Genomic DNA, 144179 nt, shown 5'->3' with positions numbered 1-144179 from the left:
TATTTCAGCAGTTCACGACATCCGGTAAATAATCCAATCTGTATCATGTAAACTAGCCATCGATAATTCCAGCAACATCCAACTTTGTTGGGGTGAATGAGTGAATTTAGCTTTACGCCGCTTTTAGCAATATTCCAGCAATATCACGGCGGAGGACACCAGAAATGGGCTTACATATTGTACATATGTGGGGAATCGAACCCGGGTCTTCGGCGTGACGAGCGAACGCTTTAACCACTAGGCTACCCCTACCGATCCTTTGACCGGGTGCTACGACGTGCCATCATCCGATCACCTAATGTTATTTGTCAAGTATCCATTGCTACATTTTCCACTACCAATTTGCCTTCACCGGGATCGGTTTCGGCACATCGTCTTATGTTTAAGGTGGAGTAGACTAGTGGATAAAGCGTTCGTTCGTCACGCCGAAGACCCAGGTTCTATTCTCTATATGGGTACAATGTGTGAAGTTTCTGGTGTCCGTGACATTATTGGAATATTGATAAAAGCAGCGAAAACCATATTCACTCACTCACTCTTATGTTAACGTTTGTATTGACAATATGGCCCGAAATCTCGAAAAAAACGAGACGAGATTTCATATTATGTATATTTATTCATACAATACTGTCTCAAATGGAAAATTCTTACCATCTCTTTAAATAAGGAATTATGAATATCCCACGTCTCGTGATTAGTTAGGGAATTTACACACAAACAGTTGTAGGAATCATGATTTACGGGGACATTTTTAAAAATTGCGTACACAGCCTTCACTGCCCAAACATATCCCCCAAATTGCTCATGACTTTTGTCAGAATGTTCCTATTCGTAACGAGGCAATCGTGTTTTTGGTGATTTTGTTTTGTTGATCCAGTCAGTAAATATTGTATACTCAAATTACATTTCTAATCAAAATTAAATTCTTTATTTTCGACAATTCTTTTCTGTTCATTTCAGCACGACATTAACTGAAATTATTGACACAGAATATGTTAATAATATTTGTGTACCAAGTACAAGTAGCAAATCGTATGTTTCCTTGTCAAGTATACCAAAGAGATACACGATGTCTCACACAGTGTATACTAAACCATAACCGGATTCTGACAGCAGTAAACTTGAAGTATTATAGTATATATGATGACATTAATTTCATGCTTTGTATAGCTGTAACATATCCAGCCAATGTAAACCCCTTTCAGGAGAAGCCTGTGGACATTTTTACAATCGTCTAGTTCTATACTAACCTATCGTGAAGTACAGATACATACTCAGCACAGCGCGCCTCTTCCTGACCTTACTGTTTGATTAATACATTAGAGCATATAGACCTTCCCCCCTTATTGTGTAGGGAGCCTCGCCCTCAGCAAACTTTCCGATTACTCATGCGATCACAACATAGTCCCTTAAAGCACCACATCCGTCAAATACTAGGACTTGGGGTAAAGTCCATTTATATCGTGTTAAAGACAACGACACCCGTAAAGTCACTGTTAAGCAAGGGTGTTAATATGAATGTTAGATCCCGGGAGGCTAGGTGGTATCGAATAATAACGTGCAAGGTGGTATCGAATAATAACGTGCAAGGTGGTATCGAATAATAACTTGCGAATTATTCTTGTTCTTACAAGGTATGTTAAACCTCAATAACAAGCGTCGGACTCGTCTATACAAGATGAGTTGAGTTATTCACATTGCCACAACATCCTTACAAAACCATTAGTTGTATTCCTTGTAATACTGTGGGTAAAACTCAAAAATTCAAAAATCAGTATTCCATTTATATCAAGGCACGACAGCTAGTAAGAAAGCTCAAAGTGTGGGGATGTCAAATAGTTTCCAAGGTACATTCAAATATCAATCAAATACAACCCTCAAATGTCGATCAAATATAACTCTGAAATACCGATCAAATATTACCTTCGATTATCGATGAAATATAACCCTCAAATATCGTTCAAATATAACCCTCAAATATAAATCAAATATAGCCCTCGAATATCGATCAAATATAGCTCTCAAATATCGACCAGATATTGCTCTCAAACTACAATCAAACCTAACCCTCAAATATCGATCAAATATAACACTCAAATATCGATCAATTATAACACTCAAATATCTATCAAATAGACATTTAAAAAACGTCCAATATCGATGAAATAAACCCCTCAAATATCGATCAAATGTAACCCTCAAATATCATTCAAATATAACCCTTGGATATTGATCAATTATAGCTCTCAAATACCCATTAACTATTACCCTCAAATATCGTTCAAGTAAAACACTCAAATTACAATCAAACCTAGCCCTCAAATATCGATTAAATATGACACTCAAATATCTATCAAATATATCAGATACATTTGAATAGAGCTACAAATTGTAGGATTGAGCTACAATGTCTCAGAGCAGATATATGCTGATACAAACGTATTGGAAATATTTGTGTGTTGAGGTACCAGGAGATGTTTGAAGGAAACGTGTCAGTGACAGACTGGTTACAATGTTAACACAACCCGTAGGAGGGTGTCTAAGTAGGAGCACTGTATGGGGTTCACCTGTTGACAAAGACAACCAATATTACGGCATCTCTTCTGTTTCAGTTTGTCCGATCCTGGAACAACACTTTTGCGATGATATAGTACGTGACATGACTGCCCAAGAGTGCCAGATTAGCATCGTGGCTAACGCCGTCGTGGGCATCTGTAACTGTGCATCGACGCCAGGTAGGTGCCTTCTGAATGTCCTGCCGTTCTCCACATCTTATCTATACTTGTACTGAGGGGTTTGGTGTTGGGTGACAGTGGGTGTGAGGTTACGGTGAGTGTTGGGTGACGGTGAGTGTTGGTTGACGGTGGGTGTGGGGTGGCGGTGGGTGTGAGGTAACGGTGAGTGTTGGTTGACGGTGGGTGTGGGGTGGCGGTGAATGTGGGGTGACGGTGAGTGTGGGGTGACGGTGAGTGTGGGGTGACGGTGGGTGTGGGGTGACAGTGGGTGTGGGGTGACGGTGAGTGTTGGTTGACGGTGGGTGTGGGGTGGCGGTGGGTGTGAGGTAACGGTGAATGTTGGGTGACGGTGGGTGTGGGGTGGCGGTGAATGTGGGGTGATGGTGAATGTGGGGTGACGGTGAGTGTGGGGTGACGGTAAGTGTGGGGTGACGGTGAATGTGGGGTGACGGTGGGTGTGAGGTAACGGTGAGTGTGGGGTGACGGTGAATGTGGGGTGACGGTGAATGTGGGGTAACGGTGAGTGTGGGGTGACGGTGAATGTGGGGTAACGGTGAGTGTGGGGTGACGGTGAATGTGGGGTGACAGTGGGTGTGGGGTGACGGTGGGTGTGCGGTGATGGTGAGCGTGGGGTGACGGTAAGTGTGGGGTCACGGTGAATGTGGGGTAACGGTGAGCGTGAGGTGACGGTAAGTGTGGGGTGACGGTGAATGTGGGGTAACAATTGGTGAATATTGTCAAATATCATGTTTTTTCATGCTTGGAACCGAGCGTCGTGCTTTGCGTCAACAGCCATGCGTCATGCTTTGCTTCAGGTGTCAGTCTTTGCGTCAAGTGACATGCTTTGTGTTATGGGTCACACTGGGCGTCAAATGCCACGGACGTGTTCGTCCAGAGTGGGGCATACCTTGCGTCAAGCGCTGCGTTAAGTCGAAAACAAACGCACCTCCAATGTTTCCTCCACTGCCATTCAATCCATGATCATTTCTGAGCATTGCAGATATTAATTAAAGAGAGTTAAGATTCCCATTTTCAAGTTAAAGTTCAAGATCAAACACTTGGAAGATTACATATTTTTCAGTCTCATGACATTGCAAGTATTTCACTTGAAAAGAGATCTCTTTTCTCGACCTGTTTTGTCCCCAAGTAGTTTTAAGTCTCCCTAAAGACATCCCAAGAGAAGTTTTCTGTCAATATCAATGGATACCATTCCCTGGCCCTCTCATCGAAACTATATTCTTGAACAATACTGTGCCGATTAGGGCTGGGACGGGTAACCCGGATACCCGGGACGGGTGGGTAATGAGTCTCACTACCCGAACCCGTTATGTTCATGTGACTAATTCATTAAACAGTCTCCGAGTTGAAAATTATACTGCCATTTCTTGCAAATTTGATGTCAGGAATTAACATAACGGGTATCCGGTAAGGGTAGGGTAAAAGGGTTGGGGCACCCGGGTAGAAAATTTGGACCCGTCCCAGCACTAGTGCGCAACTATAGCGGTTCACTGTTAACAAAGTACAGATTGGTTTACTGAATGAAAGTCATTTCGCCCGCGGTAGAGACATATTAAATTATCAATTGCTTTGGTGCGCATCACATGTATTAACAGGATAAACTACACCATTGTACACAACATTACATAACGGTAAAATGTAAATGTGGTCATAAAGATGTCAAAATGTATAATGACTTACTTGTTTGAGTGGCATTTTAGAAGTTGAGAAGTACAATATACAACAATTTTTTACGGATAACAACTTCTTTATTTCGTGAGTGCGACGTTTCGTGAGTGCGAGTTCTTGTACAAGCAACGGTACAAGAATCTTGACAACGGTACAACGGTACAAGAATCTGTATCGAAACGTCGCACTCACGAAATAAAGAAGTTGTTATCCATAAAAAAATATGTTCTATATTGTATAGCGTCTGTTGGCATAAAATACTGGTAAACAACATGCTTTACGATCAATATACAGGGTATGTTAACCTCCTCCTACATTTTGAACTCCAAGTGAATAAAAGCCTTTAAAAAATTATCGAAAACAAACATTTAGCTCCTAAATTCCCAATCAAGGGACATGCAATGACATTTAGCCTGAAGGACGCCACTCTCTTGAACCGCACAGGCTGCAGAACGCTGCTAGATGGTATAAATAAATATACGAGGTTTAAACCATTCAAAAAAACATAAAACATAAGTTTGTTTCAAACACGTGGTGAAATATTCAAACTCAGGCATCGTATGACTCACCAAGGATTCGAAGCCCGCTTCTACTACTGGGCCCCAGTGACCTCCGATCCTCGTGTGCCACGTGAGGCGTGGGCCCATAACAACTTCAAAAAACATGAAAGTGTTTGGTCCCTCTGAGTGGTACCGAAACATTGTCTGGCTCATGGCCTATAAGGATTGTTCTTGTTATAACAAAGGACCCGTCCTGGTTGTAAGTGTCTCGTGATGTTTGGGTTTTCAGTGGTGGTTGTCAATGGCAACTGGGGTGAATGGTCGGATGCTGTATGGTATCCGTGCACCGTGTCGTGTGGAGTCGGCACGGAGACTTACACCCGTTCAAGGTTCTGCAACAATCCTGCCCCCCAAAATGGGGGTGCTGATTGTAATGGGGACAACGCAATAGGCCCATTTACTCGCTCCTGCTCTAGACCAGCATGTACAAGTAAGATATAGTGTTATAACCCACCCTCTTGTAATCCTGCATGTACAAGTAAAATATAGTGTTATAACCCACCCTCTTGTAATCCTGCATGTTCAAGTAAGATATAGTGTTATAACCCATCCTCTTGTAATCCTGCATGTTCAAGTCAGATATAGTGATATAACCCACCCTCTTGTAATCCTGCATGTACAAGTAAGATATAGTGTATAACCCACCCCCTTATAATCCTGCATGTTCAAGAGTAAGATATAGTGTATAACCCACCCTCTTGTAATCCTGCATGTACAAGTAAGATAAGTGATATAATCCTGCATGTTATAAGTGTTATAACCCACCTCTTGTAATCCTGCATGTACAAGTAAGATAGTGTATAACCCACCCCTCTAGTAAGTCAAGAGATATAGTGTATAACCCACCCTCTTATAATCCTCTTGACCCCCTAATCCTGCATGTTCAAGTAAGATATAATCCTGCATGTTCAAGTAAGATATAGTGTTATAACCCACCCTCTTGTAATCCTGCATGTTCAAGTAAGATATAGTGTATAACCCACCCTCTTATAATCCTGCATGTACAAGTAAGATATAGTGTATAACCCACCCTCTTGTAATCCTGCATGTTCAAGTAAGATATAGTGTATAACCCACCCTCTTGTAATCCTGCATGTTCAAGTAAGATATAGTGTTATAACCCACCCTCTTGTAATCCTGCATGTACAAGTAAGATATAGTGTATAACCCACCCTCTTGTAATCCTGCATGTTCAAGTAAGATATAGTGTTATAACCCACCCTCTTGTAATCCTGCATGTACAAGTAAGATATAGTGTATAACCCACCCTCTTGTAATCCTGCATGTACAAGTAAGATATAGTGTAGTAAGATAACCCACCCTCTTGTAATCCTGCATGTACAAGTAAGATATAGTGTATAACCCCCCCCTCTTGTAATCCTGCATGTACAAGTAACATATAGGGTATAACCCACCCTCTTGTAATCCTGCATGTACAAGTAAGATATAGTGTATAACCCAACCCTCTTGTAATCCTGCATGTACAAGTAAGATATAGTGTTATAACCTACCCTCTAGTAATCCTGCATGTACAAGTAAGATATAGTGTTATAACCTACCCTCTAGTAATCCTGCATGTACAAGTAAGATATAGTGTTATAACCTACCCTCTAGTAATCCTGCATGTACAAGTGAGATATAGTGTATTACAGACAAGCATAATGTGTAACCAATCGTCTTGTAACCCTGCATATGCAGAAGGCATATATTGTCATAACACACCATATCGTGATGTTGACATGCCTACATCAATATGTTGTATTACCATCATAGCAAACCTGCTCAACATAATGACATATATTATCATATTGCACCGATCCTCTCGTTATCCTGCACATACAAGAATCATACATCGTCAGATCGCGGCATCCGACTTGCGCTGATTGCACTGGACAAAGCGGGCGAATTCCGGTTTTCTGAGCACAGCATTAAATTGTTCGTTCGAATGTACCATTGACGTCATTTTCTTCTCATGTTCGTCATTATTTCGAAGGACGGAATCTTGAACATATGACCCATTTACACTGGTTTACAGCTTGCTCTGCTCCACACTTTCAATGCTTTTTGCATGCGAGTATGCAATAATGATGTATCTAACATCTGTACGTCCGCATTAAGGGTAGAAAAGTGACCTTGAACATATATCCCACAATCCTATTGTTAACCAACACGTGCACAAGTTGGATATATATCACCTGATCCTTTAGTTAGCCAACACGTGCACAAGTTGAATATATATCACCTTTATAGCCAACATTAGTTAGATATATAACTGATCATTTAGTTAGCCAACAACACAAGTTTGATATATATCACCTGATCCTTTAGTTAGCCAACATGTTGATATAATCACAAGTTAGCCAACATATATATCACCTGATCCTTTAGTTAGCCAACACACCTGATCCTTTAGTTGCAACACGTGCACAAGTTGGATATATATCACCTGATCCTTTAGTTAGCCAACAGTTGGTGCACTTGATAATTTAGTTAGCCAACACGTGCAAGTTGGATATATATCACCTGATCCTTTAGTTAGCCAACACGTGCACAAGTTGGATATATATCACCTGATCCTTTAGTTAGCCAACATGTGCACAAGTTGGATATATATCACCTGATCCTTTAGTTAGCCAACACGTGCACAAGTTGGATATATATCACCTGATCCTTTAGAGATATATAGCCAATTTAGTTAGCCAACATGTGCACAAGTTGGATATATATCACCCTGATCCTTTAGTTAGCCAACACGTGCTTGACAAGTTGGATATATATCACCCTGTTGGATATATATCACCTGATCCTTTAGTTAGCCAACATGTGCACAAGTTGGATATATATCATGATCCTTTAGTTAGCCAACACGTGCACAAGTCGGATATATATCACCTGATCCTTTAGTTAGCCAACACGTGCACAAGTTGGATATATATCACCTGATACTTTAGTTAGCCAACACGTGCACAAGCTGGATATATATCATCTGATCCTTTAGTTAACCAACACGTGTAACACATATGTAACAGATATATATGTAGCATACACCCTGGTGTAGTTATGTAGTTCTGTTTATTTTCACACAGTTGTCCGGCGTGTTGTGAAATGCAATAAAAGAATATATTCGAGATAACCATATTGTCATCACATTTAATTTAAAGATTTAGTAAGAAGTAAATGAACCATCGACGCTGAGTTCATTAATTATACCATGAGGTCCACATCCTGGTCGAGGTCAACTGAAATCCAAATTGATTTAACACAGACATCATTACCAGCAACGTTAAACTCGATCTATTTTATCGTCTAAAATACAGATTTATTGTGACTCGGATAAACAATGGTTACATATGAATCTTGCTGTGAGAAAAAATATGTTTTGTGTGTGGATCCAAACTTGTCATAAACCAGTCAATAGTACATTCGCTGTATTTTGTCCAGATAACTATCCTTATTACAGATCTGTCCTTTTAATAATCTCTGTATGATGTTTATTTCAAGGTGAGCCAGTTGATGGGGGATGGAGCTCATGGAGTGAGACGCTGGTTTCCGAGTGTACAGCCACGTGCGGAGGGGGTACGGAGGTCTTCTCGTTGAGCCGGCAATGTAACAACCCCACCCCTGCAAACGGAGGCAGGGCTTGCGAGGGACAGGCAACCGGCACCAGGACCGACACTTGCAATACTCAAGCTTGTATTAGTAAGTTTACACCACTTTGCCTAAAGCTCCGTGTAGTAGTCAAGGCGACCAGGAAATATTCAAGTCTGGGCAAAACAAATAATTTGTTGTTGAGTTTGTGTTGTTTCCTGGTTTGTTTGTTTTGTATTTTGTTTAACGCCGCACCCAGCATTTCTCCAGTCATATCATGCGGTCTGTTAATAATCGACTCTGGGAAAGACAATCCAGTGATTGAGATCATGAGTATCGATCTACGCAAATGGGAAACGATGACATATGCCAACTAGGACCCACACCAGTTAATAGTCTAGCCTACCTAATCCAATTGATCACCTCACACGATAAACAGAAGTAACTGCGGGCCAGTTCTTACCCGAACCGTAAAGGGTCAGTGAGTACCATTGTAAGTATACCAGTTAGATTAAGGCGTCATGCCCGAGACGATGCAGGTCTCAGATAGTTATCACTATGGTTCCGAAAACCCTAGAAACATAATCGAGGCAAACCGGGAGGCGAACTGCGAATGGTGGCGCCGTAGACTACTTGGCCACCCGAGTTTAGTTTTACGCCGCTTTTAGTAATACATTCCGGCAACAGCACGCAGGGAACACCAAAAAATGGGCTTCACACCTTGTACCCATGTGGGGGATCGACCCTGAATCTTCGGCGTGACGAGCGGTCACTTTAACCACTAGGCTACCTCATCACCCCGGGTACACATGACTCCTCGATATACAGATACTGAGATATCACTGTATGTATATGGTCACACGTATTGTCTTAGAGATCTGCTGTCCCAGCACATTAGCCTGAATGTACATGTGACACTCTGACACTGTCTCTGTGTGTTCCAGATGATGGTAACTGGGGGCCGTGGGGAGCCGAGGTTGCCGTGTCGACCTGCAATGCTACCTGTGGGGGTGGACAGATGATATTCCGTAGGACACGTTCATGTAACAACCCCGCCCCGTCACCTGGGGGTCAGGACTGTGTGGGATCGGCGACACTTGACGTCAGCAGGACCTGTAACGAACAAGGATGTCCAAGTACGTAAGGGTAGACAGCAACGCTGGTGGGTGGGGCTGTCGTTGTGGGGTTGGTTTAAGGACGGTGAGACGAGACATTCTATCTTGTAGGTAGGAGCTAATACTAAACGAGTGATAACACCGACAAGGGTCAATGGTGAATCAGTTGTGTTGGTTAGGTCTAATGTTGGGTGGAAGTGGTTAAGGAGCTGAGTTCAATGCTGAATGAGTTGTGTTGGTGCTGAGGGCTAATGTTGGGTGGAAGTTGTTAAGGAACTGAATTCAATGCTGAATGAGTTGTGTTGGTGCTGAGGCCTAATGTTGGGTGGAAGTTGTTAAGGGGCTGATGTCAATGCTGAATGTGTTGTGTTGGTGGTGAGGCCTAATGTTGGGTGGATGCTGTTAAGGGGCTGATGTCAATGCTGAATGAGTTGAGTGGCTAATGTTGGGTGGAAGTGGTTGGAAGATGTCCATGCTGAATGAGTTGTGTTGGTGCTGTTCAATGCTGGAAATAAGGAGCTGAGGTCAATGCTGAATGAGTTGTGTTGGTGGTGAGGCCTAATGTTGGGTGGAGGTTGTTAAGGAGCTGAGGTCAATGCTGAATGAGTTGTGTTGGTGGTGAGGCCTATTGTTGGGTAGAGAGTTGACATGGGGCAAGGACCTGTTTTTTGGTTGCTGTGTTGTTGGCTTAGGCGTAGTGGATATACGTTTTCTCGTGAAAGAGTATCTTGTTGCAGATCCGAGAATTATATTTTCAAAATAGCATTACAATGCAACATAGTCATGACATCAAGCTTCCTTGGTCTGCCAGATTGTTGAATGGCTACACATGATTGGCCGATGTAACGACTATTGAGCCCATGTCGAGATATCACAGTATGGCAACACGTTTTGTCTTAGATAGAGATCTGCTGTAGCAGCACATTAGCCTGAATGTACATGTGACATTGTCACTCTGTCTCTGTGTGTTCCAGATGATGGTAACTGGGGGCCGTGGGGAGCCGAGGTTGCCGTGTCGACCTGCAATGCTACCTGTGGGGGTGGACAGATGATATTCCGTAGGACACGTTCATGTAACAACCCCGCCCCGTCACCTGGGGGTCAGGACTGTGTGGGATCGGCGACACTTGACGTCAGCAGGACCTGCAACGAACAAGGATGTCCAAGTACGTAAGGGTAGACAGCATCGCAGGTGGGTGGGTCTGTCGTTGTGGGGTTGGTTTAAGGACGGTGAGACGAGACATTCTATCTTGTAGGTAGGAGCTAATACTAAACGAGTGATAACACCGACAAGGGTCAATGGTGAATCAGTTGTGTTGGTTAGGTCTAATGTTGGGTGGAAGTGGTTAAGGAGCTGAGTTCAATGCTGAATGAGTTGTGTTGGTGGTGAGGCCTAATGTTGGGTGGAAGTTGTTAAGGGGCTGATGTCAATGCTGAATGAGTTGTGTTGGTGGTGAGGCCTAATGTTGGGTGGAAGTGGTTAAGGGGCTGATGTCAATGCTGAATGAGTTGTGTTGGTGGTGAGGCCTAATGTTGGGTGGAAGTTGTTAAGGGGCTGATGTCAATGCTGAATGAGTTGTGTTGGTGGTGAGGCCTAATGTTGGGTGGGAAGTGGTTAAGGGGCTGATGTCAATGCTGAAATGTTGGGTGGAAGTGGTTGGTGCTGAGGTCAATGCTGAATGAGTTGTGGTGGTGAGGAATGTTGGGTGGAAGTGGTTAAAGAGCTGAGGTCAATGCTGAATGAGTTGTGTTGGTGGTGAGGCCTAATGTTGGGTGGAAGTGGTTAAAGAGCTGAGGTCAATGCTGAATGAGTTGTGTTGGTGGTGAGGCCTAATGTTGGGTGGAAGTGGTTAAAGAGCTGAGGTCAATGCTGAATGAGTTGTGTTGGTGGTGAGGCCTAATGTTGGGTGGAAGTGGTTAAAGAGCTGAGGTTAATGCTGAATGAGTTGTGTTGGTGGTGTGGCCTAATGTTGGGTGGAAGTCGTTAAAGAGCTGAGGTCAATGCTGAATGAGTTGTGTTGGTGGTGAGGCCTAATGTTGGGTAGAAGTGGTTAAGGAGCTGAGGTCAATGCTGAATGAGTTGTGTTGGTGGTGAGGCCTAATGTTGCGTGGAAGTGGTTAAGGGGCTGAGGTCAATGCTGAATGAGTTGTGTTGGTGGTGAGGACTAATGTTGGGTGGAAGTGGTTAAGGAGCTGAGGTCAATGCTGAATGAGTTGTGTTGGTGCTGAGGCCTAATGTTGGGTGGAAGTGGTTAAGGAGCTGAGGTCAATGCTGAATGAGTTGTGTTGGTGGTGAGGCCTAATGTTGGGTGGAAGTGGTTAAGGAGCTGAGGTCAATGCTGAATGAGTTGTGTTGGTGGTGAGGCCTAATGTTGGGTGGAAGTGGTTAAAGAGCTGAGGTCAATGCTGAATGTGTTGTGTTGGTGGTGAGGCCTAATGTTGTGTAGAGAGATGACATGGGGCAAGGACCTGTTTTTGGGGTTTTGGGTTGTTGGCTTGGGCGTAGTGAATATACGTGAAAGAGTATCTTGTTGCAGATCCGAGAATTATATTTTCAAAATAGCATTACAATGCAACATAGTCATGACATCAAGCTTCCTTGGTCTGCCAGATTGTTGAATGGCTACACATGATTGGCCGATGTAACGACTATTGAGCCCATGTCGAGATATCACAGTATGGCAACACGTTTTGTCTTAGATAGAGATCTGCTGTAGCAGCAGATTAGCCTGAATGTACATGTGACATTGTTACTCTGTCTCTGTGTGTTCCAGATGATGGTAACTGGGGGCCGTGGGGAGCCGAGGTTGCCGTGTCGACCTGCAATGCTACCTGTGGGGGTGGACAGATGGTATTCCGTAGGACACGTTCGTGTAACAACCCCGCCCCGTCATCTGGGGGTCAGGACTGTGTGGGATCGGCGACACTTGACGTCATCAGAACCTGCAACGAACAAGGATGTCCAAGTACGTAAGGGTAGACAGCGCCGCTGTTGGGTGGGTCTGTCGTTGTGAGGTTGGGATTAAGGTTGGTGGGACAGGAGGGTTACCGTGAGATATGACAAGGGAGTTCGGCTTGATATTGTTCGTCGGGGTTTTGTTGCTTATTGAGTTCCAGTTGATATGACAGAGGGATTTGGTTGATTGCGGGCTACATCGGGTGCATGACTGAATATGGCATTAAAGGTATTGTTCAATGGGGCTATATGGCTGAATATTTGTTTGTCTGTATGGAGCTGAAATGTGGGTTAAGGCTAATATTGGGTGGGGAGTTGATATGGTCGATGTAGAGGGTTTTCTGTCGTTGGTCGGAGCTTGGTTATATGGAGAATATTGTTTGGCGTATGAGTGTTTTAAAGCCAATAGCCTACATTATGACTTTTATATCGTACTTAAAACAATTTCAAATAATATGTCTTGTGGAAACATTTGTCGACTGCGGATTTGGCAACGACTGGTTAGTTGATTATGACATCTATTACAGCCCAGCAATAAAGTTATCTGACTACGGCAGGCTCTCAGGTGGTGTGTGTGTACGTGTCCATCAATCAGTAAGCAAATCTTATAAGATGATTGAATCAGAGGTTCATAACCTCCTGTGCTTGAACATATCAAAAGTGTTACTTAAATCTTGATAAAAGTGTAAACTTGCTATGTACATACATACCACCAGCTGGCCTATCGTATTATAACCACGTGAGCTCAGACTGTAGTATTGAACAGCTTGAAGAGTTTTTGTTAGATAATCAGTCGAAGTTTAGGGATTCTATTAGTGTGGTATGTGGAGATATGAATGCTCGTACAGGTGAATTGAATAATCCTCTCGATGATTTACAAAACGATGTTGTTCATAGTAGTTGTGTATTTCCTGAAGATGAAAACATATCTGTTGGAGATCGGAAATCTCATGATACTATTATTAACAGCTTGGCCAGTTGCTGTTAGATATGTTGTATACATTCCAGCTGTTCATTGTCAATGGGAGAGTGTATGGAGATACCCTGGGAGAAATCAAGGTGCTAGCGTTAATGATTACTTTATATGTTCTCCCGATTTCTTTGATTATATACTGAAAGCCATTAGAAACGCATCACTCATTCTGATGATATACGTTTTACTGACGTGAATTGTTCGAACCCAAACTGTTGTATGAATCAACTGAAAAGCATGCGAAGTGAGGGCAGCATGCATGCAGGTGCGGTCACGTGACACATGATGATCACATAACCACGAATTGTCATGTAGAGCATGGACAGATGACCCAACTGATCCGAAATTCAAGCAGGGTTAAAGTGTGACAATTTTCCTGTAAGAATCACATGGTTTTTGGTCTTTAATTCCATTGCTGAATTTGGAACGATGCCTCGATTATCGGCTGTTCAGAGAGAGCGAGCAGTCGGTTTGCTTAATGCTGGATTATCCACCCGTGCAGTGGCCGCACAGTTCAACTGTCACATGTCGACAATTGTTAGACTCTCCCAGCGTCTTCAACAAATAGGCAGCACCCGTGACCGGCAACGTCCGGGACAACCACGCGTCACAACCCCATATCAAGACCACTACATCCAGGTCACCCATTTGAGGAACCGGTTCCAGCCAGCAGCAAGGACAGCTTCAGCAATCCGTGGGAGAAGGGGAAGAATCAGTCCTCAAACTGTGAGACGTCGTTTACGTGAGAGAGGGCTACGTGCACGTCGACCTCATGTTGGTCCAATTCTGACACGTAGACATCGGCAGGCACGTCTCGCTTGGTGTAGACATCATTGCAGATGGACACACAGAGAGTGGACAGGAGTCCTGTTTACCGACGAATCCAGATTCCACCTCAGTCACGCTGATGGACGTTTGCGTGTGTGGCGTAGACGCGGTGAGCGTTACGCCAATTGCTGTCTTTTGGAGGCTAATCGCTGGGGTGGAGGAAGTTTGATGATTTGGGGCGGGATCAGCGTGTTTGACAGGACCCCCTTGCATGTCTTTCGAGGCCGTGTTACCGCCCAAACGTACACGCAGGACGTTTTAAGGCCTATCGTTGTCCCTCACATGATGACCCATCGACGTCTGCACACTCTGCAACAAGATAACGCCAGACCCCATATCGCAAGGCATACCATGGACTTCTTGCGACAGAACAACATCAATGCCATGCAATGGCCATCGCTGTCCCCTGATTTGGCACCCATCGAGCATGTCTGGGATGAGATGGGGAGGAGACTTGCCAATATGGCGCCACCTCTCAACTTGCTTTAGCTGGAAGCGTCTCTCCGCAGGATATGGCAACAGATCCCTCAGGATTTCTTCAGGAGGGTCATCTTTTCTCTCAGGAGGAGGTGTGTGGCTGTTATTAATGCTAATGGTGGACACACGCGATACCGACGTCGTCTTCCTTCTTGTTGTTTACCTGTGTGAACCTTTGATTTGACCCCGTCTCTGTTTAACCCACGTTGCCTTGGTCAATAAACGCAGTGCAACTTTATAACGCATTTCATTCTCTTCTTAAATGGTCACTTATCACATCGTTCTCTAAAAAATTCTTGGATGCCAAAACGCACCTAAGACATATGCTAATCTATCAGTGCGTTTCTAATGGCTTTCAGTATATTGACATGCTGAACATTGGAAATCGTCTGGAATCTTACCTCTAGAATTGACTTGTAGATTCCCCAATATGAATCAAACAATTAACAAGGTAACACCTGAGGGCGTCACTAAAATGAAATTAATATGGAATGACGAATTATCTGACAATTATCTGAGTAAGCTTCATGAAAGTATAACGTCTGTTACACAACTACTCTTCGATAAACTTGATAATAACAATTGATGATTGTGTTCAATTGATGATTGTGTTCAAATAATGCTGGATTCATCATCTTGTATGACAAAAGAATTAAACCATAACATAAATAAAAAGACCTCACTTAATGCTGAATGCAGAACTGCAAGACGGAACGCCCGCAAGGCACTATGACGATTTAGAAAAACTCGTGCTGGTCTTGACCGAAAGAAATATTGTGAAAGTAAGAATAAATATAAGAACTTTTGCCGGAAATTCAAATTTGAATTGTGTAGGCGTAAACAAGACAAATTGTTAAATTCTATGAACAACGATTCATCATTCTGGAAAGAAATACGATCCCTCAAATATCGGTCCCCTGCTAAAGATAACATATCAAAAACACTGTGGCTTAGTCATCTTAAGAAGGTTTTTTCAAATGAAACAATATTAGACACGGAAATTGATGACAAGCAAAACGATTTTACTGAATGCTATACTGGTGTTGATGAACTTGTGCTAGATTCACCCATTGTTGAAAGCGAGATATTTTGTGTAAGAGGTTACCTAAAAATGGGAAAAGCAGCAGGCCCAGATGATATAATTATTGAAATGTTGAAGTATTCCAGGTTTGTAGTTATGCCTTTTCTATTTAAATGCTTTAATAAGCTATTTGGAAAACGTATTTTCCCAAACAGCTGGTCATGATCTACAATAATGCCTCTGCATAAAAAAGGTGACCGCAGTGACCCAGACAACTACAGGGGTATTTCTTTGATGAGCGTTCTTGGAAAAGTGTTTACAACAATACTAAATAATAGAATTTCTAAATGGGCGAACATGCGCGATAAAATTCCTGAATTTCAAGCTGGCTTAAGAAAGAATTATTCCACATCAGATCATATATTTACTCTTTATGCACTTATCCAAAAGACTTGTCACGACGAAAGAATCAGTTGTTTGTAGCATTTGTAGATTTCAAAAAGGCTTCTGATTCAGTTGACCGCTCTAAGCTATGGAAATGTCTTCGGAATGCTGGACTACGGGGGGAAATGTTTGCTATTATAAAAGCAATATATTGCAATGTGAGGTCATGTGTTCGTAGCAGTGAGGGTGAAACAGATTTCTTTGACTGTCCTTTGGGTTTAGGACAAGGCTGTATTCTGAGTCCTGTCTTATTTTCACTTTTCATTAATGAATTTTATATTGAAATAGCTTCAAATGGTAAACATGGTATCCAAATGTTTCCAGACCTAATAGAAGTTTTTTGCAGAGGATGTCATTTTAGTGTCAGATACTGTGGTCGGTCTCCAAAGACAATGAATATTCTAAATGCATACATAAAAGAATGGAAATTGTCAGTGAATCTAGATAAAACTAAAATTGTGATCTTCAGGAAAGGTGGTCCAATAGCGCTGAAAGAAAGATGGTTATTTGATGGTCAGTTAGTCGATGTATGGATCATTATTCATATTTAAGAATCTGGTTTTCACACACAATGACCTTGAAAAAATGTACCAAAGATTTATCATTGCGTGCAAAGAAAGCTTTAATAAGTGTAATGTCTATTGTCCACAAAGTTGGAACCATGTCACCTAATATATTCTTTAAGCTCTTTGATACCCAGATACAACCATTTTTATTATATGGCTCGGAAGTATGGGGATTTAAGCGGTATGAATGTTTGGAGAAGGTCCACTTATTAGCATGTAAAAAAATTCTCTACACCAAATTGCATGGTATATGGTGAATGTGGTAGATATCCATTATATATTAATTCCCAGATTAGATGTTTAAAATATTGGTTCTAACTTCTTCATATGCACGAGCAACGTCTCCCCAAAGTAGCTTATAACATGCTTTTACATTTAGATAACATTGGGAAAATTACATGGGTATCGCATATAAGGAATCTTCTATTTTCCCATGGTTATGGTTGTATATGGTAATGTCAGTCAGCTGGAAGTGTAGACATGTTTCTTAAAGAATTTAGAACTCGGTCTGTTAATATGTTTTACCAGGAATGGCATTCCACTTTAGAAAATAGTTTACGATATGCTTATTATAGAACTTTCAAGACCTTACTTCAACCAGAAATTTATTTATACGACAGAAACTTTTAGGAAACATTTATTAAATATCGGCAAGGTTTGTTAGACCTTTTTGCAAATGAAGGAAGAAAACATTCCATTGTAAAATTGAAACGAATCTGTCAGTTATGCGATATGGAAATAGAAAATGAAATTCACTTTGTGTTCGTCTGTCCATTTTATAGTGACCTTCGAAAGAAATGTATTAAAGATTATTTGATAGGGATGCCGCCATTGAAAGTTTTCGTATATATTTTAACGACTAAGAACGAATCCCATATACTAAACCTTTCACTATATGTTAAACATGCACTCGTTAAAAGAAATGAACTGTTTAAAGAACGTGTTACTTCCTGCGTGTAAAAGTATGATGTGTACATACTCTCTTGTATATGGGCCAGAGGCCTTCTGTACTATAAACCATTTTGACTTGACTTGCATAATATTGACAAGAATTATTTTCAAAGTTTCATTATCATCTGTTTGTTGTCAGTTGATGGGATGTGGAGTGAATGGAGTCCGTCATCGACCAGCACTTGCTCGGTGTCCTGTGGGGGCGGAACCCAAATTAGAACTGATCGTCGGGTATGTAACAGTCCAGCCCCGGCTAATGGCGGTGCTCTTTGTGACGGTGAAGCCGAGCGGAATACGACCTTGACCTGTAACACAGCCGAATGTAGTGGTGAGTTAAATCATACTCAGTAACTTTTTCCTCCTTTCACGGTTGTTGTTGTTGTTGTTGTTTATTTTGTTTTCGGTTTTCATGTCCTTTAAAAAGTTCGTTGCTCGATGTAACATATTTTTATGTAATTTCTGAATCGTATTGTGGATCGGTGGAGTGATAAAATATTGAAATGAAAGAAAGAATTAGTTCTTGCAGTGATAACTGAATGGGCATTTCCGGTACCCAGATGAGAATCTTTTAACGTCTTTCTATGTGGAAATAATGGGATTTTTGTTAAATTTCCAATATTCCATTTGTCTTTTGATATATCTAGTTGATTCAAAGTGCATTTTCTGACAACGACGGACCATATAAAACGTTTGATCAATGATCGAATTTCGCCATGTCAACACAAGAGGACAAACGGTCTGCCCAAACCAATTCCACTGGACCAAACATTTAAAAATAGCCATGATGACTACATGAATGGATCACTGAAAAGCAATGAGAGCACCAGATGTTCACGAAAACAAATAATGTTCCAAAATACAAAGGTTTAGAGGTTATTTTTCTATTTTTAGAAAACAGCTTCAACCTGGCGCGGTGGGGTAGCCTAGTGGTGAAATCATTCGCTCGTCAACCCCAAGACACGGGTTCGATTCCCCACATGGGTACAATGTGTGAAGCCCATTTCTGGTATCCTCCGCCGTGATATTGCTGGAATATTGCTAAAAGCGGCGTAAACCCATACTCACACACTCAGTCGACACAACCGCAAGATGATGGCTAAATAAGAATACGCAGGGACCAAGATTTTACTTCGACACAACCTTAAGTTCGACAAATCAGTGGTACACTGCATTACCTTTTACAGCTTATGTCAGTACCTGAGTACCGATGTGATGGTAACAAAATGTGGTTGAGAATAAATGTTTTAATGCCATCTTCAGTGGTTCAGAATGGTGGGTGGTCGCCCTGGGTCGATGTCCCTGTAACTGAGTGCACAGCACCATGTGGAGGAGGACGACAAAACGTCACCAGGCAACGCACGTGCACTAACCCACCACCAGTCAACGGACTACCGTGCGACGGATCTGACACAGGACTAACCTTTGAGAAGGCTTGCAACGCTGAAGACGCACAGATCTGCCAACGTAAGTGATGGATGGGCTGGGTTAGGGGTTGGACGGGGTGGGGTAGGGGTTGGACGGGGTGGAGTAGGGGTTGGACGGGCTGGGGTAAGGGTTGGACGGGGGTGGGGCATATGAACCCACAAAAGGTGAAATAGTAAATTATTGTAGCTGTAGATGCTGTAGTGCTGGCAGTGAGGATAGTTTTTTACGTCGCCGGTAAGAAACCATCTCGAGATGATAAACCAGTGGTTGATGAAGTGAACAGCAAATCACAAAACACGACATAAACATTATGACTGTCAGATTCACTGAGGGAGGGTCCTGTAGATGAAGTAGTGGCGGTAGTAGCAGTAATAGTAACAGTAGTAGTAGTAGGGGAGTAGGAGTAACAGCAGCAGCAGTAGTAGTAGCAGCAGTAGCAGCGGTCGCGGTAGTAGTAGTAGTAGCAGCAGTCGCAGTAGTAGTAGTAGCAGCAGTCGCAGTAGTAGTAGTAGTAGCAGTCGCAGTAGTAGTAGTAGTAGCAGCAGCAGCAGTAGTAGTAGTAGTAGCAGCAGCAGTCGCAGTAGTAGTAGCAGTAGTCGCAGTAGTAGTAGTAGCAGTAGTCGCAGTAGTAGTAGTAGCAGTAGTAGCAGTAGTAGTAGTAGTAGCAGCAGTCGCAGTAGTAGTAGTAGCAGCAGTCGCAGTAGTAGTAGTAGTAGCAGTCGCAGTAGTAGTAGTAGTAGCAGCAGTAGTAGTAGTAGTAGCAGCAGCAGTCGCAGTAGTAGTAGCAATAGTCGCAGTAGTAGTAGTAGCAGTAGTCGCAGTAGTAGTAGTAGCAGTAGTCGCAGTAGTAGTAGTAGTAGTAGCAGTCGCAGTAGTAGTAGTAGTAGCAGCAGCAGTCGCAGTAGTAGTAGTAGTAGCAGTCGCAGTAGTAGTAGTAGTAGCAGCAGCAGTAGTAGTAGTAGTAGTAGCAGCAGTCGCGGTGAATTAGTAGTGGTAACAATAGTCGCAGTAGTAGTAGTAGCAGTAGTCGCAGTAGTAGTAGTAGCAGTAGTCGCAGTAGTAGTAGTAGTAGTAGCAGTCGCAGTAGTAGTAGTAGTAGCAGCAGCAGTCGCAGTAGTAGTAGTAGAAGTAGTAGTAGTAGAAGTAGAAAGCAGCAGCGTAGTCGCAGTAGTAGTATGAGTAGTAGTAGTAATAGTAGTAGTAGCAGCAGTAGCAGTAGTAGTAGTAGCAGCAGTCGCGGTGGTAGAAGTAGCAGTATTAGTCGCAGTGGTAGTAGTAGTAGTAAATCGTCGCAGTAGTAGTAGTAGTAGTAGCAGCAGCAGTCGCAGTAGTAGTAGTAGAAGTAGTAGTAGTAGTAGTAGTAGTAGTAGCAGCAGTCGCAGTAGTAGTATGAGTAGTAGTAGTAATAGTAGTTGTAGGAGGAGGAGTTACAATACCAGCAGTAGTAGCAGCAGTCGCAGTAGTAGTGACAGCAGTCACGGTGGTAGTGGTAAGTAGTAGTAGTAGAAAGTAGTAGTAGCAGCAGTCGCAATGGTAGTATGAGTAGTAGTAGTGGTTGTGGGAGGGAGGAGGGTTACAATACCAGCAGTAGTAGCAGCAGTCGCAGTAGTAGTAGTAGTAGCAGCAGTCGCAGTAGTAGTAGTAGCAGTAGTCGCAGTAGTAGTAGTAGTAGTAGCAGTCGCAGTAGTAGTAGTAGTAGTAGCAGCGGTCGCAGTGAGTAGTAGTAGTAGTAGTAGTAGTAGTAGTAGTAGCAGCAACAGTCGCAGTAGTAGTAGTAGAGAGTAGTAGTGGTAATTGGTGGAAGTAGTAGTAGTAGTGAGTAGTAGTAGTAGAAGCAGCAGTCGCGCAGTAGTAGTAGTAGCAGTCGCAATGTAGTAGTAGTAGTAGTAGCAGCAGCAGTAGTAGTAGTGGTAGCAGTCGCATGAGTGGTAGTAGAAGCAGCAGTCGCAGTGGTGTAGTGATCGCCGTAGTAGTAGTAGCAGCAGCAGTCGCAGTAGTAGTAGTAGAAGTAGTAGTAGTAGTAGTAGAAGCAGCAGTCGCAGTAGTAGTAGTAGTAGTTGTAGGAGGAGGAGGAGTTACAATAACAGCAGCAGTAGTAGTAGTAGCAGTCGCAGTAGTAGTAGTAGTAGTAGCAGTCGCAGTAGTAGTAGAAGTAGCAGCAGCAGTCGCAGTAGTAGTAGTAGAGGTAGTAGTAGTAGTAGTAGTAGTAGTAGAAGCAGCAGTCGCAGTAGTAGTAGTAGTTGTAGGAGGAGGAGGAGTTACAATAACAGCAGCAGTAGTAGTAGTAGTAGTAGTAGTAGCAGTCGCAGAAGTAGTAGTAGTAGCAGTCGCAGTAGTAGTAGTAGTAGCAGCAGCAGTCGCAGTAGTAGTAGTAGTAGCAGTCGCAGTAGTAGTAGTAGTAGTAGTAGCAGTCGCAGTAGTAGTAGTAGTAGCAGTCGCAGTAGTAGTAGTAGTAGAAGCAGCAGTCGCAGTAGTAGTAGTAGTAGTTGTAGGAGGAGGAGGAGTTACAATAACAGCAGCAGTAGTAGCAGCAGTCGCAGTAGTAGTAGTAGTAGTAGTAGCAGCAGTCGCAGTAATAGTAGTAGCAGCAGTCGCAGTAGTAGTAGTAGTAGTAGTAGCAGTCGCAGTAGTAGTAGAAGTAGCAGTCGCAGTAGTAGTAGTAGCAGTAGTCGCAGTAGTAGTGGCAGTCGCAGTAGTAGTAGTAGTAGCAGCAGCAGTCGCAGTAGTAGTAGTAGAAGTAGTAGTAGTAGTAGTAGAAGCAGCAGTCGCAGTAGTAGTAGTAGTAGGAGGAGGAGGAGGAGTTACAATCGCAGCAGCAGTAGTAGCAGCAGCAGCAGCAGTAGTAGTAGTAGTAGTAGCAGCAGCAGTCGCAGTAATAGTAGTAGCAGCAGTAGCCGCAGTAGTAGTAGTAGTAGCAGCAGCAGTCAGCAGTAGTAGTAGCAGCAGCAGTCGCAGTAGTAGTAGTAGTAGTAGCAGCAGCCGCAGTAGTAGTAGCAGTAGTAGCAGTAGTAGTAGTAGCAGCAGTCGCAGTAGTAGTAGCAGCAGTCGCAGTAGTAGTAGTAGCAGCAGCAGTCGTAGTAGTAGTAGTAGTAGCAGTAGTAGTAGTAGTAGTAGCAGCAGCAGTAGCAGTATAGTAGTAGAAGCAGTAGCAGCAGTCGCAGTAGTAGTAGTAGCAGCAGTCGCAAGTAGTAGTGAAGCAGTAGTAGCAGTAGTAGTAGTAGTAGTAGTAGCAGCAGCAGTCGCAGTAGTAGTAGTAGTAGTAGTAGCAGTCGCAGTAGTAGTAGTAGCAGCAGCAGTAGTAGTAGTAGTAGTAGTAGTAGTAGTAGTAGTAGTAGCAGCAGCAGTCGCAGTAGTAGTAAAGTAGTAGCAGCAGCAGTCGCAGTAGTAGTAGTAGTAGTAGTAGTAGCAGTCGCAACAGTGAAGTAGTAGCAGCAGCAGTAGTAGTAGTAGTAGTAGTAGTAGTAGTAGTAGCAGCAGTCGCAGTAGTAGTAGTAGCAGCAGTCGCAGTAGTAGTAGTAGTAGTAGTAGCAGTAGTACTAAATGTCTTCGATGGTTATGTTTGTTGTTCCTGTTCCAGAGGAAGCCTGTTTGACAAGTCGGGTAGTCGGCGGAATCGACGTGGACCCGCCCTGCAAGTACCCATTCACTGTCGGACTGCGCCGGTTCGGAGCCGCCTCCTGCGGGGGAAGTCTGATTGGACCCAACAAAGTCCTTACTGCGGCTCACTGTGTGGTGTAAGTACAGCTTTCACTGTTGGACTGTACCCGTGGACATCCGGGTAAGAATTGGTCTTCAGCATCCCATGCTTGTCGTAAGAGGCGACTAACGGGTGGTCAGGTCAAGCTCGCTGACCTGGTTGACATATGTCATCGTATCCCACTTGCGTAGATTAGTCCTCATACTGTTGATCACTGGATTGTCTGGTCCAGACTCGATTATTTACAGACAGCCGCCACTTAGCTGGAATTACAACCAACCAACCAACCAGTGATGTTCTGACATTGAGCTGATCAGGGCGCGTTCTTCCCCAACCAGTCAGACGTACCAGAACTGAACCCCATCATATACACAGAGATGGGGTCGCTGCTCGTACTATCAGTCAGTGATTTGTCTTATCCAGAGCAGATCAATTACCCGCCGTCTGGTATTACGGCCTGCATCCCCTGACCCAAAAAATGTTAATATTTAGGTATGACAGACGTACTTTCTCAAACTGGCGGTAAGCCTAACTCAGTCACTTTAGAACTGATTGTTTTTCAGAGGCCTTCAAGCTAGTGCTCTGTCGGTAGAGGTGGGCAAGCATTGTTCTAGCACCATAGGCAGTGCCAGCTACAACTCCCGCAACCCCAACATGGAGGTCATGGAAGTAGAGGAGTTCGTCATCCATCCCAACTTTAACGCGGGAGGCGCACTGTGTGAGTAACCTTGCTGTTTCGCCATTAGTGTCGTGGAATATGTTGCTGCCGGCCATTCCACAACGGCTTAGCATCTTAACTCATAGTGCTACTATCACCTTCGTCAACGGGTACGGGCTACATGCACAAAACGGTGGTTGAAGTTCGAATGTCGTAACTCCCATACACTTTTGATTTTCTTTAAACGCTCTCACTAAAAAAAACATCACAATTTTAGAAAATTTCACATAAATTTGACCAAAACATTCGTGGTAAGTTACTTGATTGGTTTTCCAGTTATAATAATAATAATAATAATAATAATAATAATAATAAATGGATATTTCTTATGAGCCATAGTCCATCCAGAGCATGCTCAAAGCTCTACATATAAAAAGAGTCACTAGAGTTCAAGAGGAAGATATCACAGTTCGTCAAAATGACCATGAAAATATTTCGCAGTTATAGGTTGTAGACTTTTTTGAAGAGGAAGGCTTTGAGTCCCGATTTGAATGCTTCTAAGGATGAAGCATTTTTTATGGGAGTAGGAAGACTGTTCCATAGGGTTGGTGCTGCAAATTTGAATGACCTATGGCCAAAGTGTTTGAGACGAACTGAGAGAAGATGTTAATTCTGAGATTCAGTTATCTTAATAATAGATCACAGATAGTAGCTATAGACAATTAAAATTCAGATCTAAGGAAAGTCACTGCTGAGGTGTCACAAGGACAACTACCCTGACCCGTCATTGTTGTAGTTTTACGCCGCACTCAGCAATATTCCAGCTATATGGCGGCGGTCTGTAAATAATCGAGTATGGACCAGACAATCGAGTGATCAGCAGCATGAGCATTGATATACGCAACTGGAATACGATGGTCCACATGTGTCAACCAAGTCAGCGAGCCTGACCACATGATCCCGTTAGTCGCCTCTTACGACAAGCATGGGTTACTGAAGATCAATTCTAACCTGGATCTTCACGGGTCCCTTTGCTCTTCGAGCAAACAGTATACATTTGTATTTGTCCAACGATACTTGGTCCAGTATGTTTGTATAAAAGACGAGTAAAACACCGAGTGGTATACTTTGGGCCGTATTCATAGACATCTTACAGCTTTCTAAGAATACTTTTTACTCGCTGAAAAAAATAGTTCTAAGAGGTTGAGTGATATTTCTCAGACTTAAGATTTCGTAAGCACTCTTAAAACGTTTATGAAAATGTCTCCCAAAAGATATATACTTGGTGTCAAGAATGGGATTATATCTTCGGTACGCGCCGCCAATTAAGTTTAAAGATTGCCCTCGCTCAAAGAAATGGATACAATTTAATGAAGATTTGTATTTTATCTGTTGCAGTTTTCGATGTTGCTGTCTTGAAACTAAAGAAAGATGTCATCACAACAAAATGTCGTCAAATTGTTCAAATGGCGCCCTCGTCTCAGGTGACGCAGACTGGGAGGACGTGCACTGTGATTGGATGGGGAACCCTTTCCTGTAAGTGTGCATGACGGGATTACTGACATCGACCTTCACATTGGTTCATCGGGCGACCAGGAGTACATAACTCCAGTTGCATAGAACAGTGTCTAAGAATCAGTTAAGGCCTTGATTGGAGGTGTTCATATTCGTATGTCTGTCTGAGCTAATATAGTTCACGGACATGGTATGGGTATGACTATGTTCTAAAGTATTCACGGAAATAGAAATAAAATGTTTGGTTATTTAGTTTATTTGTTTATTACTTCAATAAAATAGGTAGTTTTAACAAATATTAAAATAAGTATGTTTTTCTCAACTAGGCCTTTTAATCATCATCCAAAATACCATCTTACAGGTAAAAATAACAACAAATTGCATATTATCAACAAATTTAGAAACATAACTTACTAACTTACTACCTGCAGCACTGTTTAGACGGGAAGATGCATTTACACGTGCGCTGCCATAGCGATTGTGCAATTGACAATCAAAGCTTTGAATGAACTCGTAAAAATAGTAACCTTTCAACAAGAGTACAGGCATGAAAAATGAACTGAACTGAGAAAATCCTTAAATCAATTAGTTTGCATATCAATTAGGATAAAAGAAATAAAGGATGAATGATATGTGACGTTTTCCATAGAATATGTTACGTACGCGAACCGATGGAGAGTACATCTCATTTGCATACTATAGCTTACATCAGAAACGTACATTTTGACTTTGATGAAATTTCAAGTGGTAAAAATGACACGATTTGCTCTCCTGTAAACTCATCTATTTCGGCATTATCTTTCCAGGGTGGTTACTCAAGAGAATGCTATTTCGGATGATTTAACAAAAGTGAAAAACGATAGTCATAGAATATTTAGCAAACTTTAGTTGTGTTCAAAACTACGAAATCAGCGCCCCAAACCATTTTATTTCTAATTCCGTGAGTTCTAATTCCGTTACCTTTACCTTTGGTAGCAGTTGTACAGAGAAACAACACTGCAGTCGACCACAGAAATCCAGTTTAGATCCCGTACAACACGATGTCCAGTTGGAGAAAAACGAGATAGAAATTGGGCAAATAATTTGACATCGAGCAACATTTACACATTGGGATGCCCAAAGAAGATGACCGTCACGTGAACTAGAGGAATTAGAGAATCGAACTTCCTACTAATTCTGTCGGAGATTGCTTACTTCATGGCGTATCATCGACGAATGTCACAGGCGGAGTCGTCCTGAATGAAAGGTCGTGCAGGACAATGTCCTATGGTACCTACAAATCTAGGATTCGAACCGACGAATCTAGGGCGCCTTAGAACGGTTGATGGCGGAAGCAAACATGCTGATACTTTCCTGTTATGTTTCACTTTATCCCTCTGTCGGCGTGGGTTTTCGTTTAATATATTTATTTGTCCCCTTTAGCAAGAATCCTAAAGTTAGGAAGATACATGGCGTCGTGTTGTGTTGCAGACAATGGAGTCTCTGCCAGCGTTCTTCAAGAAGTAGACCTGGAGCTGTACGACTCTGAAGACTGCCGTACCACCTTTACCTCCACCGCCTCTGCAGTTGATAACAACATCATTTGTGCTGCCAATGGTGTTAGTGGCGGAGAGGACGCATGTCGGGTAAGCCTGTTTGAACATACTGTTTCTGAGTAGGTTGTCTCAGTTGGCTACACTTTCACAAGAACAATAGTGAAAACAGACAGGCAGACAGGCAGTGCACGCACGCACGCACGCACACACATATTATGTTTATTACTATAATATCCACGTTACATCACAACATCCTTACAGTGAGTACTAACCCGCGAGGGTCCGGGTTACAATGGTCCCTGTATGTCTGTTGTAAGAGGAGACAAGGGACCGTTCATAATTTATGGCTAAGGTGATGATGGTCTGATGGGGAAACATGTACAATGTGAATGACACCCCACCCCTAAATAATGAACGGTCCCTAACGAGATCAGTTGTCATCACCTCACTGATATTGTTCATGCGTGTCATCATATCCCGCTTGTTTAAGTCGGTGTTCGTGACGTCAGTCACTGGATTGTCTGGTCAAGACTCCATTATAGTTACAGGACGCCACCTTACAGCTAGAATATTGCCGGGTGTGGCAATAGACAAAACAAACCTACAAACATTCGGCAGTCGAGTTCGTGTACATAGCGCCTCGTCATAGCTTGTATATCCTTCCATTGTTTCAGGGCGACTCCGGCAGCCTTTTAATCTGTCAGGATAACAACGAGTGGGTCCAGTACGGAATCGTCTCCAGTGGGTTTGAATGCGCCAGGCCCAATCAGGCTGGACTCTACACAGAAGTGGCTGCCTTCAGGACGTGGATCGACAGCCAGTTTGTGTAGAGGGGCTTCTTTCGGAACACACTAGTCACACCATTTCAAATGAAAACAGACGATGCGTTCCGATTGACAAGGAATACATCGTTACTCCTGCCCAGCAACTGGTTAAATGGTACATAAAATGGATATGAAGCAGTGATATTGCAAGCACTAGACATTTGGTGTAAACCTTCTGGAGAGAACAGATGTGAAGAAATAGTTACTAAGATATGAATTTGAATATATAAGTGATCTGTATTAATTCCACTTCGCAATATATAACAAATATGTATACGAGACTTCCAGTGATTAATTAAACGCTTTTCAACGTCAATCGCGTTAGCGTCACGATCAGTTACTCCGACATCTCTCTACGTGAAGGTTGAACCGCCCCTCCAACCAGTATCATCAGGAGAACTCTCAAATCAGATTATCTGCGTCTAGGTTTGAAGTTCTCGTTTCGAGTGAGCAAAACAATCAGACCAGTTAACTTTATGCATCTCGAACGTGAAGTTAAGCAGCCATTTCGGTTAAGCTATAAGTTTACGTCATTATGTTTTAAAATCCGGTCGTTTCTGAGCGCCATCTACACAAAAGCATCCTTCCATTTCATCTGTGCTGCTAAAGTTCGCTCACGGTTCTCCTGACATGACCTATTGGGGTTTTGGTTTTGGTTAAAGGGTACCTCACGTGAAGAGGTGAAAACGGAGCCAAAAATTGACGAGAATTTATTCCGATTGTGTCAACATAAAACTGGTTATCGCCAAATGTCTATGTTCTAGAACCAAGTCTTTCAACATTATATAATAACTTCGTCGTCGGGAGAATTATTTTGTAAAAATGTATGTTTTTCTACAAAGTAATAAACATAGTTAGGTCACATGATGTGATGACTTAGGTCACATATGCTGACTCCCATTCAGTAATGAATATTCATGAATACAAATTAAAGTACTGAACTGTAATGGGTGTCGGTTCTGTGACACTGACAAATTAGAGTGTCGGTATCATTTTGGGGGAAAGGATCAAGAAGAACTGTTGACCGGCACTTGGGTGATTGGAATTGATTTTGTAGTGAAAGGCATTTTTCAAGACGACTCATGTACATTATATTTCAAACGATAAATGCATTATACATGTGATCGGTTTTTTAAATAAATGTATTACCTAAAGATGAATTTATTGTGATTTGATAATTCTGTCTGCTGACGAATTACTGTCTTCAACTTTAATAAATGAGGTAGTATGCATGCATATACTCTCCTGTTGATTGTCGTAGAGATGAGAGAATTGAAGATAGGTTGTCGAGATCAGTTTGCGAACTGATGATCGATACAGTACAGTTCCTTTGATTGACGTGACGCACAGGGCACATATATAAGAAAACACTTTGGCATTATTTGTAGTGTGAGTTGTGAAGGGATTTGGCTCGAAAACCAACCTATTTTACGAACGCTTCAAACACTAAGGTGACTGCTCTGACTTCAGCAACAGTGAGAGGCCCTCTGCCCTAATGCCTGTCATAGTTTTGTATGACCCTCCCCTAATGTCTGTCATAGTTTTGTATGACCCTTCCCTAATGCCTGTCATAATTTTGTATGACCGTCCACTAATGCCTGTCATAGTTTTGTATGACCCTCCCCTAATGTCTGTCATAGTTTTGTATGACCCTCCCCTAATGCCTGTCATAATTTTGTATGACCGTCCACTAATGCCTGTCATAGTTTTGTATGACCCTTCCCTAATGCCTGTCATACTTTTGTATGACCCTCCCCTAATGCCTGTCATAGTTTTGTATGACCCTCCCTAATGCCTGTCATAGTTTTGTATGACCCTCCCCTAATGCCTGTCATAGTTTTGTATGACCCTCCCCTAATGCCTGTCATAGTTTTGTATGACCCTCCCCTAAATGCCTGTCATAGTTTTGTATGAGTGAGAGAGTTTAGTTTTACGCTGCACTCAGCAATATTCCAGCTATGTGGTGGCGGTCTGTAAATAATCGATCCTGGACCAGACAATCCAGTGACCAACAGCATGAGCACCAACCTACGCAACTGGGATACGATGGCATGTGTCAACCAAGTCAGCGAGCCTGACCACATGATCCCGTTAGTCGCCTCTTACGACAAGCATGGGTTACTGAAGACCAATTCTAACCCAGACCTTCACAAGAGCTCTGTGAAGTAAAGTGAATGAGTGAATGGCGCCGCATAAGGGTTGTTCAATCTATATCACGACTGCCTGTAAGTTATCGAATCTCGCTCAGGCAAACCAGTGACGGTACGCATGCGTGATCATACCCATACACTGTACTCCTGTGGGAAATCAAACCCGGGTGTTCGGCGTGACGAGCGAACTCTTTAACCACTAGGCTACCCCACCGCCTCGACATCACCGACCGAGCCAGACGTTGCTACCTTTGCCAAGATCCACAAACTGTCATATATCTTGAATGTCGCGAGGTACATCCTGAAACAATATACATAAATTCCCACAAAACCAATTTCAAACTCATTCAGCTTGGATGGAGTAATTAAGTTACCGATCTATCTGGCAATGGAAAACAAGAGTCTGACGACCTCACGCACACTGGTGACAATACCAGTCCACTTCCTGGTCTGGTTCTAAGGTTTCTCTTGTATGAGGGACCGGTCATTTTGTAGACAGGTATCATAGTCCGTGCTGTTTGGTGCCCTATTTTACTAAAAATGAACCTCTTCTCTCTAATCCTTTTCATAGTTTGGTATGACCTTCCCCTGACGCCTGTCATACTTTTGTATGACCCTCCCCTAATGCCTGTCATAGGTTTGTATGACCCTCCCCTTTTGCCTGTAATAGTTTTGTATGACCCTCCCCTAATGTCTGTCATACTTTTGAATGACCCTTCCCTAATGCCTGTCATAGTTTTGTATGACCCTTCCCTAATGTCTGTCATAGGTTTGTATGACCTTCCCCTTTTGCCTGTAATAGTTTTGTATGACCCTCCCCTAATGTCTGTCATACCTTTGTATGACCCTTCCCTAATGTCTGTCATAGGTTTGTATGACCCTCCCCTTTTGCCAGTCATAGTTTTGTATGACACTCCCCTAATACCTATCATAGTTTTGTATGACCCTTCCCTATTGCCTGTCATAGTTTGTGTGACCCTGCCCTATTGTCTCTCAGTTTTGTATGACTCTCCCCTAATACCTATCATAGTTTTGTATGACCCTCCCTTATTGCCTGTCATAGTTTTGTATGACTTTCCCTAATACATGTCATAGTTTTGTATGACCCTCCCTAATACATGTCATAGTGTTGTATGACCCTCCCCATACCTGTCATAGTTTTGTATGACCCTCCCCATACCTGTCATAGTTTTGTATGACCCTCCCCTATTGCCTGTCATAGTTTTGTATGACCCTCCCCTATTGCCTGTCATAGGTTTGTATGACCCTCCCTCATACCTGTCATAGTTTTGTATGACCCTTCCCTATTGCCTGTCATAGTTTGTGTGACCCTGCCCTATTGTCTCTCATAGTTTTGTATGACCCTCCCTAATACATGTCATAGTTTTGTATGACCCTCCCCATACCTGTCATAGTTTGGAATGACCCTTCCCTTATACCTGTCATAGTTTTGTATGACCCTCTGATATTGTCTCTCATAGTTTGGAATGACCCTCCCTAATACATGTCATAGTATTGTATGACCCTCCCTAATACCTGTCATAGTTTTGTATGACCCTCCCATATTGTCTCTCATAGTTTGGTATGACCCTCCCATATTGTCTCTCATAGTTTGGTATAACCCTCCCGATACATGTCATAGTTTTGTATCACCCTTCCCTAATATCTGTCATAGTTTTGTATGACCCTCCCATATTGTCTCTCATAATTTTGTATGACCCTCCCATATTGTCTCTCATAGTTTGGAATGACCCTCCCTAATACCTGTCATAGTATTGTATGACCCTCCCCTATTGCCTGTCATAGTTTTGTATGACCCTCCCTAATACCTGTCATAGTTTTGTATGACCCTCCCATATTGTCTCTTATAGTATTGTATGACCCTCCCATATTGTCTCTCATAGTTTGGTATGACCCTTCCCTATAGTTTTGTATGACCCTCCCCTGTCATAGTTTTGTATCACCCTTCCCTAATGTCTAAGTTTTGTATGACTCTCCCATATTGTCTGTCATAGTTTTGTATGACCCTCCCGATACCTGTCATAGTTTTGTATGACCCTCCCCATACCTGTCATAGTTTTGTATGACCCTCCCCTATTGCCTCTTACAGTTTTGTATGACCCTCCCCTATTGTCTCTCATAGTTTTGTATGACCCTCCCCTTTTGCCTGTCATAGTTTTGTATGACCCTCCCGATACCTGTCATAGTTTTGTATGACCCTCCCCTAATACCTGTCATAGTTTTGTATGACCCTCCCCTATTGCCTGTCATAGTTTTGTATGACCCTCCCCTAATACATGTCATAGTTTTGTATGACCCTCCCCTAATACCTGTCATAGTTTTGTATGACCCTCCCCTATTGCCTGTCATAGTTTTGTATGACCCTCCCCTAATACCTGTCATAGTATTGTATGACCCTCCCCTAATGTCTGTCATAGTTTTGTATGACCCTCCTCTAATGCTTGTCATAGTTTTGTATGACCCTCCTCTAATGCCCGTCATAGTTTTGTATGACCCTCCCCTAATGCCTTTCAAAATGTTCTATGACCTCCACAAATGCTTGTCAGAATTTTGTTACACCCTCCCTGACCCTTTGCCATGGCCCTGAAAAGACAAAATAAAAAACACACATTATCCCCCATTTTTCACGACTCTCCAAAAGTGTTTTATGTCTCTCTTTCTCCCCTCTCATATTTTCTGTGATTCTTATTTTCCTACCCAATCTATGACTTTTTTTCCTACAACCTCTTCACAGACTCCCTCCAACCCTCCTACAACCTCTTCACAGACTCCTTCCAACCCTCATACCTCCTTTTCACAGACTCCCTCCAACCCTCCTACAACCTCTTCACAGACTTCCTCCGACCCTCCTACAACCTCTTCACAGACTTCCTCCGACCCTCCTACAACCTCTTCACAGACTCCCTCCAATCCATCCATCATCCTTACTCACTCCCTCATGTCCATGTACGAGAGTGTCTTGGGTAGGATTGTATACACATCATGTTCCAAATTACATCATTACTGAGTGGATGTATGGTAATATTTCATGTATTTTGGAGAATGCTACCAGGGACTAAATGTAAAGACCTGGACCCGAGACAAGGGCTTCCCACCAGGGATTTATCTATGATTCCAAACGTGTCCGATCTGAACATGTCAGGCAAATTTGGTAAAAAGAGAATTTATTATGTTGTGATTATGTTGGAAATTTTAGTGGCTATTTTACCCTGCATTCAATGCAATAATGTAGATGTGCGAGTGAGTGAATACTGCTTAACACCCCATCAGCAACTTTGCACCTTTTTGTGGCGATAATATAAAATGTAAAACTAAGCCTGGAAGACTCGCTCTCACCACTAGTCCTGTTATCAGTGGTAAACATGTTATCACCAAGCTACAACAATACTATGACATATGACCATATAAACATAATTGAGGAATTTTTCATTCCTATTTCTGAATTTTTACTGACATTTGTTTCAGACATGGGGCCAAATGTTGGTCACTGTGCATGTCTTGATACAGCCCTGGTTCGTTTGGAATTCTCACTGGGAAAGGCGTGAATGATAAGAGATTTGGAACATTCTTTTGTTTCACTGTTAAGACACTCAAACAATATCTGGGATGTGGGTAAATCTAAAGGTATCAGGCCCTTTAAACCAAGAAATATATTTTAACAAGGCTCATATATGTCAAAGTTGGTTTGTTGCAATAAATCCATCATGGATATTGTTGATTCTATAGTTCTTTTGTTGGACCACATGATGGGTATAATTGGTCTCCAGCAACCCACGTTTGTTGTAGTGAGGTGAGGTGAAATGGGGTGTAACGTCGTAGTTAAGAATATTTCACTCATATGACGACGTGCGTGTGTATGTGTGGCTGCTTGTACGAGCCCAGTCTTAAGCTGGTTTTATAGTGCTAGCTCACTGAGATACCATGCCGCAGTAAAGCATGAATGCCCCACTGAGACACATTATACTGACTCCGAGCCGACCAGTCCTTGTTGTACCCATTAATGCCGAGCGCCAGGCAGGGGCCAACATGTACCATATTTCAACGCCTTTTGTAATGACACGGCCAGGGATCAAACCCGCCACCTTCCGCTATCCAGGCAGACGTTCTAACCACTACGACCCGGAGGCGGTCTCCATGCTTGTTGTAAGAGACAAGAAACTGGATCAGGTGACCAGGTATGCTCACATGGGTGTCAGTGAAATCCAAACCACATACATCAAGCATCATGAAGTCAATCACTGATACAGATCTGATTATTTAGTTACTCGCATCCAGGGTTCGAAATACCCCATATGTTAGTGTGCCATGGCACGGTAATTATTGAAATGGCACGGCTAAAAAATGTTCTCTGTGCCCTTTTGACACGCCTGATTTTTCAGAGACATAACTCACATTTAGTCATTTAATCCCCAAAACAATTATTTTTTTCCAAATTAAATAATACCATACATATTTGAATGCTCATAAACCCATTTCTTTATTTAACAATAAATTTCAAATGATCATCATCATTGTCATTTATTCTAAAAACATGTAGGCATACTCAATTTCTGAAAGGCACACCTAAAATATTTGTCTGGTGCCCTTGGGCACACTTAGAAAAAAAAGTATTTCTATCCCTGGCATCATATACCGGGGATATTACCAAGTGAAAACAAAAAATTGAACTTTAAATTTTAATATAAATCTGTGAACAAATTTTATTGTTACCTAATACCCTCTCAGGTAGACACTTGTATGCGTAACGAGGGACAGTTTTGCGTACACATTATGCCCTCTACTGTTAATGTTTATTCCCACCAGAAACGGGGCAGCGGGTAACCCACTGGTTAAGGCGTTCGCTTGTCACGCCAAAGACCCAGGTTCGATTCCCCACATGGGCACAATGTGTGTAGCCTATTTCTGGTTTCCCTGCCGTGATGTTGCCAGAATATTGCTAAAAGCGGTGTAAAAGTAAAGTCACTCACTCATTCACTCCCACCAGAAACTAACCGAGAAGCTGACAGACAGTGACTTGACAAAATGCCAATGTTTTGGAGGAATGTACAACATTTCCCCCCGGCCGCAACACACACTCCACGTACGGAGCCTTGGCAAACAGTGGAAACTTGACATGATCTGGCTCCTCTAAATCTACCTGGGATGTGTTCACCAGGAGTCTGTCTGGGTGAGGATACAGCTGATCTGTCACCTGGTCCGAGTACAGTCGTATGTACTTGTACCCCACTACTTGAGCCAGAAAGTTATGCTTTGGGTCATAGTGCAAAGGTGACACAGTACCTGCAGGCCCAAACCATGCATTGGTATCAACATCTTCCTTGTCCCCCAAACAGCAGTAGGTTGGAACACTGATGTCCTTCTGCAATTCAGGAATCTGATCAAAGAGTTGATGCTGGGCTAGATAGCCCTTGGTCTCCTGTGTAGGGTTCTCGATATAGCGCTCAATGAACTCTGTTATTGTCATTAAACTCTGTGACCAAGTCTCCTCTGTGTACTTAGACCCTAGCTCAATAGGAACAGTTCTGTATCCAGCTTTCTGTTTTATGTAGTCCAGATCCCACTTTCTGAAACTCAAACATGGCCAGAAATCCATTGCATCAGTAACAATCACAGCTTGCTGTTTGTCCATGTAACTTTCTTTAAACTTTTGTAAGGATGGACGGGAACATTGAGCTACAGATTTATCTTTGTCGATCCTCACATCTGCAACTTTCATCCTCTTATGTTCAGGCACTGTATCTACACACTGTTGTTTCCCTGGAGGGTTGAAGATGGTTTGAATCAGGGAAGACATACGCCAGGATGTTATCCAGCATAGGGGCACCCATCAACAAACCCAGGTCACATGACCTCATGATATCGGCCAATGAAACATCTCCTTTTTGTTCATTTAGCAGCCAACACTGACAGTACACCTTCATCAGTGAGATGACAGTGTAGGCATACCTCCAGTTGACGTCCACATCCTTCCAATAACCGGTGTTCAGCTTCTCCCAGGCCATGTCCAACAACACCTCACAGGGCTGCAGGACACTAGCACCATCTGGCCCATACAAACAATCACATGTCTTCTTCAGTAGGTCAACATAGTCTTCTCCCAGAATGGCAGGACTGGTTATTGTAACAAGCAGCTCATCTGGTGTCGTGGGAAGCACTGATCTCAGAGATGCAAGGTCAGGCATCCTGGAAATAGACACGTGGACATGGGTCAAGGAGTAAATATCTTAACTGTCCTCCAATAAGAACAATCATTAAATATTAAGATGGCATTTGTATGTGCTTTTCTAGACTATGCGTTTTGCAATAATTGCACAGATATGTCTTATTTTAATTAATACTCAAATATCTCACCACATGTCATTAATCATAAGACAGTCAGCAAAATCATGTTACATCACACAACAGTTGATATCACGTGAAAGTTATAAATCTAAGGCTACTCAATGTGACAGGGCAAGCAAATACAATCAAGACACGTACCACTGTTGTACAGAGTATAGGTCCGTCTCCTATTCTTGCGTGTTTCCTATTCTCGCGGTGTAAACATGTTTTCTGCTGAAATCGCTGATGCACGACCCTTACCGGTTGTTTACATCACCGACTGGTAACTAGGAAGTGGACCAAGTCTGTGAGTGATCAAAATCTTGCAGTGTCACGAATATTGGGGAGTTTATACCAACTTGGACATATCATTACTTTTTCCCGCCCTTTCCGGCAGGATTGCTCTTATATACACTCAACAACGTTAATTCCTGGTAATACCGCGAGAATGGGAGAAGATTGGTTTCGTCAATGGCGGATGGCATTGTTTATCACCGGGGGTCATGAGTGGTAATTCACCTGATGGATCTAGCAGCTGATAGATGTAGATGTTAGAGGAGAAGGCCCTTCATTTAAAAACAAGCATTCATAGGATAAGAATTGTTTGTGTTAATTTTTCAGCCGATATCTGTAAGTACCACGAGAATAGGAAACGCCTTCCATCTTTGTAGTTGTATGCTACTTTTAAAAGACAGATGGTTATGAATAAACAATTAACTTTAATTGGTACTGTGATCTTTTGTGAGAGTACATACGCTGGGATAAATTGATAAAATGCCACTTAAAGAAGTTACGCATGTAGAGTTATTATCATGCTCATGTTTAAAAATAAAACATGTCCTAAAACATCGTATCAATAAACGAACAAGCAACAATCCACGAATAAGTCAACAACAGCCAGCGTCGGAGTTTGAATGAGTGAGTGAGTTTAGTTTTACGCCGCACTCAGCAATATTCCAGCTATATGGCGGCAGTCTGTAAATAATCGAGCCTGGAACAGACAATCCAGTGATCAACAGCATGAGCATCGATCTACGCAATTGGGATACGATGACATGTGTCAACCCGATCCCGTTAGTCGCCTCTTACGACAAGCATAGTCGCCTTTTGTGGCAAGCATGGGTTGCTGAAGACCTATTCTACCCCGGATCTTCACGGGTACGTCGGTGTTTGATTTTGATTTCGGGTAGTGGTTCCCACACGTGCATTTGAAACCACAGTCACGACAGCGACGGCGTACTAAGGTTAACGACAATAGTTTACCTGCGAAGCAAAGTACTTCTGATTAATCGTTAGCATCATTAATACTGGCAATGGTGAATATAACTGAACAACGGGTAGCGTTTTGTCGTTTCTTGTTGCTTTAACTTCCGTTGTAAACAGGTCTGGGGTCGTGAACATGTGCTTTCCCTACTTCCTGTCAGGCGCATTAGAAATGCGGTTATTTTTAAACAATGCACCAATCTCTTTACAGGGTTAATGTGACTCCATTTTATATTACATTATAGATTGGAGGACAGTGTCTAGAGTTCAAAATGAAAGCCCCGGATGAAAATACTCCCCGCCCATTTATGTAAGCATGTCAACAACTGTCAAGGCATAGACGTTCTCAATCATTTTGGAGGTATGCATTCATTTTTGATGAAAATTTTGAAGTTATACCCAAGTCGTGGATTTCCAAGCATTATATATTTTGTTCGTTCAAATGACGTGCGATTCGCGCAGTATGTTCCTAACACCGCTGTACTGATCGATGATCGTGTGAAATAACGGGCATTTATGAATCACGTGCTTGGAAACGTGCGGTCTGCAGGCTGTCACTTCAGTCATCCCTAACACTTTCTGTCAGTGAGATGGAAAAAATTATGAGGGCACTTACGGAATGTTTTTTTATAACAATAAAGACAACGTCAGGAAGTGTTAATGTATCGCGATCTGATACAACACGGGCAAACCCGTACAAATTGTCAAATATTTGTCTTTATTTATTACAATGTCGTTCGGTAATTCCGCACCTAAGCACATCGATCTCAACACGGCAACTAACGTATCTTTTTTGTTGTGGTTTACGTGACTAAACATGTAGGTATGCATCATATGTACTATGAAATATAAGTTTTATTGACGACTATAGATCTAAGAGTCTAATGTTACATTATGCCTGGCTCTCGGCTACATTATGCCATACTACCGGCGTTCTGACGACATCGCTTGCTGTCCGGTAATTCTGCGCAGCAATTAATGCGCATAACATCCAGCTGGAGATCCGAAGTATGGAAGCATATTAGCAGTGTATGAAATAAGTCCCGTCCGACCGCCCGAGATGGGCAAGATTTCTGACGGACAGTCTAAATTTACAGTTAGCCAGCCCGATGGTCTGGTAAAATAATCGTAAATTTGAGTAAATTCACTATATCTTGGGTGTTTGGTCTGGTTAAATCCATTTTGGACTGGTAACAATTTGAAGTTACCAGCCCTGATGTATAGCTGAGTTTTTGGCTTATTTCATTAACTGATATTAGGGCCAGATTATTTTAAAAAATCACTTCATCAACGTAAGGAAGAGTGTTTCATATTAAATCCAAATATGAATAATATAGAAAAAGATTTAAAAGTCTGAAGAAAACGAATTTTCATAAAACTGTCAATTTATCTGTCAATTACTGTTATTTACTTACCTTAATTTAGTGATTAAAAGCCAGTCCCTTGTAGAAATGTCTCGATTTTAAGCGTAAATGTGGTAGCAGACGATGTTTACCTTCGATACAGAAGTACGCTGTTGCAGCTGCGCTGAATTACCGGACGCACGAAATTACCTGACTCGCTTGTAATTATATGCGCCTGCATGCAGACATGCCGCACGTACATGCGTTTGTATGTGTTTACAACTAAACATATTTTATTGACCAATTTAATTTGGCTGTTGGCTTGGTCCTGTTGTATTGACTGTTTGGGTTTTAATGGGTTCACAGGGATATAAATTTTAGTACTGACCAATAAATGTCAGACTGACATAGTGAGATTTGTACAAGTGGGTGTAGGGGTCCTAGTATTTCCCACCCTGTTTTAAGTCAGCAGGCCTGACTAGGCTTCTACACCAGTCTCTAACTGTAAGTAAGTTTATAAGCACTCGGCCCCTACTTTGACCGAAAATGTACAGAACTTTCATATATTTTCTTATGTATACAGCAAAAATAGAAGGGGTGTATGGATTCAAAACAATCTTTGTTTCACTAAATCTGAAGTAAACAAATTTCACTTCATTAAAAAACAGACAAATATAATTTGTTGTGTATGGTTTTAATGAGTGACTTAATTTGTATAATTCCTATGCCGTATGTGACAGTATATCATATAAGTTTTTATATGTTTTAATTGTGGGCCTTGAGGTCAGTGTCAGGTTAGTGCTCACCAGTGCGGAAATGGTATTATTTCAAAGTCATATGCTTCTGAGTCACATTATTAAACTGACGTTATGAATGGCCCAATATGTAACGAGCTGTTGAGCCAAATCTGAGTGCAGGTGTACCCATGTGCTTGACCTACTTTCAACAGAAGAGAGCTTACCTAAGTTTGTCATGTGAGTGAGGCCTCTATATGTACCAGTTACGTAAGCAGATTCCATATATAAGAGGATTTATAAAAGTGTTATCACATTAGTGGAGTGTACCTGACTTCTGACAGGTAAGTATGTTATTATTAACACCTGGATTATTCTCGTGAAACAGGGACTTCATTATTTCTTGTATTTTGTTGTTTTGTCTCTTTGAAAAGATCAATACAGTGTAAGAAAATCATAGCACAGAAATCTCAGACCCGTGTAGATCCGGGTTAGAATTCATCTTCATTAATCCAAACTTGTCATAAGAGGTGACTAACGGGATCATGTGGTCAGACTCACTGACTTGGTTGAAACTTGTCGTCGTATCCCAGTTGCATTGATCACTGGATTATCTGGTCCATCCTCGATTATTTACAGACTGTCATCATATAGCTGTTATATTGCTGAGTACGGCGTTAAACAACCAAACAACCAACCAAAGCACAGAAATCTAAGAGTGTGGTTCAAATAAATAACATTGTTACTATCATACTGTTATGTATTCATGCATAGAGAGACAGTTGTTTGGTGGCCAATGATTTCATTATTTAATTAAACCTTCAGATTTATGTGGTAGGATATACAACCACAAGGATAATCAGGTGAAAATATAATGAATTGACTGATATAGCTACTGAGGCAATTTTCATTGTTATATAACAGAAATCTTTTTTGAAGATTGCTTGAGAGTTTAATGGTGTGGACTGTGTATGCTGTGCTGATGTTTTTCAGTTGGGGAGTGTAATCTTGGTGGATGGGGCATGTATATTAGCCCTGATTTTGAAGCTTACTGCAGGTTGACTGCGTTATCATTAGTTGATAATCTTTTACCAGTTTCAGATTTGATATTCTGTAGCTTTAGTATTTATTGCACATACAGTTCGTGCAAACAAACAATGGAAAACAGTCAAAATGAAACAATGAACAACAGAAGAAGTATTTTAACTTTCTGAATGTATCACTAGAGTTTGTATACATCGTTTTAATGAAAACCTTTTTAATTTTTCCAGAATTCATCAGGTTCTTAGAGAATGTGGATATTGGACGAAAACAACCTGGCAATATGTGCCATAGTTACCGTTGCTATGCAGTTCAGCTTCTTCCTCATCGCATGTACATGTAAATTTGACAAAGTGACAGACTTTGCTGGTGGCACGAACTTTGTAGTTTTGGCTGTTCTGACATTTTTTCTTGCTGAGGTATGTTGAGCAAAACACAGAACAAGTTGCCATGACCAAAAATAAACTGTTTTAATGTGCGAAGAATACTACAGTCAACTCTCGATGAGTCGAATCTCTGGGGACCAAGTGATAAATTTGACTTATCGATGTATTCGAGACATAGGTATGTCTATGAGGGTAGAAAAAAAAGATGATCCAGTCCTAATTCCTCCGCCTAAGCATTTGTTTATCCAATGATTTCCATATCACTAATAGGGGCACCTTATCAGTTCCAGGCTGATTAGCACAGACAGTGATTTCCGTAAGATCACTAATCTGCCTTTTGAACTCACCCGACAAAGGCGGAAAGGTGTGAGCCACGCTGGTTTGTTAATTGGATCAGTTTGCTACACCAATCAACTTCTCATTGACTGACTTCGGCTTATGTATACAAGATTGCTGTTGTTTGAATCTTATGGGACCAACTTTTCTTCACCGACTCATCGTGGTGTATTTTTGTCAGAATTCGTGTAACCGTATTCAAATGATGACAACTATAACAGGGAATGGTCGGGACCGACAGGTACTTCGAAGTTATGCATAATATTCGAGACAGTATTTGATAAAATGCTTGGTCATAGAGATTAGGATACCTTGAGCTGGACATGAAGGAGTTGAAGAGAGATTTTAGAACAGTGTTAGATAAGGGAGGTAGACATGATCATGGCGACCAAGGAATCTTACGTATTTAACACAGTTTTCATCCAAAATGACCCAAATCATAGTTGTAATGAGTCACATTTTAGTTCAAGACATTAGGTCCCACAAAACATGCGACTACTGTCTCTCATATTTGGTAGTTTCATATTTTGTGTGACCTAACGTCTTGAGTGATAAAGATATGACTCATTACAAGGTTTGTTTCTCTGTGATGACATGTTTAACCAATGTAATGTTGTCAGACGTCATTTTGTACTGTCAGTGTCTTGTATTTGTGAAAGGAAATATAATTTCAGTTATGCGTGATGATATTAAGCTTATAATAATTAGGGGATAACTGTACTGTGTTTGACGAATTGGGGACGTATACCGGTGGTTATATAGCCGCAAATTTAGTTATATCGGCGACACGTAAGCGGAGTTCTAATTCAACTCATTTTATGTTGTTTTATCGTGAAAAAAATTCATTAATTAAACCAGGGCCCCGTTCCTCAATGCGATTGTAGCACTACGACTATCGTAAGTCTATGTTAAAGTATGGGAGTTACGATCGTCTTAGGGTTACGATCGCTTTGAGGAACGGGACCCAGGTCAAAGTTCCTCTAGGTCAAGGTTAATCATATCACTCCTTGAACTTACACCATCGCCAGAAATAGTAGTTCCTTTTCAAACTTCAACACATTTATTATGTGCACACTGACTAAATCTGACAATGATGAATAAATTATAGTGTTATAGCTAAAATGGACGGAATTATCATGAAACCGCCCTCTAGTTATTAGAAATGAGCTGCCCGCTGCAAATGATAATACGGTCAGAAATGTATAGCACTGACCAATCAGAAGTCGTGTTACATACTAAGCTGAATTAGAATTAATAATGACATAAATTCATGTCAGATATAATCAGTGATCGTGATACCTATCCCCCGGTGCATCCACCACTAAGTACATGTTAACTGCAATACTGTTAATGTTTGGTTCAGCAAGGGTTAAAACTATTTGTATTTTAAGCACAGTACAGGAAGAAAGTGAGTGACTATGGTTTTGCGATGCTTCTGACAAAAGATCCCTACAGTACCAGTATTACAGTTATTCTTATGTAAAAAGAGTGAGTGAGTTTAGTTTTACTCTGCACTCGGCAATATTCCAGCTATATGGTGGCAGTCTGTAAATAATCGAGTCTGGGCCAGACAATCCAGGGATCAACACTATGAACATCAATCTATGCAATTGGGATACAATGACATGTGTCAACCCAGTCAGCGAGCCTGACCACCCAATCCCGTTAGTCGCCTCGTACGACAAGCATGGGTTACTGAAGATCAATTCTAACCCGGACCTTCATGGTCTTATGTAAAAGAGGTGTTCATCTTAATTCCTAATCAGTCATAAGCAAAAATATCCCTACCTGTCTACTATTGTCTCCTAACTAGTTGTCATCGTGTTGTTGTCTTCTTTGACAAGTACTAATTACCTAACAACTAATCCATATCTCCATTCTTATTTGAATAACATCCTAATGCTGTAGACACAGCAGCAATCCTGTCAGAACTCTGCTGATGTCTCTCCTGCTTTTTGTGTTTCAGACGTACAGTACTCGGCAGATTATCATCACCGTGTTTGTAGTGGTTTGGGGTCTTCGGCTCTCAGGATATTTGCTGTATCGTATCATCAAGATTGGAGAAGACAAACGCTTTGATGACAAAAGAGAAAACTGTCTGAAATTTGCTGGATTTTGGGTATTTCAGGTAAGCACTATATCACTAAATCTCAAAGATAATTCTGTGCAAACATGTTTTGTTACACAAATTGGCCTTTGGTGGGATACATTTGTTAAGTTTGAGAATTTGTCTGAGAATATGCAAAAACAGATTTCTATAAACTATTTTGTTATATTTGTTCATTTTGTAAGTGTTGCCTTAGTAAAGAGTTAAAGTGTTTATGTATATGTATATTTCTTTATTTTTTCCATCAAGTTATTTGCATTTTGTGCCCATTTTCAGTATGAGGTAGGCCTTGAGATACCCAGCGCATTCTTTCTCAAAGTGATCCTTTGGTTTCAACATTACCCAGGCAGTCGGGTAGCACAGTGGTTAAAGCTTTCCCTCATGCGATTCCCCACATTGGTACAATGTTTGAAGACTGTTTCTGGTGTTCCCTACTGTGATATTGCTGGATTATTCTAAAAGCGGCGTAAAACTAAAGACACTCGCTCAACCTTACCTCAGATCACTTAAAGAATGTAGTCTAAGTATTGAGAGAGGTGAGCTACAGAACCTAAGGCATGTTTGTATTGTTGCAGGCTGTGTGGGTGTTTACTGTGAGCCTCCCTGTGATATTCATCAACGCACCAGCCAGTGCGGTCAAGAGCATCTACCTCACCCCTCAGGATATTGTTGGCATTGTGTTCTTTGCAATAGGACTTTTCTCAGAAACTTTTGCCGATTTCCAGAAATTTGGTTTCAGGAATGATCCCATCAACAAAGGAAAATGGTGTGATAAGGGTAAATGTTGTCATGCTGTTTTGTTTACTTTAACAGTTAGCTATGGCTCATCAAATATTGAAAACGATGCAACTAGAATCCATGGATAAACGGTCTATTTCCAAAATAGTTAAAAAAAATTAAAAGTGTGACCAGTGAAGTAAATATGATTTTGATATGAACAACTTCTACAATATTCCAGTTGATTTTAGACAGTGGTGACGTTCAGTCAGCCAGTTTGATCAATGTGTTAGAACATCAATCTATGCAATTGGGATACAATGACATGTGTCAACCCAGTCAGCGAGCCTGACCACCCAATCCCGTTAGTCGCCTCGTACGACAAGCATGGGTTACTGAAGATCAATTCTAACCCGGACCTTCATGGTCTTATGTAAAAGAGGTGTTCATCTTAATTCCTAATCAATCATAAGCAAAAATATCCCTACCTGTTTAGTATTGTCTCCTAACTAGTTGTCATCGTGTTGTTGTCTTCTTTGACAAGTACTAATTACCTAACAACTAATCCATATCTCCATTCTTATTTGAATAACATCCTAATGCTGTAGACACAGCAATCCAGAACTCTGCTGATGTCTCTCCTGTTTTTTGTGTTTCAGACGTACAGTACACGGCAGATTATCATCACCGTGTTTGTAGTGGTTTGGGGTCTTCGGCTCTCAGGATATTTGCTGTATCGTATCATCAAGATTGGAGAAGACAAACGCTTTGATGACAAAAGAGAAAACTGTTTGAAATTTGCTGGATTTTGGGTATTTCAGGTAAGCACTATATCACCAAATCTCAAAGATGTTTTGTTACACAAATTGGCCTTTGATGTGATACATTTGTTAAGTTTGAGAATTTGTCTGAGAATATGCAAAAACAGATTTCTATAAACTATTTTGTTATATTTGTTAAGTTTGTAAGTGTTGCCTTAATAGTAAAGAGTTAAAGTGTTTATGTATATTGATATTTCTTTATTTTTTCCATCAAGTTATTTGCATTTGTGCCCATTTTCAGTATGAGGTAGGCTTGGAGATACCCAGAGCATTCTTTCTCAAAGTGATCCTTTGGTTTCAACATTACCCAGGCAGTCGGGTAGCACAGTGGTTAAAGCTTTCCCTCATGCGATTCCCCACATTGGTACAATGTTTGAAGACTGTTTCTGGTGTTCCCTACTGTGATATTGCTGGATTATTGTTAAAGCAGCATAAAACTAAAGACACTCTGTCAACCTTACCCCAGATTACTTAAAGAATGTAGTCTAAGTATTAAGAGAGAGGTGAGCTACAGAACCTAAGGCATGTTTGTATTGTTGCAGGCTGTGTGGGTGTTTACTGTGAGCCTACCTGTGATCTTCATCAATGCACCAGCCAGTGCAGTCAAGAGCATCTACCTCACACCTCAGGATATTGTTGGCATTGTGTTCTTTGCAATAGGGCTTTTCTCAGAAACTTTTGCCGATTTCCAGAAATTTGGTTTCAGGAATGATCCGATCAACAAAGGAAAATGGTGTGATAAGGGTAAATGTTGTCATACTGTTTTGTTTACTTTAACATTTAGCTATGGCTCATCAAATATTGAAAACGATGCAACTAGAATCCATGGATGAACAGTCTTATTTCCAAACTTGTTAATTTTTTTAAAAAGTGTGACCAGTGAAGTAAATATGATTTTCATATGAACAACTTCTACAATATTCCAGTTGATGTTAGACAGTGGTGACGGTCAGTCAGCCAGTTCGATCAATGTGTTAATCATTACGATTATGTCGGAGTTAGTTTTATCATGATTCATCACATTAAGATCAGTCATTGTCCTGCTACCATAAAACTAGATCTGAAGGTGTACCGTTACAGAACAACATTCTACGAGCATTGATCAACCGTTTAAAGGAAGTCAACATCAGCCAGTCAGAAAGCAGCTTTATTGAGCTGAATGACACTAGTTTGTAACTGGCGACGTTGAGTCAATACTACACTTATTACAAAATTCTTGATTCAAATTTGAAGACTGAACTAAAGAACATTCTGTAATAGTCATTCTGATATGATCTGTAATGGGATATCCTCAGATCTTTGTTTTGTGGTAGAGGGGGAAAAGATCTGATTTTAATGAAATTGTATCATGATTATGCCAAACTTAATTCATCCATTGATTGAAAATATGTATTGAAAAATTATTTGGCATTCTTGTCAAATAATAATAGTTTCTTATCTATCCACATGCTAAAAGATGACTTTTTATCTGTAGCTGCTCTATTAATGAATTAATATTGATAAATATTAATTATTGTATTGTTTGACCAGAGCAGGCAAATATCCTCTAAAGCAGATGTATAAGGGGAGACAACTCCTTGTAATGTCTTTGTCTTTTTAATGAAGCATGTGCCTGGGCATTGTACTGGTATTAGTGGGTGAGTGAAAGGCTTACAATTATATTATCAACCGTCTCCAAGCAGATTAGATGTGGTGCTGTTTGATACCATGAGGTTTAATGATTAATTTCCTTCCAGGATTATGGAAAGTGTCACGACACCCAAACTATTTTGGTGAGATCACCCTATGGATCGGCGTGTTCCTCATCAGTACCAGTATCCTGGTCGATGGTCAGTGGGTGGCCGTCCTCAGTCCTGTGTTCACTATGGCCATTCTACTCTTCCTCAGCGGTATTCCTCTCCTGGAACAGAAGTCGGACGAGCGATACAGGAAGTAAGGCATACAGATTTACCTGGAACAAGCTCTTAATATTGTCAGTAGCTCTCCATGTGTGCGGAGCAGTTGGGTAGCCTTGTGGTAAAGCGTTCTCTCGTAGTGCCAAAAAACCCGGGTTCCATTTCCCACATTGGTACAATGTGTGAAGCCCATTTCTAGTGTCCCCTGTCGTAATTTTGCTGAAATATTGCTAATGCCGACATAAAACCATACTCACTCACTCACTCACTCCATGTGTGAACATAATGTGTTCTTCTGTGTCGTGGTCAACAGTGGGTGTCAGGGTAACCTAGTGGTTAAAGCACAGGTGCTTCACAGAGAAGATGTAGGTTTGATTTTCCGTATGGGTGAAGGGATTTACCTGTAGTTTCGTAGTTTTCGTGAAGACATTTGTCTTGCTCGTTACAGTCCCTAGTTCTTCAAGTTTCATAAATTGCTTAATATTAATTCCGATAAAAGTTCAAACCTCAGTTAACCATCAGTTTCTCTTAATCATTTTTTCCATACTACAAGATCTCTCTTTGTAGTTAGGGGCTGTGGGGTAGCCTAGTGGTTAAAACGTTCGCTCGTCACGCCGAAGACCCGGGTTCAATTCCCCACATGGGCACAGTGTGTGAAGCCCATTTCTGGTGTCCCCTGCTGTGATATTGCTAGAATGTTGCTAAAAGCAGCGTAAAAACCCAAATCACTCACTCACTCACTCTTTGTAGTTACTGGGACGAAACAATTTAACTGCTAGTGCTACTCGGCAGGTGAATCATCCATTTGGCTTGGTTAGCCCAACTTACTTGGTTGGTTGCAGGGCTCAATTTAAGAGATGTTAACCTACTTGCACCAGGTGCAACCTAAGATAAAAAACCTAGTTGCACCAGCCAAATTACAGTTGCAATGTAGTGTGTTAAAACGTCATAGGTTTCGGTGCACATAAACATATTTCTATGATGTACCCATGAAACCATAGCAACACAGAGACACAGCTGATCCCTGTTTACAAGAGCTGTTAGATTTATTGTTGATTTATTTTCTCAAAAATTGACTTGCACCTGGTGCAAGTTTGACTAATAACTAGGTTGCACTTTGTAATATTGGATTGCACCAGTGCAAGTAACAAAGCACTAAATCCGAGCTCAGGGTTGGTATGTTGTTTAACACAGCACTCAGAAATATTCCAGCTATATGGCAGGTCCCCCTCTCCAACTTACTTAGCGCTGTTGAAATATTTCTTCCAATGATGCTGTGTGACACTTACTCTTGGCTGTATCCTGACTCCTTCAGCAAATACTATAGAACGATTATGATCACAGATTTGAGTGGGGAGCAGTAGAGTGTAGGACTGTTGGAAAATCAGTTATACGCAAGTGAGTTTTCACCAACTTTTTGGTTTTAGGACATTGTTTTATCACGACTATTTAAATGAACACCATTGAAAAAGGGTTCAGCAGGGTCCCCATTAATTAGTGTCATTTGGTTTGTTGTCACACTGTTTTCTATTTTAGGCCACAGTGTCAAACTTTACCATTTTACCATGTTCCTTTGTATGTTTGTTTGTGTTTGTTGTTTAACTCAGCATGCAGCAGTATTCCAGCTATACTATCAGCCATCTGGACCAGATAATCCAGTGACCAACATCATGAGCATCAATGCTTTGTATGTGTCAGTGTTAACAAGGTGTATGGTTTGGATATGATTGTATGAAATACTCTTTCAGGAATGAAGACTATGTAACCTACAAGAAGCGGACGAGCCCCTTGATACCATTCCCCCGCCAGTGTACGGAGTGTTTCCCACCTTCCTCAAGTGTCTGTGCTGCTGTGAGTTCCCCCTCTACAACCATCTCAACGAGGAAGAGGAAGTCATCAGGACAGACCACCCACAGACTCTGGCTTGATCAAGCACCTCCTTGTGACCTGCCTGGGTTTATCCCTGGTTCATCTTATCCATATCAGACCATTCTATTTTTTCTATTTTTTTATTTTATTGAAGAGATGGTTGTCAAAATCGATCTCTGACTCCACTCTATCTCTGGCTTGACCACATTGCAGCCCTATTGTTGCCTGCATTAAGATCAGTTTCACCTTAACTTGACCAAACCAGTTTTGACCAGAAATGACCAATCTTACTGTGACCCAACCATATCAACTCCTCAAAACCAGCCTGGATCAATCAGTTTTATCTAAAGTGGACAAGATCAATTTATTTTCTTATTGTATATTTGTATATGAGGATGTCATCAGAATTTATCACTCACAGAGCAGCAGCTCCTGACAAGCCTTGATCTATGTGTATTTAACTGAAGCGCTGTTCGATGTGGCTTCTACCTCACTCTCGAATGATATTGTTTATAATTATGTTATCACTTTTCCACATATGAAGCAATAGCAGGAAGCACATCTTCCACCGATGAATGATTCTAACTTGATGTTTGAATTACCATTAATATGAACATTTAGATGTTTTGCCTGTGGCACTACTGCCAAAACCTTACTACCTCCTTAAATGTTACGACAGATAATGTCTTTTGTGTGAAGTCATTCTTTAGTGTGCCTTAAGTTTGTTTCATTTTCAGCAACAGGCCAAAAACATAAAAAGAGGCTTGGTAAAGTAAGTCATAAATGAATATAATGATTAAGATGGTAATGTTATGGGCACTCGTTTTGGATCTCTTATATTTTTATTACAAATCTGTGGAAAGGCTAGACCAAACATAGCGATGTGTTTATGACCAGCGTTCAGTAGCAACCTTTCCACTGGTCATCTGGATTATTCTTTAAGACAAACTGCCAAGGCTGGTGATGCCAGGGACACCAGTTAGTCAGAGCAGCTGGAACTGGATTGTTGTAGCCAGCGGACAAAGCTGGCTGAGATTGTCATCATGCTTTCAGACAAAATGCTACCTTACTGCCAAAACATTCTCTTACTGTATACATATATATTGGTGTATACATCTTGTAATCACTCATGCTGAATGGAGATGATCGAAGCTTGGACTGATTATTGTCTGGTTTGCTGATGGTGTGTAAAGGGTGGTGGGTCATTTAATGGGGGGACTGTTCTTAGTGGTCTGCTGTTCATGTGATATGTTTTCCCCAAAATTAAGTCCCCTTTAAGAGCTCCTCTTCCCCACCCTCTGCCATGATTTGGGAGCTTGAATTCTGCTAAAAGCAGTTCAAAATGTCACTCAAGTGATTATGTGTTCAGTTTCATGAAATGTGATGTGTGACACATCATACACAATGTCGCTAATTTAATAAACATTTGATGGGAAGAGCACTGAACAAAGAATTGTTAAACCAAATCAAATGTAGTAGAGAGGTGTGGTGTTATCAGCCTGAATGTGTGTTTGTAATAGATGTAGCTGTTTATATTAGTTTCATGCTCTAAAGAAACTCTATATGATTTGAACCAAAAGTTAAACTACATAGTGATGGAGAAATTCTATTCAAAGAAACCACAAGATATTTTTGAGAAGAGCAATTTCTGTGTTGTATAGTGATGGATTATTTGCCTTGTGAGTGTGATTAGGAGAGTTGTAGAGGATATTATCCTTCTCTCAGGGATGTTAAATTTCCAGATAACCCTTTTCAGTTCAGATCTTCATTCTCACTAGCTCAGAAGTAGATAAATATGAACGAAGATCAAGGTTTGTAGTTAGAGTTTTTATATTATTTTTGTAGCATTACGGATGTGATTTATTTGTACTTAGTGATGTGTGCTTCTACCATTCCTTCAGCTGGATAACCTGTTACTTCCTGTGGGCAATATAGTCGACCCATTATCTTGATGCTTGAAGTCATTAGAGACCATTTATGGTCTCTGAAGTGATGTATATTAAAGATTCAGCAGCTTGCGTGTATCTCAGTTGGGCCAAGTATTAGTAGCAATCTCTTAGGCCACAAAAAAACAATTATATTTTGGGGAATTCTATCCTATTTTTCTTTTCTTTATTTGTTCTGTTCTCATGTTTTTATCTGTTCTCATGTTTTTATCTTTAGAAATGTGAAGAACCATAGAAAATGTATTTCTGATTTTGATTGTCAGGCTTTGCCGCTGATGAACTTCAGGCAAGAGTTCTAAATAATTATACATACTTGAATCTTTATTTATAATATAGGTACTTGTTTTTAAATAAATGAAGGAAAATTATTAGGGAATCCCAGTAGAACATGTTTACAAAATTTAATGATCAAAATGTGATACTAGTTAACAAATGTTTGTGGCCTTGTCTTTATTGCTGTTTGAATTAAATCATCCAGTTTGAGTTGCCATATGAAATAAAGTGCTGTTAACACTAACAAGACTCCATAAGACTCATAATTTTGGCTTGATCTAGCTTAAGCCTAGATTTGCTTGTGTAGTTAGGCAAGTCTAATAGTACTAGAACCTCAGTTTACAACTCACAGGTTAGCACTGTAAAAGACTGTTGAGAATTAGGTATGAATTCCAGGCTTCCTTCTGTGAATGGTTGAATATCTTGAGGGTTCTCTGGACTCAAGTAGCAAACCTTTAGAGTAACAGGACCTTTGTGTGCGAGTTTTGTCTATTTACCTTGCCAGTTTTTGTTTGTTAATATAAACAGAATGAGATGTCAGATATTGTTAGAATATTTTATTGTTGAATATTATTCATATTGTTTTATAATAAATATATTTGAAACCAGACATATTCTGTGTTTACTATGAATTATCATATGCTTCGACTTGGTACTGTATTCTGTACAAACTGAGCTGATATTTACATGCATTTACACAACATCAGGGTCTTTCGTAAGGTTACTATTGTAACTGTATAGTTTGTCAAGCTTACGAATAAAGAAGAGCTACATGCATGCTTGAGGTCAACACACCAGCCAGTGGCCCAGCATCAGGTGGAATGATTTTTAACGTCATACTTATTAGGAATATTTTGCTCATATTACGATGTGTGTATGTGCGGCTGCTTGTACTAGCCCAGACTTATGCTGGTTTTATAGTGCTAGCTCACTGAGATACCATTCCACAGTTAATCATGAATACCCACTCAGACACAAGCCGACCAGTCCTTGTTTTACCCATTAATGCTGAGCGCCAGGCAGGGACCATCAAGTACCATATTTAATATCTTTTACTATCACAAGGCCGGGGATTGAACCCCGACCTTCCGCTCTCCGATTTTGGAAATTAGGAGATGTTTGAGTTGCAATGGCAGAAGAACCCTTTACTGAATTTATAGAGTTTGTCGGACTTACCAGTACAGTATAGCACAGGTCAGGGATTGGGGGGAAAGGTTACACATTATGGTGACAGGTTTTCATATAAGTCTTTTTAAGGGACTGTCCATAATTTATGGCTTGTTTTGGGTGGGGGTGTTGATTTTTAAGGGGTTGCCCATTTATTTTGTTCTGGGAGGGGGGTCAACAATTTTGTGCATAATAATATTTAAAAAGTATGCTTACAAATTATGGGAAGGGGCAGGGGTCATTAATTTTGTACATGATATGAAAGGGTCACTTTGTACGTAAATTTTAGGGGGTCATTCTCATTGTAAGTACATGCTTCTGCATAAAAAATCATCACACACACACACACTTGCCATAAATTATGAACGGTCCCTAAGAATGAAAATTAAGGGCTAGCTATTTATGTCTGGTTGTCTTGCTATTTCTGTCATCAGTAGAAGAGGGTTTATGGCTTGTCAGACTGAAAATGTATAGATATTCAGGGTGCTTCAGAAAGGGTTTGGGGGAAAATCGTTTGCGGTTCTACAGGTGGTGTAAATCCGCGAATGATTACACCTTACAGGCAGGTCGCCTGTGTATCACACGGGCAGAATAGGATTTGCCAAGTGGACCAAATCCGACTGGTGGAAGGTCAGCACCGAGGGGATAAAACAAGCCTGATCAGCCTCGAGTCGATTATACTGCGTCAGAGTAGGGCATAGATGTAAAAACCGTCAGGCGCTTAGCAAGCCAGTTTTTTCGTGTAAGCCCGATAGGTTGCAAAACTTTATATGTAGATAGTATATTGAGGGCCTGCCCAACCTTTTTAGCAACAATCATGTGTAAGACCGGGCTTTTTTTATGATAGCTACGCCTCAGATCGTGTCCCAAATGCTTATAATGCCAATCACTGGATCGTCTGGTCCAGTCAGTCACAGACCGCCGTCATGTAGCTGGGATAATGCGGCGATAAACAACAAATGCCACCTCCACTACTTCTACAACTACTACTACTACTACTACTACTACTACTACTACTGTAACGGGGATGGCTCTGATTCAACAACAACTCCGTTGAGGCTGTAGTCCGGATTTATTACTGTAGTTTGTATAAATAATACAAGTCTGAAACAATGTATATGAATATATAACACTCCATCAAAATACCTATTTTATCACATTCATTTCATTGCACATTGTTCAGATAATTAACAATTACAGCTCTACCACTGAACATATAAAATGAACTCAAAAAATTGACATCACAAAATCAATGGTTCAGTTTCATATTCAGATCCTTAGGAATTATGGAACACATTTGGCATCTTCAAAACAACAATGAAACATCAACGTGTCTTACCACCTATGGGACAACTTGTTTCAAACTGGCCACATGTTGTGAGGCACCAAGAAAACACCAAGGAAGGACCTAAAACATGTATGTTTTAATTAGCATGGAAATGCTAATTCTCACCAGTAAAATAAACGTACAATACATGTATGTTTGAACTCAAACATTAATCTGAATCAATTGTAAGTGAAATTATTGACACCAACAATTTCTAACCATACGTCAAAATATACCTCCACCAAATGCATAAATTCAGTTACAATAAATACTGAATTAACCTTTCAACAATTTAACATATTTTTGTATTTTATTCTTTTTATATAAAACCAAGTGTAACTAACCTGTAATTCACCAAACTCAAAATCCTCCATCCATGACTTTCCAACCACCTTGCCAGGATGGGAGAAAGACAGCAAGTGAACAAACTTCACACTTTCCAAATGCAACTAAATTCAACATCCAATCAAGATGCTGCACATCTTCAGCCAATGAAAACCAAGGACATGACAGCAGACCAGACTTGTGAAAATGTAAACCTTTTCACTGACAATTTGTATTATTGTTTAAGGTGTTATGAACTGATTCCAAACAGGAACATAAGACAAGACACATTAAAATAGATTGCTTTTTCAGAACATTTTACTATTTGTATATTTTGTACTTGTTACATTACTACTACTACTACTACTACTACTACTACTACTACTATTACTACTACTACTACTACTACTACTACTACACAAACAATAACAGCAGACATAAAAGTCATGACCAAAGATACTAGAATGTCACGTGACTGAAATTCATACTGATATGTGTTGATAGCGAGTTAAGACGTATCCCTCACTACACTGTAGACAAGAGATAACGACTGTGCTTGTCCTAAGAGGCGACCAATGGGCATCCTCGCTGAGTTGGTTGACACATGTCATCGTATCCCATTTGAGAAGATCGATGCTCATGCTGTTGATCACTGGATTATCTGGTCCAGACTCAATTATTTACAGACCGCCGCCATACAGCTGGAATATCGCTAAGTGCTGAGTTACACAACAAACAAACAAAAACATCCAAAGGAACATGGTAAAATGGTAAAGTTTGACACTGTGACCTAAAATAGAAAACAGTGTGACAACAACCCAAATGACACTAATTAATGGGGACCCTGCTGAACCCTTTTCAATGGTGTTCATTTAAATAGTCGTGATAAAACAATGTCCTAAAACCAAAATGTTGGTGAAAACTCACTTGCGCATAACTGTGATTTTCCAACAGTCCTACACTCTACTGCTCCCCACTCAAATCTGTGATCATAATCGTTCTATAGTATTTGCTATAGTAACAAACTGAAAGATAACAACTGACCTTGGACAAGTCTCATATTGGATCGTCTTGTTCCGTCCTGCTTTTATCACACCTGTGTGTACTTCAGTGACTATTGTTCGTAGATGTGGCTGTTATCTGCACTATGTCTGTAGATGCTATAAAGTTCAGATCCGATAACTGATGTCCCGTGTACTTCTCACATCAAGACGGCGTTACGAGGGCTATAGAATCAGCATGGCACTAAATGCTAAACGTAAGTATTATTCTGCTTCTACATAACCCCGCTTCTTCGGGACGCCTGTTTAGAACTGCGCCTAGATTTTCGAAACTCTCTTAGCGCTAAGATAGTCGTAAGTGCCATACAATAACATTAACTTACGACTATCTTAGCGCTAAGAGAGCTTCGAAAATCTAGGCCCTGGTTCTCAGCAACGAATGCTTGGCGTAAGGATCGAATCCAGTTTCGAATATTTATCATATGGCTGGAAACAATACGAGTGCGGGGTTAACAACAAACAAATCTTACGCACAATGTATTTTATACATTAGGGGCGGTGGGGTAGCCTAGTGGTTAAAGCGTTCGCTCCTCACGCCAAAGACCCTGGTTCGATTCCCCACATGGGTACAATGTGTGAAGCCCATATTCTGGTGTCCCCCCGCCGTAATATTGCTGGAATATTGCTAAAAGCGGTGTAAAACTAAACACACTTTATACAATACCTAAAAAAACAGTTATTTCTGAACTGTTGGGTATAAAATACAGACTGGCAGTACCACTAAGAAAGTGGCATTTAGTGGTCCAGTGGATTTTAGAGTTGTGTAGGGCCGTGTCTTCTGCAGGGCCTGACATTTGCTGTTTCGTCTTCATTACGATTTTGTTAGTATACGTTTCAATGGCATATAACCGTGTCAATTCGCTACGATTTCGTGACATTCCCAATGTACTGTTGAAAGTGCGCTAAATGCACTCACTTGTGTCTTTCGTTATAGACCTCATCTGCGTGATTGTATTAATAACTACAAACGAGAGCCGGAATCTCACTGATAACACTGGTAAGTATAGTGAGTGAGTGAGTTTAGTTTTACGCCGCACTCAGCAATATTCCAGCTATATGGCGACGGTCTGTGCATCGAGTCTGAACCTCACAATCCAGTGATCAACAGCATGAGCATCGATCTACGCAATTGGGATTCGATGTCATGTGTCAACCAAGTCGGCGCGCAGCGAGCCTGACCACCCGATCCCGTTAGTCGCCTCTTACGACAATGGTAAGTATAGACTTTGCATGCTTCATGTGCATGTCTGAGTCAGTAACTTAGTAATTGAAGTTTGTGTTACATCCAACAATTATCAACAGGCTAGTGGTTTCCAAACGTCTCCAAATTCCTTCACAAATCCTATCATCTGGAGTAAAACACAAGACCAATTTTCATGGATTTTTCATTTGATTGCTGCACTCATGCTAAAATCTTCATATATGCGACGGAATTATCTCGACGGGTGAAACAGTGACTACGTTATGAGTGAGTGAGTTAAATTTTACGCCGCTCCCTCATAACTCACTAACTCACTCACTTAATTCCATTGGCAGCAGCATGATAGTATCACCTTCAAGGATTGTTTGCTTTATCCAGTTGCAGGAATCACGCCATGTCTGCGGGCAAATTACTACATAGGAAGTGAGACTAAGCGGATTGATGTGCAGGAAGTGACGTCATTGAAAAGCACGTTCTGTGTCCTAGAATTGAACTCTGACCCTGGTACGCAGATTTCTTTGAGTATTCGTTACGTGCCACATGATACCAAGACGACAAACCGTTACCATGACTACGTTCACATTGGCAACGACGGGAAAAGAATCAACGAGGCGTCAATGACGTCATATCGGTTTGCTAATGGATCTTTCCAGGAAGAAATTGTGTCTCGTCAGAATTATCTGTGGATTGTTTTCAAAATGTCATCTCTACCAGAAGTCTTCCATATCAATGTTTTCTCGAGTGTCAGAGGTAAGAAAGGTTTGTTTGCCTTTTGGAGTGTGTCAGGGCTGAGAAATGCAGAATGGTAAGAATCCCAGAAGGTTTCCCAGAAACGTTGAACTGGTTGACAAGAGACTCTTTTCCTAACAGATTGATCTGAACTCCAGGCCTTGTTTTAACTTCCCTGAGACAAATGAGATGTTTGTAAAGAAAATAATGTGTTTCAGAAAATACTTGATAAAGGAAACTTTTATGTGCTGAATTTCTTATCGAGGTCCCCGAATATGTTTTGGTTTTGGTCTCCTCCATCAAAGAAAAGAAATTGTAAAGCCTTCCAACATGACTGTGTTTATTTCAGTTCCTTGTAACAGCAGTATGTTCGAGTGCTCTCCCTTGCAGTGTGTCAACAGACACGCCATCTGTGACGGCAAACGTGATTGTGACAACGCTAGAGACGAGTTTTGCCACAAAAGTATGCTGCAGCATTTTATCATTTTTGTATGTTCATTGTAGGTTGTTTGGTTGTTTGACACCGCACTCAGCAGTATTCCAGCTGTATGGCGGATATGTCCATTGTAATATTTGATGCGTGGCGATATCTGAATCGAAAGTGTAGGTTAACGCAAGCGGCATAAATCTGTACGTTTAAGATAGGAAAAACCCCAAAACGTATTATTATTAATAGCGCAAGAGACAGCGCTGGAGACCAGTTTTGCCATTAAAGTATGCTGCAGCCTTTCATTATTTTAGGCTTATTTTAGGGAGCGAACGCTATAAACACTAGACCACTCCCACAGAATTGGTTGGAGAAGCTGTTTCGTTTTTAACCTGTGGTCTAAATATTCGGGGCGGTGGTAGCCTGGTGGTTAAAGCGTTCGCTCGTCACGCCGATGACCCGGGTTCGATTCGCCACATGGGTACAATGTGGGAAGCCCATTTCTGGTGTCTACCGCCGTGATGTTGCTGGAATGTTGTTAAAAGCGGCGTAAATGCACACTAACTCACTCACTCACTCTAAAACTCTAAATACCCCATGCTCTCGTTTACAGTACCCCCTCGAGACTCGCCATGCTTCCTGTGTTCAGATGGGGTGTGCATCAGACCACAAATCCCCCGGTACAGTCTGGACTACGGCAAGACCCTGTGGTATCTCTGCGACGGCGTCCGACACTGCCCCGACGGCACCGACGAGAGGAAGGGTAAATGTGGTTGTTTACTTGCTTGTGTGTTGTGTAAATCCACTCCCGCACTATTCCAGTTGTACAACGTCGCCCTGTAAATAACCCAATCCGAGCCAGACAAACCAGTGATCAATATTACGAGCACTAGTCCACGATGACATACACACTCAGCGCAAGTCACAAGCGGCTTACAACCAGTATGGCTCTGATGGAGACCAGTTCCAATTTAGAATTCATTGAACATAGTATCTTCCATTTAAAGGTCTATTAATCTAAAAGTATACTTCGTATCCATACATCGATCGATCCCAGTATTTCACTGTAATGACATTTTTATATCTTCAGATATCTGCTACCGTATAAGAGGAAAGAAATTGGGTACAATATCATGTATACCCAATGACATCACATATCACCATAGCAACCCCGTGATGATGTGGAACAACGTTGTGTGTAATGGCGAGCGGGACTGCTACCATGGTGAAGACGAGTCGGAGGACTTGTGTCCAACAAGTATAATGGCTCATTGTATTATATTGTGTTGTATGTATGTATGTGTGTGTGTGTGTGTGTGTGTGTGTGTGTGTATGTTTAGAGTGAGTGAGTGAGTTTGGTTTTACGCCGCTTTTAGCAATATTCCAGCAATATCACGGCGGGGGACACCAGAAATGAGCTTCACACATTGTACCCATGTGGGGAATCGAACCCGGGCCTTCGGCGTGATGAGCGAACGCTTTAACCATCAGGCTACCCCACCGCCCCATGTATGTTTAGACGGTGAATGGTCGAGTCTGAAGCTGACTATCCCGTGACTGACATCATGAGCATCTATTAACGCAGTTCCGATACGATGACACATGTCAGCTAAGTCAGCGAGCCAGGCGTATTATTGTTAATTGGGGCGTTGCTTGAAAGAAAGGTTAAGGGTTTTACTTCGATTGGCCAACACAGTGGATGTCCACGGTTATGAAAAGCACTGGGCAGTATACTCCTTATTACTGGAATATATTGTTCGTAATCGAAAATACGTTCAGTTCAGAAGTGAAACTGTGAAAATGTTCCTGAGGCCTATAGGCCATGTGTTATTTTCTACCCGCCTTTCTATTTTGGCCCACGATGGTACAATGTGTGGAGCCTATTTCTGGTGTCCCCCGCCGTGATATTGCTGGAATAATGCTAAACGCGGCGTAAAACTATACTCACTCACTCACTTTATTTTGGCTGGGTGACTGTCTTTAACGCCACCTTGACATGCTTCACAAGCGCAAATGTCGTGTACGCCATGTAAGCCTGGTTTTAAAGGAACTGAAACTCTTATTTTTCATGTCACTGTCTCCAATGAGTTTCTATAATGAAACAAAAAAGGAAGCAACGTTATCTGTTATTATCATCAAACTGCATCGTTTTTGTCTTTACATGTTCGTTCATTTAGGTTAACTCTTTCTTCAGATGTTGACGATGACGTTTTCCAAATCAACCCAGGCGCCGTCGTCTTTGCTACAGTCTTCCTAGTTGCCGTAGTGGCTGTGGCAGTCGCTATTTTCATGTGTAATGCATGTTTTTCAAACTTTCTTAAAGCTTCAAATGAGCTAATGTGCTGTTCGTTCGTCTGTTTGTGGTTGACGTTTGCATTATTAACAAAAGATTTTAACACAGAGGAAATTTAATGTTTTGAATTGAACCCAGCAATAGTGTCAACAATCATATAGTATAAATTACACATACCTTCTAGCCCATGTTCAAGTTGTTCGCCAAAACAGCCATACAGAAGATGTTGTTATTGTCCATATATTACCATGAATCATTATGAAATTAGCTGTTGTGGGGTTGTATAAATTTTACCCTGATATGACCTAGCATATACCTTCGTAATATTCCGTTTGTAATAGTTCACAATTTAAAACAATTTAATATAATAAGTATATTGTTTGATATAATAACATTCACGCAATGTTACAGACGGACGACGGAACGGAAGACGTGGTGACGTTGGCCCTTCACAAGGATATCCAACGTCGAGCACAGATTTCAGCCAATCAGAACCCGAGCTGCGGGTCCCCCTCCAAAGTGAAATCGAGACTATGGTGTTTGATACTGTGGCCTTACGACAGACTACCTTGTGATGGTAAAGCAGAACTCGACGGACTGTATTCAAGTGTTACCGTCACTTCACTTGCGCGGGAATGTATAAACATGTGTTATATATATAATATATAAGGGATGGTACCGTTCCATTGGTCGCTACATACCACGTTCTTCTCGGGTGGAAAGGATGAGAAACTGGTTATTCTTATTGTGACAGTGTGTCCCACCATATTACCTGGCCTTGAAATCTTTTCTTTATAACCCGAGACAATTAGCTGTTTTAGAACAGTTCTAATGCAAGGCCGTATTGGAGTGAGTTAGGCTTTACGCATGCGCAGATTCAAGCAATATCACGGCGGGCCACACCAGAATCCATGTGGGAATCGAACTTGCGTCTTCGATGTGACCATCGAAAGCTAACCACTGCGCCATCCAGTCGCCCTATTCGGTATAAGTAAGGAAAAGGGGAATATCCTGACCGCAGCACATTGTGTAACACACAAACACCGTTGTGTCGAAGTTGAAGTGACCTAGGTAAATATTTCGAGTTATGGGAGGTTCGACACAACCACAAAATGATCCCTCGATGAAGTATAATGAGGAAGACAACCGTAGGTTACCTGACAGGTAACAAGCTGCCAAGACAGCCTTGAACACTGCTTCAGAACTCCAGCTATTACACGTTTACCATGTTACAAAATAAAACATATTCACTAAAGTGTGTTTTGCTTTAAGCCTAGCCAGAAAATACGTTCCAAATAACGCTCGTTTGTAAAAACTGGCATTTCATTATCATTTTTACAAGGTCGGATTTATAACTCCTTACATTGTAATAATGTAGTGTTCTAACGCCTGTCGTCGACGACCAAGTTAACGCTGTGTTCGTTACAGTGTAGCAACACGACACAGGGGTAGGTATAGACTAACATCTAGTCTCCCCAATGAACATATTTTCAAAACAGAAAAAAACAGTGCCGAAATTATGATCTGACAATTTTATGAAGAAGAGCCCAGAGACTTCAGTTTCAGAGACTAAACAAATCTGCACAGCCATGACATTCTAGACAGGCATGGGCTTTCTTTGATATACTTGTTTCAGAGTCTATATGGCAAACTTTTAGGGTTTTAGAGTTTCATTGCCATTTAACAGGGAGTTTTAATCGGACCCCCTCCATGTAACATAACTACAATGGATCGTGCTTACCTGTAGCTAGCCACATTAAATATTGGAAAGTATGTTGACCTTTTGCTATTTTATAACTATTTCATATACAGATAATATTATAGCCATTCTGCACTGAATGTTTTATCTTTCCCCCCTGTTCGTGGTAGTTTTTAGAGTTACGCCACAGTCATAGATTGACATTGTATCTAACATCGCCATCTGTCCACGATGGCGATAAGCCACATCTCTTGCTTCCCGGGGAGAGGTATACAGGGACTTGATCACACACCAGGCCGAGTTTTGAATGTTTTCATTATTATTTCAAAGACAAAAAAAGTCCTGTGAAACGCACATTATTTTTTTATCTCTCATATTTACAACAACAAACACTAACATCGCCGCCCCGTACCAGCAGGTTGTCCAATGAGTATTTTAACATTTCCGGGTCCACAACAGCGGCCAACAGTGTCAACGTTTTACCACAGCGACAGCAAGGATTAACGCCAAGGCGTGCCACTCTAGCCACCATAATCCTACAAGGCATTAGACTGTGGATGAAGTTGGAGTGATGGTCGCAGACAATGTCTCCCCTTGTCAGCTTGTTTGGATCCCTGATTCTGTCCTTGTACGACTTTGCTACACATTATGGTCACGGGAATTTCCAACCACTCACCAGGACTGGAGATATGAGCCGTCTCTCAGACTTGTAAGTGGGAGATTTTCATTTGTCCTTTGTAAACACGCAAACAAATATGTGAATACATTTCTAAATTCACTAGCTTCACAGATAAAGATATTCTTCAAAAATGTTTCACATGTGTGGAACTCAGAACTCAAAAGTGTTCTCAAATTAATCTTGTAGATGAATTTGTCGATATCACTTTCATTTGTGCATTGTTACATGAAGCTTAAGAAATGTAATATTATCATAATATTTGTATATATATGTATAAAAACAAATGTGACACATTTTATTGTTTTTAATCAAAGTTTTCTGAGAAACGTGCACAAGATAATGTAAGACTTGTGCCTGCTGCACGTGCCCGTCATATAAAGTACGAGGGGCGATCAAAAAGTATTTTCACCAAGAAAACGATACAAATGCAGCTATTTTAATGTTTTATTTTGTGACATATTATCTGTCAAGCTCAAGCAGTTTGGTTTTGCTATATTCCAGTCTCACAATCCCCATTTTGTTTGACCTTTTATCTTGGTACCCTAAACAAATGCAAAATCTACAATATATTCATCAAAAATTTCAGGAAACAAAATATGCAAGAAATATTTTGTGTGTTTGAGATTGATAGAAGTCCCCTAGAATCACACTTAGATATTAAAGTTCATCAAAAAGCAATTTGAAATTACAATCGCTTGTTAAAGTGACTCCCCCCTTCATGTTGACTGAAAGAGCTTGTTTTGGAGACACTACCAATCCCCTTTCAGATGATGTAATCATAAGGACATAACTTATTCTAATGTTTTCACTTATTCATACGTGATGGCAAGGGTTCAACCTAAACACTGAATGGTCACACAAGTGTCAGCTCACCATATATTGCAAACAGTACCAGCTTGAATATCTGGACACGGTGTTTCAGGTAGATTGAAATGGGGGTGTCTTAAAAAAACAGCCCTAGACTAAATATAAATTAAGCAATCCAAATCTTTGACTGTTGATTATGACGGGAGTCATCTAATACTATACTGAACATATTTTATATGATATACTCTGAGGGCATACCATTATCCAAGAGGTACCAAAGGACAGATCGTTTTTCATTTTCTGCAGTTTTGTTAGAAACATTATACCCCAATGTGTTGTGAAATTTTGGATATGACTTTGCTAAAGATTCCTTCAAAATAAAATGGAAGCTTTTCAAACATTGGACATCGAGAATACAGTTAGTCTACGTACTTTTTGATCGACTCTCGTTTTTGCAATTAAACGGTATGTTAGTTTACCATACTTATAGTTTTAGGACGTCGGCATAAGGTTTTAGACGAGAATTTTATGGTAAGGCATATGCAGGTTCATATCCGACGTCGACTTCATTATCGGGGGCGGTGGGGTAGCCTAGTGGTTAAAGCGTTCGCTCGTCACGCCCAAGACCCGGGTTCGATTCCTCACATGGCACAATATGTGAAGCCAATTTCTGGTGTCCTCCGCCGTGATATTGATGGAATATTTCTAAAAGCGGCGAAAGGCCAACTCAGTCACTATTATCGCTTCCCTGAATGTTTTCACTCTTCTTGAAGCGGCAGAATTCTGAACGGAAAGTTCAGCGATAAGTGGATAGTGACAACTGCAACCGCTGCTCCCAACGACAACGTCAAGTTTCTGGCACAAATACCGGGCTGGAAGGTCGTAGTCGTCGGCGACAGAAAGTCTCCGTCTCAGTGGTCGTAAGTATGTTGTTGTGTAGTCACCATTTTGTGGATTTCTTTATACATGTACTACTGTACACAGCTAAATTTTACCCCTTTGTATATATGTAAAAAACACAATCATAACAGAATAGAAATACATATGCCATACTTTGGATACTCAGTCTTTCCAGGATTGCATTTTTCTCGTAGGACTTGAAATCGCTGTGATTCCTGCTTTGTTAACACAAGATTCGTGCTCATCTATGTGGTGAACATATAACTACTACATTGCTTTTGTCTTCTGAAACATTGGTTAACACGAGTTAACAGAAGTACCGTTCTAAACGCCACAGAAGCCAATCAAATGGTTCGGTGTGGTAAACATGGCACTACATTTTAGACTTGATTGATACGTATATGTTCCAGACACAAGGGATGTGTGTACCTGGGTCCCAAGGACCAGACCCTCCTTGGCTTCAGCACGGCGCCACATCTGCCCAGGGACAGCTACGCCAGGAAGAACATCGGCTACCTGTACGCCATCGCCCACGGTGCCAAGGTCATTTACGAGACTGACGACAACCACCGACCAACTGGCAATCTCACAGAGTTCATCCTCAAGCCAAACACGACCGGCTTGCGTTATGGTGGCATTAACATGTTCAATCCTTATAATCACTTTGGACAGCCTACTGTATGGCCTCGCGGGTACCCCCTCAGTTCGGTCGGGGACAACGCCTCTCTTAGCTACGTCCTCGACGACTGGACGACTCCATCTATACAACAAGGGCTCGTTAACGGTAGTCCGGAGGTGGACGCAATCGTTCAGCTCACGAGAACAAGGAAGCATTTAGCCCCGAACATAACCTTTGACGTCATAGCGCCACCTGCGTTTGTTCCCAGTGGTGTGTTTTCAACGCTCAATTCCTATAACACTCTATTTACCTATAACGCTTTCTGGGCACTTCTGATACCTACGACCATACCAAGCTTCGTCAGTGACATCTGGCGGGGATATTGGGCACAGAGACTCCTTTGGGAGATGGGGGGCAGCATTGGCTTCTTTCCACCGAACAGCTTCCAGGAGCATAACAACGAAACGAACTTAGCCGATGCTAACTTGGAGCATGAGATGTATTTCAAATCTGAGAAACTGCTCGAATTTCTCAGAAATTGGAACTGTAATCCCCGAAACTCTTTCTTCGACTGTGTGATAGCGTTGTCTGACGACATGGCAAGACAGAAGTTTTGGAGAAAGGCAGACGCAGAAATCATTCGTCATTGGCTGCAAGATCTGAGAACAATGGGTTATGAGGAGCCTAAAAGGATTCCATATTCCAAACGGAAGCAACACACACATACACGGCATAGGAAACGGCGGAAATCTTCCCCGACCAATGTCCAGTTTGTGCCAGAAGTTCAAGTTCCACCTGGAGTGGACGCCACCGCGTCCAGTGAGCTTCTGCATCACTACTTGGCAAATGTTAACCAGATCTGTCCCAGACTGGACATCAGGCCACCCCGTGGAACCCATACAACTTTCAGTAGCATCGTTCTGATTATCGTCCTCAAAGAGCCGGGCCACTATGGCAATGTCAGAACGTACGAAGCTCTGTACGGGTTCCAGTTCACACACATCGTATACTGTGGCGCAAAGTTTAATAAGATCTATAAAACACCGACGTTAAAGGTCACGACTGTAGAGGTTGACGTCCACAAAGGAACATTTGCCCAAAATTGTTTAATCAAAACGATGGAGATGAACTACGGAGCCGGCGGGTACCTCTTGGTATCCGAGGACACTCTCCTCCACGTGTGGACGCTCGGAGTACTGCCTCAAGACAGGATCTGGTTCATCAAACCGGTGTCTCAAGATACAAGCAGAAGTCCACGGTACAAGTATCAGTCTAGGTGAGAACTGTTTGTTTCTTCTGTAAAACCGGAATCTTTACGTGGTTAGTTAATATTGATTTTAACCCATCTTTAGAGGTACTGCAGCTTATCACGTCACATGACCCATCAAATACTAACATACGTTATGTAGTTGTTTTAGTATTAGGAATATATTGGTATATTTCAAACAATATGGGGGCGGTGGGGTAGCCTAGTGGTTAAAGCGTTGGCTCGTCACGCCGAAGACCCGGATTAGATTCTCGACATGGGTACAATGTGTGAAGCCCATTTCTGGTGTCCCCCGCCGTGATATTGCTGGAATATTGCTAAAAGCGGCGTAAAACCATACTCACTCACTCACTCACTCAAACAATATGATTATGGATGAATCACTAGAACATATTTCGTTCATGTGCCGTGTTTCAGGATCAACGCAAGATCATTCATGAAGGCCATGATAGAACTGGAACAAACCAACAAGACGATGTATACCGCATTCAAGAGAAGACTCGGTGACAATCGCAACCACGCCAGGGACGACACCTACATCTCCCAAGTATCCGACATCGTCTACGTGCCACAGAGATACAAACTCGAGTTCATGTTCCTTTCGAATCTTCTGACAAGAAACGGCCTGCCTGTCGAGATAACGATCCCCACGGTCATCAGCGGGATTGAAGACCAACGGAACGTTTACTACCTCGACGGTCGCCATGTGACCCGTGCTCAAGGCAGTGCGCTGCAACAACAGTTCCACAAGAATTTCAATTACATTCATCCAGTTCAAATTGGTCAGGTCATGAAAACAGCTGAAGGGGTCGAGTTCTTTTGTAAGACCTTCATCCCGTTGGCTCTAGGGAGTTGAGCTGTTGGCTGTGTGTAATAGGGTATTTGTAGGGAGAACATAATGGACGTAAACTTGAATATGTATCAGATACAATGTATTGCATGTACAGAAGACGTCCATCCCGCTGGCTTTAGATCATTAAGTTGTTGGCTGTCCACAAGAGGTTGGAATGATGTGTTGGTTTAAAATTGTGAATCTAAGTTCAACTGAGACCCCTTGTAACAAGGTAAATTTGGGGCAATATTTTGCATAAATACACAATCCAATTTAGAAAGTGGTCAAATGTAACATAAGTAATATTTGGGATTGCACTTTCTCCGTAAAGTACCGATTCAAGAACTTTTGTTAGGTTGAGTATCATCCAGGATTCGAACCTACATTATCAGACTTAGACACCTAATCGCCAGGACACAAAGTCAGCCATCTAACCCACTCCACAACTGGTACAAGTATATATCAATTATCTGCAGTAGTTCTGCAGCATAAGCATTTCGTAGTTATATTCTTGAACATTTTTTTTTCAATCTGTCTTTGAAGTAGGATAAGAACAGTTGATATGGACCTGGAAAGAATCATTCTCATATAATGTAATTTAGATACAGCGTACATATTTCATTACCACTCGTTAGTGTACTTCATTTTCGCCAATTGCTTTTTCAGCTTTGTCTGCATCATTATGAAATGGTGTATGCCTAATAAGGAAACATACTTAAGTATTGTCATATTACACATCATTTACATATGGGACTGGCTGTCAACAGGGGCATGGGCAGATATGTATGTTTTACTATGTAGATAGGAGTATGTCTTGTTTACAGACCCTTATCCTTCTTGCATTGTGTTTACCATCTTCTTTCCTGGTCAGGTATACCTTAGGGTGAGGTGAGGTGAGGTGAAATTGGGTTTTACGTCGTGCTTGAGAATATTTCGCTCATATGACGACGTGCATGCGTGTGTATGTGTATGTGCAGCTGCTTGTACTAGCCCAGACTTAAGCTGGTTTTATAGTGCTAGCCCACTGAGATACCATGCCGCAGTGAAGCATGAATACCCCACTCAGACACATTATACTGACTCCGAGCCGACCAGTCCTTGTTGTACCCATTAATGCCGAGCGCCAGGCAGGGACCAACAAGTACCATATTTTAACGTCTTTTGGTATGACGCGGTCGGGGATCGAACCCGCGACCTTCAGCTCTCCAGGCGGACGCTCTAACCACTACACCACGGAGGCGGTCTCCTTCGGGTGACGTACAGAGAGAACTTAAAGATTGTTTCACTCATTTCCATTTTATAATATGTTAAGTTTCTGGAATGTGGTCCTTTCAAGGCGTTGGACTTTCCCTTCGGTTGAAACACTGTGGAATGAAACTTGGGCAATATATGTCAAAACAGAATGCTTCAACCACTGGACTAAGCAGCCCCCACTTGTATGTAGGAGAAATACACTGACCCACACCTTACTTTTCCACATATCTGTTCTTGGGTTCAAACATCATGTTCAAGATTATTACATATATGTAGTAACCTGCATGTGTACGTTTGACATCATGGGGTTACCAATCAGAAAGTGAAACACTAGAACTTTTATTTTTTTCCTGTCAAAAAGTTCAAATTATGATAAATGAGTTCAAATTTTGGTATGAAAGTAGAACCTATCTAAAATTAGACCTAAATATGAATCATTTCCTCCTTGGCGATCCCAAGAAGAATATCCTTGAAAACCACCTGTTTATAATAGCCAAGCCTTATATTCAAAATTGTCATTACAATAAGACTATTCCCATATTTGTGCAATTATTACCTCTAATAAAACATAATCACAAGGTAGAACAATTCATTTCAGGAGACAACACCAAATTTGCAGAACATTTACCATCATTCCATGTATTTTGGTACAGTGCTTTAGATTCCAGCACCTTCCCCACTTCTCACACTAAAACAGTCAATCGTAGGTGGCTGCAAAGACATCCAGTAACTGTTCTTCGCAGCCATTGAAACCAGCTTAGTGACACAAGATGAACTTGTGTTCAAAACGTGATTCTCATGTGTTGACATTCCCTGGCTTGTCTCAAGAGGCCTGGTCTGGTGGTCAGTCTCACGGACTTGTTTCACACATGCTATCATGTCATACTTGCGTAGACCGCCTCCGTGGTGTAGTGGTTACAGCGTCCGCCCGGAGAGCGGAAGGTCGCGGGTTCGATCCCCGACCGCGTCATACCAAAAGACGTTAAAATATGGTACTTGTTGGTCCCTGCCTGGGGCTCGGCATTTATGCATACAACAAGGACTGGTCGGCTCGGAGTCAGTATAATGTGTCTGAGTGGGGTATTCATGTTTCACTGCGGCATGGTATCTCAGTGGGCTAGCACTATAAAACCAGCTTAAGTCTGGGCTAGTACAAGCAGCTGCACATACACATACACACGCATGCACGTCGTCATATGAGCGAAACATTCTCAAGCAGGACGTTAAACCTAATTTCACCTCACCTCACCTCACACGTGCGTAAATTGATGCTCGTGATATCAACCACTGGATTGTGTGTCCAGACTCGATCATTTACGGACAGCAGTCTTATACTACTATAGCAGGAAAATTGCTAAGTACAGCATAAACAACAAGCAAACAATGCTGCATCCAATGGTCTGAAACAAAATAACCAGCATCACAAAACAACAAAATACTGTTTAAGTCAGATATAATTTATTTACAAACATGTGACAAATGTGTACAGTACAGTGTCAAGTCTCCCAGCCGAGTGACGTGACGGTGGTACTGACGTGCTCCCGGACAGCAGTGTTGAGCACCTGGTAGATGTCTTTACAACCCTTCATGGCCTGGTCCAGGACCTTGTTCAGGTTGTCCTCGTGTAGCCGGGAGTTCATCTCCAGAAACACAATCTGTTCCGACTGGGGCAAGGTGGCCACAATCAGTTCCGGCCCACCTGAAGACTCCTCCAGGTAACTGATGTCCACTAGTGGAGAGTCGTTAACAAAACCTGCTGAGCATGCACATACATAGTCCTTCATTGGAATACCAGCGTCGATTAGTGCAAGTGTGGATGCATTCACACTAGCACAGTAGTTGCCCCCATCAGACTGAAGAACCTGCCAACAGTGTAGATCAAGTGTGATGTCATATGTTGAAGTTTTAACAGAACTCGTGTTAATTCCACTTGAGTAGGTGGGAATAATAATTGATAAATGCTAATTGTAGTATCATATTGTTCTGTGAAAAGCAATGTCACCATCTCCACTATGATAGTTACGATTGTCTTGTAAATATACCCAACTGTAACCTCTTTGGTTTGGTGTTCAAAAGTCATTTATTTTTCATATTTGTTCAAATCTGTAAACCAATTTTCTTTTAAGAAGTCTCATAGGAATTCTTTCGGTTTGCACCATCATAACCCTGGAATGTTACTTAGTGTGGTGTTAAACAACAAACACACAAAGCAACAGTTTGAAAAAAAACAATATGCATCATTAATGTATTCTAAAGGTTATCTCCCATTTGACAGACAGCCAGTTGACAGACACTAAACTAGAAGGTTAATTAGGGTAATACCAAGAGTACAATGGAACAGTCCGCTGTCTAGTGAGTAGAGCAGGGTGAGCCTGAAACAGGTTCGCTACTGAGAAGTTTGATTGTGAGTAAATAGAACTTTGTTGTGATTAAATGATAAATGATTTCTCTTCTCAAATTTTAGGCAGTAAATGAGACACCTGCATTGCCATGTAAGATCTGAATAATACCAATCAGTGTTCTAATTTTAAGCGATACTTTCTAAAGATTGTAACAGTTTATGTCTTTGAGTAGTATACAATGGTCATTCAAGGAAGTAATAGCCACATTGTCATGATGCGTCATATTTTGAATATTTATTCTAAATAAATCGTAATTAAGTGCACTCGTCATATATCTTAATATTGTGTGCAAAACATATAACTTCTTTATTCCATATGAATAATATTTAGGTTCACATTTCACTTTATTTGATTTATATGATACAACAGTGTCGCAATTCCTAATAGCTAAGCTAATGTTTTCAATATGATGATGCCGACTAGAAGGTTAAACAGAAATGTTTATGAAAACTAACTGTTTTTATATTGCAGCAATGAAAATTCAAATTACTGTCTTTTCGTCCATCTTTCAAAATAAATAATATAGCTTCAGTTTGTTCCTGTGTTTTTATTTGGACTATTCCATTATAATGTGTAGGTAACAGGTAGTAGATAATCTGTTCACTGAACCGTAAATGTTGTTGTTTTAAGGTGTCTGCGAACTGGTTGTCTGCGTAATGGGAGGACACCATTCTAAATTGTAATCAGGTGATACCTCATTATTTTTTTTAATTGTTTATTTTCTTGTTTTTGTCACATTTAATTCAAAACCTTATTTTTCGGCTTGTTCTGCTTTGTAAATCACAAATGTAAATTGCATTATTTGACTGCAAACTTTGACTCTGGTAACTCAGATTCCCAAACAAAGGAATAGTGTTGTCTTACCTCAACAAATATATCAATCTGTGATCGAGGGTAGAGGCTAGTCATAATAGCTGCATCAAAGGTCTGTCTGAGGTGCATGGTCATCTCTTGAGACTTGCGGTCACCGCGTGGGCGTGTTTTCCTCTCCCCTGTGCTGAATGTCGCCATGCTGTACTGACAGTTAACCAGAACCTTGTCATGTAAGGCTCTTCCTCTGCTACCTCTGATCTGCAATAGAACATATGATAGTGATTTTGTTTGTTGTTATAATCATGTCATGCTAGACCACATTATTCATGAAGAAAAACTAAGTTCTATGGACAGTCTACTTCTTTATTGCAATGAGTGCAACATTTCGGTGTAGGTACTAACAGCATTATCAAGCAAGTGATAATAACTTGCTTGATAACAGTGTTAGTACCTACACCGAAACATCGCACTCATTGCAATAAAGAAGTTGACTATCCATAGAACTTAGTTTTCACTTGCTTGATAATGATGTTAGTACCTACACCGAAATGTTGCACTCATTGCAATAAAGAAGTTGACTATCCATAGAACTTAGTTTTCACTTGCTTGATAACGGTGTTAGTACCTACACCGAAATGTTGCACTCATTGCAATAAAGAAGTTGATTATCCATAGAACTTTTTTTCACTTGCTTGATAATGATGTTAGTACCTACAGCGAAATGTTGCACTCATTGCAATAAAGAAGTTGATTATCCATAGAACTTTTTTTCACTTGCTTGATAATGATGTTAGTACCTACACCGAAATGTTGCACTCATTGCAATAAAGAAGTTGATTATCCATAGAACTTTTTTTTCACTTGCTTGATACGGTGTTAGTATACATGAAATGTTGCACTCATTGCAATAAAGAAGTTGATTATCCATAGAACTTTTTTTCACTTGCTTGATAATGATGTTAGTACCTACACCGAAATGTTGCACTCATTGCAATAAAGAAGTTGATTATCAATAGAACTTTTTTTCACTTGCTTGATAATGATGTTAGTACCTACACCGAAATGTTGCACTCATTGCAATAAAGAAGTTGACTATCCATAGAACTTTTTTTTCACTTGCTTGATAATGATGTTAGTACCTACACCGAAATGTTGCACTCATTGCAATAAAGAAGTTGACTATCAATAGAACTTAGTTTTCCTTCATCTTCACAACTTCTAAAATGCCTCTCAAAAAACACATTATTCATTCACATTTGAAGGTTTCTGCTTAATATATGAAATTTAAGATACATATCACATATCTTATGTGTAACTATTTACAAAAGTTTTCAAGTAGAATTTGAAAAGAATCATTCGTTGACAATTAAGTGTCACTATTTTGACAGGACATTGTGAAATCAGTGTTGTGGAGATTGTAGGGTCAATGTTTGGCTATGGAATCTGAACGCCAAAACTTGATAACACTCCACTTGTCTCAACAGTTTGTATGAGGAACGATAAGTCCGCTGTGAAAAGTAGCTTTGTATAATTTGCATGTACCACAACGTCAATTGTCACAGTATTCGTGGATCCTGAAGCTGGGTTTACCTCATGCGGTCCGTATACTGTTGCCAGAACCTTCGTGTTTCCTTGCTCAATATACGCTGAACCGTCCGCTTGCTTGAAAACCCCTAGACGACACTGGATCTTCCGTAGTTCATGGGGTCTACGCCCATCAATTCGAAAGCCCTGATCAGACAGAAGTTCTAAGCCCGCCATGTTGTTATGAACATGTGCCCGTTCATTCGTTTAGAGTGACTTCCCCTTCTTTGGATTTATGATTGTACGTACGCTTCAATTGTACCCAATCCCAATATCCATTCTCATGTTACTCACGGCCTGTCCCTGCAAATGATATTGCTCCATTTTGGAAGATTTTTCAATATCATTCAGTTCCAGTCCGATTCGGACAAATTCAAATATTTCTTTTCGATATCCTGATCGGGAACAGGTCAAAAGGGCAAAAACTGGAAAAGTCAAAAGCGCCAAGGGAGTGAGTGAGTGAGTTTGGTTTTACGCCGCTTTTAGCAATACAAAGATGCAGCCGGAGAATGAACAGTCATGAACCACCTAATAACAACATCATCTTCACAGTTAGGCAAGAGTGAGTGAGTTTGGTTTTACGCCGCTTTTAGCAATATTCCAGCAATATCACGGCGGGGGACACCAGAATCGGGCTTCACACAATGTACCCATGTGGGGAATCGAACCCGGGTCTTCAGCGTGACGAGCGAACGCTTTAACCACAAGGTTACCACACCGCCCCAGGGCCAAGGGAAAGTCAAAAGGGCCATAGATATAATTCAAATAACAACATGCAAACTAATATATATATATATAATATGTTTTATTATATGTTTATCAATATGTAGTAATAATAGTAATAATATAAGTGTGATAATCATACATTCAGTTGTTGATATGTGATCTTCAGTAATCTTCAAAATGGTAATGCTAACCTACTGTTATACTGTTCTTACTGAGAAAGTGTAATCCAAAATGCACACAAAGAACTTAGTTACATATCTCACGATTGAATGAGCCCCGACCTTAACCTTTGGAGCATATCTGGGACATTGCTCGTCGTGTGCAACAAAGGGATCTTCCTTAAAAGAACCTGGTCCAATTGGAAATTGCTTTACACGAGGAATGGCGTAGAGTGCTCCTTCAGAGGATCAGGAGGCTGACAGGGGGTATGAGGAGGAGAGTGCTGACTGTCATACACTCACAGTGAGGTTACGCTTGGTATTGACCTTGAATCGTGTAAGACACGCAAAATGACGTTCACATTCACCAATGAATTCAACATTAAATTCTTTATAATCTTGGCAAAATATTAAACATGTTTAATATTTTAATCTATTAAAATGTTTAATCTATTAAAATATTAAACATGTTTAATATTTTGCTACGATCGTGCCGATTTTCTTAGCTATCGTTTCAGAACGAAGTACCACGTATAGTAGAGTGAGGGCATCGGAACAAATCGAATAAGAGCGTGAAAAAGCGCCATGGGGCGTGTCCGGATGATCGTAATACATTGTAATAACGAGTATCAGATGTTAGTTCCCATTGTCCCACTATTCTACCAAGATTTATTGCGATTCTACAAAGATCTATTACAATATATTACAATCTATTTCGATTATATTAAAATCTCCTGCCCTGTGTCATGTTGTTCACAACCTATCTCGATCTAATACGATTAAATGCATTTCTATGAACGTTTTAACACGCCGTACTACCATTAACGTCCACGATGTTTCACCATCTCTTTACGCTTCCTTGTGTGCTGCGACACGTTCTGGTGCGTTGGTGTGATTTCCTATAAATTGTGTCACGCTGCCAGAGGAAATTCATAGTGATCCAACTGCAAGCCCTATCACACTATGTTATCGTCATTTTCATTGTAAAATATGAAGAAAGGAAAGGGCTCCAAAGTAACTCATGCTGTCCGAAAATCGTGTCACAATCGTGTTTAATCGCCGTGATGATCGTAAAAAGTCGCTAGCTACAGATCGTCAAATATTCGCAGCAGATCTTCATTGAAGCGTATATGATCAGATATCCAAACGTAAAAATGTGTAGAAAAGCCAGGTAATCAACCAGCATGTGTAGTGAAATTTCAACTTCACACGTGCAACTCGCACACCCAGCAGGTGCCCGCCCCCAAAAAAAATAAATAAATAAATAAATAAATAAATAAATAAATAAATAAATAAATAAATAAATAAATAAATAAATAAATAAATAAATAAATAAATAAATAAATAAATAAATAAATAAATAAAATAAAATAAATAAATAAATAAAAATAAAATAAAATAAAATAAAATAAAATAAAATAAAATAAAATAAAAAAATAAATAGAATAAAATAAAATAAATAAATTTATAAATAAAATAAAAATGCGAAAAGCGTCAACAAAATAATGATCGTTCGTTAAACTACATATTTATTCGGGTGTCCAAAATTGTGAGACAAATCATCAGAGTTGGTCTGTCGATTTCATGTGACTGTGCCAAATTTGGTTTTGTTGCAGTTATTAGATAGCAATTCATAGGTCACAAATGAAATCAAACGGATTGTAGTTCGCGTCCGATCGGCATAATCGTGGCCTAGTGTATAAACGCAGCATTATGAAGGAACGTAGTGCACCGTTTATTGGCATTTCAGAAGTTAACGAATAATAAGAAAGGTATTATACTTTACGGGTGACAACTTCTTTATAATACTATGATGCGACGTTTCGGTACGTGTTGTTATAGCGTTGTCAAGCAAGCCATTTCACTCTTGACAACGGTATAAGAACCTATACACCGAAACGTCGCATCATCTTATGACAAAGAAGTTGTCACCCGTAAAGTATCATACCTTTCTTACGAACGTAGTGCAGTCCCACGATGCATGTGAAGCACTAACGATGATAATCACTACATTTTCGGCAAAAACTGAAAATCTTTCACAAGATTTGAGAACTCTATTGCCTAGACTTTTGTTACGCTTATTTGCCAGTCTAACGATAATAAGGGTGTCGCATTAGAGAAATTGCTATGGTGAGAGATTTCTATTTGAATTATTAATTTGTCATGCTTTTGTTTGTTTGTTGCTAAGCTATATATGTTTTCAAGCTATACGGTATATGACGGTCGTCTGAAAATAATTGAGTCTGTACAAGCAGTGTATAAAATAAGGCCCGTCCGACGGTGTAATTTTACAGCTAGCCAGCCCGATGGACGGGTGAAAAAAATATTCAAATAACGTATCCACTGGCACTGTCTATTTGGTGTTTAAGAAGGACTGGTTAAATCTCTTCTGGGCTGGAAAGTTTTTTAAGTTACCAGCCCAGATGTCTGGCTGGGTTTTTGACTTATACATACACTGGTACAAGACAAACACAAGCGTTTAACGACATACATACACGAGTTGCTTTAGACCAATTTTATCCCGGATCATTACGGGTTAACTTGTTCTGTAATGACAACACACGGGAAAGTAGACGGTCAATAGTGCTCAGTTTTCGTGATATCTGCGTTGCCCTATATGTTGGTTATGTTGTGGTGAAAAACGGAGTAGGTGAGTTGGTCACAATCATTCATTGCATGTTATTGCCAAAGGAAGCAATGAAACGTCAGATAAAATACCCACACGTTTCTGAACTTTATGACCATAATACCGATAAAAACATCTTGGTGGATAACAGTTTATCTATCTCGCATTCGGCGATGTTTTGATAGATTCTTACGTCATTGAGAGTGAGTTTAGTTTTACGCCGCTTTTAGCAATATTCCAGCAATATGAAGATGTGGGCTTCAAATTGTACCTACGTGGGGAATCGAACCTTAGTCTTCGGTGTGACGAGCGAACGCCTTAACTACAAGGCTACCCCACATCCATAAGAAGCAAGAGTAACGTAAAAACTACATCGTCGTCAGGGCCGTAGGTAGCCCAAGGGGCCAACTGCCCCCAAGATTTTTTTCACAGATTATTTTTTGTACATCAAAGTATTGATATAACACTTTTTTTAATGTCACATACCCTCACCGCAGCCCTGAAATCCACACCTCAATTAATGATGGCGGGCAGCCCATCTGACCAGAATGATACACCTAATTACATATTATTACAAAAAGCATTAATAAATAAAATAAGGAATACAGGGCAATGACATCCACTGCCCAGAACCCTATAAACTGAAGGCATATTGTGCAATTCCTAATAATTAAACGAACAAAAGACTTGACTTTAAAAAGGAACGTCTAATTGGTGTGGCAACACATGTGATACCAAGTCCATGCACTATAGGTATCTACTCTAGGAAGACAGACTGGAGGAAATTCAAACACAGCTAAAAGTGTATAATGGAGACAAAATCATTTTTGATATTTTCTTGGAACTGTAAATGTGTTAATTTCATAGTTGATCACAAATTATATCAATCTTTCTGACTGACTTATCTTGTTAAGTTGCAATGAGTAAACTGATTGAGTGAGTAATTTTGAACAAACCCGAAGATATCATCTATATGATGAAAATTCCACGTGCAATATCTGAACTGTCAAATGAATTTAATAATACAACTATTGTATATTAATACTTAAACTGAACAAAACAGTTGTTTTGCATATATACAGATATGTCGAAACATATTTATAAAGTTTTGTTCAGAACATTATGCACAGATGCTACAATTTTGAACAAAGAATTTTTTTAAAAACACATGAAAAAAATGTGGTTAAACGTAGCAGGCAAAAATAAAATTTATACAAAGTTAGAGATTACATAAATGTAATCATTTCACCTTCAGAAAGCAGGACATTGCATCTGAGAGAATCTAATTTTGGACCTGGTTGTGACATAAAGTTGTATGGTTGATTATTTACTCATCAACCTTTAGAATGCCAATCAAACAATGACATTTATATCCTTTATCCCTTTCCTAATGTTATATGCATTCACATAAAATACCTGTATACGTAATGAACACTGCATTCCTATTCTCTTGCAAACAAATTCTCAAACATGTGTGTACAATATTTATGCATTCATTATTGTTATTTGACATTCACAATACGTTCCTGACACGTGTTGAACATGTCTCATCAGCCGAGTTCGTGCTCGGAGCCTTTGAACGCGTGACATATGTTTCAGTTACTTACACTGAATCTGAATCTGAATCAGGGGAGATAACCACACTTAGTACTTGGCAAAATGGCTGACAAAGTGTCAATGTCGTCACCGTTCCAATTTGCCATCGATCGTGGGGGCACCTTCACCGACGTATGGGCCCGATGTCCGAATAATGAGATTCGGGTGTTGAAGTTGTTGTCGGAGGACCCCGCCAATTACGATGACGCACCCAGGGAAGGCATCAGGCGCATTCTGGAAGAGGTGATTATCCTCCAAAAACTTATTGAGGCTCGTTTAGGGATATGCACCGGAATGTTAAAATATCTCGATATAGACGTTTAGCTCATTTGGTTAAGAGAAATTTATGTATGGCATTTGTATGAATCTACTTAATAGATTGGAGAACATCGCATATGTCCAAATGTATATACACGTCATTCTTTGAGTCGTAGGCTGAATGCGTTATCCTGGATACAGAAAGTGAATGAATCTGAAGGGGCCCATTTAAGGTTATATAGGTGTCTTTGAATATGATCACTTCTTTGTGTACAGTTGGGGCTCAACGTATCTACTTTGTAACTCCACGAACTGTCACAAAACTCAGCTGTGGTTAATTCTACCAGGAAAAACGTATTTATTTTTCGTCTTCTCTTTATACATTTTTGTATACACAAAATTATTATGAATAAACCAGCTGTCACTTCCACAATTCCCAAACAAGCTGTAACTTATGTGATGGAACGTGAAACATCACTAGGTTAATGAGCAGTGTAATTGGATGGATAAATGCTGTTTCTACAGCTGTCCAGTGTTTTGATGTAGAAATACTGATAATATAGTCATGTCACATTGTACTACTACTCAGGGACCAAACCAGGCTGGGTTTGTTTATATAAAAAATTGCATGAACAGATGGATGGAAATTGTAAGACTCATTCAAATTAATTTCAGTTAGAAAATGTGTTTTATATGAATCCATACATATACATTGTATTCAGATAAATTTATGGTTTTGGAAAGTATTGAACATTAATGGGAAACTATGGTAAAATCTGCTTGTTCAATGAAGAAGAAATATAGCATTCATCAAATGTAGGACACATTTCTCTGATCGACCTCTGATCTTATTTTGATCATACTCATGCAGTCTTTCAAGGCGGATATTTACCTTGTAAATGTTTTCTTCTCTAAAACTGACAGGCGGGGGGCAGCTGAACTTTTGACATGCTTGTTTCTCCATATGACGAGTGTACATGGACTGCATTATATTCGATTAAGATCATCAGGATCTTTTAAAGCAGTCAGTACATATCTGTGCTTGTGATAACACCTTTTGTTACGTTGCTGGAATGACTGACTGACTGAGTTTTAGTTTTACGCCGCTTTTAGCAATATTCCAGCAATATCACGGCAGGGGACACAAGAAATGGGCTTCACACATTGTACCCATGTGGGGAATCGAACCCGGGTCTTCAGCGTGAGCCAACGCTTTAACCACTAGGCTACCCCACCTCCCCCGTTGCTGGAATGAAAGAGGGATATACTGATCAATGTGTGCTGTCCTTCTGCCAGTCCATTGTCTGTTTTGTGAGCAGAACCCCTTAACAATTGAAACTTGCTACACAAATCAGTCTAATGGTGAAGTCATGCCTTTTGATAATTTCGGATGACTGGTTTCTTATGTTGTTTCTTTCTATGGTGACAAATGGACTTTTACTGAAAATGAGGGTAGAGCTCATATCTGGAGCATAAGTGTAAAACCATTGCTGCAGGTGTCAAAAATCAAAGATACAGACATCTGACACTTCCTTGCTTCAACCTTCACTGCTTCTTCTCTTTTCCTTTTGATTCTTTCCTTGGTAGGCATTGTGATTTGTAAAGCGAATTAAACACCTTTGACTTCGCCATGGTTTAAATACCAATTTCTAATCATTATCAAAACAATTTTGCGTCTCCCTTAGAAAGGGAGAGAACTCTGTCCTTAATAAAATCCGGAAAATACACACGGGTTGTTGTAAAATCAAGCTCAGCTGGAAAAAAAACTGGGATTGAGGCGAAAAGGGCAGGGCAAAAACAAAAGGGCAAAAATCAAAGGGCAGGGCGTAGCGCCCTCCTTAATGTGCCTAGGGGGAACACTATATCAGCTGTAGGTGTCTGATGACAATTACACATCGAATTACACATTTGATTGTTTTTACCAAAGGTTAACAATGTTGTTTACCGTTATGAATATGTTCCAGTATACAGGAAAGCCATGCCCAGCAGATTCCCCGATAGACACGTCTCTGATAGACTGGATCCGGATGGGGACGACGGTGGCAACCAACGCCCTGCTGGAGAGGAAGGGAGAGAGGATGGCGCTCGTCATCACCAAGGGTTTCAGAGATCTACTCCATATCGGCAACCAGTCCAGGCCGCACATATTTGACCTGGTAAATTATATATTGTCTGTGGTTATGTGTAAAAGTTTAAGAATTAACTGCAGAATATATACATACAATCTAGCCTTGTCTCAAATTACTTAATCAAAATTATCTGTCACTTGAGACAGCGTTGAGAATGACCTCTTTAACATGTAAATTTCAGGAAATACCATCTCAAGATGACAAGTTTCACTTGTGGTCTTCAGTGTTATTTTCTAAGAATCGTAGAAACATCCAAAGCAGCTATTGAAATATTGTCATATCAGAACTACAATTACAAAGTAATGATCAAATGGTAATACAGTCAAATCCTGATGAGCCCGAATGCCGGTGTCTCGAATATTATGCATAACTCGAAGTACCTGTCGGTCCCGACCATTCCCTGTTATAGTTGTCATCATTTGAATACCGGTTACACGAATTCGTCTCATAAATACACACGATGACTCGAGAAGGAAATTTGGTCCCATGAGATTCAAACAACAGCAATCTTGTATACATAAGCCGAAGTCAGTCAATGAGAAGTTGATTGGTGTAGCAAACTGATCCAATTAACAAACCAGCGCAGCTCACACCTTTCCGCCATTGACGGGTGAGTTCAAAAGGCAGATTAGTGATTTTACGGAAGTCACTGTCTGTGCTATCAGACTGGAACTGATAAGGTGCCCCTATTAGTGATAGGGAAATCATTAGGTAAACAAATGCTTAGGTGGAGGAATTAGGACTGGATCATGTTTTTTTTTCTACCCTCATAGACATACCTATGTCTCGAATTCATCGATAAGTCGAATGTATTACTTGGTCCCCAGAGATTCGACTCATCGGGATTTGACTGTATCTTCATTTCGATTATTAGAATCAGTTTTAACTGATGATCATTTTAGTGATACAGTTTTATGGATGTATTTGACGAGGCACCGAAACAAATTATTTACATGACGAAGACATATTGATTAATCTTCAGATGGACTCCTGAAACTAAGGGCTTTCTTTCATATTTAATTGAGTAATGTGCACCAGAAAATGGATAAATTGTGAATTTCTCCCAGGGTGGCATCTTTTTTTGAAACAGTGGATATGTTAAGATGTTTTTTCTCTGCACAGTAATGAGCTTGGATCTTTAATTTGAAGATGAGCATGTTGACTACAGAGGCTTGATCAGATATTGGCTTGTTTTCCGGAATCATCTTACCATTGAAGTCAGTGAAAGTTGAAAGTTTGGTTGTGATGATGTGTCACTGTGATGTCCAGAGTGAAGATGAGATTGATGTGACTTCAGAAAATCGTGATGCCCGACAAGCTGTACGAGGAGGTGGTGGAGGTGGAGGAGAGGCTGGTCCTGCAGCAGGACGTGTGTCAGGTCAACAGGTCATGTCAGAAGGTCATGGGAACCACAGGTGAACAGGTCGGTAGACAGAGTCAAATACAAATAATGGAATTGTGTCCGTTATCATTTCCTATGCTGACAATAGTCATGATATGGCTGCAATATTGCGGATGTGACTCTAAATTTTAACTCACTCACTCCTATGGTGACATCATATATCTGAATATTATTTTCTGCTATGTTGTTACGTCATTTACTTGAAGTAGTAGCAGTGAGGAAGGCTAGTGGATATTTTTTTTTCTCTTCACATCAAAACCTGTGTTCGGTTTCATACATGGGTACCAAGTGGGAACATGTACCTTACTGTGATGTGGAGTATTGTGAACACAACGATAATCTCCTTGTCTGGTACATGCAGATTTTGAATTGATTTGAAATCATCAAACAAAGATAATAACAATGTCACTTAACTTCTTTGAGAAGGCATTTTAGAAGTTGTATAGGTGAAGGAGAACCAAGTCAACTTCTTTATTGCAATGAGTGCGATGTTTTAGTGTAGGTACTAACACTGTTATCAAGCAAGTGATAACAGTGTTAGTACCTACACCAAAATGTGTAGCTCATTGCAATAAAGAAGCTGACTATCCATAGAACTCAGTTCTCCTTCAATGTCACTTATCCTTGATTAGCTGGAGATCTGGCAGGAGGTGAATGTGGACAAACTTAAGGCTGATCTCCAGGAACTACTGAAGAAGGGCATCAAGAGTCTGGCCGTAGTGTTCACGCACTCCTACACGTGAGTAGCTGTAGTCGGTGAGTGAGTGGATGGGTGGATGTGTGATTCAGTGGGCTAGAGAATAAATAAATATTGCCTCTGTGAACAAACTTGTCAACAAAATATGATCATAAAATGAAAGCATGTGTCTTTTGTGTTTCTATTTTGTTTTCATAAGCAGAATGCTAATTTGAACTTGAGAGCACAGTTGAGGCAAAGAAAGACAACTCTTTCTTAAAATCAGGACAAATTGCCCGACAAATAAATATTCTCCTCATTTCCATAAAACTAAAATAACTGTCAACATTTTCATGCATGCAGCTATTTAACATGTAGTCTGTTATCCTCATAATTTGAGAGACCAGAGAAGATCCAGGTTAGAATTAGTCTTCTGCAAACCATGCTTGTCGTAAAAAGGTGATTACGGGATCAGGTGGTCAGACACTCTGACTTGGTTGACACACGTCATCGTATCCCAGTTGCGTAGATCGATGCTCATGCTGTTGATCACTGGATTGTCTGATCCAGACTCGATTATTTACAGACTGCCACCATATAACTGGAATATTGCTGAGGCCTAAAAAAATAAGTTGTGGTTCCGACCGACCCTTGAATTCTGGTACTGACCCTAGTATATTTTAGAGTTATGCATAAAAAAAGCTTTCAGATACCATTGTTTTTTCGGACAATGGTCATTCTGATAAATAAAGTCGACATGATGGCCGCTAGCTTGATTGAATAAGCAATTACACATTGATAAATGTTTTATTAGTTCAAACTTTACTTCTAAAAAAAATGTTTAAAAAAGAGAAGAATTCCTACCTACCTTCCCTAAATGTTAAAGAGGTGTAATCGGAACCACAACATTTTTTTTCGTTTGGCCTGAGTGAGGCGTTAAACAACGAACAAACCAAATAATAATTTGGACCAGGTGGGACATATATTTCCCAGTTGGCCAGGTTGCTACTATTTGGTCAGGTTGCCACTATTTGCTGTACTGTATTGCCTCCTTTAGTCATGCATCGTAGGTTTAGATCCAGATGACCCCTTGTTATTTTTAACGGTTTGTCAGGACCATACATGTTAATATGACTGATCCACTGCAGCTTTACCTCAAACTCTTACACACGTTTCTCTCAAGTCTGTGTCTTCGGGACATTTATGTTTATACTCGCGTTGTATATATTCTTCAGCTGTGACCTCCATGAGAGACAGGTTGGTCAGCTGGCCAAGGAGATGGGTTTCACCCATGTATCTCTGTCCTCGGACGTCATGCCGATGGTGAGGATGGTGCCGCGGGGATTTACCGGTGAATATATTGACTTATCTCAGACAGAACAACTTTAACAGTCAGGGAATAGCAAGCTACAAAGTACTACACATTATAACATTCGGATAATCGTGAGGCGTCAGGGTGAATATATTGACTTATCTCAGACAGAACAAGGTTAACAGTCAGGCAATAGCAAGCTACAAACTACTACACATTATAACATTCAGATAATCGTGAGGTGTTAGGGTTATAAATGTCCATAATTGCAATAAGAGGTGACCAGATTGGTTTGTCGACAGCATGTTACTGATTCTGATTGTGTGAGATATTGCTCATATACCCAGATGAAATTATCATAAAATGATATCGGTAGAGTGCATAGTTAAGCGACAAACAAATATGAATCAATCTTAAACATTATAAAGTTATGATGGATGTTCATAATTGTTTTGGACATGACTTGTTTCGCCACTTGCTGTACATCTCAGTATATGTATGACGTACAATGGTTCCAAGGAACTATACTTAGTGATCCTTATGACTTTGTTTAACTGAGGGGCAGTGGGGAGCCTAGTGGTTAAAGTGTTTGCTTTCGTCACGCCGAAAACCCGGGTTTGGTTCCCCAACATGGGTACAATGTGTGAAGCCCATTTCTGGTGGTCCCTGTCCGTGATATTGCTGGAATATTGCTAAAGCATATTGCTCAATTGTTGTAACTGTATTTATCTGTACTTCGTGGATGGGTATATTTTACTAGCAATTCCTTAGACCCTCATGACGTATGTTTATGGATGGTATTGAACAATAATAAAAAGAATGTTTCAAGGTTAAGTCAGAAGAATGATGACAATTTTTATGGTTATACAGTTTCTTTTATTGTGAAAGGCGATGTTTCGACATAGAATATAATGTCGTTGTCAAGTCACTTGCTTGACAACGATATTAGAATCTATGTCGACACGTCGCCTTTCACAGTAAATTAAAAGAAATTGTACATCCATAATAATTGTCATCATTCTTCATCAACTCAGCTTCTAAAATGCCCATCAAAGAAAGGTTAAGTCAGTTTCAACAATCCTCCATGGTTTTGCTTGACGTAGTAAAACATTCAGGCAGCAGTGACTAGGGACCACGTCCACAACACGTCCATAACGTTATGACCTGTCGTAACTCTATAGTTTGTCATAAGCTTACGAATGTCGTAGCGCTAAGAACGCTTTGTGGATTGGGACCCTGACTAGTAAAACTTCAAGGTAAAACCTCCAGTTTTACAACCTTGATCTCTGCTTCACTCAAATTTGACCAAAACCTCTGAGTTTTATCCATTATAAAATTGTATGTTTGTAGGTAAGGGTTATGTCTGTAAGTTCGCAAACCTCAACCTGTTGATCTCACGAAGTGACCTATCAATGTTTTGCTCATATCACACGACAGCAACCTGATATCAAATTAGCTATAACCATTTATTGACTGGGGAAAGATGATCTGTAGTTCCCTGTAGTTTGTTAGTGACACTCCAGATGTACATCTGTGACAGTATGGATGTCACAGTGTCAAGACTGATGCAGAAACTTGATGCTGCTTATGTCCAGCTGTGTCTCTCCGCAGCCTGTGCGACGCCTACCTCACACCCTGCATCATGAGATACGTCGCCGGCTTCTCCTCGGGTTTCACTGGCGGCTGTAAGGTAGGATATATTTATGATCACCTGATATGTCACAGCTCATGTCATATTCATGCCCCTTATGGTTTCCAGGGAAGAATACTGGTGGATTTATGACACTATTAGCAATATTCTTCCTATATAACAGTGACTGACATGAGAATGGAAATTAACATCCACCATAGGCTCGTGTCTAGTAGAAATTACTTTGGGATTTAAAATTATGATGGCTTAATCTTGTAAAGTTTTATCACTTACTGTAATCGTATATATATTTTCATGGGGTGCAATTTTCGCAGAAAGTTCACAAAAGTCCTGTTAGTGCAGTTTTTTCCCCGTGCATTTCAACACCTGAGTGATGGTGTCCATCAGAAAGTTTTCACAACCGATAGATATGCAATGATCAAAGCTAGTGTATACTAGTACCGGTACTTATGATAATTAAACATAGAAATCATAAAGTAGTGTCTGTTGTTTATGAACACATGTTGTTCACATGGGCAAATCGTTGATTGCCTGCATTTCTTGTCTTCGTTTCAATTCGTGGTGTATATATAATTCAGTTTCGATATCTCTATGACTTGACCATGAATATTTCGCTTGGTATGATTATTGACACACGATTTTTTTGCGTTAAAAGCACGAAAAAGAAACCCATGCGAAAATAAATATGATTACAGTATATTCCTAATTATTTATCTTTTACTTGACAACCCATTGCCGTGCTAGACATTTGGTGCAACCTGTCAAGTCTTTCTCATAATGAATCATGTCTGCATTTTCTGAATTCACTCGAACTGTATTTTCAGAGTGGTCTTATCTTTTGAAAGTATATTGAAATTTGAAAATCTTCTTATTTCATAAGTTCTTTTAGCAAGCCTAACAGAAAATAATTCTCACTATCCCTGTGAGCTTGTTTTGTTTTTGAGTTAATTTCCATCCCCATCAGACACCAAACATGGTAGCCATGTGGGGAGTTAAACCAGGGTTCCGATCCCCAAAACATTTGTAATCCGATAATAAACTATCAATAAGCCAATGCCTTGTGGATCAGGATCCTATTGTTTAGGGAAGACCTGAACTGGCTGCTACAAACTCTATTGGAATGGTGTGTGTATGTGTTACCATATGATTATGAACAAATACTAAACCACAAGGTAACCCACTGCCCCACAGAGACCCACCAACCCACTGCCCAACAGAGACCCACCAACCCACTGCCCCACAGAGACCCAGCAACCCACTGCCCCACAAGAGACCCAGCAACCCACTGCCCCACAGAGACCCACCAACCCACTGCCCCACAGAGATCCAGCAACCCACTGCCCCACAGAGACCCACCCTAGCCCACACCAGCCGCTGCCCCAGAGACCCACACCAACCCACTGCCCCACAGAGACCCACTGGCCCACAGCCCCACAGAGACTACCCCACCAACCCACTGCCCCACAGAGACCCAGCAACCCACTGCCCCACAGAGACCCAGCAACCCACTGCCCCACAGAGACCCACCAACCCACTGCCCCACAGAGACCTAGCAACCCACTGCCCCACAGAGACCCACCAACCCACTGCCCCACAGAGACCCACCAACCCACTGCCCCACAGAGACCCAGCAACCCACTGCCCCACAGAGACCCAGCAACCCACTGCCCCACAGAGACCCAGCAACCCACTGCCCCACAGAGACCCAGCAACCCACTGCCCCACAGAGACCCAGCAACCCACTGCCCCACAGAGACCCAGCAACCCACTGCCCCACAGAGACCCAGCAACCCACTGCCCCACAGAGACCCAGCAACCCACTGCCCCACAGAGACCCACCAACCCACTGCCCCCACAGAGACCACCCCAACCCACTGCCCCACAGAGACCCAGCAGCCCACTGCCCCACAGAGACCCACCCACTAACCCACTGCCCCACAGAGACCCAGCAACCCACTGCCCCACAGAGACCCAGCAACCCACTGCCCCACAGAGCCACTGCCCCCAGAGACCCCAACCCACTGCCCCACAGAGACCCAGCAACCCACTGCCCCACAGAGACCCACCAACCGCCCTGCCCCACAGAGACCCACCCAACCCACTGCCCCACAGAGACCCACCAACCCACTGCCCCACAGAGACCCACTAGCCCACTGCCCTCAGAGACCCACAGAGACTCCTAGCCCACTGCCCCACAGAGACCTGCAGCAACCCACTGCCCCTCAGAGACCCACTGCCCCACAGCCCACCCAGCCCCACAGAGACTCCACCAACCCCTGCCCCCACAGAGAGACCCACTGCCCCACAGAGACCCACCAACCCACTGCCCCACAGAGACCACCCACCCACCCACTGCCCCACAGAGACCAAACAACCCAATGCCCCACAGAGACCCCAGCAGAGACCCACTAGCCCACAGCCCCACAGAGACCCTAGCAACCCACTGCCCCACAGCGCACCCATTAGCCCACTGCCCCACAGAGACCTAGCAACCCACAGCCCCTCAGAGACCCACTAGCCCCATCCCCACAGAGACCCAGCAACCCACTGCCCCCAGACCCAGCAAGCCACTGCCCCACAGAGACCCCAGCAACCCACTGCCCCACCACAGCCCCACAGAGACCCACCAACCCACTGCCCCACAGAGACCCAGCAACCCACTGACTCCCCCTCAGAGACCCACCAACCCACTGCCCTCAGAGACCCCCAACCCACTGCCCCAGAGACCCAGCAACAGAGACTGCCCCCACCCACCCACTGCCCCACAGAGACTGCCCCCACCCAACCCACTGCCCCACAGAGACCCAGCAACCCACTGCCCCACACAGACCCAGCAACCCCTGCCCCACAGAGACCCACCAACCCCCACTACTCACAAATAAACCCAGCAACCTGCCCAGCATCACACAGACCCAGCAAAGCAGCCACCCACTGCCCCACAGAGACCCCAACAGCCCACTGGCCCACAGACCCAGCAACCCACTGCCCCCACAGCAACCCACTGCCCCACAGAGTCCCAGCAACCCACTGCCCCACAGAGACACACCAACCCACCCACCCTCAGAGACCCACCAACCCACTACTCAAAATAAACCCAGCAACCCACAGCATGCCCCAAAGAGACCCAGCCAACCCACTGCCCCACAGAGACCCAACAGCCCACTGGCCCACAGACCCAGCAACCCACTGCCCCACAGAGTCCCAGCAACCCACTGCCCCACAGAGACCCACTGCCCCACAACCCACTGCCCCACAGAGACCCAGCAGCCCACTGCCCCACAGCAGAGACCTAGCAACCCACTGCCCCACAGACCCAGCAACCCACTGCCCCACAGAGACCCCCAGCAACCCACTGCCCCACAGAGACCCCAACCCACTGCCCACACAGACCCAACAGCAACCCACTGCCCCACACAGACCCAGCAACCCACTGCCCCACAGAGACCCAACAACCCACTGCCCCACAGAGACCCAGCAACCCACTGCCCCACACAGACCCAGCAACCCACTGCCCCACAGACCCAGCAACCCACTGCCCCACAGAGACCCAGCAACCCACTCACTACCCACAGACCCAACAACCCACTCCGACCAGCCCCACCCAACAAACCACTGCCCCACAGAGACCCAACAACCCACTGCCCCACAGAATATTCCGGAGTGCAGGGTTAAGGTACAAACAAAGAAACAACCAAACCTCTGGAGCAGACAATGTGCAAGGTTTAAGAGATGAATATACAGTGTAGGTTGCTATGGGAGTTCATTATACTTTCACAAACCACAGTTGTTTCCAAACAATCACCTAACAGAATTATCAACAGTAACAGCCAAACAAAAACTCTCAACCTGCAAACAAACCACTTTTGACATTTTATTTTAAAATATTCTAACAATTTTTGTCAATTGCAAATATATAGTTCAATTTTGTTTCAGAACACCAAAGTCCTTTTCATGCAGTCTGATGGAGGTTTAACACCAGTTCAAAAGTATGTTTTTTAAAAATCTTTTCAAAATTCATATTCTAAAAGTATTGTTTGTTCTTTTCCCTGTAACAGCAAAGTATTCAAGTACTGTTCATAATAATGTTTTTGACACTGAAGATATGTGCTGTATAAAGTCTTATCATTTTAGGCTTGTATTACTAATAAATATTGTCGTCAAAATTAAAATTTCAACCTTGCTAATGTTGAATTTGTTTCATTATATTTTGTAGAACTTAGTGTTAGACTATAACTTTAAACAGAGAAAGGTTTCTGCTCAGTGATGCTATATACCTGTGTTTTCTGTACCTTGTGCCAGGTTTAACGGGTCCAGGGCCATCTTATCGGGTCCAGCTGGCGGAGTGGTAGGCTACGCTCTCACCTCCTACAGTGCAGAGACAGGCAGGGCTGTCATAGGATTCGACATGGGAGGTAACTCTGTCATGTGAACTATAATTGAATGGAGTTTATCTTGATATTAATACAAGTTTGTATACTGGTCAGCTGGATTTCTGTTTATTATAAGATGAGGTTAATGGGGATTGGATGGTTATGATGGTCGCTTGATGTGAATAATTCTCCAATTTATGACTATCTGGAAAGACAAAATATAGCCTTAGATCCGAAGATCTGAAAATTAGATTTTACAGAGAGTACTGAAGATGTTTTGTGTTTGTAGGGACATCCACTGATGTGAGTCGCTATGCGGGACAGTTCGAACATGTGTTTGAAACCACCACTGCTGGCGTCACCATCCAAGCTCCACAAGTAGGTTGTTTATTCCATACATCAGGAAATATTTAGAAATTAATTTAATTACAAACATCCGAAACGTTAGTTTTCTTGGCTGTGTAATTTCATTGTATGTTTGTTTATAGGGTGTAATGTGTTACAGGAATATATTTCATTACATCATGATTACTTTTGACACATGTCTGTAAAATCTTGATTTCTTGCATTTATTAAAAATGATGTAAGTATGTGTCAGTGTAGATGTCAGAAGAAAATGTAAAATGAAATTAAAATTAACCTTCATCTTGATGATTGAAAATTGTCCTGAACAGTGAAAGTGTCAAGTTCATGGCTCATGATGCCCAAATGAACTTATGACATTTCCTCCATAACACTCTTCAACTCGCTCACATCTTGGTTTGACTCACTTTCTTTCAAGACATTAAAATCCAAATGAAAATTTGAAAAAAGTCAACTCTATTCAAATTGGAAAAAAGAATTTTGGTTTAAGGGTAGTTATAAAAGTGTCTTAGCATTTCAAAATACTCGGTTTGTATTGCATCCCCCAACAATGAAATAGATGAAGTCCCTTCTTGGTTGTTGCCACTGTGCAAGAATAAGGCTAAAAGTGGGTTGAACCCAACACCTGAGTGGGGCCTCCTCCATCTCCCTCCCCTACTCACTCACTCACCCATCCACCCATCCACTCACTGACTCCATCACTCACTCACTCACTCCACTGTTGTCTCCAGCTGGACATCAACACTGTGGCAGCCGGTGGAGGCTCCATGTTGTTTTTCCGGTCCGGGATGTTCGTGGTGGGACCTGAGTCTGCTGGAGCTCATCCAGGACCCGTGTGCTACAAGAAAGGTCAGACTTAGATCAGGATGAGTGGTTGTAGGAGTAGATCACTGATAGTCTTGTTGTCATCAGCGTTTGGTTGTTGGAGAGCCCACTTTGTTTAACACTCTACCGACTGAATTCTAAAACTCTCCATCCATGATTTATTCAAGGGCAAACTCATGACGTATCTTCTTAATAAGTACGTATGCTGCTGTTATCAAGTGTGACATCTTAACACTTTATCACATTCCCAACAAGTACCTTTTGAGTAAATCTGCCTGATATTAATTATTACAGTATGCAATACAGTACTATCCGTCCTGGCTATTCCAATAACCACCCCTGATAGTCACCCCAGCTATTCCATCAATGGGCAGTGTGGGGACAGCATTAGACCTCTATAATCTATACGTATTTAGCCTTGCCTGTTTGGGTTGTTCCATAACGAGTACCTAAACATTACAGGGGGTCCCCTGACTATCACTGATGCCAATCTGTGTCTGGGGCGGATCCTGCCTGAGTTTTTCCCAAGTATTTTCGGAGAGAAAGAAGATCAACCACTTGACAAACAGTCCACTTTACAAGCCTTCACCAAGCTGACACAGGAGGTATTGTTCACTGCATGTCCCTGAACCTATCAGAATTTGGGGCTAGAATAAGGGACCTGTGATGGCCATAAGAGGTGACAATGTGGATCAGGTGGTCAGTCTCTGTAACATGTCCGTAATGTATATCAGTGCATCACTGGATTGTCTGACCCTGACTCAATTAGTCAGAAACCATCACTAGAGTCAGTGTTAAATATATACATACATTTGAACAAATCCTGTTTCTGTCTACACATGAAGATCTGGTTTAGAATTGGTTTTCATCAACCCATGCTTGTCATAAGAGGCGACTAAAGGGATCGGGTGGTCAGGCTTACCGACTTGGTGGACACATGTCATCGTATCCCATTTGTGTAGATCGATGATTATGCTGTTGATCACTGGATTGTCTGGTCCAGACTGGATTATTTACAGACCGCCACCATATAGCTGGAATATTGCTGAGTGCGGCATAAAACGAAACTCACTCACTCACAGCCAAGGTTTTCAGAGGTAGGTTATCTTGATGATGCTTGATTGGTCTGTGCATAAACGTAACATTAACAGCAAACTGTGTTCATTGTTTTGTATGTCCAGTACACAGACGTGGTGAGGAAAGGGACTTCAGATTCCTCGACACATATAAACCTGTGCAGGTGCAAAGGGAATATTACGAGCAAAACTTGTTTTGTAAAAAGCTGTCAATTGTCTTTGGTCTTGCTAGATAGCCTGGAAATGGCACGTGGCTAAAGCGTTCGCTTGTCATGCTGAAGACCCGCTGAGTGCAGCAGTAAACAACAAACCAACAATCAAACCTGTTTCTGTCCCTCAGTGGTCACATGACCTTGTGATTCATTCACAGTTAAACCTTGTTAATCTGGACAGTACCATATCCCCTGAAATAGTCCAGATAAATTTCCACATTAAAGCGTAATGTTGAGTACATATTTCTGGAAGTTCCCAAGGCGACCCGGTAGTAATTATGAACACAAAATGATGACAAGCAGTAATCCTGTGTTTAATTGTCAGGTAAATGACTTCCTGTCGTCCCAACCAGGAGAAGCCAAGAAGAAGTCTATGACAGTGGAGGAGGTTGCTATGGGATTTATTCGTGTTGCTAATGAAACCATGTGTCGACCAATCAGAGCACTAACTGAGGTGAGATATCTGTGTAAATTTTAAAACGTTTTAACATTCTCTTTGCATTAACTTCACCTATTGCATAACTAAATGTATTACATGTTGATAATCTTAACTTAGCGTCAAGTGAAAAGTGCATTATACAAAAGTTGTAAGTAAATAGTTATATTAGCAGTAGATTTGTGGTTGAAAAACAATGAAAGCCTGAGAATGCATTCCAAAAGAACGGTACAAGTATGGATGCCAAACCATGCATGTATGTTAATAGTTACTTCTTCCTTATGTTGGAGACCCCTAGGGGTTTCTCGGTAGGAAGAGGCTGGTTAGGAAAAGCAACTTTAGATGATGTAAAGAGATGACCAAATGAATCCTTGGGGTCAGTTTGAATGACTTGGTTGATGGTTTATCCTCATACGCTGATGGCATGAGTCGTTGCTCCTAATATCAATCACTGGATTGTCTGGTCCAGATTTGATTACATACAGGTTGTCCCCATACAGCATGAGTGCACCTTCAAGCAGTAAACATACATCTGAGAGAGGTCTCACTGGTGCTTAATGTCACTCAGGTATCTACAACTGGTTTTACTATGATTCTGTTTATCATGTTTGGTGATAAAGTGCATTTGTGTGTTGGTTAGTCCTTCCTAATCTACATTTTGCCAATGGGCCATGTCATTTCACTTTGGCGTTCCCATGTACAAATGTTAGTACACACTAGTGTTGGGAATTGGTTAAAATCTCATAATTGATGATTGGTTCATTACCACCGATCAATCATCGAAAATAATTGGTTAGCGTCATTTATGAAATTTGTTAATGCACATTAAAATAAGGGGAAAAAATGTAGTTCTTCTGGGTTTTTTGGGCAAAATTTCACATCTTTAAAGGATGACTAGTATGTTAAGGAACATAAATTTCTTGTAATCTTTAAGATAAATTCAATCATGACTTGAAACGAGCTTGTAGTGCTTACGAAATGTAGCAGACAAAACCAACCATGTGAAAAATATTGTTAATGAAAACAAGTGTTCCAGAATTGTTTGTGTTGATTCTGAGAAATTATGATGTGCCAATGGATTTTAGTCACTCCAATTAATCGAACACCACTAGTACACACAACACTTGTAGAGTGCATGTGTCATGAAGAGAATTGACAAAAATAGATTGCAACTTGTGAAGTACATTTGTGTATATATCAGTCATGTCATGCACATTGCAGGCTAAAGGTCATGACACATCACGCCACCTACTGGCATGTTTTGGTGGAGCTGGTGGTCAACATGCATGCGCCATTGCACGGTCACTGGGGATGACCCGAGTGTTTATACACAAGTGAGTTATAGACATTCAACAAACATAAACGCCTGATTCCAGGTTAGAAATGGTCTCCAAGAACTATTCCAAGAATTATTCAAAGTTTTAGTGTGAGTAACGCTGGGTCCCTATATGATACATATTGCAATGCACATAGTTACATATAACCATGTGATCTTGACCATAATTATTCCAGAGCAGTTCCATAGGGAAAGGTAGCTGTAGCCAAATGTTCATGCTGGCCTATTGTAGTAGAAAACTTGAAATGCTAATCACAATTCATATTCCGATGTTTGACTGCAAAAGAATTTAAGGTTGGGGGTGTTGTTAAACTAGTTTTATGTAAAGGAGCAAGTGTACTGATGCAGTAGAAAAACATCATTTATTGTATAATCAAATGAAGCCTAACGATGCACCGGTGTATTATTTCATTTACTTCCTCCATCAACATCAGGTATGCCAGCATCCTGTCTGCCTATGGTATGGCTCTGGCAGATGTTGTACACGAAGCCCAGGAACCTTGTGCCAAGGAGTACACTTCAGGTAGGTGTTTAACATGGCGTCAGTACCAGCACCCCCATACCTCCATTTCCATAAACCCACACTAACATCTAGATCCATTGTGAAGCCCATTTCTGGTGTCCCCCGCCGTAATATGTTGCTGGAATATTGCTAAAAGCGGGCGTAAAACCAAACTCAGTCAGGCAGTCTAGGTCCATTGTCATGATTGTGGTCATAGATTACCTGCCCTTGATTTTCATTAATATTTTAGTGACAAATCAAACCATGAGGTAGGGATAAAGGAACTGGATATGAAGACATCCTTTCCATCATAGAAAATGTTATGATCTTCCTCTTTGCGTTAGCCAGTGTTAGTGCAGAATTATGTTCAGTCAATACTGTTCGAATTTTAAAAACCAAAACCAGAGTGTATTGTTTTGATAAGTGTCCTTCGTCAAATAATTAATTTTGGAAGTGTAATCTGGTTTTAATGGCAAGTACAGTATGGAGATGAGAAATGATAAGAGAGCTCGAGATAATGTAGAGGCATTAAGAAAAATTCATTGTTATCTCCCTTGAATTTAACTGACATTTCATTATAAATTATTTGCAGCTTCTTTCAAGTATGTTGATGATCGGATTAAAGTCCTGTCAGATGAATGTAGAGAGGAACTGAAGAGCCAAGGTTTTCAGAGGTAGGTTATCTTGATGATGCTTGATTGGTCTGTGCATAGACATAACATTAACAGCAAATTGTGTTCTTTGTTTTATGTCCAGTACACAGACATGGTGAGGAAAGGGACTTCAGATTCCTCGACACTCATCTTTGGGGACAAAAATGTAAACCTGTGCAGGTGCAAAGGGAACATTACGAACAAAAGTCATTTTGTTAAAAGCAGTCAGTTATGTTTGGTCTTGCTTGCTAGCCTGGACATGCCAAATAATACAACTGGGAACTTGCTTTTAGGTGTAAACAGCTGTCACCTGTCACAGTGAGTCTTATCACATACAGTAGAACACGGATATAACGAACTCCAAGGGACCAAGAAATTTAGTTCGCTATATCTGTTGTTCATTATTCACATTTGACCGCCATCTTGGATTGTAGAGACATTCACAGACATTACCTATATCATTTTGATAAATATGAAGTTTATTTTTATAATAAAATTGAAATAATACAACTACAACTTAAATAAAATTATTTTTTAATGAAAATGGAAGCTTACATTTATAATGTCCAGATAAACCACGAAAGAAGCAAAAACTGTAGCGATTTTTTTTCCATTTGTGACATGTCATAACATGCCTGTGCCTTATTCTTTTATATTTTCATTTTTATGGAATCAGGCTTTCCGTTCGTTAACATGACACAAAAACGGAAATACCTCCGTTTTGAAGCTTCATTATGAATAACATGCGGGCGAATGCGTGTGGTGTCTGGTATCGATTCGACAGCTCTGGAACATCAACAATATCACTGTACCCTCGCCGAGTATTTTCACAGTTGTAAAAGCGATTTTATTGGATAAAGATTGGTTTCTAATGGCGGCTTTTAGCCACAGTCTGCTATAAGGATCGTGATTGGTCAAAATCAGACCGTGACCTAAGGCAGCCAATCATACTCGCGGCAATGGATACCGTCCTCGTCAACGAAAAACGGTTGTTGAATGGGTTGAACCACGATATGTTTGTTTTGTTAATTAATTAATGACCATCAATCAATGTTGATTCACCGCCAACAAGATTGATGTATACTGTACCGCTAAGTGGCTGAGCTGACACTGAGTGAGTTCGCTAATCACGTCGTTAATTGGGTCTTGGGGGTAGTAAATCAGTTCGCTATAGCCGTTAATTCGCTACTCGCGAGTTCGTTATTCGCGTATAATTTTAATGATATTATAAAGGACTGTTGACGGGACTTTTAAATTTGTTCGCTATATCCGTTTGTACGCTATGTCCGTGTTCGCTATATCCATGTTCTACTGTATATGTTTCTTAATTTGTCTGCACCATAAACTTGGGGCGCGGTGGGCGAGCTGGCTAGTGATCCAGCGAGGTTGAGGTGTCGGGATCAACCCACCTGTGACCAGGTGGAAAAACCTTGGAGTCAACTTTGTGTGCAGGCTCTTTCAGTGTTGTCACAACCCCTAGTGTACAGTACACAACCCTATGCACTTAGAAGAACCCACGAATCCGTTGGTATTTGACCAGATGGTGGCCACATGAATACGTGCAAACACCTAGTCGCGGGTACAGCAATGGACAAAGTACTGTGACGTGACTATGTGTCCCAGTCCACCCAGCTGTGAATGGGTACCTCGTTAGGATGAGAAAGCCACAATAACTCGGTGCGCCTAGTGGCTGCAAGAGTTGTATACTCCCCAGGGAGTTGAGATTGATAATGCGATGTGCCGTTGAGATTGACATCCAATGATCGAGGGAAAAAATACCAGCGCCTTGAGCATGCACTAGTGCGTGGATATGTGCGCTATATAAATATCCTATAATAATAAAAATAAACTTGCTGATAGATGTCAACATAGTGGTAAAAAGGTCAGAGAACTGCATACAGTCAGCTGACACACTATGATCTAACTGAAATAATGTTTGTACCCCACCCACTCACTAACCCACTCACTCACACCCATTCACTCGGATTTCAAAGACTTTTTAAGAACAATGAATGTTGGAAGATTGTCTGTGTATCAGCTGGTTAGGTGACTACTTTCAAGATGGAGAGAGAGGTGGTAAAATGCATAAGATGTTGCAGGAGAAACTCTGCAGAAAATTAGCTGACTTTTATCCAGCAACCTACAAACCCTCACGACATGTTTCTGCTCAGTCATCAGATTGAAACCCAGCCCTTCCTACATCTCCGCTACCAGAAGACCGACTGTGCCCTGATGTGTTCAGCCGAAGCCTTCCCCGACACATCAAACTCCAGCAGCTATGGAGACTTCAAGGCAGCTTTCATTAACAGGTAGGTATTGACATGTTGTACAGAGTAATGTCCCATGTCTGCCAATATGTGCTGATAGTGTTAAAGTCACTCATATAATGAACCTTGATCTGTCAGCATGTTTTCCAAAGTTAGTACTTACAATAACAGAAGAAGAGTTCTCTCCCTTGCCAGTCAGGATCTGATGATCAAGTGTTCAGATTTTCTTGGTTTTGTTCCTTGGTCAGTCATACTTTGTCCTCATGGGTTTCATCCAGTTTGGGGGCGGTGGGGTAGCCTAGTGGTTAAAGCGTTCGCTCGTCACGCCGAAGGCCCAGGTTCGATTCCCCACATGGGTACAATTTGTGAAGCCCATTTCTGGTGTCCCCCGCCGTGATATTGCTGGAATATTGCTAAAAACAGCATAAAACCATACTCAGTCAGTCATCCAGTTTGATTATGAGCTATCACCAACCCACCTTTATCAGTATTATGACGTCGTTGTTATAGAATTTGTATTTTCAGTCATAATGTTTGCAAAATGTTGAGTAGCAGACAGATAACAAACTGGCAAATAGTCTGGTACTCCTGTAGTAAAAGCAACACTGAGGTTTGCTTCCCCACATTTCTAGTGGTCCCCACTTATGTGATGATGGAATATTACTAAACGTACCCTGAAACCCGACTCCCTCACTCACTCTGGTCTATGTACTGCAGGTACAACACAGAGTTTGGGTTCACCCTGAAGGATCGTGCAGTCGTCGTCGATGACATCCGTGTTCGAGGTGTCGGCAAGTCACATGCTGCATCAGACGTCTCCATCAAGGTCGCTGCTGGCGAAGCCAAGCCCAGAATGGTGAGAGACCACACACAGTGAGATTTGAAGGGTTTCAATGTATTTGCAGTTGTACGTATTTGATCAACAACACAATGCTGCTGTGATGTATGGCGGGTATGATGCTAGTTGATCCCTGTGGGGACGTGGGATAGAATGTGTGAAGAGCATCCTTTGCTGGTTGTGAGTGAGTGAGTGAGTTGGGTTTACGCTGCTTTTAGCAATATTCCAGCAATATCACGGCGGGGGACACCAGAAATGGGTTTCACACATTGTACCCATGTGGGGAATGGAACCCGGGTCTTTGGCATGACGAGTGAACACTTTAACCACTAGGCTACCCCACCACCCCTATGCTGGTTGTGACTAGTGGTGTTCCGATTAATTGAAATAATCGAAGATTGGTCGCAGTGACCAAACGACCAAGCAATCGATCACATTTTCTCATAATCGAACATAAATGATTTTGGAACTACTGTTTTAGTCTTTGAAATACTTGACAGTAGCAAGTTGCATCATGTTATACATATCTGCAATAACAACCTGGATAGGAAAATCTGAAAAATGACACTAATGGATTGCAGCTGAACCAGATATTTCAACCAATACCAAACAATTGGTGACTTCAGCTGAAGGCTGGGACAGGCTGACCCCAGCAACTGTGCTAATTGTAATCTGCAACCTAATGGTTGGTCAGGCTTGCTGACTGGTCTTCAATGTATCACGATATCATTTACAAGATTGTCTGGTCCAGACTCAAGTATTTCCAAACCAATCATGTAACTGCACTATAGCTGAATGTGGAGTTATGCGACATCTCTGCATTTTAATATCCAATTCCTTGGCATATCCTCTTCACTCAAAATGAATGTCTCCTTCTTCAGGTGACCAAGTGTTTCTTTGAAGACGGCTTCCATGACACCTCAGTGTACCACATGGATGACATCACCTCTGGTCATGTGATCAAGGGACCAGCAATTATCACAGATGTCAACAGGTACACACAGAATCCGTGAAACCTTCAGTAAAACCTAAACACTGTGTCAAGTCTGTTCAACACATTATCGTTTTGTTGAAGACATTGTCCTACTGTTTAAGACATTGTCCTACTGTTGAAGACATTGTCCTACTTTTAAGACATTGTCCTACTGTTTAAGACATTGTCCTACTGTTCAACATATTGTTCTACTTATCATCACATTATTCTTCTGTTGAACACATTATACCAGTGTTCCTTACACTGTCCTATTGTTCCAGCACTGTGCTGATCGAGCCCACCTGCATGGCTTCCATCACAAGGCAGGGGGACATTGAGATAGTGGTAAGTCCATTAATCTGGGTTGGTGCAGAATGTAACCGAGGTTTTGATTGGTTAACCATCCACCAAATCACAGCATTCAAAATACTTAATTTCAAGGGTCCTTCCATATGAGTGAGTGTTTAACAATGAAGTTTGGTTGTAAACAATAAGATTTTTGAATATCTCGCAGTCACAGGACACCTAGAAATGTCCGTACACCGATGAGGTCCTTCGAAAAGCAATGAAATGGTGTAAACAATAAGATGTTTTTGGTTATCTCAGTTACAGGACACTTATGTTTTGTCAAGAATTTGGAACAAAGAACATTGTTCTGCCTCCCATGAGACACAATAGATATAGTTTTTGTTTCCATTCTATCAGTTTTTGTGTACTGGATGCACAATGTGCTTTGTGTAAAACCCTGATGGCTGTTCAAATTAGATTCTGTGAAATATGATCTACTATTAAGAATGGAGTCTTAACAAATGTCCACAAGGTATTCCGAGGATATGTGTTATGTTTGTTTCAGATAGGAGAAGGGCTTCACAAGTCTGTAGGGACTGAGCTGGATGCGATACAACTGTCCATCTTCTCTCACAGATTTATGAGCATTGCTGAGCAGATGGGCAGGTAGTAACTCCCGTGTTCATCGCCATTCTTGAAATATATCTGTTTAAATATTAATCTTCTGGTACATTGATAAGTAAGTTTTAGTTGTTGTGTTAAGAATAGTTTTGTCATTCAGTTCAGAACCAAACTCATTCACATTAACAGGATCCCTGAAGAATCACTGTTGTATGTCTATTTACTGCAGTGTCAGACATTGTTGGTAAATCACAAATATTTTTGTTTCAGAGTTTTACAGAGGACATCCATCTCAACCAACATAAAGGTGAGTAGCTTTGGGCATGTACACATCTTTATGTCATCAAACAGTTGTACAAGACTCATTCAATGAAGAATTAGATAACTAAGTTCCATTTTACTGATCATTTCAATAAGAGTTTTCTTTACAGTTGACATGTACATATTTCCGCAGTCATTCTTCATTCTTCCAAGAGAAACGGTTTTGTTTTTGGAAATGACGCTTTGGCTCACATAATATTTCCTGTTACTTCTTGGCTCTGCTGTATGTGCAAGTGTTGTTGCAGGAAAGACTGGATTTCTCCTGTGCAATGTTTGGTCCTGATGGTGGACTCGTGGCTAATGCTCCTCACATCCCTGTACACCTGGGGGCCATGCAGGAGACTGTACAGTATCAGGTGAGTCAGTGTACAGTATCAGGCCATGCAGTATACAGTATCAGGTGAGTCAGTGTACAGTGGGCCAGGTGAGTCAGACTGTACAGTATCAGGTGAGTCAGTGTACACCTGGGGGCCATGCAGGAGACTGTACAGTATCAGGTGAGTCAGTGTACACCTGGGGGCCATGCAGGAGACTGTACAGTATCAGGTGAGTCAGTGTACAGTATCAGGGGTGAATCAGTGTACAGTATCAGGTGAGTCAGTGTACACCTGGGGGCCATGCAGGGGACTATACAGTATCAGGTGAGTCAGTGTACAGTATCAGGTGAGTCAGTGTACACCAGACACCTGTACAGTATCAGGTGAGTCAGTGTACAGTATCAGGTGAGTCAGTGTACACCTGGGGGCCATGCAGGAGACTGTACAGTATCAGGTGAGTCAGTGTACAGTATCAGGTGAGTCAGTGTCAGTGTACAGTATCAGGTGAGTCAGTGTACACCTGGGGGCCATGCAGGAGACTGTACAGTATCAGGTGAGTCAGTGTACAGTATCAGGTGAGTCAGTGTACACCTTGGGGCCATGCAGGAGACTGTACAGCATCAGGTGAGTCTGTACAGTATCAGGTGAGTCAGTGTAAACCTTGGGGCCATGCAGGAGACTGTACAGTATCAGGTGAGTCAGTGTACACCTTGTCTATTAACAGTCAGAATTAATAAATTTGATTCTGTTACTCTGTCATCATTTTGAATTTGAAAAGCGTAATAAAGTATAATAATCCTCTTTGCATATTTCTGCTTTTGGCCATTCTGTAGCCTTAGATTAGGAAGTATTCACGCAATTTTGTTGTATTGAAACATATGCTGGACATCTAGGTTTTCTTTTCTTTACATGTGTCCTATGATTTCAGATGAGACAGTTAGGTGACAACTTCCTGAAGGGAGACGTGATCCTGAGCAACCATCCTTCAGCTGGAGGCAGCCATCTTCCTGACCTCACTGTCATCACTCGGTAAGGAACTATAATTGATGATTGGTTCATTACTACCGATCAATCATCGAAAATAATTGGTTGGCATCATTTATGAAATTTGTTAATGCACCTAAAATAAGGTAAAAAACAAGTAGTTCTTTTGGGGTTTTGGGCAAAATTTCACATCTTTAAAGGATGACTAGTATGTTAGGAACATAAATTTCTTGGAATCTTTAAGATAAATTCAATCGTGACTTGAAACAAGCTTGTAGTGCTTACGAAATGTAACAGACAAAACCAACCATATGAAAACTATTGTTAATGAAAACAAGTGTTCCAGAATTGTTTGTGTTCGATTATGAGAAATTGTGATCGATTGCTTGGTCGTTTAGTCACTACGACCAATCTTGGATTATTTCAATTAATCGGACCACCACTATAAGGAACGGCATGTTGTGTCTCATGGCTTCATCTAACAGACAGGATTCAATTCTCAAATTGTCTTTAGCTATGTTTAGGTTATTCTAGAAAGTAATGTCCCTTAGCGTATATGTAAGTGTCGGGTAGATGAAGCGTTTGTATGAACAGTTTTTGTACTAATGAGGGGTTAGTGTATATGGTAATGAGTTTGTTTTATTGATTAGGTATTTTATGAAGGAGAGAAGAGGCCAGTGTTCTTTGTGGCAAGTCGAGGTCACCATGCTGATATAGGGGGGATAACTCCGGGCTCCATGCCCGCTAACTCCAAGTCTATAGAGGAGGAAGGAGCAGTGTTCATGTCTTTCAAAGTGGTCGAGGAGGGAGTTTTCATGGAGGAAGGTGAGTCACACGTGTCATATAATTCAAGGGGTAGCCAAATAGATAAAGTGTTGGCTCATCATAACAATACCCAGGTTTGGTTCCCAAAATGGTTTCAATATGTTATGCCATTTGGTTTAGTTACCGATGCTAATATTACTTATTTTTCCTTATCCTGACTCATGCTCTTTTGCTTGTCTCCTTCCTCTTGCGAACATAGTGGAAACACTTGTATCTCCCTAATTGAAGTTCCCTTCAATGTAAAATCACTAATTAGCATTCACCACGAGTTACCTCCCTTCCACAAGCGCGGGAACGAGGGCGCCACCTCTACCCATGTGCCTCACTCTCTCCTTCGCAGCCCAGTGAGCTGGACGTGAGAGCGCCTGTGTCTCCCGACACTATATCCTTTGATTTATATTTAGTTAGTTACCTCGTATAGACATCTATAGAGGTTTAGCTAGTATCCTTCAACGATTATATATTGATATTTAATCGTTTTTCTACAGTTTATTCACGGGACGCCGTGTTTGTTTCAGTGTATTACGTTGATAAAAATTCTGTACTATTGCAGATTACGTTTTTTATTCTGCTGCTGATCCGCCTTAGTTGTATTGAGCCATGTTCATTTTATTCACGTTGCAGTTGCGGTACTAATTTATCCAATTCTACCCTTTATTAATATTTACTTTGCGTTTGAGACGCGCAGCAGATAGGTCACGTATGCAGAGTCTAGTATGACTGATACACCTGAACCCCTCGCCAGTCTACTGCTGTTGGCCGACCCCCGTGTGGTGTTCCGCTAGAGTGGTGGAGAGGCGTGGGACGTAGTCCGCCATCTCCAAGAAGCGTCCTGCTTCCCCAGACATCCCATCGTCGCAGCCGAAGACTAGAGGGTTTTCTACTACATCTCAACAGCCGAGTATGATGATCAGCCGATCATCATACCTGATGTACATCAAAAGAATGACCGATGTCGGCAACAGTGATGTCAGCGCAGATCAGCATGCAGCCTGATGTACCATCGCTGATATTGATGATGATCTTCCTGAGGGTCCCATCGCTACCAACACTCCAGCGCAGGCGTCGCGCACACCCAGGGCAGCATCGACCTCTGAGGGGAAATCAGCGAAGTCTACTAGGACTTTCTCAAGCGAGATTGTTCCAGCCGATGACCTGGACCTCTCGATGAGCAGCCGATCATCATCCCCGGCGATCACGCCACAAGAAGCGACCGGTGACAGCTACAATGACATCAGCAGAGAGAGATCACCATGCAGCCTGATGCCTCTACACTGATGTCGGACGATTTTCCTGTGGACCCTCCATTAACACCGCAGATAAGGCACCGGCGACCTGCCGCCAAACCATCCCTGAGGACCTCATCGCGGCAAATTATGACCATGATGGAGGACCGCTACAGACTGCAGTAGCAGGGACCGATCCTTAGCGAAGGCTCCAGCGTAGACAGCACCCAGAGGCACCCCGTCCAGCGTAGCAGCCAGGGCGATGTCACCTTAGCGAAGGAAGTCCACGGACCACCTTGATGAAGGACCTAGATGTACAGCCTTCGCGAAAAGGACTTATGGCGAAGGCGGGACCTAGATGTACAGCCTTCAGCGACTTCGCGAAAGGCGATAAATCATCGCCTTCTTCGGTTTCATCCCTAGATGTGGATTAGGACCATCAGACATCACGGAAGCCTTAGCCGAAGGTCATATTGTCGTTCCCGGACCGGACGAGCCTTGAAGCTTCAGCGAAGGCATTAGCGAAGGACACCTGAATCCAGATCATCATCATCTAGAAGGACATCGAGGGACTACACAAGAGCTTCGCGAAGCTATCAACGTTCTCCTCACAAGTCTCCGAGAAGATCAACCCATAGACAAGTTGATCATCGATATCAAGAATAAGAACTACAATGCGTAGAATTGGTTCCAGTTGAATCCATGGCCGAGGCGTATGTTCTCTGGCCTAAATAGATCTAGAGCGATCAATAAGACACTTATCACCAGACTTACAGTAACACGACTTCTGAAGATAAGATGATCCACTCGGCCCTACTTATGCACAACCAGCAAGTCCCAGGCCGCCTCCGAGAAGGAGCTAGAGCCTCACCAGCTACAAGGGACATCGCGGAGGAGTAGCGCTTCGCCGACCCCACATCCTGTTTAACACAGAGGCCGTTTCGCGAAGCAAAGCGCTATATATATATATATATATATATATATATATATATATATATATATACTAATCGGGCTTTGACTTCGATACCTTCAGCGAAGGTCGCGAAGGCTAAGTGGCTGCAAGTCTACTTCACCCAGAAAATCTAGAAGGATGCCTTGAGCTTCCGCGAAGTCTCCGGCATTCACCGAGGAAGTTTCCTCCAAGGTCTCCATATACTAGCCACTCGTCATATATAGCTACTTTCGTCAGTCCATTCAACACATGCGCGCATAAGTTGTCTATCAACTGTATGCCAGATGCCGTCTATAAGCCTCGCGAAGACAATTGCACAGGCTATTTACAACACAGAGCGTGGCTGTATTATTTAGTCAGCGGCGTTTCATAGATCTTCACAGAAATCAACTATTCGTATAAATTGCTAGAATATGCAATCCCCGGACGACGATCACGATTATCTACATGCGTGACCATTACGCATATCTGCAGACAATTCAATATCGAAATTGAACAGCAGTCTTGTTACAGCGAGTATAACTCATAATCGTCCAGCGTTTCTGAGAAGAAGAAATATGTACAACAAGTTCAGCTTTAATTCTACAATTATGGCGATACATTCATGTATACAGTCTACAAGCTGACAACTTGCAAGTTTATTGTACCTTTATATAAGGAAGTTGAATTATATTCAAAACTGAACTTACTTTCGACAGCCAGGAAAATAACCTACCCAGCATTAATATTACAGGCGAGGTATTTGGCGAAGGTTTCAGCGGCGTTTACCACTAACCCTCGAAACCGTGGTCACTCGGGTAACCGGAAGCTACGGTGAAGACCGGCGTTTATGCTAATATCAACGGCTGGCAAGATTTTATACAAGGTTTTTTCCTACTACACGGTGACATCACATGCGGGTATTATACAGAATCAAAATGCCTTCTTCTGATTGGACGCTGATGGACAGCCCTACGTGAGGTCGATCTTAGTTCACAGTGCAAGACTTACGTCTGAAAGCGACAACTATATATCAGTGAGCGAGCAAGCCTCCTTACAGTCCAGTTAACCTGAACCTTCATGATTAGGCTGCTTTCTTCAGGTTAGAGACCTCCCCTGTCAAGTTAAGGCGAGGACACGGCAGTCAGGTAATTTTCATAAAGTTCACGAGGACAGACACACCTGGTTGTGAACCCTCGTAGTCAAGGACTTAGCAGCGAAATTACCTGAGCGGACCGGGATACAAGTGGATCTAAATCCACAGCGTCTCAGACTACAGCTGAATTTCATCATCAAGCTACTAACACAACTAGATGGTTGGTAACCTGCTTAAGCTTTCTGATTGGAGAATTAAAGCGGAAGTTTCACACTCCAACTTGGGGATCTGAATATAGTGCTCCAACACCTCACAAGTGAGGTTTATGACCACGCCTGGATGACATACTTGGGCTCCATGATACGATGATTCTATCACGGATGGCCAGCAAGAGCACTGTAAATTTATCTCCCACCGAACCAAACAGGAAGGGAAAATGCAACAGATTATTTCCTCTATCATCAACTTAGGCAGAATGAAGTCTCACGTACTATATCTCCGTTTGGATCAGAACTGTCATACTATGTGCATACAAGACGGATGGACCCAATCCGACCCTCCATGAGCTTTAATACTCATGATATTAGAGCGTTAACTTCTACAATTGATCTGCACTAATGTTATTTGGAATAATGGAGGGTTTATTTCTGGAGATCGATATGGTGGTTGCCAACCATTATCTGAGAGATATCACCACTGAGGGCGTCTCAGGTATCCACCAATTGATCCCATGGTCCTCGCACAACAATTGACAGTTCCTCGGAGAAGATAAGTCAATTTTACAGTTTTCTACTTATCTTATAACAAGTACTAAATAGCTACATGCTATTTTGCTTAAGTTCCTTTTATCATCACAGTACTATGATTATTACATCATACAATATATATGTTAACAACTCTACAGAGTTTGTTATTGTATATTTACCTTAAGTTAATCATATCTTAAGAGTAGTACTATGGTAACATGATAAATGCATTAGCTAACAAACTTTACAGAGTTTTGGCTATTATATCGTACTTAAGTTAATTATACCTTAAGCATAGTACTATACTCATATTATAAAAATATATATTAAGCTAACAAACTCTACGGAGTTTTGCTATTATATAGGTAGCTTAAGCTTATTCATATCTTAAGCTTGAGTACTATGTTATACCATATAAGTATATTAGCTAACAAACTCTAAAAAGTTTTTGCTATTGGAGTTTAAGTGTCATCATATTCTAAGCAATATGGCTATTTTATAACATGTATTAGCTAACCAACTCTACAGAGTTTTGCTATTATATATGTAACCAAGCTTATTCATATCTTAAAGCATGGTACTATGTTTATCTTATATAGGTATATTAGCTATCAAAACTCTAAAAAGGGTTTTGCTATTATATATTTGGCTTAAGTTTTCATCATATTTTAAGCTTTATGGTTACATTATAACATGTATTAGCTAACAAACTCTCACGGGGTTTTGCTATTATATATGTAGCTTAAAAGTTTCCTTCATAAGCTCAATACTAGGTTTATATCATATAAGTATTTTAGCTAACAAACTCTAAAGGGTTTTGTTTTGCTATTATACAATTAGCTTAAGTTTCATCATATCTTAAGCAGTATGTTTACATTATAAAATGTATTAGCTAACAAAACTTCGACAGGAGTTTTGCTATTATATATATATAGCTTAAGTTTAATCATATCTTAAGCTCAGTACTATGTTTATAACATAAAAGTATATTAGTTAATAAACTCTAAGGAGTTTTTTTTTTTTGCTATATACATTTAGCTTAAGTCTAATCTTATCTTAAGCTTAGTACTAGGGTTACATTATAAATCTATTAGCTAATAAACTCTACAGAGTTTTTGGCTATTGTACATGTAGCAAGATAATTATATCTTAAGCACAGTACTATACTCATATTATAAAATATATTAGCTAACAAACTCTACGGAGTTTTGCTATTATATATGTAGCTTAAGTTAATTATATCTTAAGCACAGTACTATACTCATATTGTAACAATATATTAACTAACAAACTCTACAGAGTTTTGCTATTATATATGTAGCTTAAGTTAATTATATCTTAAGCACAGTACTATACTCATATTGTAAAAATATATTAGTTAACAAACTCTACAGAGTTTTGCTATTATTATATATGTAGCTTAAGTTAATTATATCTTAAGCATAGTACTATACTCATATTGTAAAAATATATTAGCTAACAATCTCTACAGAGTTTTGCTATTATATATGTAGCTTAAGTTAATTATATCTTTAGCACAGTACTATACTCATATTGTAAAATATATTAGCTAACAAACTCTACAGAGTTTTGCTATTATATATGTAGCTAAAAGCTTATTCATATCTTAAGCTCAGCATTATATCTATATCATATAAGTATATTAACTAACAAACTCTAAAGAGTTTGCTATTTTAATTAGCTTAAGTTTAATCATATCTTAAGCTTAGTACTATGTTTATATCTTAAAGTATTTTAGCTAACAAACTCTAAGGAGTTTATACTAGCATATTAACAAGCTTAAGTCTATTAGTCTTAAGCATTGTATTAATGTTATAAATACTTTATCATAATAAGTACATTGTAATAACCTTTATATGGCAGCTGATAAGTTAGCAGCAGGAATTCATCAATTCAGTGCCTTTATGAAGTTCCCATAGGGTTATTACAATCATCACAGTTCAAATCACTAATTATAGAAAAATCCAAAATATATATATATTCCCACCTCCTTTCCATTCAGTTCTACAAGCAAAAGAGCATGAGTCAGGATAAGGAAAAATATGTAATTTTAGAGTAAAATTGATATTTTATACTTATCCTGACTCATGAGGTCATTCCTCCCATCCTCCCACATAACACTTTTGGATTTCCTGTAAATTCAAATGTTGGGCTCAGTATATGAGGAGAGAGTGAGGCACATGGGTAGAGGTGGCGCCCTCGTTCCCGAGCTTGTGGAAGGGAGGTAACTCGTGGTGAATGCTAATTAGTGATTTTACATTGAAGGGAACTTCAATTAGGGAGATACAAGTGTTTCCACTATGTTCGCAAGAGGAAGGAGACAAGCAAAAGAGCATGAGTCAGGATAAGTATAAAATATCAATTTTACTCTAAAAATTACATAATCTTGTGTAATGACACACTGTGATACTGAAATACTGAACACAGCAATGTTGATCTCAACTCACTCACTCACTCTTCCCCAAATACTCAACAGCTCTGACTGAGAAGTTCATGGACCCTGGGAAGATTCCTGGAAGCAGCGGCTCTCGCAACCTCGCCGACAACCTCAGTGATCTGCATGCCCAGATTGCAGCCAATCAGAGGGTAGGAGAATAACCTATCCTGTTGAATGCCGTTACTATCACCATGTTAAGGAAACTCAGCATGGTGTCTCAGTGTGCTAGCTCTACAAAACCAGCAATAATCTGGATTAGTACACCCAGCCACTCACCTCACCTCACCTCACCTCACCTCACCTCACCTCAGCCTATCCCACCTCACCTCACCTCACCTCAGCCTATCCCACCTCACCTCACCTCAGTCTGTCCTACCTTCTTCAACCCAACCCACTCCACCCTACATACCTTCTCTGCACACAACCTCACCCTCGCTTATCTTACCTCACCCTAGATGATCTTGCCTCACCCCAGCCGATCTATCCTCACCCCAGCCCACCTCACCTCACCCCAGCCAAGCTTACCTCACCTCACCTGGCATCACCTCATCTCATGTCTTCCTCCCATGTTTCAGGGCATCAAACTGATATCCGAGCTGATAGATGAGTATGGTCTGAATGTGGTTCAGGCCTACATGGCCCATATACAGGTGAACTACAACTTACTTGACAACTATTTACAGCCAAATCTTGTTATACAGAACAAAAATAACAACATAATATACAAAATAACTTGTATACTTTTTTTGGTTCCTGTTCATATAAACATGATAACTAGAATCATGTAAGATGTAAAAAATGTGTTAAACTTGGAGAACTTTCATCGAAAAATCGATAGAACTTTCTGAAATTTGTTCAGGATGTAAAATCAGTAATATGTGTTCAATGCTTTTGTTGTAGAACAATGCAGAGGTTGCTGTGGGTGACATGCTGAGACAGATCGCGAAGGACACAAGGGCGAGGACAGGCACCACAAAGCTTCATGCATGTGACTTCATGGATGATGGCAGCAAGATAGCCCTGACAGTCGACATAGATGAACAGGAGGTAGGGGAGATAACTGCGGACACTACTACTTAGCCTCACTATCTGGCACAGTAAAGACTTGCCATTTGTCAACAAAGTTTATGACAGTGGTCACTTAGGCCTTCCTCCAGCCATAGGCAGAAATGTGATATAACTGAAATATCTTTCAAAAAACCTGAAACAACTGGGTAAGATGTGTCAACAGATGGTATTGATGGAAATTCAAGTGATATGGGGATCCTGTTGGTCCTGCGTCCCTTATCTATATCCTAGAGTCTTACATTAACACTGGTTTACTGACTGGACCATGTACAGGTAGCTTTGATAAAAGTATCAGGTAGATGTGATAGGAATGAATTATTTACAGGTAGCTGTATAACTGAATCATTTACAGGTAGTTGTGACAAAACTTAAGTATTTACAGGTAGATATGATTGGACCAAATTATTTACAGGTAGGTGTATTGTAACTGTGTTATTCACAGATAGCAGTGATGTAACTGAATTATTTACGTGTGGATGTGATATAACTCGGTTATATAAAGGTAGTTCTAGACCCGTGAAGATCGGTTTAGAATTGGTCTTCAGCAACCCATGCTTGTTGTAAGAGGCGACTAACAGGATCAGGTGGTGAGGCTCGCTGACTTGGTCGACATTGTATCCCAGTTGCGTAAATCGATGCTCATACTGTTGATCACTGGATTGTCTGGTCCACACTTGATTATTTACACACTGCCGCCATATAGCTGGAATATTGCTGAGTGCGGCGTTAAACTAAACTCACTCGCAGGTAGTTCTGGTGGATGTGATATAACTGGGTTATAAAACTTATATTGCTGCCTGTCATACAACATGCCAAGTTTGTTGATATTATATGGTAGATACCATTCATTTGTCTGTGATCCAGGGTACAGCAGTGTTTGACTTCTCAGGAACAGCTTTCGAAGTGCATGGGAACTGCAATGCACCAAGGGCAGTAACTCTGTCAGGACTTATCTACTGTCTACGATGTATGGTCGGACATGATGTGCCTTTGAATCAGGTACACGACAATATTAATAAATGTAGTTCTGATAGTGTTTCTGGATGGTGACCCTTATATATTTTTGACAGTTTTTGGAAAGTTTTCCTAACTCTAAAAAGTAAGGGCAGCTTGATCAGGTTATAGGTATTTATGTAGCCATGGCAACATAGTGAGTTACTATGGATACCTTCATTCATGCTGCTGTGTGAATACTGTTGGTAGTGTCTCATTCCTTCTTGTTAATATGTAAACACTGTTACTAAGGTTCACCACATTCATGTTATGTTGCTAGGATTCCCTACATTTATCTTGTTTTGTTAACACTGTTCTTTTTCTAAGGTGAGGTGAGGTGAAATTGGGTTTAACGTCGTGCTTGAGAATATTTCGCTCATATGAGGACGTGCATGCGTGTGTATGTGTATGTGCGGCTGCTTGTACTAGCCCAGACTGAAGCTGGTTTTATAGTGCTAGCCCACTGAGATACCATGCCGCAGTGAAGCATGAATACCCCACTCAGACACATTATACTGACTCCAAGCTGACCAGTCCTTGTTGTACCCATTAATCCTGAGCGCCAGGCAAGGACCAACAAGCACCATATTTTTAACGTCTTTTGGTATGACGCGGCCGGGGATCAAACCCGCGACCTTCCGCTCTCTGGGCGGATGCTCTAACCACTACACCGTGGAGGCGGTCTTTTTTTCTAAGATTCCCTAAATTCATGTTGTTATGTGAACACTGTTGCTAGGATTTTCCACCATTGATTTTACTATCTGAGCATTGCCTGTTGCTAGGGTTGCCTGAAACCTGTGCACGCCATCATTCCTAAGGGCAGCATCCTTGACCCCTCCGGGCGTGCTGCAGTTGTCGGAGGTAACGTCCTCACTTCACAGAGGATTGTAGACGTAGTGCTGAGGGCCTTCAGTGTTTGTGCAGCCTCACAGGTGAGTGGTCCTCGTATATCTGTCCATACAGGTGGGCGGCGGCGTAGCCTAGTGGTTAAAGTGTTCACTTGTCACACCAAAGACCCTGGTTCAGTCCCCCTCATGGGTACAATATGATATGACATCATTTCTGGTGTCCCCTGCGGTGATATTGCTGGAATATTGCTAAAACCGGCATAGAACTAAACTCACTCACTCACTCTCCATACAGGTAGGTGGTCCTTGTATATCTCAAGGTGTTCCCTGCTTGTCTCTATTCACTAGTAAGTAGTCCCTATGTCTCACCACACAGATCAGTGGTCCAGTCCTGAGTGGGTCTGTTCCTGTCATCACCATTGCATGAACTACATGGAAAAACTGTGTAACTGAGTTTGGAATACATTCATTCAAAATTGTCAATCTATGTGTTTGCAGAAATGCTACATTCTGAGTGTTTCACACTAAATTTAGACAAATGTCTTCCACAATGCCCTGGCGAGTTTGGGGCAGAACACCTCCCAGCTCATCATGATGATAATGTGTTCCAGGGCTGCATGAACAACATCACCTTCGGAGACTCCAACGTCGGCTACTACGAGACCGTAGCAGGTGGAGCGCGGGCGGTAGGTTGTCTGTTTGTATCACTGCAGTGAAGACCTTTGTTTGTTTTGGCGTTGAATGTTGTTTTATCTCATTACCCACAAGGGAAAGGAATTACAACTGGCCTTGTTGAGAATGACACAAAATTTCGAATTTTCTAAATTCATGTTTAAGATACTGTGACAATTATTTAGTTGTTTGTTTGTTACTGAGTCGGTAATATTTAAGCAGTATGATGGATTTCTGAAAGTAATTAAAAATGGTCCAGACTATCCAGTGATTGATATCCTGAGCATTGATTCACAAAATTGAGAGTCTTCATCATCATCATCATCATCATCATCATCATCATCATTATCATCATTGCTCTTACATCTTCAGGGCCCAACATGGGATGGTCACAGTGGTATTCACAGTCACATGACAAATACAAGAATCACAGACCCGAGATTGTAGAGAGGAGGTAAGCTTGTGCCAGTGTGTGTAAGTTTCATGCCACTTCACCAGAAATGGGCTACACACATTTTATTACATACCCATGTAAACATAGGATAACAATACAGGGGTGCAATACGGATCATGTGGTGAAATTCTGTATTGCACCCAAGATTCCATATTGAACCCCTGCCGGTTCTACATTGCTATGCTATGATTTGTTTTATTAAGTAACAGATTAATGCAAGATAAGAGGGTATATAATAAATATAGAACTCATACTAGTGCATTTGGATGTTTTGTATTGAACGAGAAGATGTCATGGGAGCAGAGAAACAATGAGTTCCTCTTTTCCATGGCATCTTCGAGTTCAATACAAAACATCCAAATGCACTAGTATGACGTTCTATATATGCACAATCAAACCATGTGCACAATCAAACTGCTCCGTTTGCATGACGAGCAAACACCTTAGCCTCTAGACTAGCTCATTACCTCCTTCATCTTGGGGGTGTTTGCATCTCTGGGGAGTAAATGTTTCCTGTGTAAGGTAAAGTGTATGTATTACAGCTGACAGAATTATCTGACAGGGACAGACATGAAATATACTGCCTCTTTGGTAAGTGATGGCGTGAACTGAATGACTGTCTTTTCTTCCAGATACCCCATCGTTGTCCGCTGCTTCCATCTGAACCCTGGCACAGGTGGTAGGGGGCGCCACCCAGGAGGTGATGGGGTTGTGCGGGAATTCCTGTTCCGCAAGGACTTGACACTTTCTGTGCTGACAGAGAGGAGAGTGTTCAGGCCGTACGGCTTATCTGGTCAGTATATACTGGAAATATTGTAAAGTTAATTTGGGGGCTAGTTGATTAGCCAAGTGGTGAAAAAAATAGGTCAAAGTTCCTGGTGTTGTCCACATTGGTATATTGTTTCTGTATTATTGCTGATAGCATAAAAAACCCAATTCATTTAATACTCTGATACAATACCAGTCTGGGTGCTTAACAGCATCTCCAGTATGTCACAACAGATGGATGGTCAGTAACATTTCACCAGCTATTCAAAATGAAGTATGTGTGTATTTGTGAGCCAATCACTTTGCAGTGTTCTGGAGCATTTCTTTAATTTATTTTCACCCCTTGATTTAGAAATTTCAATCTTGCCAAAACAAGAAACCAACAAAGTGGACAAATGTTCGATCACTGCCACGGCACTCAGAGTGTATAAAATACCCACAACATATCCAGCATTACTTTTATTGTTTTCTATTTGGAACTGCCTGTGAACATGTGTTTCAAAATCAGAAATGCTTCTTTGAATGATTTGTTCACTTGAGATCTTTTAAGCTTCTATACCTTTGTTACCCCTTGCTTCTGTCTCTTAGCAACTGCCACCATGGGTCTTTAATGGTCAGTCTGAAAATATCTGGCAGATAAATAAAACTGTTTCCTACAGGTGGTGAAGATGGAAGGTCTGGTGTGAACCTGCTTTTGTATGCTGACGGTCGGGTGGTAAGCCTGGGGGGCAAGAACTCTGTGGATGTTGGCCCCGGGTGAGTGTCAACATTACCTGTAGTACCGTGGGTGGTGCATCCTGAACGTTTCATTGACAGGTATACGCTACACTCCAGCATCATCCATGAACACATCAGTCAGTATGCAGTGTTGTAGGGAGACATGTCGTAAGGTAGCAAGTTAATTAAATGATTCCATTTGTTAACCATGACTTTAGTTGAGCCCTTCTTCATGTCAGTCTGCAACCAAAGCACTCATCCTACCTCACTCCTGTATTCCTACATTTGTAAGCTTATAGTGTTCAAAGTAGTATCAGGTGGTGGAGTAGCCTAGTGGTTAAAGCATTTGCTTGTCATGCTGAATGCCCAGGTTTGATTCCCCACATGGGTACAGTGTGTGAAGCCCATTTCTGGTGTACCCGGCCATGATATTGCTGGAATATTGCTAAAAGCAGTGTAAAAGCATCACTCACTCACTCACTCACTCACTCACTCACTCACTCACTCACTCACTCACTCACTCACTCACTCACTCACTCACTCACTCACTCACTCACTCACTCACTCACTCACTCACTCACTCACTCACCACTCACTCCTCACTCACTCACCACCACTCCTCCACCCTCTCTCCACCTCACTCACCTCACTCACTCACTCACTCACTCACATCACTCAATCACTCACTCACTCACCCACTCACTCACTCACAGTAGTATCATACCAAACCAACCAAGTTGTACAATTCCTGCAACATGTATGTGTCCTATTTTCAGGACGTGTTTCACCTGGAAACGCCAGGAGGAGGAGGGTATGGCACACCTGATAACGAAGGTGATGGATCACAGACCGAGGGGAACACAACAGATACAGGGCCTCCCTGCAAGAAGGCCTTCCTGAAAGGGAGTGTGCACGAGTATCGGATGGCCCAAGAGTCATCATAACTTAGATACTCAAATACTTGAAATCCTTATATCTTTCTGTTTACATGGAGGCGACATTTCTATTTTTATACTCTGAAAATCTCAATATTCCACTGAAATAACTGCTCAGTGTAAGTCTATATCAGTTACACTGTAAAGGTCGATGTGCGTGCCACCTATGTGCCTCTGCTCAGTGTCCTTGTGTAGGACCACTGCTGATAACAGGGGAGCAAGGGTTAATCTAAAGTAGATCAGAGGCTGATATTCAGCCCCAAATCTGCATACACACACAGACACAGCGTGCACATGCCACACACACACACGCGGGTCACCGACATATATACACACACACCCCATGGACACCAGGATGGACAAGGCCAAGGAAGGACCAGTACCATAGAATGCAACCTCCAAAGGTTATGTCTAAATACTTCGGAATTAAAGAAATCTTAATTTTGAAGCAAAATAGAAAAAAATACTTAATTTGCCTATCAGGGCAGTTAGTGCAGAATTCTGTCAAAATCTGTGAGGGTGTTATAAATGTGTCAAACCAACTCAAATTTACGGCTGATCAGGGCCCTGCTGATCTCAAAGAGATCGTAACACTGTCATAAGGCTTTATTAAATATGTGCATTACGATCATCTTCGATAGGCAAGGTGGAGCCTATTGTGAAGGTGCTGGACATTGCATGTCAGGATTGTCTCCCTTTTGAATGCCAGAATACTATGGGTTTGTATTCTAGCTTGCTGTAATATATCTCAAGGTTTGTCAGTACCATACACATTCTTGGGGGTGGAAGTGGTAAACATGTGAGCCTCTCACCACTCGGGGTATCATCCTGAATTAAGCTGGCAGGTCATGACAGTAGTGGTGTTCCGATTAATTGAAATCGAAGATAGGTCGAAGTGACCAAACGACCAAGCAATCAATCACATTTTCTCATAATCCAACACAAACGATTTTGGAACTACTGTTTTAGTCTTTGAAACACTTGACGATGGAACATATGATAGAAGTTGTCAGGGCCTGAAAACTTGTTTGATTCTTAGAAAACTCACTTAACTGACTGAAAAGTCATGACTGAATATTTCTTGAAGACTCCAGGAAGTGTATGTTCATGATATATTAGTCATCACTTTAGAATATCAAGTTGCATCATGTTATACATATCTGCAATAACAACCTGGATAGGAAAATCTGAAAATGACGCTAACCAATTTTTTTCGATGATTGTTCGTTGGTAATGAAGCAATCATCAATTGTGAGATTTCAACCAATTCCCAACACTACATGACAGAACTTAAATACACTTCCACGTTGTACAAAACAACCTTACATCTAAGACTACCTTAAGTCTATGTTAAAGTATGTAGTCATGGTCACCTTAGCGTTAAGGTCGCTTTGTACAACAGTTTCCAGAGAGACAGAGACAATTGACTTAGTGCAGTGGTGGTACTGTGGAACCAGACCCTAATGTATGGTGACCTACCTTTATGTTGTAATTTACTTGTGTTTTTCCTGAAATTTAGGACCCACATCAGTGAGGATGTCACAGCAGAACTTTAGACTGATTCAGAAGTAAGGTCACAACTCACACATGCTCTTTGCTTGGATCCACCATCTGCTGCAAGGGTGGAGGGTTAGCCCAGTGGTTAAAGCATTCATTCGTCAGGCCGAAGTCGCGGGTTCGATTCCCACATGGGTACAATGTGTGAAGCCCATATCTGGTGTCCCCGGCAGTGATATTGCTGGTATATTGCTGGTATACTGCTGGAATATTGCTGGTATATTGCTAAAAGCGGCGTAAAACCATACTCACTCACTCACTCTTGCAGCAAATTGTGTTTATTACCCACAGCGAAATCCTGGTTTGTTTAATGTGGGAATGTTATTTTTGTTAGAGTTTGAGATGGGTCAAAGAAAGATATGTCTATTTACGTGTATTTATGTTATGGTATGTGGCAGGTGTGGTATTGTGAACAAAACAGCAGGGTGAAAGAAAGAATATCCCCATGATTGATTGTGGCTGTGAAGGAAACAAAGAAACAATGATTATTCCTGTGTGAGGTGTTTGGGGGGGTGCCTTGGTGGTGTTCTGTGGGGGGATCTTGCTTGTGTAAATGTGAATTGTTTTGATGACTGTTTTCAGAACTATATATTTTTGTGTTTGTTATATTTTGTCACATGCAATTTTCAGCTATATGCTTTTTTGATAAGGAATATACTGGCCAATCAGCTGGAACATACAAACAGACTTAAATCAGATTTTGCATTTGAGACTAATATTTTATTGTTTCAGAGACAGGTGAAAGATAAAAACTATGCTCTCTGTTTGATTAGGAATTTGTATTTTTAGAACCTTTGTTCCCTTTGGAAAGTAATCTAACTGAAATTCTGACAACCTTTATATGATTTTATATATTATATAATAAATGGGAGCCATGTTTTTTCTTCCTCACATTCTCAGAACATCATGGGTGTGCATATTATACTCAAACATGGCAGCTGAATAGTTTTCTTGCTAATTATTGGCAAATGTCACTGATCAAGATGAAATTCCCCATTATCAAGGCATAATTACACCTACCAATCTGCACCGTGCATAATGTTTAACAGCTAATAAAGGTGTTTGTTAATAAGCTGTATCATGGTTACCACAAGGAACTGTTCATTAAGTGTATACTCGGATACAAGTATATGTTGCGGAGTTTGTAGGAAGTGATAGCACTAAACTCCAATCAATTCCTTCAAGTCAGCATATGATGTGATTGCTGCAACTCTATTGCACATCCAGACAATTCCGTCAAGTCAGCGTATGATGTGATTGCTGCCATTGCATGTCCAGTCATTTCTTCCTCTGATTACCATCTATGGTTTGCTCATTGAACTGAATGCCAAATGAACATATGTTGTGGTCTGTTTGTGCATGTGTCGTCATGTGTCGTTTGTTGTTAAGCTGAACTTTGCCTGTATGATTTATGCTATAATGTATGATTTATGCTATAATGTATGATTTATGCTATAATGTATGATTTATGCTATAATGTATGAGGGTTTTTTTCAGCTGAGCAGCTGGCTGTTTTTTACCAGATCTGAAAACCTGATGGATGTGTATAATGCCATGTTTTATATATTCATCATGTTTTCATTTGTATATTTTGTGCAATATTTCAGCACAAAGGACTGAGGACTAGTGATGTTCTCTATAGGCTGTGTGGGGTTATTGATTGTCTTAGGCTTTTCTATATTTTGGTTACCTCCAATGTTATGTACCGTCAGTTGTCCATCAACTTCACATCTTGCTCAGTGTTAAAATGTTTTCTAACATTCCATCTCAAACCAAATTATTTTGGTGAAATTGTGACATGTTTTTTCCCAGTAATCCAGCTTTCCCTCAGCTGATATTGACATCACTCTAACTGTATTGACAGTGTCTACTAATGTCTACAATATTGCTGACCTGATGTATATCACTGCCCATTAATGTTGTGTCTTTGCTTGCAATGCGGTTGTTGTCTTCTTTTAAAATCCTTGAATTGGGTATCTTTCCATAACAAAACAGCAATGCTGTTTTGAAATTTTCAGTCTTTTCAGATTCCATATGTTCAGAATGACATTTCAAAAATTGTGAATATGAAATATGCCAAATATTGTCGGAAGCACTCATATAATCTTAGGAAGTCATTTTCTTGTGAAGTTTATGTTTTTGAGATAAATAATGTCTATTGAATAATTAATATTATATAAATTAAATATACAGATACATAAATGAATATATCTAATACTTTCAAGTTTGCTTTTTTAAATATATTTGTTCAACAGTGATTTAACTGGATATATCAATTTTGTATTCCTTTATACTTTCACGAATGCATTCTGGGAGGCAAATGCTGGAGATGCGGAGAGTCTTCATGTTTTTCCGCCAGTTTCAATGACAGACATGTTTATATTTACCAGAACGTGAGTGTGTGTTGTAATAAGCCATGTGCAATTTGGATTAGTATTTTCTGCTTTAAACAGACATACTTAGATGGGTCCTCCTGGAATGCATTGCAGTGTGAATTATTTGAATCCATTATTTTACATGGGGCAAAACCCACAGTTCATCTTAAATTTGGGTTTGGGGTTGTCATTTTACATATAAGTTCTCTGTGTTAAATGAACTTCGGTGTGCCTTTTACTGAGTCGGGTGAACTTGTGTATGTGTTATATTCTGGAGTATGTCACAAGTAGATATTTATTTACGATTAATGTTTATAATTTTACAAACAGCTGGAAGAATCTGAGGGGCCACCGAAAGTATGTTGAAAACCAAGTTTGTTTTTCACATAGGTACTGGTAATTGAAAACAGATAGAACTCTTTATAATTTTTGTTACATGAACCAAACCTCATTCCTACAACCGGAAAAGTAATCCATAGTTAATTATTATGTGTAAGAATAAAACTAGTTCAATGAAGACTGAGGTAAATGAATTTGCAACCGTGTGGTGGAAATGTGAATAAGTGTCAAAAGCTTCAAACTATTTTTTCAAAGATAACACGTCTAACATACCCATCCACAGTATTGCACAAATTTAAATCTTTAAAAGTTTAAAATCAAAGTATGCCTTTAAAAAGAACATGATGAAATATTCCTCGAGTGCTTACTGAGCACAATATTTGGATATAATGTCACTAAACTTATAAGATTTTCAACTAAGTATCAAACATATGGTAAAATGGCCCTCGTATTTCAAATATTGCATGAGTGTGTTGAGGCTTAACAAAAAGTAGCTATTGTGGAAACCTCTGAAATAATCTCAAACTATTTGTTGTTAACAGGTTACAGGTTAATATATATCGTACTTGACTGTTGTCTTTTGTATTTACCATATTCACAGCGTTAAGCACCCTTCTCCTATAATTGGTTGTTGGGGTGTGTTTTGGGTAATTTTAAATTAATTTAGCTTTGGGTAACTTGGTAATATTATATGTATTATAATGTAAATGAGAGCCATACAGCGTCTGTAAACTTGAGATTCTTACATTGTCTACATACCCAGATGCTTGTTTGCACATCTTCCTACGTTCATGTTGGAAACATGAGCATAGAGGTGCAGCTTGTATAATATTACTGGTTATAACTGCTTAGTAACTACTATGGAAAAACATTGTTTCACCAATGTTTCATCAAATGATAAGCCATCTATTTGGGTAAGCACCAGATTTATGTGCCCTAGACACTTACTACAGTGAGGGCAATAACTAGTTTGCTGGGGAGAAGTAACGAGCGTGTAATTAGACAAAGTAATGAGTTATTCAGATTCTGTGGAATATATCAGGTGTTGTGATTGGTATGTATGAACATATATGTCAGGAAATATCATTAATGTATGTTTGTGTATGTTTCTGTTAATCATCTTGAATCAGAAAGTATACCTGCAAGTACCCATCAACCAGAGCAATATATCTCGATGTTAATCCCTCAGTTTGTTCATGTTAAGAGGGATCACAATAGACTATTCAGGGTTTTATTGGAGGAAAAAGAAACATTTATCTAATCCGTGTGTTTGTTATTTTTACGAGGTTTAATAATCGCACATGTAAACAAAACTGTGTACTCTGGGAGAAACAATCCTACATGAAGGACAGCTGAGAAGTAGTGTTCAGCAACCAGATCTCGTGGTAAGAAAGGTGACTAACAGAATCGGGTGGTCTGCATCGTTGGGTTTGGTTTCATTGTATCCCAGCAGCGTGAATCAACGCTTATAATGCCGATCACTGGATTGTCTCGTCCAGATTATTTACAGTCTTCCCTCATATATCTGGAATATTGGTTACTATGCTTATAAAACAACAAACAAACAATGAACTTAAGCAGGTTGTTAGTCGATATTATCGTGATGTTCCAACTGGAGATTGAGGCCTTGATGTTATGGCTTCTCTCCCACACTGCCTCCTGCAAGGTGCCAAGTATGAAATACACCTCCAGCGTTAAATATTCTGATGCCAGTTATGGTTAAGTTAAAATGCAGCGTTAGAGAAAGGAAGAATTGTGCTCCAGTGTTCATTTATTGAGCATATGTTTCTTGTAAAGGAAAATATTTAAGCTTTTATTTCGAGTGCACAGTCCTGCCAGTATGTGGCAGAGTAACAGTAAAGGCTCACGGATTCGATACCACTTCACTGTATGTGGCGATTAAACCAATATGACATTCATTAAATATTTCCCTATGCGGAGTTATATGGTTATCAGGTACATTCATTATGAAGTTATGTTTTCCTTTCATACTGCGGTATCAGTGTGGAGATAAACGATGCAAAGCACAGGAAATAAGCATGAGAAATTAATATTAGGTGTACTATTGTAGTTTAAAAGTAGCATGTTTTGTAACAAGAAGAAAGTGTCCTACAATCAAACTGTACTTTCTGGTCAATACAAAGATGCTGACTACACCGTGAACACCCAGGATAAGGATCCATGTTATTTGCCATATGTATCCACATCAAAGGTGTCCAGTAATCTGTGCCACCTCAAATTTAAAACTCGCACACATGCTGTATTTCTTGGGAGACTGATGGTGATACCAGGTTGCTTTGGAGAGATTTGAAGATGAAATGGATTCTGCCCTGGGCCTCCTTTCAGAAAGCACTAAGGTGATCGATCATAAGTCACTAAGGTAACCTTAGTGCAATGTTAAAGAGTGGGAGTTAAGGTTACCTTAGTAAGGTTGCTTCGTGAAAGGAGCCCCTGGTCATACATGGTCTTTGCTGTGGTAGGGAAGTATGTGCTGTGAGTCAGTTCGGACGAACTTCCATAGGTGGTGTGAGGAGATATTGCACAGTTTGGTGAAAATCAGTTCAGGATCAATACTATGTATGTGTGTTAGCTTGATGTTTTCAACTCCATAGATTGCAAGTTTAACAAGTGTTTTCATGATAATCAAAAGTCAGGCGCCACCATTAGCGGAGTTAAAAAGAGCAGTGAGGTTGTACTCTTTACAAAAGCCTCTACAGGAAAACTAGCATGAAAGGAATTAAGGAAAGAGCGGTGTCTTTATTTATTCTAGCCAAGAGTTTATTCTTTAACAACTTGATACAGAATCTATTAACACGTTCCAGGTGGAGAGTTGCCGAAATGTCGAATGTTCCAGGGAAGAACATTTGAGTTTGAGGTCATGATCAGTCAGTGGGCGAAGGCCACCATAATCGATTATTTTTACCTGATAATCCAAAGAATGAACTAAAGACATGGATAACAAGAAGTCAGGAGTTGATGTAAAACGAGGAATTGATAGAGAGTGTTTGGAGAATCGATAAAGAGCCGCCGAATCGGTCACGTGGGTTCTTGTAACTGTCCACGCGATAAACATGACGTCAGCGTCTGATAGAGTATTTAGCCAATCACTTTGAAGTACTAAGACTTGTGAACAAGTTCAGGTCAGTCTCGAACTCTGAACCATTAACGCCTTATTCGTAAGGCACATAACTTATATGTGGCCGACATTATCAGTCCGGATCATCATAGTAATGCCAAGAAATGCTACTCTTTTGTCAATAGCAACCGTCAGGAATCTTCAGGTGTAGCCGCCTGGAAAGATGCAAGAGGATTGTTGACTAGTGATGCCGCTGGTAAAGCCGAACTTCTCAACTCTCAATTTAGCTCTGTAGAGGACCTTACAAACCTACCCAGCTTACCTCCTGGATCCCACCCAGAGATGCCCGGAGTTGTGATCAGTCCTGAAGGTGTCCTCCCAACTACTTAGGCCCTGACTGACTCCCCAAGTTTGACTCTGTTCCACAAGACTTCAGGCCCTGACTCTGTCTCCCCAAGACTTCAGGGCCCTGACTCAGAACTCCCCAAGACTTCAGGCCCTGACTCTGGCCCAAGACTTCAGGCCCTGACTCTGTCTCCCCAGGGACTCTGTCTCCCCAAGGACTCTGTCTCCCCAAGACGGACTCTGTCTCCCCGAGGCCCTGACCAACTGCTCTAACCATTAAGACTTCAGGCCCTGACTCTGTCTCCCAAGACTTCAGGCCCCGACTCTGTCTCCCCAAGACTTCAGGCCCCGACTCTGTCTCCCCAAGACTTCAGGCCCTGACTCTGTCTCCCCAAGACTTCAGGCCCTGACTCTGTCTCCCCGAGACTATTGAAGGAAGTAGCCGTAATCCTCGCACCCGCGTTAGCACGCATTTACCAACTTTCCCTGGATACAAGCTTGGTCCCATCCGACAGGAAGTCAGCAAATACTGCACCAGTTTTTAAGAAGGGGGATAAGTCAGTAGCTGCCAACTACAGACCAGTATCACTAACTGCCATATGCTCCAAGCTTGCAGAGCTCTTCAGCTTTAAAGCTTTAGAGCTCTATAATATCACACCTAGATTTTCATGATATTTTATCTGATACACATGGTTTTAGGAGCCACCGTTCTTGTGAAACCCAGTTGGTCCAGACCTCAATCAGTTCATTCAGAGCATAGACCAAGGGAAGCAGTTGAATATGATACTGCTTGACTTCTCAAGCAGTATCTCCAAGAAAAGGAAACATTACGTCACTCTTACAACCTTCGCGGATTGGACTTTACATACCGTTGATACCGCCAAATACCTCGGCATCAACATATCTCAAGTGACCTTTCATGGAAATCGCATATTCCCTCGATAAAGGTCCGCATCAACGCCTACTTCTTAAGTTACATCAGGGCATTCGTGGCAATATACTGCGATGGATTGAAGATTTTTTGAAGAACAGGAAACAAACGGTTGTTCTTTATGGGATGTCATCTTCTGAATCTAATGTATTACCTGGTGTACCACAGGGTACGGTCACTGGCCTACTACTCTTTTTGATCTATATCAACTACTTACCAAACTCAGCTGACTCCGAAATACGGCTTAATGTCGATATATTGCATTATATTCAGGCATGTACGTAACTCTTCAGACAGTCTCACACTGCAGAAGGACTTGGATAACCTTCAGATATGGGAAAGTTCATAGGTTTCCTGAGGCGCAACCTTAGTGCTTGCCCTGAACCAGTGAGGGCATGCCCCTACAACCCTAGCCCGTCCTATCATGGAGTATGCTTCCACAGTTTGGGACCCTCACCAACAGCTTCATGTAAATACCTTGGAGAGGGTACAGAGGCAAGCAGCCAGATTTGTGTGCAATTACTACACAGATTTTGATCAAGGATGTGTCACTACAATGCTGCAACACCTTGGAAGATAGGAGAGCTAGAGCCACAGCCACCTGCTCTTACAAGGTCATGAACAACATGATCCATACCGATCTTCATGACTACATCCATGGACTGGACTCGTACAAGGGGATCATCGAATAACAACATTGCACAAATGAGAGAAGAATGAGAACTGTTTTTACAATTTGAAAGCTTCCTTCCCAGAACAATCATTATATGGAATGGCATACCACCTACTATCAGACTATCACCAACCTTGTCTGTGTTCCAGACATCGCTCAGGGCTGAGGACGTCTTGTCTGAGTGAACTATACTCCACTTCTTTTAACTATGTTTGGAAAACACACAAAAATATGTTGCAAATGTCCTTAGTGGGTCCTTAGTGTAGGTCTTTTGCGTTGACTGAGGCGAATCCCGTTTTGTTTTGAAGTTGTAATGATGATTGATCATTAAAAGTTTAATAGGTATTCAGGCAAATTGGTCTATTTACGCCTTGCCAGTCATAAAGGTTTAATTTCTAAAATTAATATAACCAGGAATTACATTCTGAACTTCCGACCCCTCACTAACTGACTAAGGACGCCTCGACGTACCAGGCGAGTCACGTTACACCTTACACCACCCAAGACAACGTGCAATACGAGTAGGCGACTGCTGAACACCCCGGGGCAGTTGCGACAGGTCAGCATCCCCACTTTATGACTCTAAATTGGGCTTCATCACACATCAGCTATTTACGGAGCTGCTGTTCTGCAAAGGGATCGCATGTCTACGTGGCGTCACCGGACGGAGGAGACGATGACGGTACTTTCCTCACTTTAACCTGGAGTCACCATTGTCATCGCCTGCCAATGACCGTCTTAGAAACAGAGTTTTTATAATGTAAGATATGATTATTTGCAACAACCATGTCAAACAGTGCGCCATGTGCAGATTCATGCACTAGAGGAAAATCATAACATATATCAAATAACAGGCTTCAAATTTCAAGAAGATAATTTGAAATAGAAATGTCAAAAACGTCAGCGCCAAAGAATAACGAATTTTAGACGAAAGGGATTACTTTCGTTCTAAACAGGCCAAATAATAATAAAAGCTACCTATATTAATGGATAACTGTGAATCAGTGATGACACCAGGTGTTCGGGACAAGGGCAAGAATGTCCTGCTTCACCAGTTACTCACACAATTTGCATAATAAGGTGTATGGAGTCTGACAGTATGGCTGTACCATTCGTCAAGTGTAAATGAACCAGACAATAAACTGATTGACCAGATAATCCAGTGACACTTATTTTCTTCAAAATAGATATTATATGTCAGTTTCGAATTACGTTTGCTGTGTAGTCCAGAGAAGTCCAGAGATTCTGCTGCTTATGTTATAAGTAAAGCATAACGTTTAAGACATTTGTTCGTGTTCTAACCTACAGCAGAGGGAATGGGGGCACAGTTTATACCCAAACCAGGATATGTCATTTGTAGTTGACCTAGCCGAAGAAATGTGTTCTGAATTAAAGAAATGGCTATCATTTAACAGGGAGAAGAGGTACAACTATAATACCTTGCTTCTGGCTCAATGTACGTTTGTCAGAGGAATGGAATGTAGTTTAATTGTGAAATACAACCTTGGGTGGGTTATGGAGGAGATCCGTGACCTGGTCCAGATGAATAAACCAAGCTTGACGTTACATTCACCGGGTTGGTGATGAGGCATACAGGATAAGGCGTTCGCTGGTTACACCATCTTCCCGGTTCGATTCCCAACAGAGCTGTTTTATTGTGATACGGCGTCCTTGCTAGTTTTTGAAATTTTTGAAGTGGCGAAAAACACACGATTTCTACCTAACTTCACCCTTCTATCATTGGTGATTTGTCAGATCGTCCATATATATTTTACTGTTTGACTGTTCAATGTTCGATCTTACAGTTTTTAGGTGGTGTGGATGTAAGGCTGTTTTGAACAACATGTTAGCTATGGCGTGGCGTAGACTTGTCAACTTTGGCGTCTTGCGGTACATAAAACTCATAAAACCTTGCATGGCGTACATCCGCGAACAACGTTACACCCCAACTAACCCATAACCTGCTATTGACACGTGTACCTGAAACTTCACTGTATGTTGAAATCAGATTGAGTCAAGCTTGTTTTAAAGGGGCACTACGCTCTCGATTTCTAATCGACACAAATTGCATTACAAACCAACGATGACACCTAAAGTGTATTGAGAGTTATATACACTGTAGTATGCAATGGACAGGCAACAAAATTGTGTATTAAACCCAGAATACTACAATATACAACCACTAAGGCATAGTCTACACGAATATTTGAGCACAAAATTAAATACTCAACAAACATTACAAATTACATCTATAAAATTCACAATAACAATACGGCCAGGGATCAAATTCCTACAAACACAAAATACAACTGCAGGTACAAAGGCTGGAGGTGTTGACCAATCACATTCCAGAACGCATAATTAGGGCTGTAAATATACGCATGTTCAATTCAATTCAATCCATTTTTTGAAACACCACCAACAGTGGTACATGAGAATACCAGTCTAAGTAAACTAAGGCCCATTATGTATAGCGGTGTAACGAATAATACTGGGCCTAAGTTTACCTAGACTGATGAGAATACAACATTAGAATATTCATATAAATTAACATTAACAACAACAAAAACAACAAAAGTTAATATATACTGAGTCAAAAAAGAAACTTCACAAAATGTAATTTGAAAAATAATGAATAATTTGTCTCTGATGATAAATCTATGTATCCGAAATGGGATCCCTATCTTTCGACTCTAGAAAAACGTTAGCAAAACCCACTCAAACCCATCCATTCGTCGTGCAAATGACGTTAGTGCCAAATCAGGTTTTGCACGTGCAGTCGATCACGTGATCATCGCATCGAAGTTTTCTTCATATGCTCGTGTTTGCATTGGCCTCAAGAATTGAAAAAACACTTTTAAACCACAGTTCTAACGGTACTTGAAATGCCACGATTGTCAAATGTGCAATGTGAACGTGCCATTGGCAAGTTACAAGCGGGAAGATCTGTTATTGACGTCGCAAGAGCAATGGGATGCAGCCGTCGTACTGTGTATGACTTGCGAGGTCGTCTACAACAAACTGGCACCACTTCTGATCGCCCAAGGTCGGGTCGTCCACGTGTGACGTCACGAGCAGAAGACCGTCAAATCGTCCTACGTCACCTACGTGACAGATTTCTGCCGGCTACACGAACCAGGGCTGAGATGTTTAGAGGTCGACTGTCCTCACAGACTATTCGAAATCGGTTGCGGGCTGCCAATCTCCATTCTCGACGTCCATATCGTGGGCCAATATTGACGCCGTTTCATCAACGTCAACGTCTGCTGTGGGCCCAACGTCACCTCCGATGGACCCAGAGAGACTGGAATCGAGTCGTCTTTAGCGATGAATCCAGGTTTACCCTCAGATTTGCGGACGGCAGGCATAGAGTCTGGAGACGACGTCGTGAACGGTATGCCCAATGTTGTGTATAGGAAGTCGACAGATTCGGGGGCGGAAGTTGCATGGTGTGGGGTGCTTTCTGTGGGAAGAACCGTTCCCGACTTCTGGTCATCCGTGGAAACCTCACAGCTGCTGCTTACCGCGACCAGGTGCTCACCCCTGAACTCGTTCCTTTCATGGCGGCTCATGGCCCAGGTCTACAGTTCCAGCATGATAATGCTCGGCCGCATACCGCGATGTTGACACGAAATTTCCTTCAAAACGCTGGAATCAACGTCATGGACTGGCCATCGAGGTCCCCTGACCATAATCCAATAGAGCACGTTTGGGATGCACTTGGGAGAAAGCTTCGTGGTCTTAGGAACCAACCTCAGAATTTGCAGGAACTTGGCGCTGCCTTGCAAGAGCAATGGCGCAGAATCCCCAACCACGTGTTCACAAGCATCAGGCAGTCGATGAGGAGACGGTGTTTGGCAGTGGTGAATGCGCGGGGCGGCCATACACGATATTGAACTGAGAAATTTCGCATTTTTATTCTTGTGACTTGACATTCTGTATACCCATGTTTTGGAACGGCGGTGTAGCCTAATGGAACTGATTATGGCACTGTCAGTGTATCGAGTACATCACACAGATCTCAGCAATGAAATAATAACAATTTAACCATCTTACCATCTCTTGTTCTTTTATAGTGCCCTGAAGAAAGAATGTGAAGTTTCTTTTTTGACTCAGTATATCTTTGTGGACTTAATTATGACATTAATATACATAGCAAGATTTTTTAAGATTACGCGTTTGTTTAGATGAGAACAGTTTGATGACTTTCCATAGGGTAATTGAATTCAGGTAAGAAGGTAAATATGTTTGTCTATACAGTAATAAAGCATCGCATTTGAACAGATAATGGAGTTCATCTACGATATTCTCTAGGAACATTTGCCCAACGGCCAACTTCTACAGGTAGGTAGTGATTACTTGTTCTCAATCTTAAAATGGGGAAACAGATATGTTTTGGCAGAAAGAGATATCTCTCGAATTCTTTATTGGTTTTTAAGATACGACCAAAAAAGATTTGGAGCTCTGTATCATGGAGGTATGTCATTTCTGTAGAAATTGGATTTTGAGGGTCTGTTCGATTTTAAAAGAGAGAAACTTAGTTGTACAGAGGTTGGATTGTAAAATATTTCAGTTAAACCACCGTCATTTTAGCTTTCTTACAAATTCAATCCACGGAAATACGTTATTTTCAGAACTAACTTGCAACATGCTAGAATAAATATTATATGATAGTTTGGCTTGGCGGGTGTTTGTTTTATGCCAAAAAGTCTTTTGTTTAATCTAATATACATCGGGTATCGACCAAATTCTCCTTATATCATATAACCTGCAGTTGAATTTCGAAGACCCGCAGCAAGTTTCATAAATTTTATATGTAATTCTTTCAATTAAGTTGTTGTTTTCAAACCCCCAAACTTCACATCCAAATAATAAAATTGGTTCTATCATTTCATCGAAAGCTGTTAAAATAGTCAAGTGTAAATTAATGTTACGTGATTTTTTCCACAAAAAAGTGCATTGCCTTTGTACCCGCATTTACAAGTGCTTTAATTGCTTGATAAAATCTTCTATAACGATGAAGGGAAATACCAAGGTAACAATAAGAGTCTACTACCTCAAGAGGTTCATCACTATAGTAAAGTTTCAATGTGGATGACTTCGCAGGACCACTACCAAAAACAACAACTTTAGTTTTGGATAAATTGACAGATAACTTCCATTTGTTACAGTAACAGTAAAATGCATCGAGAGATTTTTAAAGATCACGAGGATCTTCTCTGAACAGGGCTGTATCATCGGCGTACAATAATATCAATAGGTAATACGTATTAAGTCTGACGTTATCATTTCCTCCGTCGAAACACGGATGACAATATAGCAGCGTTATAAACATACCCGGTGCCTGTATTCGTGGACCCGTGAAGATCCGGGTTAGCATTGATCTTCAGTAACCCATGCTTGTCGTAAGAGGCGACTAACGGGATCGGGTGGTCAGGCTCGCTGACTTGGTTGACACATGCCATTGTATCCCAATTGCGTAGACCGATGCTCATGATGTTGATTAGTGGATTGTCTGGTCCAGACTCGATTATTTACAGATCTCCGTCATGTAGCTGGAATATTGCTGAGTGCGGCGTAAAACAACAAACCAACAGCCTGTATTTCTCTTCATTCACCTGCTGCTCCGAATAAGGCTTTATTATATATAGGCGTAATATAGACATCAGATCAACTGGCAAACACGTAACATTCACCTCCTGCTCCGAATATGGCTTTATTATATATAGGCGTAATATAGACATCAGATCAACTGGCAAACACGTAACATTCACCTGCTGCTCCGAATATGGCTTTAATATATATAGGCGTAATATAGACATCAGATCAACTGGCAAACACGTAACATTCACCTGCTGCTCCGAATATGGCTTTATTATAAATAGGCGTAATATAGACATCAGATCAACTGGCAAACACGTAACATTCACCTGCTGCTCCGAATATGGCTTTATTATATATAGGCGTAATATAGACATCAGATCAACTGGCAAACACGTAACATTCACCTGCTGCTCCGAATATGGCTTTAATATATATAGGCGTAATATAGACATCAGATCAACTGGCAAATACGTAACATTCACCTGCTGCTCCGAATATGGCTTTATTATAAATAGGCGTAATATAGACATCAGATTAACTGGCAAACACGTAACATTCACCTGCTGCTCCGAATATGGCTTTATTATATATAGGCGTAATATAGACATCAGATCAACTGGCAAACACGTAACATTCACCTGCTGCTCCGAATATGGCTTTATTATATATAGGCGTAATATAGACATCAGATCAACTGGCAAACACGTAACATTCACCTGCTGCTCCGAATATGGCTTTATTATATATAGGCGTAATATAGACATCAGATCAACTGGCAAATACGTAACATTCACCTGCTGCCCGAATATGGCTTTATTATATATAGGCGTAATATAGACATCAGATCAACTGGCAAACACGTAACATTCACCTGCTGCTCCGAATATGGCTTTATTATATATAGGCGTAATATAGACATCAGATCAACTGGCAAACACGTAACATTCACCTGCTGCTCCGAATATGGCTTTATTATATATAGGCGTAATATAGACATCAGATCAACTGGCAAACACGTAACATTCACCTGCTGCTCCGAATATGGCTTTATTATATATAGGCGTAATATAGACATCAGATCAACTGGCAAACACGTAACATTCACCTGCTGCTCCGAATATGGCTTTATTATATATAGGCGTAATATAGACATCAGATTAACTGGCAAACACGTAGCATACCTATTAGTTATCCCTGTGTGATTATTGACGGTGTCAAAGGTAATAAATGAACAGAACAAAATGAAGACGTTCTACTTTAAAACGCCTTTGTCCAGCTAGGTGAAGTGTTGGCCTTGATGTGCCGGGGGCAATAGTTAAGAGACACAGTCCTTTCACGTAGACTGAGACAGTGACGCTACACCACAAGTACGAGCTGAAACGTTTTGTAGGGTTGACAATAACATGGTAGAATTTCGCACAACGGACATACATCCTAGGGACGCAGTGAACCTAATCTGTTCTACTTGAGGATGGTGACATGACAAAGGTTGACGTCTCTATTGGTCAAAATCTTTATCTAGGTCATCTGAACAACTTTGGTGGTTTAGGCCATGTATAGGCATCTTGTTACCGTTCAACCGTGATGTGACGTCCGTCTTTTGATTTCTGTTATTATTTTCACAGCATAGCTGCATTTTATATATATATATATAACCTGTTCTGAAGGCCAACAACAGTTAAATTTGTGGAAAATTGATGCTTCTTTAAAAGTTAATTTAATGTGTGAGTGAGTAAGTGAGTGATTAATATGAATTCAGGTTTAAGTCGTTTGTAAATGAACATGAAAATTAAATCAAATTGCATATTAACCCATCTTTTTAAAGAACCACTAAACTTTGTTTTTTGTTACTCTTTTAACCATTACATATGAAAGATTTGTGGTTAGTCTTATGCGGAACACCAAATTTATTCTTTAAAAACTTGTGGTTAATTAATACCGAGCGATTAAAAGTGGCCAAAAAGTCGCCTGCTTCCCTCTCGCCCGCCAACGAAACCACAGACAGGTTACGTAACTCTGTCGCCAGAGCACTGCAGTGACGTCATATGAGGAACGATTTTCAGTTAGTTGTATAGAAAGTGTGTAGCACGCTCATCATTTTGATGATTTCTCGACATCAACGACGACATGCCGAATCGTTGCTTTGTCGTCAATTGCTCCTAGGGGTCGGGTGATGGTGTCACCATGCACAGAGTTCCACAGGACCCCGCAGTTCGTGCTAAATGGGTTATGTTTGTGAGTGCGAAGCGAGCGTTGTGGAAGCCTGAAACGATATCTTACTTGTGTTCAGATCGCTTCACGGAAGTTACAGATTCAAAACTACTTACTAGTTATAGTAAAATATGTATATGATTGATGACCATAAAAGATTTTCCATAACACAACTTGTAACATAACGATTTCTTCCTCGGAAGTGAGGTTGTGGTCGAAGTAACAATAATATTGTAAGTAGTATTATATTGATTATTCCACCTCGCTGCCAGGAGAGAAATTGTTATGTTATACGCTATGTCATGCAAAATCCTATTGGCCATCAATCAAATACATATTTTACTACCAGTAGAAAGTAGTTTTGATTTTGTAACTCGGTGAAAACAAACCTAAATAGCATTTATCCACAGACTGGCGGATGTTCCCGACAGGGCGCCGCCATTTTGAAAATCGTAAAGTCTGTTAGAATTAATGAGATTATAGTTTGTTTTCATCAAGTTAGAAAATCAAAACTACTTTCTACTCGTAGTTAAATATGTATTGGAATTATAACCAAAAGGATTTTGCATGACACAACTTATAACATAACGATTTCTTCCACGGAAGCGAGGTGGGGGTCGAAGTCACAATACTGCGCGATAAATTTCTTGCTACATTCCCATGGTTAATGTCCACTCACCAGTATGTAGATACTAGTCAATGTGCGTCTTTATATTTGGTCTTATAATCCTAATTAGTTTATTATCATACTTTTATGCATTTTGAAACTAAATAAAAAGCTGACGATCTGCTGATACTTATAGTGAATTTATAACAGAACTGTAATATCTAGACATTTTATAGTTTGCCAATGTGAATCATAATTCGCACACACACCCTAGTGTATGTTGTCTGTCTCATTACACTTCACGGCGAAAACAATGATTCTGTTGAATGCTACGACAAATGAATAAAAACAAAATGCAAATATTAAAATTAAAACAGATTTAAGTTATAGGAACAATATCAGGCCATTACCTTGTTTGAGGAATGTATCCATCAATATCCACAAAACTGTTCCAAATGATGTGTCTTTTAACAGTTTAATATACGAAAAAGTGATAAATCTTTTCAGGTATTGGTGTATAGTCTCATTGGTCACCCAAGATAGCACACCTGGCAACTAATTGCATAATGTCCGCCTTTCATTAAAAACAGTAATTTAGTTAGCCAATAATGGGCAATCAATCAATGTATTGCCGGTTAATCCTTTGAAAGAAGGACGTTGTTTTTACGCAGACACCGACACGGCAGAGTGTATTCAGTATAGATTAGTAAATCTACATACATAAACACTACCTTTTGACAATTCCGCTGTGTAAGATAAAAGTAATTAATCAATCAGCGTGTTATCGGTTAATCCTTTGATCGATGTTTATAATGTTGAATATTTACTCCAGACACAAGAAATGCCAAATGGGAACCTTTGTCGCGTAATCTAAGCGTGTTACCACTAATTATACCTGTTATAAATTCATTAACTGACCATCAAGTGAATGATGACAAATAACATGTGTAGGTTTATACCACCTAACACGGGTTACAACAAGGGAGTATTAATTGCTGTATTGCATGTGAAAACTTATGGGCCGACACTGTTTTGAGAATACAAACAGATTTTTACATGACATGATTAAATATCGAGGTAAAAAAACACAGAAATGGGAGCAATTTGGATCAGTCATTATACAAATAGGGCCAAACGACACCAATCAATTGTGACAGAAGCGTCTATGAAAACAAGTTGTAACTCGGAAACTAGGCAAAGCAGGAGACAAAATTAAATGCCAGTAGATTGTGAGAACATATAGCTTTCATTTTCCACAACAATTGTCACGATTTCAGGTTTACACAAGCCTGTAAACAAGATAATTTACCCCCTAAAATGTAGATGAATTCTGCATCGGCCCTCAAAGCTATTCCTCATATGACGTCACAGAGTCGCGCCGCTCTGATTGGTTGAAATTTTGTTCTCGGGTGAGAATTGTGCACTGTTGTCAAAAAGGTCGATTTAAGTCAATTAAAGGTCGAAATGAGTAGTTTTAATGACGGGGTTTCATTTATAACGATGCCAGTTAGTGATTTATGTATTTTTACCCCCTAGGGTTTATGTGACCTTTAAGCAATAGACATATTATTGTTTTAAATTTTGCCATACCATGCAAGGCGAGTCTTGTCATAGTTGAACGTTTATAACTCTGTTGACCACACGAAAACTCATGCATGCTTTACTAGCAAGACGACCTATTTTGATACACAAAATGTCCTTGATAGTCAAGGTTTTACCATCAGCTGTAATAATATTATTATATCCTTACTAACCTTTGGTATGACAATGACGTAGTGAGTGAGTGAGTGAGTGAGTGAGAGTGAGTGAGTGAGCGAGTGGGTGTAAGGCATCTGTGGACAGTATCCATCCATGCATATCCCGGTGTGTTAGCTAAAAGTGGGAGGAAAGCCCGAAGTAATGTAGGTCTCAGACGTAAACTGTTGGTGAAACAACCGACCAGGGGTGTGGTACTGAGTGTACGGCATCTGTGGACAGTATCCATCCATGCATATCCCGGTGTGTTAGCTAAAAGTGGGAAGAAAGCCCGAAGTAATGTAGGCCTCAGACGTAAACTGTTGGTGAAACAACCGAGCAGGGGTGTGGTACTGACAAACACAGTGTCTTACTCTGTGACAGTAACATCTGATTCAATCTAGTTTGATGTTTTCTGCTGTTTTCGCTTTCACTGCAATCTGTGTTATGTCCATTGTCCAAACCTGCCATATAGCTGCAATATTGCTGAGTGCGGCGTTAAACAACAAACCAAGAAACCAACCAGCCCATGTCCAAACAACGTACCCAGACTGTAACAACTGCCAACATGAACGTTGGTTCCAAGACACGACATGGTAACGGAAGTTTGTTAACGCTCATGATTGTTCTGCTTGCAGATGGTGAAGTTGGGCAGAAGTACCACTCTGAGAGTGACGCATGCTTACTACTCTAATGGAACTGGCCAATATGACTTGTTCCGGTTATCGGTTATCGGATTTGGGTACAACAGCAACAAAACTATTCGTACTATGGTAAGGTATCACAATGTACTTGATTGTACTTACTATTTGTTATGATGAATATGTGAGCAATTGTCAAGAGTGTGGATTTCAACACAAAGTGAGAAGAACAACCTGAAACGTATTGATGAATGGATGGATGGCAAGAAGGATGATGGATGGATGGATGGATGGATGGATGGATGGATGGATGGATGGATGGATGGATGGATGGATGGCAAGAAGGATGATGGATGGATGGATGGATGGATGGCAAGAAGGATGATGGATGGATGGATGGATGGATGGATGGGTGGAAGGCAGGAAGGAGGATGGATGGATGAATGGATAATATACCAATCTTGGACAAAAATTACCAAGTTACCAAACAGGTGATTATGTCAGTATCCATCTAGCCACCATTCCAGGATGACCGGCTGAAGACGTCTACTCTTCAAACAGATCACAGGCTGTACTTGTCTAATAGACGGTCTGTTCCATTCCTGGTTCCAAGCCGGTCGGATGTGTCGGGGAACCCTCTGACGTTAACGGAGTCCTAAAATGTCCCCTAAATTCTTTTTTTACCCATGATTGTGGGTTCGAATCCAGGTTTGCCCTCATTATGATTCTGGGTTTGTCAGCACCATTCCATGCTCGTGGGTGTCACCAAAGTGATAAACGTGTGAGACCTGCATTACTTCGGGTTTTCCCCCACACAGAGCAGACCCGGCAGAGCTAAACGGTTCTCACTTACAAGCACTAAAACATGAGAAGAACATAAAAAAGTATCATGTTGTAATAAGCACATGTTGACAACGCTTCAACAACAACGTAAATAGTCATATTTCCTAGTTCACATTGAGACACGTTAACGATTTCGAATAGAAAAAACACCTGAAATAACATCACATACGATGATACAAAATAAAGAATACAAAACACATCTAGCAAATGCCATTGTTTAATTTGAAAACATATACTGAGAGAAAAAAATAAGGGATCGCATAAAATCTCAAATTTCAATCAGGTCAAACATAACAGACTTGATTCATTGTTTTCAGCTAAGATAAAGAAGGTCAGTATCGAGTATGTCCCCTTCGTGCTCTCTCACCTGTCTGGCAACGTCTGGGCATACTTCCAATCAAGTTAAGTCATTTAGATGTCATTCTCAAAGATAGATGCGATCCTTTATTGTTTCCTTCAGTATATGGTATGAAAGGAGCCCAGTCATCCAGGGTGTGTTAAGAGGATGCTTTCCATAACTGAGCTATATCAAGTCAATTCAGGTAGATACTTCAAGCGTAACGGCAGTAGTGATTCGGCGAGGTCCACGGGGAACACACCTACAGTTAACGTGCGTGTGGCAAGGAGGGGTACTATCCAACATGGGCTTCGTCGTCGTTGCTTGTGTCGCTATTGTCGTAGCTGCTGCAGTTGAATCTTATGACGTCAAGTTGACGAAACGATCAACTGTGTACATACCTGATCAATACTACCCTAACGCTACCCCCATTATGGACTGTTCGGTGGGTCGGCGGAGGCAGGCAGTTATGACCACTCTACCAAAATTATATATGTCGGAGGTGAGTTGATTAATTGTAATTGAGTTGATGATGATGATGATGATGATGATGATGATGATGATGATGATGATGATGATGATGATTAGGAGGAGGACATGTCTATATTCACACCTAAGAAAACCCGCATATAGAAAACGCTTCACAAAATCTGAAACGTAGACTTTTCGAGTCATTTAGTCTTACCTATTTAATATTTCTAAAACAGCGAAGTTATTGATGCTGGTTGTATGTTCATAACGATTCCGTGATGATTGTTTACGTTTTCTAGGTTCATAAACTAACCAGAACAAAACGGTCATGATCACACATTCTCCTCTCCAAAGATTAAAGAAAACTTAATTCAATTCATCGAACGCAGTTTGGGTGATCTGACAAAACGTCACCAGCGGTTAAATTGCGGAGGGGCAGGTAATGGTGGTATATATGTTGTGGAATGTGGATTTTAAAATTTTCATAAATGGTATAATCAAAAGCGAGATTGGTCAAAAACCTATTTAGATGCATGCATCTCAAAGCGCATGTTTAGATCAGGTTTGACTGGTCATGCCAAGGTACATGCTGTACAGAGCAACGATTCACGTTCAAGTCTAGCTACAGTATGAGAGTTACTGTCCCATGTGCACCTCAGCGCAAGGGTACCCAGGTGTACCACTCGCCTGACTGAAACCCGGTCCGTCGTCTGTCCGCATTTCTGCATTAGTAATGATGTTTTTTGTATGCAGCAAATACTAGGCCATTCGTCACCACTGGCCCCTTTCCGTAACCTCCAAGAAGACTCGTCCCTCTCTCGTCACCCTTTCGCTGCTCTCGAAAATGCGACCAACCAATCAGAACGCGCGTAATGATTGCGGTGCTTTGATAAAAATAATCCCCACAGGGGCGGATACAGCTTTTGAGAAAGGGGTGGGGTGGGGTGGGGTGTTGCACGCTATTGAGAAAACCTGGGGTGCACACTTCATTTTCACCCAGTTTCAATGGTCATTAAATAAACTTTCAGGACAAAGGGGGTGGGGTGCGCACCCCTGCAAACCCCCCACACCCCCGGATCCGCCTATGCCCCAGTAACTTAATCGGTTATGGCATTATGTGCTTTTTTTAAAAATCATGAAAAATATATATCGTCATACTGAAAGTACAAAGAACGTAGCTAACAGAACTGTGTTGCCTCGTGTAGTTTCTAGTAAGGATAATTCCATGGATGGCGAGAGATTCAAATACACGCACGTGTGTTTGTTTACAAAACGGCTCTCATAGGTCCAATTGAGTCCGACGATTTTGCGGGCTTGTTTTGGAGATTTTACGTGCGCTTTCCAACATTTTTAGGAAATGTATATCGCAACGAGTTGCAGAACAATAATAGTATATCCATATGTAACTAATCAACATTATTCTTTAACATTGGGCTTATATTTCATATCTCTGGGGATATTTAATCTGACTCTTTGGGCGTCATTCATATTCTTTTCAGAGAATTCATTTAAATTCCACCGGGGGTATGACCACAAGGTTACACGGATGTTCAGTCAGAAAAATATTTTAAAGTAATTTTTTGAGTATCTGTGATTTAATGTACCTGAAAACAGTTGATCATATTTGCATATTCAATAAAACGAATCCCATTTGTGATACTACCACATTTGCAACATCGGTAGGATTCGACTATACCTGGACGTCAAGACTACAGTATCAGGCACTTGTAACATCGCAACATTACTACCGTAATGCGCTTCATGTGGGTCTCCCGTATCATCTAATATACAAACATCAGAAGGTGCAGAATACCGCAGCCAGAGTGGTCTCTCAGTCAAAGAAATCGGACCACATTACTCCCGTTCTTTGCTCACTTCATTGTCTTCCCGTCCAGTACCGGATAAAATGTAAAACTCTGCCCCTTGTTTTCAAAAGTATCCACGTTCGAGCTATTCAGCACCTCCGTGTTCTGTGCCATCGTTATACTTCTGCACGTTCCTCCGATCAAATAGTCAGTGTCTTTCGACAATTTCTGTGACTATGACAAAACATAAGTCTAAAGATTTATCTCTGTGATATCAGTACCAAAACGCCTTTGAGCGGTGTACGGATATTGGCGCCATACAAGTATGTATGTATGTATGTATGTATGTATGTATGTATGTATGTATGTATGTATGTATGTATGTATGTATGTATGTATGTATGTATGTATGTATGTATGTGTGTGTGTGTGTGTGTGTGTGTGTGTGTGTGTGTGTGTGTGTGTGAGTGAGAGTGAGAGAGTGAGGTATGTGTGTGTTTGTGTGAGAGAGAGAGTGTGTGAGTGTGTGTATGTTAAACCCAATTTAGAAACATATGTACTGAATCAAACATGTTTTTTGATATTAGGTTTAAGGATAATTTTAGTTGTATGCTGTGCACAGAACATCATGACATGAAAGGAAAACAAAAATCAAGTCTCGCCGAAACACTGTTACAACGACAACGTTCGTGATGTCAAGGTACCCTCCAAAAGAAAGTTTAATAAATAAAATAAATTCTGAGGTCTTAAGTAAGTGTTGTGGCCTCCTCTAGCGTCTCTTATAGCCACACAACGTCTCCTAGTGGATGTTAGAACGTTGGTAAACACACCCTTTGCGCTTTGAGGAAGACGTCGCCATTACTCAACAAAGTGACGATGAAGATCTTCCAACGTCTGTGGTGGATTGACTTGCTGACGAACACGTCGACCCAGCTCGTCCCAGATGTGTTCGATAGGATTGAGATCGGGGCTACGCGGCGGCCGATCCAGAACTTGAATACCGGCATTTCGTTGAAACTTCTATTCCAGAATATCCGGTCTAGCGTTGTCTTGTTGGCACGTCAGTCCAGGGCCATGTCTCTGCATAATTGGAAGCAGGACAGGTTACATTCTTTACAATGAATAAGTAAAGACAGAAACAGCAATACAATGTATAAGTGCTTCGGTGATGTTACATTCCTCTGCAATCAAACAGGGATAGAGTTATCGTTCTTGTTTAAAGTAGTTCTGATGTTCATGCGCCAATATGAAATCCTTCCAGAGGGGCATATGTCGCTGTTCGGCTTGTCCCAGAATAACAATGAGTTGGTCACGAATGGTACGTGGCATGCGAAAAGACCATTAAACAGTTTGGGCATATGTTAATTTTTCGACTATGACCTCTTGCATGAACGATCCCAGTTACGGTGTTTCAAAACTCTGCTCGACTTGGCGGGAATATTGAACATGTCAGTGGAGAGTTTTAGCTTAATTTTTTTCCCGATTCGAATCCTCTCTGTGTGAATATAACTCAAATGAATTTGATAACCACCTTGTCAGCAGGGAATAGTCTCAACTACAATGGACCCGTGAAGATCCGGGTTAGAATTGATCTTCAGTAACCGATACGTGTCGTAAGAGGCGACTAACGGGATCGGGTGGGCAGGCTCGCTGGCTTGGTTGACACATGTCATCGGTTCCCAGTTGCGAAGATCGATGCTCATGCTGTTGATCACTGGACTGTCTGGCCCAGACTCGATTATTTCCAGATCGCCACCAGCTGGACTATTGCTCAATGCGGCGTAAAACTAAACTCACCCACTCAACTGTCATGACGGGTGTGCTATGTATTCAGACAAATCTGATTCCTTTACCTCGAAAAGCTAAATAATCTTGGATCTCGAATGGAAAAAGGTAAGGATGTGCTTAAAAAATTGTTCCCGATCCTACCATGTCTGAGGGTAAATTGATAAATTAAGCTAGGGTCTTCCTGACGTGACCTTCTAAAGATGTGACCTCGACACAATTGGGCAGAGATGCACTGCCTCAGTTTAAAAGATCAGATGTTTATGAGACTGCTATTTCTGCATGTATCATCATGAAATGTTATTTACAGCAAGGATGTGATATGCGGTGTAACATAAAGAACGTTTTATTGCATTTCCGCAGATCTACAAACATGTCCGCCATTATTGCCTCAAGATTAACAGCCGAACCTTGGTTTATAGTTTGACGGCAGTTAAGTACGAAAGTCTAATGTTGCCACTTTTGTAGCGACATTTCTCATTGCTGTGATCATTTTATCAGCGCTTGGGAATATATTCTACTTATTTCCAATATTTTCTCATTTGAAAAAAAAATATTCAAGCAACGAGAAAATAATCGAAGTAATGAAAATATAACTGAAGTAACGAGTAAATACTTTAAGTAACTAGTAAATACTTTAAGTAACGAGAAAATACTTTAAGTAACGAGTAAATACTTTAAGTAACGAGTAAATACTTTAAGTAACGAGAAAATACTTTAAGTAACGAGTAAATACTTTAAGTAACGAGAAAATACTTTAAGTAACGAGTAAATACTTTAAGTAACGAGTAAATACTTTAAGTAACGAGAAAATACTTTAAGTAACGAGTAAATACTTTAAGTAACGAGTCAATACTTTAAGTAACGAGAAAATACTAGAAATTTCAAGTTTTTGACAGAAACTTAAAGTAACGAGAAAATGTTTGAAAGAAACTTGAAACGAGACAATACTTGAAATTTCAAGTTTTGGACAGAAACTTGAAGCAACGAGAAAATAGTTGAAACAACGAGAAATATTCGAAGCAACCAGAACTTTCGCTGAAACAAAAAATGTTATACTACAAAAGTGGCAGCATTAAGCTTTCGTAGTTAAGTCCCTATATATTTCTTCACATAGACCACTTCACTTTATTGTGTTCATGTTTCCATAGCAGGGGCCCCAGGCAGCGTAGTATTACCTTGTGGCGTTAGACTTGATAACACATCGCAGTTTTATGTACAGTTATGTGTACCCCAATGTGTACCCCCATAAACATTTTAGGTGTGGTAAACAGTTATTGCAATACATTTGTCAACTATTATCAGTAACACGCTGAGCAAAGCGTACTATACTCAGATTACTTTTATTAGAACAAGGATTTCAAATAACGTCCACAAATCATGTAAAACCAATCGTAGAAATGTTATTGAGATTTTGCCTTAGTTCAAAGATATTCCATGTAAAATGATTTTATTCGACACAACTGTAACAACAAGTTCATGATTAGAGGATGCATATGGTTATATTCTTTCTCACAGTTCCTGAACCATGATATTTTCCGTTCCACCCAGCACAAATGTAATGCAAAATCCCTAAATGAAGCAAGACTAGATGTTCGTGAGAATCTCCCACCTCATCGGGTCTCCTTGTCAAATAAAACGGAGTTCATTCTTTCTATTAGTCTGCCATACGTGTAATGATATGCATATAACGACAGGTCACGAACTCTCATGAACTCTATTGTGACGCATCGCGCATCTTTGTGCGCACTGGAGCAGACGACCATCCGGTCCATGTTAACTGTAAGTCTCGTCAGAGAATAAACATCGTGTTGATTAATCAATGGATAGCTCTTTACAATACAGACCCTGAAACAATTATTTCTAAGAAAGCCCATGCAAGAATAGAATATGTGGTAAGTCTAGATCTGAAAATGAAGAAAGTCTCTGGGATCCCTTTCAGTATATGTTATGACTATTTTTTTTATAACAGTTTTCTTCTGTAACATATGTTTATTTCAAAGACCAGATGTTAGTCTATCTTTCTATCTAAATTATGTATTACCAAGGAGTAGGTGAGGTGAGGTGAAATTGGGTTTTATGTCGTACTTGAGAATATTTCGCTCATATGACGACGTGCATGCGTGTGTATGTGTATGTGCGGCTGCTTGTACTAGCCCAGACTTAAGCTGGTTTTATAGTGCTAGCCCACTGAGAAACCATGCCACAGTGAAGCATGAATACCCCACTCAGACACATTATACTGACTCCGAGCCGACCAGTCCTTGTTGTACCCATTAATGCCGAGCGAGAGACAGGGACCAACAAGTACCATATTTTAACGTCTTTTGGTATGACGCGGTCGGGGATCGAACCCGCGACCTTCCGCTCTCCGGGCAGGCGCTCTAACCACTACACCACGGAGGCGGTCCTTACCATGGAGTAAGCGTGGTGGCAATGTTTCGTCAAGTGTCAGAATTCACCAGTAATATGTCAGGTTTGTACACAGTATAAACAGGAAGGGTATTTCGTGTGCTATGTGTGGTTCTTTTTCAATGTTGTCACATTGTTGTGTTCATTTATAGAGAACAATTGACTTGCCCCTGCGTGTGTCTGTGACGAGTGCCGCCGAAAGTGAAGGATACGCTCCTCACTATTTAATAGTGATTCATAAACACATGCTCATGATTTGGTGGGAATTGTACACTGGACGCTGGTCGACTATATAAGTGGGGGTGTCTTGAAATAAATGGTTACTGTGATACTGACCATTTCAGTTCCAGACACGCAGTGTGGCGTTACTCTCAACCATATTGCGGGTATAGTGACTGAAAATTGACAACATAATCAATGACCCTGTTGTCTTTGTCTGGTGATAGGATGTGCTTATTTCATGATGACAAACACAGTATGGAATGTCAGTATATGAATATATCGACGAATTACGGTCTATTGTGTTCTAAGTAAACGAATAATGAACATATAATTTGGACGAGAAATATTTCATCCACAAAGGGCAGATAATCCGAAATTCAGATATTCTGTGCATTGCTCATCATCGTTGCGAGAAAGAGCATAAGACAGGGTACAATGTATATAGTTAGGATATGGCAATACTGTTTTGTACACGAGCAAGGTTGTCTTCAGATTAAACAACGCTAGATTGAATGTGGAATAAACCTATAGTACTTGTTGGATTATAATTTTAAGAAAGAGAAGTAACTGTAACATACTTTCTGTAATTAAAAAACAAACAAACTGAAACTGATATATGGTGATAAAATACTTACAAGTTTAATGGAATACACAAAACCGTGAACATTAACAATGGTTACCATGACTACGCCAATAATCTGATTGTCACACAGTTCTCAAAAAATAACCTCAGAAGTAGTCACTCCTCGCACGAATAACATCTGTCAGTATCCTCCTCATACTGGCAATCGTCGAATTCTCAGCATGGAATAATCTGTCATTCTTCATGATTTTGAACAGGACTCAGGAACTATATCTCGAACATCGCCTCCAAGATAGTCCAAAATATGTTCGATGGGGTTTATATAGGGGTTTCTTGAGGCCATGGAAATGTGTTGATTGTGTTTCTCTGCAAACATTCGATGGCGGCACGGTGATTTATAGTGTCATCCATGAATATCTGACGACTGGCAAGGGGATGGTTATCAAAATGTGGAACGGCGACGGTCATAATAATTGCAACCCCATTAGATCACTGAGCCTCACACCCAAGGGTTCAGCTGCATGGATCATCTCATGGCGATATGTGTCTATACAAAGTGTTTTTTGGCGGCAACGGTAACGTGTAGAAGGTAGCGACTTTCATCGGACCAATGACCCGTACGTCAGGCCTAAGGAAAAAGTAGTCCTGTCGGACTCCCACTCTCATTTGCCGGCGAGGTTCTCCGCTGATTTTCAATGATCCATTCAAATAGTTTTCACAGTATTTCCCCTTTAAACCAAAAGGAATTTGTTTCTGAGTTACCCTAGTTCACACCAGGTATTCGTTTGCGCTGAAATTTTGTATTTAAAGGCC

The 144179-nt window shown here is 41.0% G+C and overlaps 7 protein-coding genes across 8 annotated transcripts; 5 read left to right on the top strand and 2 right to left on the bottom strand.

The window, feature by feature from the left end:
- The first annotated feature begins 2659 nt into the window (after positions 1–2659).
- LOC124259380 (coadhesin-like) lies at positions 2660–28790 on the top strand. Its single transcript, XM_046693506.1, has 11 exons — positions 2660–2735; positions 8483–8680; positions 9514–9705; positions 10659–10850; positions 12459–12650; positions 19161–19364; positions 22903–23059; positions 23586–23740; positions 25079–25216; positions 26666–26820; positions 27405–28790. Exons 1-11 carry the CDS (start codon positions 2660–2662, stop codon positions 27558–27560), a joined length of 1815 nt encoding a protein of 604 aa, XP_046549462.1. The 3' UTR covers positions 27561–28790.
- A 5597-nt stretch (positions 28791–34387) lies between these two features.
- LOC124259390 (lysine-specific demethylase 8-like) lies at positions 34388–36129 on the bottom strand. The gene is given in 4 exon segments (XM_046693520.1): positions 34388–34783; positions 34785–35523; positions 35525–35908; positions 36077–36129. Coding segments are annotated over 4 exon segments (1227 nt in total). The 5' UTR covers positions 36094–36129; the 3' UTR covers positions 34388–34696.
- Positions 36130–37589: 1460 nt separating this feature from the next.
- Positions 37590–49355, top strand: LOC124259391. The gene is given in 7 exon segments (XM_046693521.1): positions 37590–37670; positions 40658–40846; positions 43116–43277; positions 43832–44033; positions 46531–46726; positions 48438–48481; positions 48484–49355. Coding segments are annotated over 6 exon segments (906 nt in total). The 5' UTR covers positions 37590–37670; positions 40658–40678; the 3' UTR covers positions 48618–49355.
- A 5365-nt stretch (positions 49356–54720) lies between these two features.
- Positions 54721–60561, top strand: LOC124259417. 2 transcript variants are annotated; one of them, XM_046693561.1, is made up of 8 exons: positions 54721–54853; positions 55591–55653; positions 56236–56607; positions 56936–57049; positions 57627–57776; positions 58104–58271; positions 59208–59306; positions 59718–60561. In XM_046693561.1, the coding sequence occupies exons 1-8, from the start codon at positions 54781–54783 to the stop codon at positions 59879–59881; spliced, it is 1203 nt and encodes a 400-aa protein (XP_046549517.1). In that variant the 5' UTR covers positions 54721–54780; the 3' UTR covers positions 59882–60561. The 2 variants fall into 2 exon arrangements, with proteins under 2 accessions (XP_046549517.1, XP_046549518.1); XM_046693562.1 differs by lacking the exon at positions 56936–57049.
- LOC124259379 (probable glycosyltransferase STELLO1) lies at positions 60430–66398 on the top strand. The gene is made up of 4 exons (XM_046693505.1): positions 60430–60470; positions 63265–63411; positions 63802–65286; positions 65695–66398. Exons 1-4 carry the CDS (start codon positions 60430–60432, stop codon positions 66131–66133), a joined length of 2112 nt encoding a protein of 703 aa, XP_046549461.1. The 3' UTR covers positions 66134–66398.
- Positions 66399–68804: 2406 nt separating this feature from the next.
- On the bottom strand, positions 68805–72354 carry LOC124259395 (exosome complex component RRP41-like). Its single transcript, XM_046693524.1, has 3 exons — positions 72169–72354; positions 70630–70836; positions 68805–69225 (listed from the first exon to the last, which is right to left on the bottom strand). Exons 1-3 carry the CDS (start codon positions 72337–72339, stop codon positions 68860–68862), a joined length of 744 nt encoding a protein of 247 aa, XP_046549480.1. The 5' UTR covers positions 72340–72354; the 3' UTR covers positions 68805–68859.
- A 4969-nt stretch (positions 72355–77323) lies between these two features.
- Positions 77324–115165, top strand: LOC124259378 (5-oxoprolinase-like). Its single transcript, XM_046693503.1, has 35 exons — positions 77324–77511; positions 79491–79682; positions 80953–81078; positions 81690–81796; positions 82969–83084; positions 84641–84735; positions 88630–88682; positions 88996–89108; positions 89356–89444; positions 90161–90278; positions 90717–90859; positions 91868–91996; positions 93200–93312; positions 93749–93837; positions 94409–94490; positions 96641–96778; positions 97454–97592; positions 98456–98568; positions 98829–98892; positions 99401–99501; positions 99727–99763; positions 100023–100133; positions 101023–101123; positions 101630–101636; positions 101729–101903; positions 108400–108509; positions 108936–109010; positions 109261–109407; positions 110293–110427; positions 111204–111353; positions 111881–111955; positions 112314–112381; positions 113013–113188; positions 113823–113919; positions 114656–115165. Exons 1-35 carry the CDS (start codon positions 77332–77334, stop codon positions 114822–114824), a joined length of 3933 nt encoding a protein of 1310 aa, XP_046549459.1. The 5' UTR covers positions 77324–77331; the 3' UTR covers positions 114825–115165.
- Positions 115166–144179: the final 29014 nt, after the last annotated feature.

The sequence above is a fragment of the Haliotis rubra genome, unplaced genomic scaffold, assembly GCF_003918875.1.
Source record: "Haliotis rubra isolate DU_JTF1 unplaced genomic scaffold, ASM391887v1 Scf72, whole genome shotgun sequence".
NCBI lineage: Eukaryota > Metazoa > Mollusca > Gastropoda > Lepetellida > Haliotidae > Haliotis > Haliotis rubra.
Note: the sequence above shows the minus strand (reverse complement) of the source record. Positions and strands in the feature narration are given on the sequence as shown.

Excerpts from the sequence above, each read along its gene's own strand:
- LOC124259380 (XM_046693506.1), top strand. The coding sequence starts at position 2,660 with ATGACTGCCCAAGAGTGCCAGATTAGCATCGTGGCTAACGCCGTCGTG. Across the intron at positions 2,736-8,482 it reads TAACTGTGCATCGACGCCAG|GTGAGCCAGTTGATGGGGGA; the intron begins GTAGGTGCCTTC and ends GTTTATTTCAAG. Across the intron at positions 26,821-27,404 it reads GCGGAGAGGACGCATGTCGG|GGCGACTCCGGCAGCCTTTT; the intron begins GTAAGCCTGTTT and ends CCATTGTTTCAG.
- LOC124259417 (XM_046693561.1), top strand. The coding sequence starts at position 54,781 with ATGTCCCGTGTACTTCTCACATCAAGACGGCGTTACGAGGGCTATAGA. Across the intron at positions 57,050-57,626 it reads AGACGAGTTTTGCCACAAAA|TACCCCCTCGAGACTCGCCA; the intron begins GTATGCTGCAGC and ends TCTCGTTTACAG. Across the intron at positions 57,777-58,103 it reads CGGCACCGACGAGAGGAAGG|ATATCTGCTACCGTATAAGA; the intron begins GTAAATGTGGTT and ends TTATATCTTCAG.
- LOC124259379 (XM_046693505.1), top strand. The coding sequence starts at position 60,430 with ATGAAGTATAATGAGGAAGACAACCGTAGGTTACCTGACAG. Across the intron at positions 60,471-63,264 it reads AACCGTAGGTTACCTGACAG|CGGCAGAATTCTGAACGGAA; the intron begins GTAACAAGCTGC and ends CTCTTCTTGAAG. Across the intron at positions 65,287-65,694 it reads CGGTACAAGTATCAGTCTAG|GATCAACGCAAGATCATTCA; the intron begins GTGAGAACTGTT and ends GCCGTGTTTCAG.
- LOC124259395 (XM_046693524.1), bottom strand. The coding sequence starts at position 72,339 with ATGGCGGGCTTAGAACTTCTGTCTGATCAGGGCTTTCGAATTGATGGG. Across the intron at positions 70,837-72,168 it reads CAGTATACGGACCGCATGAG|ATCAGAGGTAGCAGAGGAAG; the intron begins GTAAACCCAGCT and ends GTTCTATTGCAG. Across the intron at positions 69,226-70,629 it reads AGATTGATATATTTGTTGAG|GTTCTTCAGTCTGATGGGGG; the intron begins GTAAGACAACAC and ends CACTGTTGGCAG.
- LOC124259378 (XM_046693503.1), top strand. The coding sequence starts at position 77,332 with ATGGCTGACAAAGTGTCAATGTCGTCACCGTTCCAATTTGCCATCGAT. Across the intron at positions 93,838-94,408 it reads TGCCAAGGAGTACACTTCAG|CTTCTTTCAAGTATGTTGAT; the intron begins GTAGGTGTTTAA and ends AATTATTTGCAG. Across the intron at positions 113,920-114,655 it reads TCTGTGGATGTTGGCCCCGG|GGACGTGTTTCACCTGGAAA; the intron begins GTGAGTGTCAAC and ends GTCCTATTTTCA.